This window comes from Zalophus californianus, chromosome X (genome assembly GCF_009762305.2).
Source record: "Zalophus californianus isolate mZalCal1 chromosome X, mZalCal1.pri.v2, whole genome shotgun sequence".
Taxonomy (NCBI): Eukaryota; Metazoa; Chordata; class Mammalia; order Carnivora; family Otariidae; genus Zalophus; species Zalophus californianus.
In genome coordinates, this window is record NC_045612.1 from 1,114 (window position 1) to 145,292 (window position 144,179).

Sequence of the window (144,179 nt, forward strand, 5' to 3'; positions counted from 1 at the left end):
GGTGAGCGCCACAGGAATCTGCAGGGTTTGGAGACGCAAAAGGGGGTCGGTGCCTGAGATAAAAACGCTTGGTCACAGGCTGGGTGAACAGAGTGTGGATGGAAACCAGGGAGACAAAACTGATTGACTGCTTTTCCCTGAGGGCATACTGAAGAGTGGGGGCTGGGATCATTCAGCTCCAGGGCTGGAGAACTGGACGCCACCATTTTTATTTTCATCCTCTAAAGTGGCACAGAAGGCTTTCAGGGAACAAAAGCCACATAGAGCAACCTGGAACAGCTCACAGTAAGCCCTGGCAAGGGTGGTGCAACTCTGCCCAGGCAAAGACACCTGAGAATTAGCTAAACCAGCCCCCACAGAGAAGACCAGCAGGAACATCCAGCTAATACCAAGTTTACGGATCACACAGAACTGCAAAACTCCAGAACTAGGGAAAAACAGTATACAGAATTTGAGATTTTTTTTTCTCATGATTCTTTAGTCTTCCAGTTTAAAATTTTTCTTTCTTTTTACTTTGAACGAGTTTCTTATGTTATCAACACTTTTTTAAGTCTTTTTTATTTTTATTTTTATGTTTACATTTTATCTATCTATATATATTCTTCATTTTTGGCTTCCTTTCATCATATTCAATTTTATTTTTGTATATATATAAGTTTTTCTTTCTTTATCATTTGGGATCTAGTTTCTTCTAACAGACCAAAATACACCCAGGACCTAGTGTGTTACCCTGTTCTATCCAATTCTTTGATTATATTCTCTTTTTGTTTTCCTTTTTTGGTTACTGATCTCCTCTGATTTGTTTACTGTATATTTTGCTGGGGTCATGGTTGATATTTTTGTATTTTGTTCTCTCATCCATCTATTCTTCTTTGGACAAAATGACAAGACAGAAAAACTCACCCCAGAAAAAAGAACAAGAGGCAATACTAACTGCCAGAGACTTAACAAATATGGATATTAGTAAAATGTCAGAGCTAGAATTCAAAGTAACAATTATAAAGATACTAGCTGAGCTTGAAAAAGGCATAAAAGACACTAGAGAATCCCTTTCTGGAGAAATAAAAAAACTAAAATCTAATCAAGTCAAAATAAAAAAGGCTATTAATGAGAATCAATAAAAAATGGAGGCTCTAACTACTAGGATAAACAAGGCAGAAGACAAAATCAGTGACGGAGGATAAAATGATGGAGAATAAAGAAACTGAGGTAAAGAAAGAAACAACTACTGGATCACAACGGGAGAATTCGAGAGATCAGCAATACCATCAAGTGAAACAATATTAGAATAATTAGGGTTCCAGAGGAAGAGGAACGGGGGGCAGAAGGTATATTTGAGCAAATTATAGCTGAGAACTTCCCTAATCTGGAAGGAAACAGGCATCCAAGTCCAGGAGGAACAGAGAAACCCTCTCAAAAATCAATAAAAACAGGTCAACACCTCGACATAGAATAGTGAAGGCTACGAATTTCAGAGACAAAGAGAAAATCCTGAAAGCAGCTCAGGACAATAGGTCCTTAACTTACACAGGAAGACACATAAGGCTGGCAGCAGACCTATGCACAGAGACCTGGCAAGCCAGAAAGGACTGGCATGATATATTCAGGGTGCTAAATGAGATAACCATGCAGTCAAGAATACTTTATCCAGCAAGGCTGTCATTCAGAATAGAAGGAGAGAGGGGTGCCTGGGTGGCTCAGTTGTTAAGCATCTGCCTTCAGCTCAGGTCATGATCCCAGGGTCCTGGGATCGAGCCCCACGTTGGGCTCCCTGCTCCACAGGAAGCCTGCTTCTCCCTCTTCTACTCCCCCTGCTTGTGTTGCCTCTCTCGCTGTGTCTCTCTGTCAAATAAATAAACTCTGTAAAAAAAAAAAAAAAAAGAATAGAAGGAGAGATAAAGAGCTTCCAGGAAAAACAGAAACTAAAAGAATTCGTGATCACTAAACCAGCCCTGCAAGAAATATTAAAAGGGATCCTGTAAGCAAAGACAGAGCCTAAAAGTAACACAGACCAGAAAGGAACAGAGACAGTATACAGTAACAGTGACTTTACAGGTAATACAATGGCACTAAATTCATATCTTTCAGTAGCTACTCTGAATGTAAATGGGCTAAAATGCTCCAATCAAAAGACAAAGGGTAGCAGATTGGATAAAAAAGCAAGACCCGTTGATATGCTGTCTACAAGAGACTCATTTTAGACCCAAAGACACCTCCAGATTGAAAGTGAGGAGGTGGAGAACCATTTATCATGCTGTAGTGGAGATGGAAAAAAAAGTAATCCTTCTTTCAGACAAATAAGATTTTAAACCGAAGACTCTAATAAGAGATGAGGAAGGACACTATATCATCCTTAAAGGTTCTATGAAACAAGAAAAGCTAACAATTGTAAATATTTATCCTCCTAACTTGGGAGCAGCCAATTATATAAAACAATTAATAACGAATTTCAAGAAACTCATTGACAATAATACAGTAAGAGTAGGGACTTTAACACCCCACTTACAGCAATGGACAGATCATCTGAGCAGAAGATCAACAAGGAAACAAGGGCTTTGAATGACACAATGGACCAGATGGACTTCACAGATATATTCAGAACATTCCCTCCTAAAGCAAGAGAATACACATTCTTCTCGAGTGCACATGGAACATTCTCCAGAATAGATCACATACTGGCTCACAAATCAGGTCTCAACCAGTACCAAAAGACTGGGATTATTCCTTGCGTATTTTCAGACCACAATGCTTTGAAACTTGAACTCAATCACAAGAGGAAATTTGGAAGGAACTCAAATACTTGGAGGTTAAAGAGCATCCAACTAAAGAATGAATGGGTTACAATCAGAAAATTAAACAAGAATTTAAAAAATGCATGGAAACAAATGAAAATGAAAACACAACTGTTCAAAACCTTTGGGATGCAGCAATGGTGGTCCTAAGAGAGAAGTACGTAGCAATACAAGCCTTTCTCAAGAAACAAGGAAAGTCTCACATGTACAACCTAACCCTACACCTAAAGGAGCTGGAGAAAGAACAGCACATAAAGCTTAAACCAAGCAAGAGATGAGAATTAATAAAGATCAGAGCAGAAATCAATGAAATAGAAACCAAAAGAAGAGCAGAATAGATCAATGAAACTAGGAGCTGGTTCTCTGAAAGAATAAGATCGATAAACCCCTGGCCAAACTTATCAAAAAGAAAAAAGAAAGGACCCAAATTAATAAAATCGAATGAAAGAGGAGAGATCATAACCAACACAAAAGAAATACAATTATAAGAACATATTATGAGCAACTATCTGCCAACAAATTAGGCAAATGGAAGAAATGGATACATTCCTAGAAATATAAACTACCAAAACTGAACCAGGAAGAAATAGAAAACCTGAACAGACCCATAACCAGCAAGGAAATTGAATCAGTAATCAAAAATCTCCCAACAAACAAGAGTCCAGTGCCAGATGGCCAAACATTTAAAGAAGAATTAATACCTATTCTTCTGAAGTTGTTTCAAAAAATAGAAATGAAGGAAAACTTCCCAACTCTATGAGGCCAGCATTTCCTTAATCCCAAAACCAGACAAAGATCCCACCAAAAAGGAGAACTACAGACCAATATCCCTGATGAACATGGATGCCAAAATTCTCACCAAGATACTAGCCAATAGGATCCAACAGTACATTAAAAGGATTATTCACCACGACCAAGTGGAATTTATTCCTGGGCTGCAAGTGTGGTTCAGCATCTGCAAATCAATGTGATACACTACATTAATAAAAGATAGGACAAGAACAATTTGAGCCTCTTAATAGATGCAGAAAAAGCATTTGACAAAGTACAGCATCCTTTCTTGATTAAAACTCTTCACAGTGTAGAGACAGAAGGAACATACCACAATATCATAAAACCATATACGAAAAGCCCACAGAGAATATCATTCTCAATGGGCAAAAATTGAGAGCTTTTCCCCTAAGGTCAGGAACACAACAGGGATGCCCACTCTCACTACTGTTGTTCAACATAATGCTAAAAGTCCCAGGCTCACCAATCAGACAACAAAATAAATAAAAGCCATCCAAATTGGCAAAGAAGAAGTCAAACTCTCACTCTTCACAGATGACATGATACTCCATGTGGAAAACCCAAAAGACTCCACCCCAAAATTGCTAGAACTCATACAGGAATTCAGCAAAGTTGCAGGATACGAAATCAATGCACAGAAATCAGTTGCATTTCTATACACTAACAATGAGACAGAAGAAAGAGAAATTAAGGACTCAATTCCATTTACAATTTACAATCCCATTTACAATCCCAAACACCATAAGATACCTAGGAATAAACCTACCCAGAGAGGTAAAGGATCTGTACTCTGAAAAGTATACAACACTCATGAAAGAAATTGAGGAAGACACAAAGAAATGGAAAACCATTCCATGTTCGTGGATTGGAAGAATATTGTTAAAATGTCTATGCTTCCCAGAGCAATCTATACATTCAATGCAATCCCTATCAAAATACCATCATCATTTTTCACAGAGCTAGAACAAATAATACTAAAATTTGTATGGAACCAGAAAAGACCTGGAATAGCTGAAGTAAGGTTGAAAAAGAAAACCAAAGCTGGTGGCATCACAATTTTGGACTTCAAGCTCTACTGAAGCTGTAATCATCAAGACAGTATGATACTGGCAAAAAAACAGACACATAGATCAATGAAACAGAATAAAGAACCCAGAAATGGATGCTCAACTCTATGGTCAACTAATCTTTCACAAAGCAGGAAAGAATATCCAATGGAAAAAAAGACAAATCTCTTCACCAAATAGTGCTAGGAAAACTGGACAGCCACAGGCAGAAGAATTTTCTTACATCATACACAAAAATAAACTCAAAATGGATGAAAGACCCAAATGTGAGACAGGAAACCATCAAAATCCTAGAAGAGAACACAGGCAACAACCTCTTTGATCTCAGTCGCAGCTACTTCTTGCTAGACACATCTCCAAAGGCAAGGGAGACAAAGGCAAAAATGAGCTATTGTGACCTCATTAAGATACAAAGCTTTTGCACAGCAAAGGAAACAGTCAACAAAACCAAAAGACAACCTACAGAATAGGAAAAGATATTTGCAAATGTCTTATCAGATAAAGGGTTAGTATTCAAAATCTATAAAGAACTTATCAAACTCAACACCCACAAAGCAAATAATCTGGTCAAAAAATGGGCAGAAACATGGGCAGACATTTCTCCAAAGACATACAAATGGCCAACAAGCACATGAAAAAATGCTCATCACTCAGCATCAGGGAAATACAAGTCAAAACCACAATGAGATACCACTTCACACCAGTCAGAGTGGCTAAAATTAACAAGTCAGGAAACAACAAATGTTGGCAAGGATGTGAAGGGGAACCATCTTACACTGTCGGTGGGAATGCAAGCTGGTACAGCCACTCTGGAAAACAGTACGGAAGTTCCTCAAAAAGTTAAAAATAGAGCTACCCTATGACCCAGCGATTGCATTACAAGGTATTTACCCCAAAGATACAAATATAGTGATCCAAAGAGGCACCGCACCCCAATGTTTACAGCAGCAATGTCCACAACAGCCAAAGTATGGAAACAGCCCAGATGTCCATCGACAGATGAACGAATAAAGAAGATGTGGTAATGTATACACACACACACACACGCACACACAATGGAGTATTACTCAGCCATCAAAAAAATGAACTCTTGCCATTTGCAATGATGTAGATGGAACTAGAGGATATTATGCTAGGGAAAATAAGTCAGTCAGAGAAAGACAATTATCATATGATTTCATTCATATGTGGAATTTAAGAAACAAAACAGAGGAACATGGAGGAAAGGAGGGAAAAATAAAACAAGATGAAATCAGAGAGGAAGACAAACCATAAGTAAGAGACTCAACTCTAGGAAACAAACTGAAGGTTGCTGGAGGGGAGGGGGTGGGGGATGGGGTAAGAGGGTGATGGGCATTAAGGAGGGCACGTGATGTAATGAGCACTGGGTGTTTTTTACAACTGATGAATCACTGAACTCTACCTCTGAAACTAATACACTGTATGTTAATTGAATTTAAATAAAAATAAGACATCACAAGAGAAAAACAGATCAACATCTCATGAATATAGACATAAAACCTCAGTAATATATTAGATGTAATCCAGCAATATATTAAAGGGATTTACAACATGATGAAGTGGCATTTATTTCCAAAATGCAAGGTTGATTTAATATCCAAAAACCAAAATATATAATATACTGTATTAACAGAATAAAGGACAAAATCCAAACTTTTCAATAGATGCAAAAAAAGTACCTGGCAGAATCTAACACCCTGTATATAGAAAATCATAAGGAACTCACTAAAATGCTATTAGAATTAATAAAAAAATGTTCAACAACATTGCACACTACAAAATCAATACGCAAAAAATCAACTGTATTTCTATACATTAGCAATGAACAATCCAAAAATAAGAGAGAAAAATTCCATTTACAATAGCATCAAAAAATTAAAAAATATGATACTTGGGAACAAGGCAAGAAGGATGTTGGAAGAGAGATACTATTAAAGGGAAATTATTCTGACACTTGCCAAAAATGATAAGGAAGATTTTATTCTTCCTACTCAACAGGGGTCAAGACTATCACAATATAACAAGAAGTAGGGTGATGTCAGCATCATGGCACTGTAAGACATCCCTCCATTTTGCCCCCCCTTTAAAAAACTAATTAGGCATCCATCCACAAAAAGTGCCTCTGTGGGAGTTGTGGGATCCAGCACCATATGCCAAAGGACCTGAGGGGGTCTCATGCACCTGCGCATTGGTAACAGGCAGACAAACCTAAGTATAGGCTGTGGAACCGACATGCTCAGTGTTGCTTCCACAGCCCTCTTGGTCGCAGTTGGGGAAAACCTGAAGAGTACTGATTTAGGCAGGTACTCATGGATGAGAAAGAATTTGTAGAAGGTTAGCCTTGCCAAGAGGAGACTTCAGCATGGCACTGGAGCATAAAATATAGATATGAATGTAGATGCACTGGAGAGGGTAAGAGGAACTTTTCCAGCACTGACCGTTGCCCAACGTGACAGAGCACAGGGCTGAACTAAGTTTTTTTTTTCCCCAAAAAAACCACCACCTCCCAGCACCCACAGTCTGGCAGGGTATGGCCTTCACTTGCTGCCTGCAGTGATGGCCTTGAGGCTGCCTGCCCATGATGGAATATTTGGCACAAAGAGCAGTCCTGAGGCCTGCTCAATGCTCTTGATGGGCACCAGGAAGCACTCCAGTGGGACTGCCTCACACACAGGAGCAGAGTTCAATTTGCTGGTGGCAGTCTCTCCCCCAGGGGAAAGGGAGAACAGTGAGTGAGTGCCTGGCTACTCCACCTATGTGACAAGCTACTGGAGAAACCCATTTCTCTCCAGCAGCACCCAGAGTATGGAGGCAGGACCTCTAAGACCGGGGGCAGGGAGGAGGTCAGGAAAGAGGCCAATAAAAATGTCATAGAATATTAAAAGAACATACTTCCTGATAGCTGTGCTCAGGGCTTAAGCAGGAAGTCCATCCACAAGCCTCTGGGAGACCCTCACTCAATGATTCCCTCACCAGTCCCACAGTCACCTCCTCCTACTCTGTGGCCAGCTCTTTATGCATGCTCCCAAGTGCAGTGGCAAGAGTGAGCTCCAGTTAAAAGTAGTGCTCTCAGAATATCAGACCAGGGTCTGTGGGCAAGGGAGAAACCATAAACTTGAGCTGTAGTGTCATCTTCTGGAAAATAAAAAAGAGGTTTCCAGCAGCCAGCATGGTGAGTTGTAAGACAAGAGAAGACATAAAAGTTAAGAATTCTGCCACAAGAATGATTAAGAAGCATGCAGCAGGAGTATCCAGACAAGGATGGAGAGAACCCCAGATAGCAGAACTACAAATGCTATTTCCTACCTGAGGGTAACTAGGAAAGATTTTAGGAGACATCTACTACAGATCAAAAGGGAAAGCAGCAACACAGAAGTTCAAGGAACATAAAGAATCAAGGAAATATGTCAACACTGTAAGGTAACAATCATTCTCCAATAACTGAAATCAAAAGTGTGAAATTTTGCAATCTAGCTAATAAAGAATTCAAAATATGTTTTGAAAAACTCAACAACCTGCAAAAAAAAAAAAAACCCACACAAAAACAATCAACAAAATCAGGAAACACTACATGAACAAAATCTGAAATTTAATAGATAGAGATCATAACAAAGAATCAAACAAATTCTGGAGCTGAAGAATGAATGAGATGAAAAATTCAATAGAAAACATCTACCTCAAAGTAATCCAAATGGAATACATAATAAGTGAGCTAGAGGATAGGATCTCTGAAACAACCCAGAGGACAACAAATAGAAAATAATGAAAAATAACCCAAAAAGCCTATATGATGAATGGAACTCCATCAAACGTACAAATATTAGAATAACTGGGGTTCCAGAAGGAGATAAGAGAGGGAACAAGACAGAAAGCTTATTTAAAGAAATAATAGCAGAAAACTTCCTAAACCTGGAGAGAGACCTGGACATCTAAGTTCATAAAGGTAAGAGATCACCTTATTATCTCAATGCAAAAAGACCTTCTTAAGATACACTATAAGAAAATGGTCAAATATCAAAGATAAAGACAGACTCTTAAAAGCAGCCAGAGAAAAAACAAGACTGTAACCTACAAAGAAATTCCTATTAGGCTATGAGTGGATTTGCAGCAGAGACCCTAAAGGCCAGCAATGAATGTGGAATAACACATCCAAAGTGTTGAAAGAAAAAATTGCCGGCCAAGAATGGTCTATATGACAAAGTTATCCTTCAAATATGAAAGAGAAATAAATATATTCTCAGACAAATAAAAGTTAAGGGAGTTCATTACCACTAGACTTGCCATGCAAGAAATGCTAAAAGGAAAAGACACTAATTAGTGACATGAAAACATAGAAAAGTATATAATAGACTGGTAAAGGTTAAATATACAGATTTAGAAAACTAATTCTATAATAGGATGGTGTGTTAAACAGTTAAATATAGTATAAAGGTTAAAGAAAAAGAGTATTAGAAATAACTATAGCTACTATAAGTTTTAACAAAAAGACAACAGAAAAAGGTAAATTGTGACACCAAGAGTATAACAGGGGAGTAAATATGTGGAGTTTTTGTATGAAAAGTTGCTATCACCTTAAAATGGACTATTTTATCTATAAGATGGTTTATGTAAGCCCCATGGTAACTGAAAAGCAAAAACCTAGAGTTCACAAAAGATACAGAAACAGGAAATGGAACACACAATCCCAAAACATCACCAATTTTAAAAGGTAGGCAGACATTTGGGACAATATAGATAGACCTAGAGGGTATTATGCTAAGTGAAGTAAGTCAGATAGAGAAAGACAAATACCATATGATTTCACTTATACGTGGAATCTAAGAAACAAAAACAGAAACAGATGCATAAATAATAAGAACTGGTGGTTGCCAGAGGGGAGGGGGTCGGCGGATAGGTGAAATAGGTGAAGTGGATTAAGAGGGGCAAACTTCCAGTTATAAAATAAGTTAACAGGGATGAAAAGTACAACATAGGGAATATAGTTAATAATATCATAATGTTTTTTTTAATGTTTTATTTATTTATTTGACAGAGAGAGAGAGAGAGCGAGCGAGCAAGAGCAGAAACACAAGCAGGGGGAGGGGTAGAGGGAGAAGCAGGCTCCCCACTGAGCAGGGAGCCCAATGTGGGGCTCAATCCCAGGACCCTGGGATCATGACCTGAGCCAAAGGCAGATGCTTAACGACTGAGCCACCCAGGCACCCCCTCATAATAACTTTCTATGGTGAGAGATGGTAACTACACTTATTGTGGTGAGCATTTCCTAATGCATATAATTGTCAAATCACTATGTTGTACACCTGAAACTAATAATAATATGGTGTGTCAACTATATCTCAATTAAAAATTACATATATTTTCTGGGATACACAGACACATACATACATATACATATTCTGGGGGAAAAATAATAAATAGAAGAAAAAAATAAAAAGGTAGGCAGAAATGGAAGGGAAAAGGAACAATGAATTACAAAACATCCACAAAGCAATGAATAAGATGGAATTAGTAAGTCTTAACATTTCAAAAATTACTCTAATAAGTTCACCAATCAAAAGGCACAGAGTGGCTGGATGGAAAAAAAAAAAAAAAACAAGACCCAACAATATGCTGCTTACATGAGACTCACTGCAGATTTAAGTACACATAGGCTTAAAGTGAAGGGATGGAAAAAGATATTCCATGCAGGTGGAAACCAAAGGAAAGTGGGGATAAAATAAGACTGTACACCAAAAACGGTAAAAAAAAAAAAAAAAAAATACAGTCATTACATAATAATAAAGCGGTCAATTCATTAAGAAAATATAACAATTTTAAATATATATGCACACAGGGGTATGGGTGGATCAGCTGGTTAGGTGTCCGACTCTTGATTTCAGTTCAGTTCATGATCTCAGGGTCGTGGGATTGAGCCCCACATCGTGTTTAGCGGGGAGTCTGCTTGGGATTCTTTCTCTCCCTCTCTCTCTCCCTCTGCCCCTCCCCCACTGGCATACTCTTTTTCTCTCTAAAATTAAAATAAATCTTTGAAAAAAAGAAATATATATGCACACAATATCAGAGCACCTAAGTATCTTAATATTAGCAGATCTGAAGGAAGAAACGGATAATAATACAATAATAGTAGGTGACTTCAATACACCCCTTTCTAGCAATGGCTAGATCATCCAGACAGAAATCAACAAGGAAACACGACTTAAACCATACAAGTGGTCATAACAGGCATACACAGAACATTCCATCCAAGAGAAGCAGAATATACATTCTTCTCAAGTGCACAAGGAACATTCTCCAGGATACATCATATGATAGGACACAAAACAACTCTTAACAAATTTAGGAAGACTGAAATCATACCAAGTACCTTTTCCCACCACAGCAGTATGATGTTAGAAATCAACAAGAGGAAACCTGGAAAATCTATAAATATGTGGAAACTAAACAACACATTCCTGAACAACCAATGGGTTAAAGAGAAAAACCAAAAGGAAAATAAAAAAATAACTGAAAACAAATGAAAATAGAAACACAACATACCAAAACACAAAGGATGCTACAAAAGCAATTCTGCAAGAGGTTAGAGTGATAAATGCATATGTTAAGAAAACAAAGACCTCAAATAAACAGCCTAACTTTAACCTTCAAGGAACTAGAAACAGAAGAACAAATTAAGTTTGTGGAAGGAAGGAAATAAAGACCAAAGTGGAAATTAATGAAACAGAAACCAGAAAAATAGAAAAGATCAACAAAAGTAATGGCTGTTTTTTTTTAAATAATAAAGTTGACAAACCTCTAGCTAGACTAAGGAAAAAAAGAAGATTCAAATATAATCAGAAATGAAAGAGGAGACATTCCAACTGATACTACAGAAATACATAGGATCATAAGAGACTCTTATGAATAATTATATGACAACAAACTGGATAAAGAAGAAATGGATATAGTCCTAGAAACATACAACCTACCAAGACAGAATCATGAAGAAATAGAAATTCTGAACATTCCAATAATGAGTAAGGAGATTGAATCTGTAACCGAAAACCTCCTAACAAAGAAAAACCCAAAACCAGATGGCTTCATTGGTGAATTATACCAAACATTTAAAGCAAAATTAATGCCAAACCTTCCCAAACTCTTCCAAAAAAAAAAAAAAAAAACAAAGAGGAGGAAATACTTCCAAACTCATTTTACAAGGCCAGCATTACCCTGAAACCAAATCCAGATAAGAACACAACAAGGAAATTATAGACCAATATCCCTGATGAACACAGATGCAAAAATTCCCAAAAAATTAGCAAATTGAATTCAACACCACATAAAAATGATCATATACCATGACCAAGTGGGATTTATCCCTGGCATATAAGAATGGTTCAACATATACAACTCAGTACATGTGATACACCACATTAATATAATGAAAGATAAAAACTTATAATGGGGGGCGGAGCAAGATGGCGGAGGAGTAAGAGACCTAGATTTCGTCTGGTCTCAGGAATTCAGCTGAATAGGGATCAAACCATTCTGAACACCTACGAACTCAACAGGAGATCGAACAGGAGAGTAGCAACAACTCTCTGAACAGAGAAGCGACCACTTACTGGAAGGTAGGGCGTGCGGAGAAGTGAATCCGAGGCGATATTCGGGAGGATAGACGGCGGGGGAGTGGCCTCCGCCGGCCGCTTCTGGCAAGTGATAGAGCCGCGGAGCACAAAATCGGACCTTTTAGAAGTTGGCTTGGCGGAGGGACGTCGCTACAGTGGCTAAGCAGGGGGTGGAATCCTCCCGGGACAGTGTGGTCTCAGGACCCTTGGGGTCACAGAGAGACCGGGGGGTGCCTGAGTGCGCCAGAGCTCCCAGGTATCAGAGCAGGGAAGCCGGCTGCAGAGACGGAGCAGAGTCGCGGGCTCTCAGCTCGGGGTGGCCATAAACTGTGATCTGCGGCCCAGTCGGGGCACGGCTCCCCCAGCAGGGACCCAACAAGCAGCAGATCCGGGGAGACTCCCCTTCCTTCCCGGGGAGGAGTGGCCCGGGAGCGCACCACAGGGATCTGCTGGGTTTGGAGACTCCGCGCGGGGTCGGGTGCCAGAGATAGCAACGCTCGATCACAGGCCGGGTGAGCACAGAGTGCGGCCGGAGACCGGGGACACGGAAGTGACTGCTTTTCTCTGGGGGCACACTGAGGAGCGGGGCCCCGAGTTCTCAGCTCCTCCGGGCGGAGATTGGGAGGCCACCATTTCTGCCCTGGTCCTCCAAAGCTGTACCGAGAGCTTGCAGGGAACAAAAGCTCCTGAGAGCAAACCGGAGCAGCTTGCTTAGCCCGGACCGACAAGGGCGGGGCAATTCCGCCTCCGGCAAAGACATTTGGAAACCACAGCAACAGGCCCCTCCCCCAGAAGATCAGCACAAACAGCCAGCAAGCCAAGACCAAGTTGATCGATCCAGGAGAATGGGAGAACTCCAGCGCTAGGGGAATACTGCACATAGATTCATGGCTTTTTTTTTTTTTTAACCATGATTCATTATTTCATCAAAGTTAATTTTTGTTGACTGTTTTTTTTTTTATTTTTCTTTTTCCCTTTTTCAACCAACATCTTATCAATCCCTTTTTTTAAAAAAAAAACAAACATTTTTTATTTTTCATTTTGAGTCATATATCTCTTCATAGTAGTTACCCTTATTTTTGGCATATATACATAAGTTGTTCTCTCTTTAAAATTTTGAGGTACAGTTTCTTCTAACAGATCAAAATATACCCTAAATCACTAGTGTATGGCTTTGTTCTAGTCTCCTGCCTGATCACATTCTCTCCCTTTTTCCTTTTTTTTTTTTCTTAAATCTTCTTTCTTTTTTCAAACAACTTATCTTACCAAGTCCTTTTATAAAATCTTTTATAATTTTCATCTTTACAGTCATCTTCCATCCCTTCATTGTATCAACCCTTATTTTGTACATATATGTCTTTCTTCCTTTAAAATTTTAGGAGGCACTTTTCTCTAACAGACCAAAATACGCCCAAAATCTAGTGTGTGGCACTGATCTATGCACTAGCCAGATCATATTTGATCATATTCTGCTTTTTTTGTATTGTTTTGTTTTTGTTTTTATCTTTTTTTTTCTTTTTTTTTTTTTTTTTTCTTTTTCTCTTTCTTTTTTCTTTCTTTCCCTTTCTTTTCCCCTGGTTTCAGGTCTTTTCTGATTTGTATAGAGTATATTTGCTGGGGACGTTGTAAATCTGTTAGCATTTTGTTCTCTCATTCATCTATTCTCCTCTCGACAAAATGACAAGACGAAAGAAATCACCTCAGCAAAAAGAACAAGAGGTAGTACCATCAGCCAGGGACCTACTCAATACGGACATTAGTACGATGTCGGACCTAGAGTTCAGAATCATGACTTTAAAGATACTAGCTGGGCTTGAAAAAAGCGTGGAAGTTATTAGAGAAACCCTTTCTGGAGAAATAAAAGAACTAAAATCTAACCAAGTCAAAATCAAAAAGGCTATTGATGAGGTGCAATCAAAAATGGGGGCACTAAATGCTAGGATAAATGAGGCAGAAGAGAGAATCAGCGATATAGAAGACCAAATGATGGAAAATAAAGAGGCTGAGAAAAAGAGAGAGAAACAACTACAGGATCACGAGGGCAGAATTCGAGAGATAAGTGATACGATAAGACGAAACAACATTAGAATAATTGGGATCCCAGAAGAAGAAGAGAGAGAGAGAGGGGCAGAAGGTATATTGGAGCCAATTATAGCAGAGAACTTCCCTAATGTGAGGAAGGAAACAGGCATTAAAATCCAGGAGGCACAGAGAACCCCTCTCAAAATCAATAATAATAGGTCAACACCCCGACATCTAAAGGTAAAACTTACGAGTCTCAGAGACAAAGAAAATCCTGAAAGCAGCTCGGGAGAAGAGATATGTAACCTACAATGGTAGAAACATTAGATTGGCAACAGACCTATCCACAGAGACCTGGCAGGCCAGAAAGGACTGGCAAGATATCTTCAGAGCACTAAACGAGAAAAATATGCAGCCAAGAATACTATATCCAGCTAGGCTATCACTGAAAATAGAAGGAGAGATAAAAACCTTCCAGAACAAACAAAAACTAAAGGAATTTGCAAACACGAAACCAGCCCTCCAAGAAATATTGAGAGGGGTCCTCTAAGCAAAGAGAGAACCTAAAAGCAGCAAAGAGCAGAAACGAACACAGACAACAGACAGTTAACAGTCACCTTACAGGTAATAGAATGGCACTAAATTCATACCTTTCAATAGTTACCCTGAATGTAAATGGGCTAAATGCCCCAATCAAAAGACACAGGCTATCAGATTGGATTAAAAAACAAGACCCATCAATATGCTGTCTGCAAGAGACTCATTTTAGACCCAAAGACACCCCCAGATTGAAAGTGAGGGGGTGGAAAACCATTTACCATGCTAACGGACACCAAAAGAAAGCTGGGGTGGCAATCCTTATATCAGACAAACTAGATTTTAAAACAAAGACTGTAATAAGAGATGAGGAAGGACACTATATCCTACTTAAAGGGTCTATCCAACAAGAAGATCTAACAATTGTAAATATCTATGCCCCAAACATGGGAGCGGCCAATTATATAAGGCAATTAATAACAAAAGCAAAGAAATACATTGACAACAATACAATAATAGTGGGGGACTTTAACACCCCCCTGACTGAAATGGACAGATCATCTAAGCAAAAGATCAACAAGGAAATAAAGACTTTAAATGACACACTGGACCAAATGGACTTCACAGACATATTCAGAACATTCCATCCCAAAGCAATGGAATACACATTCTTCTCTAGTGCCCATGGAACATTCTCCAGAATTGATCACATCCTAGGTCACAAATCAGGTCTCAATCGGTACCAAAAGATTGGGATCATTCCCTGCATATTTTCAGACCACAATGCTTTGAAACTAGAACTCAATCACAAGAGGAAAGTCGGAAAGAACTCAAATACATGGAGTCTAAAGAGCATCCTACTAAAGAATGAATGGGTCAACCAAGAAAATAAAGAAGAATTAAAAAAATTCATGGAAACCAATGAAAATGAAAACACAACTGTTCAAAATCTTTGGGATACAGCAAAGGCAGTCCTGAGAGGAAAGTATATAGCAATACAAGCCTTTCTCAAGAAACAAGAAAGGTCTCAAATACACAACCTAACCCTACACCTAAAGGAGCTGGAGAAAGAACAGCAAATAAAGCCTAAACCCAGCAGGAGAAGAGAAATAATAAAGATCAGAGCAGAAATCAATGAACTAGAAACCAAAAGAACAGTAGAACAGATCAACGAAACTAGGAGCTGGTTCTTTGAAAGAATTAACAAGATTGATAAAACCCTGGCCAGACTGATCAAAAAGAAAAGAGAAATGACCCAAATCAACAAAATCATTAATGAAAGAGGAGAGATCACAACCAACACCAAAGAAATAGAAACAATTATAAGAACATATTATGAGCAACTCTATGCCAGCAAATTAGATAACCTGGAAGAAATGGGTGCATTCCTAGAGATGTATCAACTACCAAAATTGAACCAGGAAGAAATAGAAAACCTGAACAAACCTATAACCACTAAGGAACTTGAAACAGTCATCAAAAATCTCCCAAGAAACAAAAGCCCAGGGCCAGATGGCTTCCCAGGGGAATTCTATCAGACATTTCAAGAAGAATTAATACCTATTCTCCTGAAACTGTTCCAAAAAATAGAAATGGAAGGGAAACTTCCAAACTCATTTTATGAGGCCAGCATTACCTTGATCCCAAAACCAGACAAAGACCCCATCAAAAAAGAGAATTACAGACCAATATCCTTGATGAACATGGATGCAAAAATTCTCACCAAAATACTAGCCAATAGGATCCAACAGTACATTAAAAGGATTATTCACCATGACCAAGTGGGATTTATTCCTGGGCTGCAAGGCTGGTTCAACATCCGCAAATCAATCAACGTGATACAATACATTAACAAAAGAAAGAGCAAGAATCATATGATCCTCTCAATAGATGCAGAAAAAGCATTTGACAAAGTACAACATCCTTTCTTGATCAAAACTCTTCAGAGTATAGGGATAGAGGGTACATACCTCAATATCATAAAAGCCATCTATGAAAAACCTACAGCGAATATCATTCTCAATGGGGAAAGGCTGAGAGCTTTTCCCCTAAGGTCAGGAACGCGGCAGGGAGGTCCACTCTCACCACTGCTATTCAACATAGTATTAGAAGTCCTAGCCACAGCAATCAGACAACAAAAAGAAATCAAAAGCATCCAAATCGGCAAAGAGGAAGTCAAACTCTCACTCTTTGCAGATGATATGATACTGTATGTGGAAAACCCAAAAGACTCCACCCCAAAACTGCTAGAACTCATACAGGAATTCAGTAAAGTAGCAGGCTATAAAATCAATGCACAGAAATCAGTGGCATTCCTATACACCAACAACAAGACAGAAGAGAGACAAATCAAGGAGTCGATCCCATTTACAATTGCACCCAAAACCATTAGATACCTAGGAATAAATCTTACCAAAGAGGCAAAGGATCTGTACTCAGAAAACTATAAAATACTCATGAAAGAAATTGAAGAAGACACAAAGAAATGGAAAAACGTTCCATGCTCATGGATTGGGAGAATCAACATTGTGAAGATGTCAATGCTACCTAGAGCAATCTACACATTCAATGCAATCCCCATCAAAATACCATCCACTTTTTTCAAAGAAATGGAACAAATAATCCTAAAATTTGTATGGAACCAGAAGAGACCCAGAATAGCCAGAGGAATACTGAAAAAGAAAAGCAAAGCTGGCGGCATCACAATTCCGGACTTCCAGCTCTATTACAAAGCTGTCATCATCAAGACAGTATGGTACTGGCACACAAACAGACACATAGATCAATGGAACAGAATCGAGAGCCCAGAAATGGACCCTCAACTCTATGGTCAACTTATTTTTGACAAAGCAGGAAAGAATGTCCAATGGCAAAAAGACAGTCTCTTCAACAAATGGTGTTGGGAAAATTGGACAGCCACATGCAGAAGAATGAAACTGGACCATTTCCTTACACCACACACAAAAATAGACTCCAAATGGTTGAAAGACCTAAACGTGAGACAGGAGTCCATCCAAATCCTAAAGGAGAACACAGGTAGCAACCTTTTCGACCTTAGCCGCAGCAACTTCTTCCTAGAAACATCGCCAAAGGCATGGGAAGCCAGGGCAAAAATGAACTATTGGGATTTCATCAAGATAAAAAGCTTTTGCACAGCAAAAGAAACAGTCCACAAAACCAAAAGACAACCGACAGAATGGGAGAAAATATTTGCAAATGACATATCAGATAAAGGGCTAGTATCCAAAATCTATAAAGAACTTATCAAACTCAACACCCAAAGAACGAATAATCCAATCAAGAAATGGGCAGAAGACATGAACAGACATTTCTCCAAAGAAGACATCCAAATGGCCAACAGGCACATGAAAAAGTGCTCAACATCGCTCGGCATCAGGGAAATCCAAATCAAAACCTCCATGAGATACCACCTCACACCCGTCAGAATGGCTAAAATTAACAAGTCAGGGAACGACAGATGTTGGCGGGGATGTGGAGAAAGGGGAACCCTCCTACACTGTTGGTGGGAATGCAAGCTGGTGCAACCCCTCTGGAAAACAGTACGGAGGTTCCTCAAACAGTTGAAATTAGAGCTACCGTTCGATCCAGCAATTGCACTACTGGGTATTTACCACAAAGATACAAATGTAGGGACCCGAAGGGGTACGTGTACCCCAATGTTTATAGCAGCAATGTCCACAATAGCCAAACTGTGGAAAGAGCCAAGATGCCCATCGACAGATGAATGGATAAAGAAGATGTGGTATATATACACAATGGAATATTATGCAGCCATCAAAAGGAATGAGATCTTGCCATTTGCAACGACGTGGATGGAACTGGAGGGTGTTATGCTGAGTGAAATAAGTCTATCAGAGAAAGACATGTATCACATGACGTCACTGATATGAGGAATTCTTAATCTCAGGAAACAAACTGAGTGTTACTGGAGTGGTTGGGGGTGGGAGGGATGGGGTGGCTGGGTGATAGACATTGGGGAGGGTATGTGCTACGGTGAGCGCTGTGAATTGTGCAAGACTGTTGAATCACAGATCTGTACTTCTGAAACAAATAACGCAACATATTTTAAGAAAAAAGAAAAAGAAGAAGATAACAGGAGAGGAAGAAAAGGGGAGTATGTCAGAGGGGGAGACGAACCATGAGAGATGATGGACTCTGGAAAACAAACTGAGGGTTCTAGAGGGGAGGGGGTAGGGGGATGGGTTAGCCTGGTGATGGGTATTGAGGAGGGCACGTTCTGCATGGAGCACTGGGTGTTATGAACAAACAATGAATCATGGAACACTGCACCAAAAACTAATGATGTAATATATGGTGATTAACATAACAATAAAAAAATTAAAAAAAAAACTTATAATCGAATCAATAGATGCAGGAAAAATATCTTACAAAACGTAACATCATTTCATTATAAAAACCTTCAACAAACTGAGTATAGAAGGACATATTTCAGCATAATAAAGGCCATATATGACAAACCCAAAGGTAACATCATACTCAATGGTGAAATATTAAAAGCTTTTCCTCTAAGATCAGGAACAAGACAAAGATGCCCACTCTCACCACTGTTACTCATATAGTACTGGAGGCCTATATAGAGCAATCATGCAAGACAATTAAATAGGCATCAAAATAGAAAAGGAAGAAGTAAAACTGGCATCATTTGCAGATAATATAATATATACAGAAAATCCTAGACTCAACCAAAAATTGAACTAATCAACAAATGCAATAAAGTCGTAGGATATAAAATCAACATACAGAAATCAGTTAAATCTCTATATACTAACAATAAAATGCCCAAAAAAGTAATAATGAAAACTATCCCAATCACGATACCATCAAAATTAATAAAATACTTACAAATAAATTTAAGGAGGTGAAAGATCTCTGCAACAAAGACTACAAGACACTGATGAAAGAAATTAAAGACACAACAAATGTAAATATATCCCATGTTCATGGATCAGAAGAACTAATATTTGTTAAAATGGCCATATTACCCAAAGCCATCTAACAGATTCAATGCAATGTCTTTCAAAATTCCAATGGCATTTTTCACAGAAATAGAAAAAACAATCCTAAAATTTCTATGGAACCATAAAAGACCCCAAACAGATAAAGCAATTCTGAGAAAGAACAAAGCCAAAGTCATCACAGTTCCTGACTTCAAACTATACTATAAAGCTATAGTAATTAAAACAGTATGGTACTGGCATAAACATAGACACATGAACCAATGGAACAGAATAGAGATCCCAGAAACAAACTCCCACATATACAGTTGACCAAGATTTTACAAGGGAGCCAAGAACACTCACTAGGGAAAAGACAGTCTCTTCAACAAACAACGCTGGGAAAATTGGATAACCACGTGAAAGAATCTAAAATTGGATCCCTTACAACAGCTCCCAAAAAATAACTTGAAATGGATTAAAGACTTAAATTCAAAGACTAAAACCATTAAATACCTAGAAGAAAACATAGGGAAGAAGGTTTTTTGACACTGGTCTTTAAGCAAAACTCAACAAGTGGAACTACATCAAACGGAAAAGCTTCTGCCCAGCAAAATAAACAATCGACAAAATGAAAAGGTAACCTACAGAATGGGAGAAAGTATTTACAAACCATATACTAGATAAGGGGTTAATATCTAAAATAAGGAATCCATACAACTCAGTTAACAAACAAAAAAACTATCAAAAATGGGCAGAGGAACTGAATATACACTTTTCTAAAGAAGACATCTAGACGGCCAACAGACACATGAAAAGATGCTCAACATCACTAATCATCAGGGACAGGCAAATCAAAACCACAATGAGATATTGTAGATATCACACCTGTTTGAACAGCTACAATCAAGAAGACAAGAAATCACAAGTGGTGGTGAGGGTTTGGAGAGGAAACCCTTATGCACTGTTGGTGGGAATATAAACTGGTTCAGCCACTATGGAAAATAGTATGAAGGTTCCTCAAAAAATTAAAAATATGGGGCGCCTGGGTGGCTCAGTTGGTTAAGCGGCTGCTTTCAGCTCGGGTCATGATCTCAGAGTCCTGGGATTGAGCCCCGCATCGGGTTCCCTGCTCAGTGGGGAGCCTCCTTCTCCCCCTGCTGCTCCCCCTGCTTCTGCGCGCACACTCTCTGTCAAATAAATAAATAAAATCTTTAAAAAACACAGAGAGAAAACAGTGATGGTTACCAGAGGGGAGGTGGGGTGGGAGAATGAGTTACATAGGTAATGGGGATTAAGGAAGACAGCTGTTGTGGTGAGCACTGGGTGCAGTATGGAACTGCTAAATCACTATATCTGAAACTATTATTACACTGCATGTTAACTAACTGGAATGAAAATAAACAAAAAAAAAAGTTTCTCCCTTTTGATTTTTAATCTCATTCCTGGGACTTAATTTCAAGAAAATAAAGAGCACAAGCTCGTTATCTGGTTGTAAAACAGTGCTCTGAGTAACACTGCTCTAAAGAACTGAAGTATCCAAAATAAGGACATGATACTAACCTATAATATAACCCAACGAAATACTGTATGAGCATAAAGTAGATTAATGATAGCTAACGATAATTCAGCTCTTACTATGTGCTAGGCACTGTACAAGATGCTTTACATACATTATCTCCTTTATCCTGGTAACCTTAGGTTCCACCATCTCCTTTTTGCAGATTAGGAAACAAAGCTCAGAGAAGTTTGAGGATGACCAAGGGCTAAGAGCAGGTTGGAAGTGAAATCACGACTCAAACTCAGGCACATACGACTTTAAATCTTGGTCACTATATTATATCGCCTCAACAAAACTGAATATATGCGATTATTATAATATGTATATATATGGATAAAAACCTTAAAAGAAAAAATGGAAATGAATCTTTAGGATGCTGGGATCAAGAGTATTTTTTTTTCTAAAATGTCTGTACAGCTTGTACCTGTGCTAACGATGAATGTACAAGTAATTCAAATAGTAAATCCAAGATTATAAATAAATTGACATTTATAAATTTGACAATGTCTCAATTAAATATCTTATAAAACAATATAATAATTTGCATTCAATTTTATACAAGTTATTGTCTGAGCTATTCCCCTTAGAAAGAGTGGTTCTCAAACTTGAATATGCATTCAAATCCTCTGGAGGGCTTGTGAAAACACAGGCTGCTGGGTCCCACTCGCAGAGTTTCTGATTCAATAGCTCTGGAGTGGGTCCTAAAAACTTGCATTTCTAATAGGTTCCCAAAGGATGCTGATGCTGCTGGCCCAGGGACTACATTTTGAGAACCAATGCTTTTAAAAAATTAGCATCATCCTAAATCTAAATACAATTGCATAATCAATTAAAAAAACGATGCATTTCTCTGGATTATTTTAATGTGCTTATATAGCTTGACAAAACATAGGCTGACAGAATTTATATCATAGTTCATTCTTTGAAAAGTACAACAGATTTTTTGGACCAATTCTTTCTCTCAATCAAGTGTTACAAACTTTCTGAGGAGGTCAAAAAGTTATACTTTAAGTATCTACTGATAACATCAGCGATCTGGGTATCTCCAGCCAAAACTGACTAAATTATTCTTAATTGCTGAACTGTTGCAAGAATCTCAAATTATTCTTGCTAAGCCAACTAACAAATTAGAATGAAGAACAGTCATAAGTACTAAGAAAAAAACATTCATACAGTAGACAGTATCATAGGTAGGTAACATCCATATCTCAGCTGATTATTAGTTTCCAAAAGTAAGATTCAGGAAGTACTATTTCAGCCTTTCTAGAATAATTTGACCCCAATCAAGTAATCAATTATCATTTTTGCCCATATGCATGTGGACTATGCCATGAAACATACCTATGTTTCTGACCATGATTCCTTTCAGTTCATCCACTTGGGCTTGAGTCTCCACCACTTTGTCTATGCCCTTATTCTCAGAGTGATGCTTCTATAAGAAAACAAGATTTAACTTATCCAGACATTACTTACAATAGGAAAACAAAAAGAAAAGGAATGACACTGAGGAATGCTATTAAATTATGCCTGTATTGATATAAAAGATACATGTCATTTCATTTAAAAATTGTTATCAGGGGGCACCTGGGTGGCTCAGTTGTTAAGCATCTGCCTTCGGCCCAGGTCATGATCCCAGGATCCTGGGATCGAGCCCTGCATCGGGCTCCCTGCTCCGCGGGAAGCCTGCTTCTCCCTCTCCCACTCCCTCTGCTTGTGTTCCCTCTCTCGCTGTGTCTCTCTCTCTCTGTCAAATAAATAAATAAAATCTTTAAAAAAATTGTTATTAGGCCTAGGGAAAAATGAAGGCAGCATAAAATAAAGGTAAATGTATTATATCAATATATATACCTGAGACTCTTGGGGCAGAAGTACAGGGTTATATAATCTGTGCTCAGACAAGAAAGGAGAAAAGAAGACCGTAGTTGGGGCAGGGAGAACAGGACAGGGAAAAGCACACTAAATTGCTCCCCACTTCTTGGGTATGATGAGGAGAGGCTGGCCCACCTTCTGAGCATCTATTCTTCTATCTGTTGGGATCAGAGTATGCATCCTATCTTCATTGGCTTCTTATAGGATCTAGAAATCTAAGACATTGATAATTGTATGTATTTTTTTAAAGATTTTATTTATTTATTTGAGAGAGAGAGAGAATAAGAGATAGAAAGCACGAGAGCGAAGAGGGTCAGAGGGAGAAGCAGACTCCCCGCCGAGCAGGAAGCCCGACGTGGGACTCGATCCCGGGATTCTGGGATCCTGACCTGAGCCGAAGGCAGTCGCTTAACCAACTGAGCCACCCAGGTGCCCGATAACTGTATGTATTTTGAAATTATTATCCATAGCTATCCATGAAGTCCTTAATATACAACATTCTACTCACTTCACTGTGCTAAATGCTTCAAAGAGAGAACATTATTTAATCTACCCAAAAACTCCATAACTCCATGATGAAGATGCTCTTATTATTATCTCCATCTGTAAATGACAGTCCTGGCACAGACTTGTTCAGAGGGTGACACATAGATACGGAGCCAATGACAAACTGGTTAAGTTGAAATTTTGCTGCCAGCTCACCCTTTACCTTTGACTATATATTGGTATATTTTTGGTTGGTGATGTTTTACACAATATCACATGTACGAATGTTTTCTAGTGGGAAGTATGAAACAAACTAACTGACTGAATAAAGATTTGTAACTATTTAAAGGAACTTCATCCCCAGAAGAATGCATATTTAGAAGTGTAACACTCAAAAAGTATTAAAAAGAACACTTAAAGAAGTGAAAAATAAGGCACTCAATCACAATAATTCTTTTGTTTCTCATTCACAATACAATCATAGATAGAACATATGTCTTTGCACTCAAATAGTTTCATGGCTAAAAGGGAAGCATTTTTAAAGGTCTCAACATCATTAGTCATCAGGGAAATGCAAATTAAAACCACAATGAGATATCACTACACACCCACTAGGATGACTAAAATTAAAAAGATAGGCCATAACAAGCATTGGCAAGAATGTAGAAACACTAGAACTGCTGGTGGGAATATAAATGGTACAACCACTTAGGAAAAAAGTCTGATAATTTATTACAAATTGTGATATATGCACACACTACTCAGCAAAAAAAAGGGAACTACTGATTTACACAACATGAATATCAAAAGCCTTACACAGAGCACGCAGGACACAGAAGAGTATGTAATGCAAAATTCCATTTATAGGAAATTCTAGAAAAGACAAAACTAATTCATAGTGACCGAAAAGAGAGAAGTTGCCTGGGGCAGAGTGTTGGGGAGGGGATTGACTGCAAAGGGACATCAGGAACTTTTAGGGTCATGGAGATGTATTTTGAAAAGGGTGTTATTTCATAGGTGTATACATATGCAAAACTTTACTGAGCTGACAGTTTGGTATTCATATAGATGAGCAGACTTTCAAATAACTAAGTTAAGCTGTTCAAAAATTACAGTTGCCTTGGAGTGCCTGGGTGGCTCAGTCGTTAGGCATCTCTTAATTTCCAGCTCAGGTCATGAACTCGGGGTTGTGAGATTGAGCCCTGCATTGGGCTCCGTGCTGAGTGTGGAGCCTGCTTGAAAGTCTCTCTCTGGCCCTCCCCCACTCTCCCCTTCCTTCCCCCACCACACAGGCAGGCACGCACCCTCTCTCACTCAAAAAAAATTACAGTTGCCTCATGGGAGGGTAGAAGGTTAATGTACAAGTTAAGAGGCCATTTGGCATACTGAGTAGATTTATGCATTAGATGGGTAGCTCAAGTAGATGATCTTTAATGTCTTTCCCCATTCCTAGATACTTTGAACACTAAATAGAGAGTATCACTGATTATTTAAAATTTTTCTATCTGGGAAGTTTTATTACGTTGCCATTTAATAGCACAATCAGAAAAAATATATTTGCAGGTCGGAGTCCCCTATATTCAAAGTGCCTGAAGGTAATAAAGAAGATATGAATCAAAATACTATATCCTGAGAAAGATCTTACCAACTGTGCAGCCAAGACACTTGAGAACTCGCTATTCATGGCATATGGGAGTGCTGTCTGTGCTCTCGAACCATACGTAGTCTGGAACCTCTTCTTTATCTCATTCAGAAAATTAAATGCTCGAGAACGTTCAAAATCCTGAGAAGAGACCAACACAGAGTTCACATTAGAAAGTAAACAAAGATGATATGGATGATTAGGGTTAACAACAACCATAAGAACAGCTAACATTTACTAAGCAATGATTCCATGAGGAGGAACTAGCACTGACCTCATTTTACAATAAGAGAACAAAGGCTCTTAAAAGGTAACTTGCCAAAGGTCAAACGACTAATAAAAGAAAGAACTGAGAGTCCAATCCAAATATATTTATTTGACTACTGCCAACTAAAGATAACAGTATGTAGGTTAGTTTCTTGAGAGTAAGAATTGGGTATTATTTCCTCCATATCTTTCACAGGATCTATTAGAAGGCCCAGCACAAGAAGATGCTTAATAAATCCATAATAATAGTAGTCTTTCACACACAAAGATAACACTACTGATAATACTTTGAATTGAGTTTTTTTTAATAGTGATGGTATACTTGAAAAGATCAAGTGATGTACTCGTCTGGTCCCAGTCAAAATGGAAAACTCAACTCTGATATACCCAAATTTAGTCATATTTCTTATCTATTCCAAGCCTTTTCACATTAGTCATTTCAGATATAGCTGGAATTTTAAAATAATTTTAGAAAACACTGTGAAACTAGGGATAAAAATCACTGTGATGATCACTATGGTTGACAATGATCTCCATGTCACCCAAGATGATTAGCCTAAGCTAAGGGTTCTTACACTGGTGTCAGTGGTCCAAATTCAAGGGGTCCATGTATTTGGATAGAAAATAAACCACAGGGCGCCTGGGTGGCTCAGTTGGTTAAGCGACTGCCTTCGGCTCAGGTCATGATCCCGGAGTCCCGGGATCGAGTCCCGCATCGGGCTCCCTGCTCGGCAGGGAGTCTGCTTCTCCCTTTGACCCTTCCCCCTCTCATGCTCTCTCTCTCTCTCTCTCATTCTCGCTCTCAAATAAAATAAATAAATAAAATCTAAAAAAAAAAAGAAAATAAACCACATTTTTAACTTAAGTTTCCAATCTGACTGTAGGTAACAAACCAGAATAGTACCAAACAGTACCTGTGACTGTCACCAATAGAAATCTTTTTTTCACATACCATCAGTTATAGATATTTCAAAATATGATTTATACTCATCACTTCAAAATTATTATTAGTTATCAGACCAATGACTAGATCTTGTTACTTAATTCATAAAAATCATATATATTACTCTATCAATTTTTTAAAATACTCTGAACACTGTATTTCAGTATAATTGGTTTTGTTTATAATCATATATTTCATACATTTAAAAACATCCTGGGAGGGGCCCATGAGTGTCAAAGGGATCTGTGACACAATAAAGGTTAAAAACCCTGACCTATGGCAATCATGCCAATTCCACGCCTCTTGTCATTGATCAATTTAGAAATAAGTATGTAACCTAGTCCTAGCCAATAAGACATGAAAAGAAGTTCATTTTGAAAGAGGGGGAGAGGAGCGTGTGCTTCTGAGAACTTTCCTCATTCTTACAATAAGAGATTTGAAAAGACATGGTTCCTCTGGACACAAATAAAAAAGCATGTGGCTCCATGCAACCATAGGGGAATGTACTAGGAAGAAGCTGACGCTAAGGATAACACAGGAGAGAAATGACCTTGATGGCATTGTTAAGTTACTGAGCATTTTGGTCTAGAACCTATAAATACTCAAAAAACAACCTACCAACGTGAACTACAGGTTTACAAAGCTGATCATGACGTATTGTGATTTTGTTTTCCAAAGGTCATTATACATTAAAGAATTCACTATTCACATGAGCACTGGGTGTTATATGCAACTAATGAATCACTTAACATTATATCTAAAACTAAGGATGTACTATATGTTGGCTAATTGGATTTAAATAAAATAAAATCAGTATTGAATAAAATAACCTATTTAATATTTCAGATAAATAAATTTTGAAAGGCTTTGATATCAAAGGGTCATGATGATGAAGACCAATTCTCACTACACAATGGGAGAAATGCAGAAGTTGCAAGAGGTTAGTTAAGCTAAAACTCTACCAAAACTGAGCTGATTTGCATATATCCAGACATCAACTCTTCTTGTCATTTGCTGCTCCATATGATAAATGCAAAGTATAGAAAAATTTCCAGCTATGGACAGTTATAATCACATCACCTTTACCTACTAAAGATATAGATAATTAAGAACTGACTTTATTAACAGTACACATAGTTAAATAGCAACATGTCTTCAAGTTACTTACATCATCAGTGATACAAAGATATACAATCCTGTCTTGGCAGATGTAATGAAACAAATAACTGTAGGATAAAAGATATAAAACTTATTGTGGTTATGAGCAATATCGCTTTCACTTCCATCTTCTATCTATGTATAAGCAAATTTAGTACCACCAATGTGACCATATCATTTACAGATACTATCTATTCTCCCTCTCCCTCTCCCCTATACACCTGTTTCTCTCAAGTCAAACTGATTAAGAATAAATAAGACGTTAAAATAAAGTCTCTACCCTAACTATGTAGCACAACAGTATGCACATTACCCATTAAAATGGTAGCTGCAAAAGCATAATTGGACTCTTAGGGCCTCAACAAGAGATAACATCTTAGGAGGGACACATAATTAAGATTAACCTCCAGTGAGCCATACGTCTTCCTTGCCTTCTTTTAAAATCTCAGAGCAATCACTTTTTGTACCAAATGCTCAACATTAACAACTGTTTGACATCTACTTTGAGCCAGTTACTGGATTGGGTGCTGAGGATACAAATAAGCAAAACCATCAGTCCCTGCCTTCACAAAGATCACAGTGCAGGGAATTACTGAGCAGCATGGTAAAACAGGATAAGGAGTAAAAGGCAGTATGGTGCTCTGGCAACATAAAGGAGACACCTAACAGAGTTTAGCAAAGGGTAATGGGAAAGACATCCTGGAGCAAATAATGTCTGAGTCAAGACCTGAAGAATAAGTAAGAGATGGCAAGGTAAAGAGCAGACAAAGAGGGTTCCAGAGTGAAAAACCAACAAGCATAAAAGCCTGGAGATTTTTTTTAAAAAAAGCACATAATAGGTTTAGTAGAGTCAAATGAGTTCACATGACTAGAGAGTGAAATAGAAGGAAAAAACAAATTACCCGCACAGATGAGGCTGGAGAAGTAAGCAAATACCAGGTTATATAAAATGTTAAAACCTCACTATGCACTATCCTAAGAAAAATGAACAAGCATCAAAAGGTTTTAGCCTGAAGAGTGTGTAGTAAGATTTGTCATGCAAAAGGATGTTTTGGCTAGAGCATGGAAAACTGACAGGGGCGCCTGGGTGGCTCAGTCGTTAAGTGTCTGCCTGCCTTCGGCTCAGGTCATGGTCTCAGGGTCCTGGGATCGAGCCCTACATCAGACTCCCTGCTCCGTGGGGAAGCCTGCTTCTCCCTCTCCTACTCCCCCTGCTGGTGTTCCCTCTCTCGCTGTGTCTCTTTCTGTCAAATAAATAAATAAAGTCTTTTAAAAAAAAAACAAGGACCAGACAGGAGAGTACTGTAGTACAGCAGGTAAGCAAATGAAGAGGGAAATAAACTCAAGTACTATGAGCAATGAAAAAGAAAAGGCAGAAGAAATAGAACAGAACTTGATAACTGGCTACTGGAAATGAAGCAGAAGGTAACTCAATTTTGCCTCCCAGATTTCTACCTTGGGCAAGTGGATAGATAAGAGTACCTGCTGAATTATACTTTTAATGTTCACATAAAGGCTTGATATGAATTACAAGGAGGTATGGGAACTCAGGCAAAATGTCTTCCTCCACTACTCTAAAACTGTTCACATCAATTCCACCAATAACTTCCACATCGCCATATCCAGTGGCCCTCTCTGAAACATGATACTGTTGACCACTTCCTTCTTCTGAAAAGTGTTTTCTCTCCACTAGATTTCCCAACACCAGGCTTGCCTGGTTAATGTAGCAGTCTCTTTCCCTCTCTATTGATGTTTTCCAACATCCTCAGCTCTCTGCTCTTCTCACACACAGTCCCTGGATGGTGGCATCCACTGTCATGTCTTGCTGTTGTTTTCAGCTACCACAATTATGATAATTCCCAAACCTAGATCTGATTTACTTCCTGAGCTCCAGGCCTACATACACTACTGTCTACTAGACACATCCAACTGGACATAGCATAGACAACTTAAACACAGTGTCCAAAATGGAAGTCATCATTTTCTCCAGAAAATTTGTACCCTAGGGAGTAACTTGGTGTGAAGACCACAAAAAGTTACAATGTATGGTCCCTGCCACCAAGCAGCCTACAGTCAGATGACAGAGACAGAAAGTAAAGATTACAATTGTAACACAGTGTGGTAAGTGCTACAGTATGAATAAACAAAAGATGCTATGGAGACAAGCAAAAAGGGGGCACCTGGCCCGGTCTTGGAGTTCAGGGTTTCTAGGAAAGGAAATATCTAAGTTCAGAAAGGCAAACTCAGATTTTTAAAAAGAAAAACATATTCAAGTAAAAGGTAATAGCTACTGCAAAGAATAGAAAGAGAAAGAACCCAGCATTGAAATGCAAATAGCTAAGTATGGCTGGAGAACAAAACTGAAGGCTAAAGTAGTGAGATATGAGGCCAGAGAAGGAAGCAGGGGCAGATACTGAAGAGTCTTCCAAGTCACTAAGAAACTTTACCCTGAGTGCACAGAGCAACTGCTGAATGAAAAGGACGTGATCAGAACTGCCCTTTTAGAAGGATTAAATAATGATGAAGAAAGTATCTCATTTGGGACCTATAAAATGAGCAAAAGTTTACCACTGGGCTGGGAGGGGAGAGACAGTTCAAAAGCATGAAAAAAAAGATGTAATGAAGCTTGAAGTAACACAGCTAGGTCAGAGAACAGCAAGGACTCCTAGAGAGATAAGGGCAGAAAGGTCAAGAATGGACAAAATTATGAAGGTAGAGTTTGGGCTTTACTCTAAAAGCAATGGGTTTTATTTTTTATTTTTTTAATTTTTATTTATTTATTTGACAGAGAGAGACAGCGGAGAGGGAACACAAGCAGGGGGAGTAGGAGAAGCAGGCATCCCGTTGAGCAGGGAGCCAGATGCAGGGCTCCATCACAGGACCCTGGGACCATGACCTGAGCCAAAGGCAGAGACTTAATGACTGAGCCACCCAGGCGCCCCAAAGTAATGGGTTTTATTTATTTATTTTTTAAGTAATGGGTTTTAAGTAAGAAAGTGTAATCATAGGAATGTGAAATACAAATTTAAGGAAGGAACAACTAGAAGCTGAAAAACAAGTTAGGAGGGGGCTATTAAAAATGAAAACCAATAAAGGCCTAAACTAAACACTTTGACAAGTGGGGATAGAAGAAAGGGAATGGACTGAAAAATCTCTTGTAGGAGAATGGCAAGGATTTGGTGAGGAAGTCAAATATGATTCTTCAGTGTTAGTCTTAGCCAACTGAATGGCTGGTGATGTTGTTAAAGAAGATAGAAATAGCAAGAGGAAGATCAAATTTCAGGGGGAAATGGTTGTCTTACAGTAAAATGGACTTTTTTCTTTCAGTGTACAATAACAGATATTTTTAATCAGGATGATGGAATATGATTATAGGAAAGAAAAAAGGCAGAATGTTAAAAGGAAAAACTGAGTGCTGGAACCTCACTCCAGAGGATACTGGGCAGGACTGCAAGTGGAGAGGCACAACAGATGGACAATGCTGCCTTCTTGTACTATAACCACATTTTACTGGATTACATACTCTAGCTTCCCTTGTAGCTAGATATGGCTACGTGACTAATTTTGGCTGATAAAATGTGAGTGGAAGGTATATCCCCACTTCCCAGTCTTGCCTCTAAAAGGACTGAATGTGCTTTCCCTGGGCCTTTTCCTGGGAACTGAGTAGGAACACAGAGACCATAAGTCTAATAAGTTTTTGAAAACACTATAAAGCCATACTCACAAGAAGCTGGGATCATCTGACCCCTAAGACGTCTGGACCTCTAAACCATACCAGCAGGCAGCAGACTACAAAACCCGTACAGTTCCAAAAGATGACACATTAACACCCATTTTGGGTGTGGCCAGGTGATAATGGACAAGGAAGAGCCTCCCGGAGAACAAAGCCAGGATTCAAGGAGAAAAGACAAGGGAGTTCCTCCAATGAACCTGAACCACTAACCACTCCAGAGTCAGAATACGGAATCTTTGAAATTGCTGTGAAGGAGTTACTGGAACACTGCTAGGAAGCAGTGACTTCTATGTGTTTCTCATCCTTCTCTTCTCTAAATGTGAATTTGTAACTTCAACGTTGGTGTTGTTCTACTTCTACCATTGTCTAATGGGTTGGGCAGGGGGAGCAGGAAGAACATATCACTTCTCTTCTAGTTTATGCTAAGTCACAGGAGCCACCCCTGGGCCTGATGGAGAAGACTGTGTGTCACCCAGAGTCTCTGAACTGGACAGTGACCAGATGAGTTTTTGGAGCCATCTCCTGCAGAGAGGATATGCGCTCTTTGTTTGGGAAGAAGAGTACACCCAGATATTTGAGTGGCCCAAAAGAATAGAATGGAAGATTGCAAGCTGTCTCCTAATATCCTATAACTTCTAGAGTAATAGAATTTTAGCTGAACATACAACTGCACAGCTATAAATGACAAGTTCTAGCCTCCCTTCCAGCTAGGTTAGCTACATAACTATGTAGAGAAAAACAAAACATAAGCCAAAACTTCTGAACAATAAAATGTCATCCTACTTCTGGGCTTTGCCTTTAAAATTACTGAGCACAGGATGTTAACAAGAACTAAAGGAGCTGCCCTGGCCAGAGCTAATTGAAGACACTAACTGAAAATGACAGAGCCACCCCACCAGCCTAGAAGTACTCATCTCTGGGCTATCTCATTTAAGTAACACTGTATTTGGGGTATCTCTCTTACAGTAGTTTAGACTAGAGTAGGTCCTAAATTATACAAGGAGCTAGCTCTGGAAAGTAGTAAGAACCTCCTTCTGAGACAGGAACTAAGGGAAATTAGAATGGGTTAAATAACAAAAGTTTTTTAAGTATTGATGAGGAAGGTTGAGGTCCTTTTTCTCTGATTACTAAGATTTCCCACCTATGCCCTCCCCAATCCATTCTCCAATCAGCCACCAGAGCAATCTTTCTAAAGCAAAACCTGACCATGTCACACCCCAGCTGAAAACGTCAGTGCCTTCCCACTGTCCACAGGGTAAAGTCAATCTCTTAATATGGCCTATGAGACCCTATATGATTTTTTTACCTATCTCTCCAGCTTTATTTTCACCATGCTGAGCACCAGTCACACAATACCACCTGCAGTTCCCTAAACATGTACTATGAACTTGTAACTCCATACTTCTCTACCAGCTATTCCTTCTAGCTAGAATGCCATCCTCCTATCCACTACCTTCCACCATCTACTACAATTATCTATGGATTTGACTGTCTCCTCCATTAAACTGTAACCTCTATGAGGGCAAATACTGTGTAATTTCTTGTTGTATCCCCAGCACCAAGCACAGTGCCTGGCAATAGTCAAGTGCTCAGTAAATATTTACTGAATGAACAAAGGAATATTATGTCTTTTATCTGTATCATGTTGCACATATCCTAGAGCTCTATAGCAAAGTCATTTTTTACAAGTAACATTACCATATCTTTCTTTAAAATATTAATATCACTTTGATGATAAACATAATTTAAATTCAAATTTATAATGAATAGAACCAGACCATTATCTAAGCTGGTAAAGATTACTGTTCTGTCAGCTTATTTAAATTACCTACTAAGAACCTTGTTTTCTATTGTTCTGATTATAATACAGTTCACCTCTTTCACCCTCTACCCATGCAGAGCAGAACTCACTTGCCATGTGAGTACGTTAGTTTGTTATTTTCAGAAGGTATCTTAGCCAGAATCTGCTCTGTCACCTCCAGGAAGTTTCCTCCACACCAAGCATGTTTGGCAAGGATAGTCGTTCCCCTGGCAACAACGGCAAAAAGAATGGCCATGGCTTCAATCTAGCAAAAGGAAAAAAGACACACAAAACTTAGAATATTTCTTTGACGTGATCTTTCAAAAGAAAACTATCATTTACCAACATCTACCTGAAGAGAGTATTTTTTTCAATATTAATTTTTTAATTGAAGTATATTTGACACACAATGTTACATTAGTTTCAGGTATACAACACAGTGATCTGACAAGTCTACAATTTATGCTATGCTTACCAAGGTGTAGCTACCATCTGTCACCATGCCAAACTATTATGACACATTGACTTTATCCCCTATGGTGTACCTTTTATTCCCATGACTTATTCATTCCATGAATGGATGCCTGTATCTTCCACTCCCCTTCACCCCTTTTTGCCCATCCCCCTTTCCTCTGTCAACCATCAGTTTGTTCTCTGTATTTATAGGTCTGATTCTGCTTTTTGGTTTTTTTAATGCATTTTTTTTTGGATTCCACATATAAGTGAAATTATACAGTATTTGTCTCTGTTTCACTTACCACAATACCTTCTAAGTCCATCCATGTTGTTGCAAATGGCAAGAGCTCATTCTTTTTCATGGCCGAGTAATAATATTCCATTGTGTATATATCCATATATATATATGTGTGTGTGGATAAAGAAGATGGATATGGATATACGGATAAAGAAGATATGGTGCATGTATATATGGTGTATATCTTCTTTATCTATTCATCTATCAATGGACACTTGGGTCGCCTCTGTGTATTAGTTATTGTAAATAATGCTGCAATAAACATAGGGCTATATATATCCTTTAAAATTAGTGTTTTTTAGTTCTTTGAGTAAATACCCAGTAGTGGAATTACTGAATTGTATGGTATTTCTATCTTTAATTTTTTGAGGAACCTCCATACTGCTTTCCACAGTGGTTGCACCAATTTACATTCCCACCACCAGTGCACAAGGGTTCCCTTTTTTACACATCCTTGCCAATACTTATTTCTTGTCTTTTTGATACTAGCCATTCTGACAAGTGTGAGGCAATATCTCATTGTAGTTTTGATTTGTATTTCCCTGATGGTTAATTGATGGTGAGCTTCTTTTCATGTATCTGTTGGCCATCTGTATACCCTCTTTGGAAAAATGTCTATTTGGGTCCTGTGCCCACTTTTAAAGTGATTATCGGGGGGGTTTGGTGTGAAGTTCTTTATATATTTTAGATACTAATCGCTTATGAACATATCATTTGCAAATATCTTTTCCCATTCAGTAGGTTGCGTTTTAGTTTTGTTGGTGGTTTCCTTTCCTGTGCAAAAGCTTTTAATTTTGATGTATTCCCAATAGTTTACTTTTGCTTTTGTTTCCCTTGCCTCAAGGAGACATATCTAGAAAAATGTTGCTAAGGCCTATGTCAAGGAAATTACTGCCTACTTTTCTTCTAGGAGTTTTATGGTTTTGTTTCACATTTAGGTATTTAATCCATTTTGAGTTTGTGTATGGTGTAAGAGAGTGGTCCAGTTTTCCCAACATCATTTGTTGAAGAGACCGTCTATTCCCTATTGTATATTCTTGTCTCTTTTGTTGAAGATTAATGGACCATATAATTGTGGGTTTATTTCTGGGCTCTCTATTCTGTTCCATTGATCTATGTGTCTGTTTTTATGCCAGCACCATACTGTTTTGATTACTATAGCTTTCTAATATATCTTGAAGTCTGGGACTGTAATACCTTCAGCTTTGTTCTTATTTCTCAGGATTGCTTTGGCTATTCAGGGTCTTTTGTGGTTCCATATAAATTTTAGGATTATTTGTTCTAGTTCTGTGAAAAATGCTATTGGTATTTTGATAGGGATTGCATTCAATCTGAAAATTGCTTTGGGTAGTATGGACATTTCAAAAATATTAGTTCTTACAATCCATGAGCACAGAATATCCTTCCGTTTGTTTGTGTACCTGGAGACAGTATTGACCAAGGGGCTATAATGTTAATGTAAGACACTTAATAACAGGCTTAACACAAAGGTCACAGTCCTGTACAAGCTTACAACCCTAAAACATGTTGATATGTATATATAGAGAAAGACACACCAAATATGTACACGCGTGTGTGTATACACTGTAATGTATATGTCACATACACACAGATAGGGTGCATTTACAAATTATACAGCACAATTGTATATCACCATTTGAGAAGCAATTACCAGAAATAGTAAAGGGACATAAGAGGTGGTTCATCCTTTTTTTATTAAAGCTAATTAACACACAGTGCTATATTAGTTTCAGGTATACAATATAATGATTCAACAATTCTATGCATTACTCAGTGCTCATCACCATAAGTGTACTCTTAATCTCCTTTATCTATTTCACTCATCCCCCCCACCTCCCCTCTGTCAACCACCAGTTTGTTCCCTGTATTTAAGAGTCTGTTTTTTGTTTGTCTCTTTTTCTTTGTTTTGTTTAATTCCACATATGCAATAATCCCATCCTGAAAATTTATCCTAATAGTTCAACAGAAGTTTGACTCTAGATTCAGAAAGATATGTATTAACAGTATTAATAGCCCATATTTATTAAGTGCTTACTGTGTACCAGGCACCATTTTAAGCTCTTTACAACTATTTTTTTAAAGATTTTATTTATTTATTTGAGAGAGAGAGAGAATGAGAGATAGAAAGCACGAGAGGGAAGAGGGTCAGAGGGAGAAGCAGACTCCCTGCTGAGCAGGGAGCCCGATGTGGGACTCGATTCCAGGACTCCAGGATCATGACCTGAGCCGAAGGCAGTTGATTAACCAACTGAGCCACCCAGGCGCCCCGCTCTTTACAACTATTAACTCACTCAATACTTACATCAATTAAATTATACACTATTATGATACTTATACTAAAATGAGCAAACTGCAGTATAGATGACTTACACAGTTTGCCCAAAATTACAGATCTAGTAAATAATAAGAGTTGGGATTCAAACCCAGGCAGTATGGTTCTAGAACCTGTAATCTTATCCATATAGTACATACTGCCTCTACTATAAAGGCATTATCCATAATAGAAACAAACTGAAAAGACCCCAAACCTTCCACAAGAAGAATGGTTCTCTAAATTATGTTAAGATCCTTCATAAACAAAACATTTCTTAAAAAAATACAGCATGAGTTTAAGTCTCTCTTGTGTTAATGAATTTGTACTATTTTTTTCACCTACCAGCCCCATTTCTTTTATCTAATGGAATAAATTTATAAAAAGAGATGTCCAAGTACCTTCCTATTTTTCTACTAACTCTTCAACTTATTATTTGTTAACATGTTCAGTTTCATCCAACAGGCCAGTGGTTCTTAAACTGTAAGTGAATGAGTTATCTTGGGTGGAAGAGTGACACTCACAGTTAAAAATTCAAATTCTTGGCATCATCACCTAAAATTCTGATTCAGTAGGCTTGAGGTAAGACCCTGGAATAACATACTTAAGACAAGCCTATCCAAATGCAGGTCATTCCCTTAACCATATTTTGTGAAACACAGCAACAGACCATAAAGTGCTTGAAGTCAGGGAATCCAGAGATTCCTTCTTGGAATCTCAGCACTGAAAAACCGCACATAGAGCAGAAGAAGCGCTCATCTGTGTCTTGAGCTGAACACCTCTCAGGGTCTCTTCTTCACTCTCTAAATGAGGGTGTTCCTCAGGGTTGTGTCCTTAGCCATCTTCTTTCTGGATTTCTCTTTACACATATGTAGTAAGTTACAATTTCCAAATCACTTTCTCATACATTATATCCCTCAATCTTAAAAGCCTCAGCTGACCCTATAACATGCTCCAGGTACTGCTCCATTTCTTAAAATCATAATCTATACACTATCTCTGCTTCTCTGCTTTTTTTTTTAATAATTTATTCTGCCCTCATTCTTTTTTTTTTTTTAATTTTTATTTATTTGACAGAGAGAGAGACGGCGGGAGAGGGAACACAAGCAGAGGGAGTGGGAGAGGGAGAAGCAGGCTTCCCGCGGAGCAGGGAGCCTGATGCGGGGCTCAATCCCAGGACCCTGGGATCATGACCTGAGCCGAAGGCAGACCACCCAGGCGCCCCCTACTTCTTTCTTTTTAACTCTTCAACTTACTGGGTTTTGCCCTCAACAGTTCACAAAACCATGCTTGCTCAGATCATCAACAGCCTCTATGCTATAAAATTCAATGGACACTTCTCTATTCTCACTTACCTGACCTCTTAGGAAGAGTCAACACCATTGACTAACCCTCCTTCTTGAAACACTCCCACATATCTGGCTGCTCCTTGTTTTCTGGATGAGCCCTCCTCCTCTAGCTGACTTCCAAATGTTGACTTTCCATGGGTCTTGGTTCTATGCTCTCTCATCCCAAGAAGAGCTCATCTACACCAGTCATTTTAAACATCATCTATTTGCTGAAGACATATTGCATATAGAAAAAAAAAAATCAGGGCACAACCAAAGTTAAGAGAAAGCCAAAGACAAAACCCAAGGCACAACAAATAGTTGAGGGAAAGGGAGATGAACAGAGACCCACAAAGAAGACTGAGGAGGACCAACTGAGAAAATGAGAGGAAAGCCAGAAGAGTGTGGTGGCCTGGAAGCCAAAGGGAAAGCAAGCTTCAAGAAGGAACAAATGTCAGCTCCTGCCTGTGTTTACTGATGCACAGTAGGAAGACTCTAAAGAGCCACTGAAATTTTTTAAAGAAGGAAGTTACTGGTTAGTCAAACAGATACGCAGTAGAGTGGAACAATAACACAAAGAGAAACAGAGATGAGAAATTATATGGTCCCTGAGACATGAAAAAGTAGCAGCTTCAGTCCCTTAGTAGCTTCAAGAAGAAAACTGAATTGGCAACAATACAAAAAAAAAAAAAAACAAATCTAGTCTTAGTGGACCATAAGTTCATTATGAACTGACATCGGGTAATTGCTTAAAATGATTACATAATCCTAAATTACATTTAAAAACAGGGTGTCTTGATCTTTTTAACTACTATTACCATTATACTCTCTTGCTGGTTAGAATATATGTGGAATACTGAGTTCAAGTCTGGGTACAGTATTTCAAGACTGGATGGGTAAGAGACCTGGACAGAGACCTGGACATTCTATCATTTGAAGAATGAATAGAGAAACTAGAAATATTTAATATTAAAAAGAGAAATATAGAGGGAATGTGACAACAGTCTTCATTTTTACATGAAGTACAGTCACCTAGAACAGGGAGTGCATTATTTGGACTTGGAACAATGGATATATGTTACAGGGAAACAGTGTTTTGTTTAAGAAAATCAGTCCCCAATTAAAAAATGTCTGTTAAACATCAGGTACATAGCAACAGAAACTTTCTTCTCAGACATCAATAATAGGAATTTCTTACTCTCTTCTAGACTGTTAAAAACCTCACCTATTATCAAGTCTCATCTGCCACCATTGTAACTCTCTTGCAATAGAATCTGTAATGTCTTTTTAAGTTTTTATTTAAATTCCAGTTAACAGTGTAAAATTAGTTTCAGGTTTATAACTTAGTGATTCAACACTTCCATACAACAGCTGATGCTCTCAAGGGTACTCCTTAATCCCCATTACTTGAATCTAAAGTCTTAATGAATATTGGGATAACAGAAACTGTGAAAGAATACTGCATTTAAAGTGAGAAAACCTGGCTCTGCTAATTACTAGCAGTATGTGAATGTCTAATAAACCATAAAGTGCTATATAAATACAATATGCAAGAAAAAAAGAATGAAAAAGCCAGAGGGAAAAGAGAAGGAAAAAAACCCAATAATGAAATATAAAGGAAAGCCCTGTCTCCACACTGTTCCTCCGTTCTCTTATTCATGCCTTACTTGGTTCCACAGCCGTTATCCCAGTTCTACTTCCTTCCTGCTAAGAATCCTGTATGAGTTTCCTGTGGCTGCCTTGACAAAGTATCAAAAGCCACAAAGGTTTAAAACAACAGAAATTTATTGAAATCAAGATGGTGGCAGGGCCAGGCTCCCGCAGAAATCTATAGGGGACAATCGTTTATCTCTCCCTAGCTTCTGGTAGTCTGCTGACAATCCTTGGCATTCCTTGGCTTTCAGCTGCAGCACTTCAACCTCTGCCTCCATACTCATATGGTATTCTTCATGTGTGTCCATGCCTTCACATAGCAGTCTCTGGGTCTTTTCTCTTATTAGGACACCCACTCCACTATGACCTCATTTTAACTTACATCTTAACTACACCTGGAAAGACCCTTATTTCCAAATAAAGTCACATTCACAGGTACCACTGGTCAAGATTCAACATATCTTTTATGAGGACACAAAACATCTTAGAAACTCACTGTTCTTCCCAAATCATTCTTACTCTTCCCTCTCTATATATTCACATCACTCTTTCCTTACTCTCATTAGGGGCCTGTCCTTAAAGAGATGGGCCAGAAGGGCAATCTCCAACAGCCTGAAGTTAGAAAGGCCTGTTTCTACTGCCTAGAAGATTCCAAGGAAAAGGTCATTTTCGTTTCAGTTGCTGGGATTAAAAAAAAAAAAAAAAAAAGATATGCTATGGGGGAATCCTACTGAGAATTCTAGATGTAGTTTTTTACAGAGGAATTATTAAATTGTGGTGAAGATCTTTAAGTCCATTAAAGATTAAGATGTTACCAATTGGCATAATAACGGAAATGCCCTGAATAGCATTATTTATAAAGAAAAAGGCATCAGGTTTCAAAAAATCTTAAAAAAGGAATTTTTGAAATATATCCATTTATAAGTAAGGGATTACTTGTGTTATGAACAAATTGCTCAGGGCACCTGGGTGGCACAGCTGGTTAAGCATCCAACTCTTGGTTTCGGCTCAGGTGTGATCTCAGGGTCGTGAGATTAAGCCCCGATTCAGGCTCTGCAATCAATGCAGAGTCTGCTTCTCTCTCTTCCTCTGCCCTTCCCCTCCCACACACACTCTCTCTCAAATAAATAAATCTTAAAAAAATTGCTCCCCACTCCCCATGTCCCTCTCTAGAAAACAATACATAAAAATAAAAATAAAAAACAAACTGCAAATAGAACAGAAACAATGAAAACACTGCTCCTCAGTGGAGGCATCTTCAAGTAGGGGTGAAGATGGTTTTAGGGAATTGAGTAAAGAAAAAGGTCAAGTCAGTTTTTCTCACATTCGAGTCTATGTGTTCTGAGGATTTTTTTTAATTCTATATTTTTATTTTGATATCATGTATGTTAATATTCTGGATCTACACATATACCTTATAAATGAGTGATGGCACACAATTCCATGCTGCATTTGCATTATGAAGGCCTAAGAGCCAAGAAATTCTCTAAAATGACAGTGCCTAATTTTTAATGTCTTGGAAGCATGTCTGGCTGCTCTTAGGCTGGCATATCCTAAAATCATAATGACAATCATGACTCCAGCACTCTTGTGTTCCTGTTGTGTTTTTTAATCAGTTATAAAGACAAAGTTTATCTTTTGCAGTAACATTTTACAGTTGAAAGATATCTGCATAATAAGAACCTTTTATTTGAAGAATTGAGACTTGACATTCTGAAAACTGTTACAGAGTGATAAAATGACAATTATCTCAGGCTAAGAAGAAAATATTTAAAGATGTGTCTCTACCAAGTGGAAACCAAATGACACTATAATGTGTTGTATGAATAAAGGTTGTGCAACTGTTCAAACAGATAAAAAAGGTGGAAGAATTAACTTCTCACATAGCACATGGTAATAGTCAATGCAAAATCAAAAGAATGCATTCTGTATCATTATTTATATTACTGCAAAGGAATGTATTATGTTAATCCTTGCAACAGTTCATTAGCAGAATGTTTCACAGGAAATACACAATGGAAATTAGATTGTTTCCACCCTTACGTACTATTAAATTGGCCCATTAAATTAAATGAGAAAGGGGCATGGAAAGTGCTAAGACATGGGAACACATTTTATGGGAGAGCTATGAAACAAGAGAAGGCATAGAAGTGAGAACAAACTAGGGAAGGTAAACTAGCCTGATGAGATAGAATGGTCTGCATTTGGTGAATGAGAAGTTTCAGGGATAAGTACAATGACCTTTTATAAAGAAGGCTTTGTGTAAATGAAATAATTAATAGATTGGATCAAATCGTTTTTCTATTTCAGTTCAACAGATATTTTTCCAGGATTTACTATATGACAGCCAAAGTAGTAGACACTGGAGATATGAAGGCCAGTAAGAAAGGACTTCTATACTCAAGGGAGCCATAGTACAATGGGAAAGACAGACATAAACAAATAAGTGCAATTAAGTGTAACCAGTGAATAACCTAAAAATGTACAAAGTTATTCAGACTTCTTAAAGGTTTCTGATTATCTCACCCTGGGTGAGGAAAAAATGCAGGTATCAGCCTATGTATTAGGAATTTCCTCAGCATACTATTAAAATTATTTCTCTGGAAGAGAGGTCAAGGTCTATTTTATCCTCACTAGCTTTCCAGTGCCCAGCACAGTGCCTGGCATAAATTTTCCCTCAAATATGTGTTAAATAAATGAATGAATACTGAGCATGTTTTGGTTTAAACAACAGATAACTTTATATTCAGTAGGACCTAGTAAGAAGGATATTTTGATTACTAAACTATCTCCTTAATTAAGATAAAGCAGTTGAGCTGCTTTAATCTAATCTAATCCCCAACTTTCTGTCTGGGTCTTAGGAGGAAATAAACCAACGACAGATAAACCACCAGTTCTGATGTAATAACCTTGGAGAAGACAGAAGAATGAAGAACAAATACTGATATGACAGAGGAAAAGAAGAGGTGTTTATGAAAAGCCTGAAGTCTGGTTACAGACCTCTTGTATTCTTGTTGGTGTTACAAATACTCTTTTATGGTGATGTTCTGAGACCCAACCCAATCCCTCTGACTTTCTCAGGATATGAGACTACCCTGTCAAGTCAACCACCTGTTCTACTTTGCATTAACCACCACCACATCACATCACATCATCTGGATTATTCCTGTTTGCCAACACACACACACAAACATGTAAGCTACTGAGAGTAGCGATCTCCTAGGTCTTGTTTCTAGCTATATCCCTTGAGCTTAGAAGAGTCTCTAGCACATATTAGCTGTTCAATAAATATTTATTAAACATATGAGTGAGTCTGCTCTCAGCCACAGCTACTCAAAGGGAACACATGTCTCTGGGATCGAGGGTGGGACAATGGAGGTACAGGTAGTTGAGCGCAATTAATAAGAGAAAAGCACTTGACAGCTGCTCATTTGTGGGGGTTACGGGAGAGGGAGATGTAAGACATCTACCAAAGAGTCTAGTACATGGTCAGAGTTTGTTAAATATTGGCCAGTTATAACAGTAACATACAGGTCGACGCTGTGGAAATAGGTCCGGGTAGAGATACTGAGTCCCTATCCGAACTGAGGAAGAAGAGGAATGAAACAATGGGCGATGAAGAAAGGGCACGCGGAGGTGTACAAACCCACGAAGGAGCACAGAAGTAGGTGAAGCACAAAGTGACGTCATCAAAACAAGGGCGTAGAGACTAGTTTTTAGAAGACTCAGATCTCAAGACTGAATCTCAAACGCTAAAGAAAGGTCCTGCAGAATGCGAACTGAGAGAAAGTTAACATTTCGCCCTCCTGTAACAACAACTTCAGTGACGCATTCTGACACTCTTTATCAGAGCACAAAACGCAGTTCGCCAAAACTGAACCTGCCCGACAATTCGAACCGTCGACACCAGAGAAGCCCAAGTCACCCTTGCACTGCCTCCTCGATCCACCCCAGCACCTTCTTGTCCACCCCTCTGCCCGCCGTCCGCCGTCGTCTCCCCGCCTTCTGCCGAGCGCGCCCCGTTCAATTTACCTGTCCGTGCACCCCCTGAGAGCGCGTGGGCTCAGAACCGAGGGGCGCAAGTCTGAGCCGGGCCGCCAACTGCCCGCTCCCAGAGGAGGCTGGGACCGGACGCCACCGGCTTCCGCGTAAAGCGCCCCGCCCGCGCGCGGCCTCCTGGGAATGTGAGCGCTCCTCCAATGGTGAGTGGGCTGTAGGGCGGGGCCTGCTGCATTCTCCGCCCCGGCACTTCCCCGTAGCCGCACTGCATTCTGGGAGTGATAGTCCAACTGGAATATCGCCCAGTCTGTCACACAGTCAATAACTTGTGGTAAACAACATCAAGCGCTGTTCCTCCGGCAAAAGGAAGGATGCAGGGCCACAAAGAGTTCACCAGCATTGAGTCGGTGGGGATAAATGAAGAGCGAAGCTTGCCCCGCCATCTCCGTGCTTAGTCTCAGAAGGTAACGTCTCCTGTTATTTCACAAAGTAGAATTCGTGTCACAGGAACTCTCTACTTTTCGCCACGAAATTTCCTAACCTCCTTAGACCCCTCAACAATCCTTTCTCCTATTCTTTTGCAATAATAATAATCCCTCCTCCTTCTCCTCTCCTTTGATCTAAGCTCCCCCGCCCCGTCCCCTTTACATTCCTATTCCCTCTTGCCAACTGAGTCTAGCCCCACTGATGAACCCTTCTGTCTCATGACTTCTCAAATGGCTCCCCGCTTAATCACTCTTTATTATCAGCATTTAAAGATTGGCAGACTATCTCTCATCTAAAACATTCCAAAGTCACCTTTCTCAATTTCACACCCCCCAAACCTGTCACCACACAAACTTAACCTGTAGTCTCTTTCCCACCTCTCTTTTCCAGTCAAAATTATCAACAGTGTTGCTAAAACAATTACCATACTTCAAACTTGCATGATTTTACATTGATTATTTTCCTCTTCTTTAAATCCTCTTAGTATGGGCCGCTTTAACAAAATATCACAAACTGGATGGCTTAAACAACAAAAATTCATTTCTTGCAGTTCTGGAGGCTGGGAAGTTTCAGACAAGAATGCCGGGTATGGTTGAGTTCTGGTGGGAACCTGCTTGCTGACTTGCAAACTGCTATCTTCTTGCTGTATCTTCACATGATGGAGAGATATCAGCTCTCACACATCTCTTATAAGGGCAGCAATCTCATTCATGAGGGCTCCACCCTCCTGGCCTAATTAACCCAGAACAGCACCACCTCCAACTACCATCACATTGAGGAGCAGGACTCCAGCATATAAATTGGGGGGGGGGGGACACAAACATTCACTTCATAGCACTTTCTATTCTTTTATCTCTAAGATGGTGCACATTCCTCGTTCCCCTCCCACTTTTATGGCAGCTCCTCATTTTCCTTTGAAATGTTCACGATCCATAGTGCTCTGCCCTATGCTCACATGTTTCTTGGGTGATTTTACCATTCCCACTGATTTGGTTGTCATCTGTATGCTGAGGATTCCCACATATAGGAAGCCCAGAAAAGACTCCTGTAACCCACACTGAAATATCTAATGACAGCTGAGCATCTCTTTCAAGCACTTAAAACTTAATGTAGTCCTCAGATGACCTAGTACATTTCGACTCTCTCCTCTCCCATTACCTGTTCTTCCTTCTCTAATCCCACCTCAGTGAACAGCGCAACCGTGCAGTTGCTCACACCAGAAAGCTGGCTATCATTTTGAGTGATTTCACTCCCTCAAAGTTCACATCCAAACAATCAGCAAGCCATGTTAATTCTATCTCCTAAATACCTCACTTGTCAAGCTCCAGTTTTCTCATCTTTAAAATGAGGATAATAACAGCACCTGTCTTCAAGGGTTGTTGCAATGATTAATGAACAGTAGTGCCAGGCAGAGAGTAAGCACTTGAGGACAATAAGTGTTTATCAAACAAGCACTGTGTTTGTCATTGGTTCTCCTTCATTTGGTCTTATGTAATGATAACTAACATTTACTTTTATTTAGTTTATATTCAGGGAGAAATAAAAGGAAAAATGGGAAATGGTGAAATAGTCTGTGCAAATTACCTCTACTCCATTCCTCTGTATTTTTCCAAGCATGTCAAAAATGTAGTACTGGTCATGAGGCACTATACACATGGTTCTAATCTAATATGTGCAGGATATACCATACCTTAGTTATTGTTATCGGCTCTGGGTGGGCTATAGACAAATTGAAGTACATTAAGAGATTCATGACTACAATGATCAGGGCACTAGAAATCAGAAATAATGTCTATACCTATAGTATCTCCTTCACCATCTCCCCACCTACCCCTTCTTGTCACTTGAGATTATTCTATTTAAAACAGAATCTGATCACTTTGAAATCCTACTTAAAACCCCTCATTGGCTCCACATTATATAGAGGATAAGGTCTAAGATTCTTAACAGAGAATTCAAGGCCCTCCATGATCTGGCCTCTCTTTACCTCTCCTGCTTCATATTCTGTCTCTCTCACCAATACACTGTGTTCAAGCCTGCTTCTTTGTGGTAGCATTCACTCATTCATCCATCCATCCATTCCTTCCACTAATATGTACTAAGTGCCTACTATGAGCCAAGCCTATTATATATCCTGGAGATATAGCAGTGAAAAAGACAGACAATGCCCTTGCTTACACGGAGCTAACACTTCAGTACCATGCTCTTTCATGTCTCAATGCCTTTGCACATGCTGCCTCTCCTGTCTAAATCTTATTTATTTTTCAATACCTATCTCAAATACCACTTTTTCATTTTACATCAAAGTATATGCTTCTTTTTTCACCTTTATCCACCCTCTGTAAAGGTTTAATTTTCATATTAGTATTAATTTTATTCAGTACCTATTCTTTGTGAGAAGGAATAGTATCTTAGAGAATGAGTTTTGGAACTAGACACTCCTGAGTTAAGAGCTCTGTGAACCCTAAATGTTGCCTCAATTTAGAGATTTTAGGGCTCTGTCAAAGCCTCTCTTCTTACTCCATGTTCTCTCCTAAAGTAATATATCTGTGCTCCAAAATTTGGGTTTCTAGCAAAACCCTTTACTTTGGGAAATCAGGGAAGGTCTCTCTCAGGAGGTAACATTTAAGCTGAAATCTGAATGTCAAGAAGGAATCAGCCACAAGAAGATAAGAGAGAACAGAATTAAGCCAGAGGACTGGAAGGTAGTAGAAGTGAGAGAAGAGTGGTAGGAGGAGAGATCACACCAGGTTTCTTTCTGGTCTTTAAATATTGTGAGCTCCTTCCCATTTTATGATCTTTGCACCAGCTCTCTCTGCTTGGAGTTCTATTATGTCTTATCTTATGGCCAGAGCGTCTTGCAAGGCTGTGGAAGCCAGAAGGAATTTGGATTTTATTCTAAGTGTAACAGAAAATCTTTAGAGAGGTTAGAGCAGAGCAGTGATATGATCTGATGTAAGGGTTTAAAAAAAATTAGCTCTATTTAGCATGCCAATACACTGTCTATCCTGGTAATAAATTAATATCTACAGTTTTAAAAATATGTTGGGTAGTTTCCAAGAAAAATGCTTCTGGATGTGTATATTAATGTGCATACAGAACCATTTAAATAGGTGGCTTTATAATTTTATAGTTTTCAAATTCAGAAATTCTGTTACTAATTCATCAAGTTACTGAAGAATGGAATCTCTTCTTTATAATCCATGATTTTAGATAGTTTGAGTGTATGGAGTAAAGGTTTCAATTTCCATTTCAGTTCCTGCAGCTACCAAGCCTGGAATTATAGAACTGATGGTTTAGATAACCTAATCCAGTCTCCTAATTGTATACATTAGAAATCTTCTGGTCTTGACAAAGATTACAAAACTAAGAAACGATGGAGTCTGGATTACAAACCAGCTCTCGTGTACTAGATGTTCCGGAAATGTCTGCTGGGCTAAAACAAGATACATATATTCCACAGAGCTCTAATCCTATCTGGGAGACCCTGGTTTTACATTCCACTTAACAGGATTGGATCCTGATGTATTATTTTGTGGTTCACAAACAAATCCAGTGACTGTTGCTTTGGCATCAAAATCATGCACATTGTTGCATTCTATCACTTATCACCAGTGTTGTTTATGCTTCTTTTCTCCTGGATATTTGGTCTTGGGCAAATTTTCTTCTTGTTCTGTGTTCAGAATAGACCTGACTCAGGAGTGCCTGTTCACCTTTGAAATTCACAGTCAGCAGAGGGAGCTAACACATTATCAATATCTACAAAATCATTGGCATTTGAGTATGGGAGAGTTCATTTTTTCTTTGTGGCTCAATTCCAGTTAGAGTCATCACTTATCCTGCTCTGTTTCTCTGAGCCATCAATGATTCCAACACCAGCTTTGGCAAAGCAATTCTGAGGTGTCTTTCCCACACAGCAATGAAATTTCTCATTATATCAAGAACATGCCATTTATTTACATCTGCAGTAGGACAATGCTTCTCATAATGTACCAAACATTTTCAGCATCCAGCTTTTGATGATTTATTGTTTCTCAGTCTAATAGCTACACATAGCCATGGTACTAGTAGGAAAAAAAACCCTGTAGACTTGTTTTAATTTAAATCTCCTGCGTCTATGTGCAGCTATCAGTAATAGAATGTTTTCTGGGAAGCCATTTTTCGCTCTAATTGCAGGAGCCATTTCCCAAACAACCTGCCAGATGTCAGTGCATTTTTGTTAACTTTATATACACACAGGAAATTTACATATACAAAGGGGGTTTTCAAATTTCCATATAAGTGAATCTAATTTCTTGCTTCTCCCAGCACTGTAACAAAGGAAAGTTGATGACCCATCTCTCTTTATATATTTATTTTTCTCCAGGACAACATTCTTCTGTCACAGTGTGCCTCTGCTTTGGTTGCAGATTATAGAGGTTCATTAGATGTACCCCATGAGCGTATCTACTCAGATTTGGTCTCTCATTTTCAAGACAATCTTCAGCAGTTACTTTAGAGATGCTTTATTTTTTAGGTGATGTGATATGATATTGTGAAAATGCTGGGAACATTGCTGCCAGCCATAAAGAGTTGACATCAACTCGCATCTAGAGAGCAATTTCATTAGCCCTTTCTAAAAACCACTGAGCATCCATATATAGAAATATCTGCCCTCGTCTGGCAAAATTATTTAAGCATTCTATTTACTAAGTTGGTATATATTATTCTTCTCATTCTGTTATCAATTTTACCTCCCTTGGCTGTTTGACTTTTATCTTTTCCCAGTTTTTCAAGAAACATACAGAATATTCATAAGGAAATTCCAAATTTGGTAACCATTTCACTTTTTGACTTTTATGCATGAAATTTTAGTTCTGGAGAATTTTTCTCCACTAAATTAACTAAATTTTCTCTTTAATAGCATGACTAACACCAAATGGTATGTAACAGAAAAGACCTGCTTCACAGAACATGAACATTCTAAAAAGGACCAAACCAAGGGCAAGCCTGAGGTTTGGTACAGAACATGGAAGTGCAGCACTAACAAGGCAACTCATTTTCTTAAGCTCTAAAGTTTCTAAAGCAAAGGTGATGTCAAATTACAAGAAGGGCTAGTTTGAATTATCTTCATAACCAAATCAAAAAAAAGGGATACTAATAACTTTGAGGATAGATACTACTGCTATCAGATAGTGAGTGATTAGGTTTAAGGCATAAAAATGATCAAATGGAGGGAAATAAAACACTGATTGGAAATTATCCTCCTTTAAAAATCTGATGGAAAATTAAGAACACTTCCAGTTCAAAATTCTAAACATAAAATCCAAGTATGTCACATCTTTTCACTTGTTTCTAATATGATGTAAAGAATCTACATTCTAATAGAATAGCTAACCACAAACCTGGTGTCCCTAGGGAAGAGGCCTGTAACTTGGCATTTGGTTTTTTCCACCTTGGCTCATTTCCAGTTCAGGATTTTGACTCCTCAAGCCTTCAGCCTTTAACTAATCAATCATTGGTGGAAGGGACTGGGATTGTTTCTCTACACATAAACTGACCTTTGTCCCTTTTAAAATGCAAGAACATCCAGGACATGTAGCTACTTCTTCCTCATTCTCCAGCTCTCACTTGGTGAGGATGAAGATGCCCATATAAATTATCTTCACATGTGCAGGGGTAGAAATACATCTCCAAGGCATGATCATTATTGCGAGTGCATGAGTTCCACCTTGGAACAGATCAAGTATGTTCTCAGTTGTGAGTTTCTGTACCAGTTGTTTACTCAGCACTGAATGCTGAACCTCCAGATCTGTGCACATATCTTTCAAGTAATTCAGGTCCCAGCTTATATGGACCCTCCTCAGGTGGACTCTCCATGACCACTGATCACTAAACATTTTTCTGTTTTGTTTTCTTTATAAAATATATGCTCAAAATAATTTTTCAATGTTTCTTTGTTTATTGTCTGCCCCATTTAATTTTATTCAATAATAGAACATATAAATTCCATACAGGAAGGAACTTTATTGCTCTTGTCCATCATTGTATCTCCTCAAGGTGGCATAGAGTTGGTGCTCAATTACAGTTTGTTGAAAGAATCCATACTAAGAAGAAGAGCTAGCGCTTCTCTGGTACCAAATAATATTCTATGGTAAATATATATTACTGCACTTAATCACCACAGTAATGCTGTGAACTAATTATTATTATTGTCAACCTCATTTTCCAGACAAGGAAACAGAGGCTCCAAACAGCACAGAAACTGAGTGGGGCCAAGGTTTGCCTATGGAGGTCTTGGCTTCCTGTCTGCCCCTCTTGTGTAAATTTCAGAAGCTCTTTAAGAGAGAACAAAAGGAGGGGTGGGCAGTCGGTGTTGATTGCCTAAATCGAGCAGTTCCCAGGTCAGTACACAACCTATTTGCTTCCCTAGTCCTCCTCCATTTCTGTTCCTGCCTCCTGGGCTTCAGTGCCTAAAAGATATATATATATTATATATCCCTTGATTTTCTTTGTGTTGCATATGTATTCACAGCTTTCAAATACTCTAAACAGAATTTTTTTTACAAGTTATCACCATGACTTTTATTTTGACCTCCTAAAATTAAACAGAACACTTTAACAAACTTTTACTGAGGCATCATGTGCCAAAAGTATGCTAAGTACTAGAAATACATGCTCTCAAGGAATTCAATTAATATACATAACTGATTCATTAAAAACATTCAAGTGTAAGTAAGAGTCATTGTGTCCTGAATTTTGTAACAATTCTGGTTTTAATACAATTCATATGACTTCACCTTTGTGACTTTCATCTGTAAAATTATGAGGTTGTATTAGCTGATCTTTAAGAGAGATTTTTATGATTTTGCTGTATTGAAACCTATTGAAAAGTTTGCTTTAAGTGATTGCTTTTCTCTTTCTTTTTTTCATTTTATTTTATTTATATATTTTCTTTTTTTAATTTAAATTCAATTACTTAGTATATAATGTATTATTTGTTTCAGGGGTACAGGTCTGTGATTCATCAGTCTTATATAATACCCAGTGCTCATCTGGGGAGGGTATGTGTTGTGTTGTAATGCTTTTCTCTTTCAAATTTTGCTGCATTCTAATGTTTGATACTTGATACTGAGGATCATTTGCTTTCTCTTGGTTGGCAGGTGCTGGCATTGATATGATACAAATAGAAATTGCACCATGTTTGTATTGCCCAAGGAAGGCCATACCCTAAGAAAGTCTCTTCATTATAGGATCATAAAGAAGTGAATGTAAATGTCCATTCACCAAGAGTTTGGTGATTTCGTCCCAGAACCATTGGACTAAAACACTGATTCCTTAACATCAGTATATGTATAGGGCTACATCAGAATCACCTGAGGATGTTAGCTGTTAGTATAGATTCCTGGCCCACAAAGTCACATTTTTAAGAGTGGAAGAAGAGGATCTGTATTTGTAGCAAGAGACCTTGGTTGATGCTGATAAGCTTAGAAAATACTGGAAAAGACTATGAAAAACTATTTAATCCCTCAATCTCAAATTAGGATCAGATTTAATCCTAAACTAGGATCAAATTTTTCAATTTGTAGTAATGCCTACCAAAGTTAACAACACAAACTGTCAGAATATTATTTAGTAAATAAAACCCAAATCTTTCATTCTGTAGTTTCAACTCTGTTTACTATCCCTAGCAAGTGGTACCCTATAATTCTGGGCTTAATGACTCTGGGATATACGACTATCAAGGCCTAATTTCAGTTGCCAGTTTGTAAAACCAATGCAAACAAAATCTGTGACTAGACAAAGACCTTAAGCCTCATTATATTCAAACATTATTCAAAGCTTACTTTCATTTAATAAATCATACAAGTTTTTTTTAGTTACACAAATCATGTATGATCAGTAATAGAAAAATCAGAAAATGCAGGTAGGTAATAAGGAAAATATAAAAATTAGCTTTAATCCTACCGTTTAGGACATATATCTCACAAGATTATATATACATGTATAGATGTGTATACGTATGTGTGTAGAATTACATTACACTTTTCCTGAGTGCTTATATTTTATGAGGTTGTATAGGAAAGCAAAATTCATTATACCATGGATAAGATCACCAATAAATTGATCACTTATAAAATTATTTCTCCTCAAAATCCCTCCCTGCTTAGCAATAGCCTCTATATCATCCGTCACATCATTGGTCCTTTGTTGACTATTGAATGCTAACAGTGAAAAAATTACAAATTAATCGCAAGGTACAATTATAAATTTTGCAAAAGATACAAGATTTTGTAAAGTTGAAAGTGGTGTTGGATAACTGCTTCAACATACCATAGGCACTGATACATGAATTAGATCACTTAATTGAAGTGATGAAAATCTACATGGATGATGAGTGATATGGGTTTTGATATCAAACTGATGAGGGGATCTTTAGAAGAAATGAATTGTTCAAATGTTTGGGCAAAAATAACCCTTTTTATGATAGGAGAATAAAAAAATGTGAAGGATACTGTATCATGTAATACTTTTATTGGAGCAATGCCCCAAATCCCCCAATTATTTCATTCTTTGTCCGTTCTAAGAATTAGTGCATAACTGCAATTAAACCCTAAAATCTTTTAAATATGAGATTAACAAGCATATTTTCACAATTTTCGGTTTTATTTTTGTAGATGAAATCCTAAACAAACCTTGTTTTTTCCATTTGTGATGAAATTTTGTTACCCTTTTAGGTTGATTCTCTTCAGGTATCATTTTAAGTACTAGTTGTCCTTAGATAATGAGAACTTTGTATGTATTTGCATGGTAGTGTTTTGTTTTTGTTTGAGATATAATAATTGACATATTAGTTCCAGTTGTACAACATAATGATTTGATATTTGTATATATCATGAAATAATTACCACGATAAGTCTACATCCATAACCACACATAGTTACATTTTTTTCTTGTGATGAGAACTCTTTTGGTTTGTTTCAAATTTTTATTTAAATTCTAGCTAGTTAACATAGCATAATATTGGTTTCAGGAATAGCATTTAGTGATTCATCGCTTACACATAACACCCAGTGGTCATCATAACAAGTCCTTCCTTAATACCCATTGCCCATTTAGCCCATCCCCCACTCACCTCCCTCCATCAACCCTCAGTTTGGAGAACTTTTAAGATCTATTCTCTCGGGGCACCGGGGTGGCTCAGTTGTTAAACTTCTGCCTTTGGCTCAGGTCATGATCCCAGGGTCCTGGGATCAAGCCCCACATCGGGCTCCCTGCTCCGCAGGAAGCCTGCTTCTCCCTCTCCCACTCCCCCTGCTTGTGTTCCCTCTCTCACTGTCTCTCTCTCTGTCAAATAAATAAATAAAATCTTTAAAAAAAAGATCTATTCTCTTAGCAGCATTCAACTATACAATACAGTATTATTAACTATGGTCACTATGCTATGTTGTACATTACATCCCCACGACTTATATTTTATAACTGGCAGTTTGTACCTTTTGACTACCTTCACCTTTGCAGCCTACCCCTATTCCCCACCTCTGGCAACCACCAGTCTGTTCTATAGGAGTTTGTTTATTTGTTTGTTTGTTTTTAGATCCCACATATAAGTGAGATCATACAGTATTTGTCTTTCACTGTCTGACTTATTTACTTAACATAATGCCCTCAAGATCCATACATGGTGCAAATGGCAAGATGTCCTTCTTTTTATGGCTGAATAATATTCCATTTTGTATGTATGCACCAAATTTACTTTTCCATTCATCCACTGATGATACCTTAGTTTGATTCCATGTCTTGGCTATTGTAAATAATGCTGCAATGAACATGGGGGTGCATCTATCTTTTAAGTTAGTGATTTGTTTCCTTTGGATACATACTCAGAAGTGGAATTGCTGGATCATACGGCTCTATTTTTAATTTTTTGAGGAACCTCCATACTGTTTTCCATAGTGACCACATCAATATACATTCCCACCAACAGTGCACATTTTCTCCATATCCTTGCCAACACTTGTTATTGTCTTTCTGTGATAACCATTCTAACAGGTATGAGGTGAAATGAGGTGAAATCTTATTGTAGTTTTGATTCGCATTTTCTTGATGATTAGCGATGTTGGTCATTTCATGTACCTGTTGGCTATTTGAGTATCTTCTTTGGAAAAACATTTGTGGAGTTCCTCTGCCCATTTTTATTTGGATTATTTGGGGGGTTTTTATCATTGGTTTGTATGAGTTATTCATATATTTTTTGATAATAACCTCTTATTAGATGTGTGATTTTCAAACATTTTCTCCCATTCCATAAGTTGCATTTTCATTTGTCCTTCATTTCTTTTGCTGTGCAGAAAATTCTTAGTTTGATGCAGTCTTAATTGTTTATTTTGTTGCTTGTGCTTTAGGTGTCATACCCAAAAAGTCATTGCCAAAATCAAGTTCAAGGAGCTTTTCCCCTTTGTTTTCTTCTAGGAGTTTTATGGTTTCAGGTCTTACATTTAACTCTTTAATCCATTTTGGGTTATTTTTTATGAGTGGTGTAAGGTAGGACTATAGTTTCATTCTTTTACATGAGAATATCCAACTTTCCCAGCACCATTTATTGAAGAGACTGTCCTTTCTCCATTTAGTATTATTGACTCCCTTGTCAAAAGTTAGTAGACCATATATGCAGGCTTGTATTTCTAGAATCTTGATTATGTTCCATTGGCCTGTATCTGTTTTGTGCCACTACCATACTGTTTTGATTATGAGAGCATTGTAAGATTGTTTGAAATCAGGAAGTGTGATGCCTCCCACTTCGTTTTTTTCTCAGGATTTTCTGGTCTATTTGGGGTCTTTTGTGGTTCCAAATGAATTTCAGGATTTTTTTTTATTTCTATAAAAAATGCCATTGAAATCTTGATAGAGATTGCATTGACTCTATAGATGGCTTTGGATAGTATGAATATTTTAACAATATTAAATCTTTTCCACTCATGAACATGGGATATCTTTCCCTTTATTTGTGTCTTCTTCAGTTTCTTTCATCAGTGTCTTAGTTTTCAGTGTAGAGATCTTTTGCCTCCTCAGTTAAATGTATTCCCAAATATTTTATGTTTTTGGACCCTTGAATTTGTTGATTAGATCTAATAGTTTTTTGATAAAGTATTTAGGATTTTTATATATAAAATCATGCCATCTGAAAATAGAGAATTTTTACTTCTTCCTTTCTGATTCTGATGCCTTTTATTTATTTTTGTTGCCTGATTGCTCTGGCTAGGACCTCTACTACAGCAGTGCAATAGATAGACTGACAGACAGACTTGCACTACAACAGTGCCATAGATGATAGATATAGATATAGATATATCACATTTTGTTTATCCACTTATCTGTCAATTGACACTTGGTTTGCTTACACATTTTAGCTATTGTGAATAATACTGCTATGAGCATTGGTATACAACTATCTCTTTGAGACCTTGTTTGCTTTCAGTTCTTTTGGGTATAGACCCAAAGTGGAATTGCTGGGTAATATACTGCTATTTTTAACTTTTTGAGGAATTGCCATATTATTTTCCCAGTGGTAGTTTCATTTTACACTCCCATCAACCATGCACATGATTCCAATTTCTGCACATCCTTGCCAACACTTATTTTCTGTTCTTCTGATATTAGTCATCATAATGGGTGTGAGTTTTGATTTGCATTTCAGAAGATGTTGAACATTTTTTCATGTTCATATTGGCCATTTAGTATATCTTCTTTGGATAAAGTGTCTGTTCAAGGACTTTACCCATTTTTGTATCAGGTTGTTTGTTGTTGTTGTTGCTGAGTTTTAGACATTCTCTATATATTCTGGATATTGATCCCTTATCAGATATATAATTTGCCAAATATTTTCTCCCATTCTGTGAGTTACCTTTTTACTCTGTTGATACTGTCTTTTGATGCACAGAATTTTAAATTTTCATGAAGTCCAATTTGTCTGTTTTTTTTTCCTCTTTGTGTATGTCTTTGGTGTCATATCCAAGAAATCATTGTCAAATCCAATGTCATGAAACTTTTCCCCTATGTTTTTTTCTAAGAGTTTTATAGTAATGTCTTACATTTAGATATTTGATCTATTTTGAGTTAATTTTGTATACAGTGTTAGGATCCAGCTTCATTCTTTTGCATGTGGATATTTAGTTTTCCTAGCACCATTTATTTAAAAGACCATCCTATGCCATTAAATAGTTTTGATATCCTTGTCAAAAATCATTTGACCATATGCATGAGAGTTTATTTCTGGGCTCTTTATCCTATTCCATTGGTCTATATGTCTGTCTTTATGCTGGTACCACACTGGTTTTGCTTTGCATTTCCGTGATGATTACTGATATAAGTGCCTTTTTATATACTTGTTGTTTATGTATCTTCTTTGGAGAAGTGTGTATTTAGTTCTTTAGCTTGTTTTTAATCTGGTTATTTGTTGTTTTTTTTTTTTTGCTATTGAGTTGTTTGAGTTTCTTCTATATTTTGGATATTAACACTTCATTAGATGTATGGTTTGTAAATATTTTTTTCCCATTCCATAGGTTATATACTCTGTTGATTGTTTCCTTTGCTTTGCAGAAACTTTTTGGTTTGATGCAATTTGACTTGTCTATTTTGCTTTTGTTGCCTTTGTTTTGGGGGTCTGTGATATTTCATTTTATTTGGTAACTTGACTGGACTAAGGAATACCCAGGTAGCTGGTAAATCATTTCCGGCTGTGAGGGTGTTTGTAGAAAAGATTAGCATTTGACTCAACAAACTTGAGTAAAGAGATCTGCCCTCAACAATGAGGGAGGGGAACATCTGATCTTTTGAGGGCCCAAGTGGAACCAGAAGGGCAAATTCTCTTTCTCCTCAAGCTGAGATGCCCATCTTTTCCTGCCCTTGGACACTGGGGCTCCTGGTTCTTGGGTCTTTGGACTCCAGGACTTATAACAGTGGCCCCTTGATTCTCAGGCCTTCAGTGTCAGACTGGGAGTTACACGATTGACTCCCCTGGTTCTCAGGCCTTCAGACATGGACTGAATTTTACCACTGGCATTCCTGGTTCTCCAGCTTGTAGACATCAGATTATAGGACTTCTTCACCTCCATAACTACATAGAGTCAGTTCCTATAAGCAATCTCCTCATATATCTATATCTGTAATCTATATGTAAATCTATATCATCTATATCTATATATATATATCATTATATACTCTATTCGTTCTGTTTCTCTGGAGAACCCTGACTAATACAGGGTCATGTCCAAAAAAATCGTTGCACAGACCAATGTCAAGAAATTTTTGCCCTATGTTTTCTTCTAGTAGTTTTATAATTTCAGGTCTTATGTTTCAATCTTCAATCCAGTTTGGGTTAATTATTGTATATAGTAGGAGATAAGGGTCCAATTTCATTATTCTGCTTGTGGATATCCAGATTTCTCAGCATCATTTATGGAAGAGATTATTTTTTCTCATTGTGTGTTTTTGAACCCTTGTCAAAGATCAATTGACTGTAGATGTATGGATTTATTTTTGGGATCTCTCTTCTGTTCCATTGATACAGATGTCTGCTTTTATGTCAGTATCTTACTCTTTTGATTACTGTAGCTTTGTAATACCTTTTGAAAGTAGGACATGTGATGCCTCCATCTTTGTTCTTGTTCAAGCTTGTTTTGGCTATTCAGGGTCTCTTGTAGTTCCATATTAATTTTAGGATTGTTTTTTCTATTTCTATGAAAAATGGCATTGAAATTTTCATAGGGATTGCATTGAATCTGTATATGGCTTCAGGTAGTGTGGACATTTTAACAATATTAATTCTTCCAATCATGGACACAGGATTTTTTGTCCTCTTCAATTTCTTTCATCAGTGTTTATGTCCTCTTCAATTTGTTACATCAGAGTTTTATAGTTTTCAGTGTACAGATCATTTACCTCCTTTGTTAAATTTATTCCTAGGTAATAGCCAAATATGTGCTGTGTCAGCAGCACCTGGGAGGGTATTTTCTCCTGGAGTCCCGTCTGTCCTTCGGGGGATGGAGTGAGGGACTCCGTTGGTGGAACTGAATGTTAACTGCTATGCATCCAGGCAGATAGACTTAACAAACTTCCCATTCGGTTTGCTGGAAACAAATTTTTAGAAAGAAAAATAGAGAATTTTGTATACCTTATTCGGAAGAGATGCTCTGTGAATAAATGTGTGTTGAATGAAAAAAAAAATTTATTCCTAGGTGTTCTTTTTGATACTATTGCAAGTGGGATTGTTTTCTTAATTTCCTTTTGGGATATTTGGTTGCGTATAGAAGTGCAACTGATTTTTGTGTCGATGTATCCTGAAACTTTACTGATTTCATTGTTTAGTTCTTTAGGTGGCATCTGTGGGTTTTCTATATATAAAATCGTGTCATCTACAAAAAAAGTATATTTTTACTTCTACCTTATTTGGATGCCTTCCATTTCTTTTTCTTGCCTAACTGCTCTGGCGAAGTCTTCCAATACCATGTTGAATTAAAGTGGTGAGAGTGTACATCCTTGTCTTCTTCCTGATCTTAGAGGAAAAGCATTCAGCTTTTGACTATTTTACTGTTGACTATGATATTAGTTATGGGCTTGTCATATACACCCTTTATTATGTTGAAGTACATTGTTGGTTCACAACCTCAGGAACTTCTTGGTTATAATCTGAAACTAGCCCCTATATGCAGAAGGCAGGGAGAGACCAAAGAAAGAGACCGACCACTCCAGATTGGTTTGTGGCAGATTTAATAAGCGAGGGAAATTACATAGGAGACTTGTCTGAAGTGGCCACAAGATGAGTAGATCTCCTCACGCACCTGCCAAATCTTAAAATTTTATATAGATGCCTTAACTGGGTTCAGTCACATATACTGTCCAGATGGTCTCAATACCATATCACTGTCTCAAGGCTGTGTCTTTAGGACAGCTTCTGGGAACAAGGAAGGCAGGTAGAATGTACATTCAAAGGACTGGGGAGGGGATGAGGACCCTTTGATCACTGGGATCCAGCTCATGGGTCAGCCAGTGGTCACACCCTCTCAGTGACCTCCCCCAATATACATTCCTTTGATATCTAATTTATTGAGAGTTTTTGTTGTGAGAGGATGTTTAATTTTGTCAAATGCTTTTTTTTCTATATCTATTGAGATGATCATGTAATATGATCATGTACTCTTCATTCTGTTACTATGCTGTATTGCGTTTATTGATTTGCATATGTTGAACCATCTTGCATGAGAGGGATCGATCCCACTTGATCATGGTATAGGATCTTTTAAATATGCTATTGAATTCATTTTGCTAGTATTTTTTGAGGGTTTTTGCATCTATGTTCATCAGGGATATTGGCCTGTAATTTTCTTTTCTTGTAGTGTCCTTGTCTGGCTTTGATATTAGAGTAATGCTGGCCTCATAAAATGAGTTTGGCTGTGTTCCATCCTCTTCAATTTTTTTGGAAAAGATTGAGAAGGATTGGTGTTAATTCTTCCTGAACGTTTGGTGGAATATACCAGTAAAAGCCATCTAATCTTGGACTTTATTTGTTGGGAGATTTTGATTATTGATTCAATCTCCTTATTCATTATTGGTCTATTCAGATTTTCTATTTCTTCATGATAGTCTTGGTAGGTTGTATGTTCCTAGGAATTTATCCATTTATTCTAGGTTATCAAATGTGTTGGCCTGTAATTGTTCATAGTAGTCCAATATGATCCTTTGTATTTCTGTAGTCTCAATTGTAATGTCTACTCTTTCATTTATAATTCTATATATTTGAATCTAATCTCTTGTGTTCTTGGTAGTCTGGCTTAAGGCTTGCTAATTTTGTTTATCTTTTCAAAAAACAACTCCTAGTTTTATTGATTATTTTTATTGTTTTCTAATCTATTTCATCTATTTCTGCTCTAATCTTTATTATTTCCTTCCTTCTGCTGACTTTGGGCTTAGTTTGTTCTTTTTCTGGCTCCTTGAGTAAATTAGGTCATTTATTTGAGGGTTTTTTCTTAATGTAGGCACTTATCACTGTAAACTTCTTTCTTAGAACTGCTGTTGCTGCATCCCATAAGTTTGGTATTTTGTGTTTCCATTTTCATTTGTCTCGATATTTTTTTGATTTCCCACTTAAATTCTTTGATCCTTTGGTTGTTTAAGAATGTGTAGCTTAATTTCCACTTTTTTGTGATTTTTCAGTTTTCCTCTCATTATTGATTTATAGTTTCATATCATTGTAGTTGGAAAGGTACTGATATGATTTTAATCTGCTTAACTTTATTAAAACTTGTTTTGTGACCCAACATATGATCTATTCTGGACAATGTTCCATGTACACTTAAGAAGAATATGTATTCTGCCAGGGATAGAATGGTTTGTATATATCTGTTAGGTCTATTTGGTCTATAGTGTTATTCAAGTGTTCTGTGTTCTTATCCATTTCCTATATGGATGATCTATCTATTGTTCAAAGTGAAGTCTCCTTGAAGTCTCCTACTATTATTTTATTACTACTATTTCTCCATTTGTTAATATTTTCCTTACATATTTAGGTGCTCCAGTGTTGGGATACTTATTTTTATTTACAATTGCTATATCCTCTTGATGAATTTACACCTTTATCATTATATAATGATGTGTCTTCTGACAGTTTTTGACCTAAAGTCTATTTTCCTGATATGAGTATAGCCACCCCTGCTCTCCTTCGGTTATTTTCATGGAGTATCTTTTTCCATCTTTTCACTTTCAGCCTATGTGTGTCCTTAAAGTTGAAGTGATTCTCTTATAGTTAGATCGTGTGGGTTTTTAAAAAGCCTTTCAAGCACTCTGTCTTTTGATTGAAAAAATTTAATCAATTTAGATTTTTTTATTTTGTAAATTCAACAAATGTTTACTGCACACTGTGTATCAGGCACTATGCAAAGTGCTGGGGACATAGAGAAAACTGCCTGATCCTCAAGTTCACAGTGCCAGCATTCAGTCTATTTTTGCAGCAATGTTTGAGCCATCCCCATTTTTACAGATGAGGAGAGCGGTACAGTCTGGCTAGATATAACAGCTAATTAAGCATGCAGCTGGGGAACTCAAATCTAGGCTGTTGGTATCCTTTCTGCTATAGCATAAGGCCTCTCAGACAACACTTACTGTGCTCCTGGTAGTGTTCTAGGCACTTTACAGATAACAACTCATTTAATCCTCTCAGCAGTCCTAGGAGATAGGTACTATCATACCCATTTTATAAATGAGGAAACAGGCACTGAGAGACTAAGGAATTTTTCCACAGTCACAGAGCTACTTACAGGCAAAGCTAGGATTTCAACCCCAGAAATTCTGGCTCTTTGCTATACTATACTGCCTCCTGATAGGTTTTTTTTGTTTGTTTTTTGGTAGTTTCTTTTTTAAAGGGGGAGGGGTAAAACGGCTCTTGAAGGTAGCACCCTTTCAAGCAGAGGAGCAGTACAGTAATGCTGTAGCAAAGTCATGGAAAATGTATTTGTTTGGCAAAGTACACAATGGCCAGTGTCTAGAGATCATTGATTGCCTGGCTGAGCATTTTGAAGTTCTCTAAACCAGTAGCCATCAACTATTTTTTTCCTACAACCCATGGTATGGTAAGAAGTAATTCTATATTTCAACCAAGTATACACACACATACACATACTTTATATTTTGTATATATATTCATGATTATATGCTGAAAACTTAAATTCCTTAAAAGAATGCTTCCTATTCTCTGTGCCATGCACTCTGATACTTTTTATTCTATTTTACTCTGTTTTTTAAAGGCTGATTTAGCCCCCTGAATTGATTTCATGATCCACACTAAATTGGTGGTAACCCAGTATGGAAAACACATTAGGCACAATGTGAAACAAGTAGTAGAGATAACATAAAACCAGTGATGTGCTTTGAAAGATAAAATTAAACAGCAGCAAAAATGATCAGAGAAAAGGAGACTGGGTGGGAGAATACAACAATACAGTGAATGGGAATGGAGAGAAAATTTCAGAAGCTTTTGTTTAGGACAGAATATTCTGAACTTACTTATTGGATATGCAGGGAAAGGGAGAGGGCAGAACCAGAGATAATGCTGTGGTTTCCGGCTTAGGTGGCTAAGCAGATGAAGTGTCTTTAAAAGGAATGGGGAAGTCAGGGGTAGAGGCAAGTATATGTGCATGTAAGATGATCAATTCTATTTTGGACAAAGAATGTTGGTAGGATTTGTAGGAAATTGGGAGTAGGTAATCTGACTATAGCACAGTAATTGAGACTAAAGCCAAACAGAAATGTAGGATTTAACCCAAGAGGGTAGTTCAAGTTATGGTAGAGAATGAGATACCCCAGAAATAGCGAAGAAAATGAAGGATTAGAGTAGTACACTTTTATGGTTAAGAGAAGAAAAAAAAAACCCAAGAGGAAGAGAAGTTCCACAAGGGAGTGAATTAAAAGTGGCAGATGCTACTGAGATAGAAAGATGACTGAGAAAAAGCACTGGATTTGGTTAATAAGAGTAAAAGGTACCTTGAGTGAATGGTGGGAGAAGCCAAATTCAAACAAGTTCGGCAGGGAGTGATGGTAAGAAAGTGAAATAAATTCAAGTTTGTCCAGACCCCTCTCTGAACGTGTTTTGTCCTAGAAATGTTGGTTGGATTAGTAGTCATATGGCTCTGTCTCACACTTGCTCGCTTGCTTGCTCTCTCTGTCTTTTTATTTTCTTTGTTCTGTGGCCCTAGGGAAGTGTCCTAGCAATCCCAAGCTAAAATCTGCTTGTTGGTCTCTTCTGCACTGTCAATGCCTGGTACCAGCACCAGCCGCAGCCCTGGCCTGGATGTGAGAGGCAAGGCAATGAGCATTTCCTGGACCATGAGGTGGTTACCATACATAACCAGGCAATGCCTTCTCTGAACAGAACATCCATACAATCACCAAGCAGTTGAAGTTGGTGGAATAGACCTTCTTGCTGCTCACTGCCTGGAAGAAGGTCCTCATCGACTCCAAACCTGCTTCACAGACCAAAGCCCAGGCCAAGCCCAGGCTGCTGGTGACCTCTGCCCCAGAAGTAATCAATTTAGATTTAAAGTAATTATTGATAGGTAAGGACTTACTTTTGCCATTTTGTTAATTGTCTTATGATGGCTTTATATTTTCTTTTTTTTCTTTTCCTCTCTTGCTGTCTTTCTTTGTGATTTGATTGCTTTTTTGTAGTGGTATTCTTTGATTCCTTTCTCTTTATCTTTTGTGTTTCTACTAGAAGTGTTTTCCTTGTGGTTAGTATTAGGATTACATAAAATAGCTTATAGTCTGTTGTAAGCTGTTAAAAACTTTACTTCAATTGCATACAAAAACTCTATACTTTTACTTCTACCTCACATTTTATGTTACTGATGCCACATTTTATATCTTTTTATAATGTGTGTTCATTATCAAATTATTGTAGCTCTCGTTATTTTTAATACCTTTGTCTTTTAACTGTTATACTAGAATTAAAAGTCATTTAAGCACCACCATTATAGTATTAGAGTATTCTGATTTGACTGTATACTTACCCTTACCATTAAGTTATACTTTTATATGTTTTCATATTATTAATTAGCATCCTTTCATTCCAACTGAAGGAACTCCCCTTAGCATTTCTTGTGAGGCAGGTCTAGTGGTGAAAAACTCCCTCAATTTTTGTTTTTCTGAGAAAGTTTTTCTCTCTCCATTTCTGAAGGACATCTTTGCTAGGTATACTATTCTTGTTTGGCAGGGGTTTTTTTTCTTTCAGCACTTTGAATGTATCATCTCACTCTTTCCTGGTCAATAAGGTTTCTGCTGAGATATCCACTGATAGCCTAATGGGGTTTCTTCTGTATGTGATGAGTTGCTTTTCCTTTATTGCTTTTAAATTTCTTTTTCTCTTTAAGTTTTGAGAATTTGATTATTATGTGTCTCAGTTCTTTGGGTTGATTCTATTTGACTATTTGAGCTTCATGCATCTGGATGTCCATGTTCCTCCCATAATTTGGGAGGTTTTCTGCCATTATTTCTTTAAATAAACCTTCTGTTCTTTTCTCTCTTCTTTTTTGAGTCACATAATGCATATATTAATTCATTTGATAGTGCCCTACAAAACCAATAGGCTTCCTTTACTCTTCTTCATTCTTTTTTCCCCTTGTTTGGATAATTTCAAATTATCTAAGTTCACAAATTCTTTCTTCCATTTGACAAGTCTGCTGTTTTTTTTAATAATTTTTTTAAGATTTTATTTATTAACAGAGAGAGATAGACAGCAAGAGAGGGAACACAAGCAGGGAGAGTAGGAGAGGGAGAAGCTGGCTTCCCGCCGAGCAGGGAGCCCGATGTGGGACTCAATCCCAGGACCCTGGGATCATGACCTGAGCTGAAGGCAGACACTTAACGACTGAGCCACCCAGGTGCCCGACAAGTCTGCTGTTGAAGCTGTAGTGCATCTTTAATTTCTTTCATCATACTCTTCAGCTCCAGAATTTATTTGGTTCTTTTTTAATGATTTCATTTTCTTTGTTGAAATTCTTTTGTTCATGAATTGTTTTCCATATTTAATTGCATTGCCTGTTTTCTTGTAGCTTTCTGACTTTCCTTTTTGAATTATTTGTTAGACTATAGATCTCCATGTTTGAGGGGTTGATTACTGGGAAATTATTACACTCCTTTAGTAGTGTTGTGTTTCCTTGATTTTTCATATTCCTTGAATTCTTTCACTGCCATCTTTGCATTTAAAGCAATCACCCCTTCTGGTCTTTACTGATTAGCTCTGAGAGAGAAAGACCTTTACCAGTCAGCCTAGCTAGGCACTCTGGGGGTCTCTCAGACATTTGCTATGGATTAAGCCACTCCACTCCTCTTGTTCCCTCTTGGGGGGTAATTTTAGGGTTGTATGCTCAATCCTACAAAGCCAGGCCATGTACTGAGAGCCTCCCATTTATTTTCCCTAGGCAGTGCTCTGAAGCATTCAAGGTTATGTGCGTTCTCCCAACCAAGCAGAGTTGAGCCACCTGTATGTGCTTGTGCACAAGCTATAGAGGCTTGCATGTGTATTTTGTGGGAATGTGGGGAGGGGGGCAGGTACCAGCTCCAAAGGGGTGAGGGATGCATGGAGATCTAGGGGTCACTTGCGGAATAATTGGGAGAGACTGCAGGTGATGTATTGTACAAGGTTTACGAGTGGGCCTCTTGGCAGATTATGCAAAGTGAGTAGTGGAAACCATGACTCTTTGTTGACTTCAACCCTCCAGTTATTCTGAGTCCCCACTCCTTTTCCCTGCTTCTTGCTGCCCCGACTACTCGGCTGTGCCAATCTCCTAAGTGTTATGGGTAGGATGAGAATGGAGCAGCTAAGGAAGTCAGATACTTTCCCCGATGGGAGAAATCACAGGCTGTATGGGCGCCTGGGTGGCTCAGTTGGTTAAGCGACTGCCTTCTTCTCAGGTCATGATCCTGGAGTCCTGGGATCGAGTCCCACATCGGGCTCCCTGCTCAGCAGGGAGCCTGCTTCTCCCTCTGACCCTCTTCCCTCTCGTGCTCTCTCTCTCTCTCATTCTCTCTCTCTCAAATAAATAAATAAAATCTTAAAAAAAAAAAAAAGAAATCACAGGCTGTGGGGATCTCTCTTGGCACTGAACTCTGCTGCCTTTGGGGAGAGGTTACACAGGTAAAATGAAACTGTTCTTGTTTATCCTCTTCAATGAGTCTATTCTCAGATTTTTTAGCTCCAATGAAGTGCTAGAACCTCTCTGTGGATTTCTGTACCTCATCCATGGGTGGTTGTCAAAATCTGTTTCTTTGTGGGGGATGAGGTCTAAAACTCCTATTCCACCACGTTGCTGACATTACTTCCCTGAGGATTTAAAACCAGGTTTGTCTCAATCAAACATCATGTTCTTTGCGCACTACAACAATACCTTATTTGCTAATTCTATCCACTTAGAATTTGTATATAAAAATTAAACATGCATTTTCATTTTATCAGATCTATCAATAGCTTTCAGCACAATTGACCCTTCTTTCCTTGAAGTTCTTTTCTACCTTGGCTTCCATTAAGTTGTATTTTCCTGGTCTCCCTCCTATTTATGTGGCTACTGCCCAGTCTCTTTTTCTAGGTCCTTCTCCTCAACATGGCCCTTCAGTGTTGGATATTCAGGACTCTTCCTGGGCCCTTTGCTTTTCAGTTCTACACACTTTACCTAGAAAATGTCTGTTATCCATTCTTAGGACCAACCACCATCAATATGCTGATGAATCCCACAATTATATCTCCAGCATCCACCATTTTTCAAACTCAAGACTATATCCAACTGCATATTCTATATCTGCACATATCTTAGTTACCTCAAGTTCAGTATGCTCAAACTTGAACTAATATCTTTTTTCCCCTCAAAACTGCTCATCTTCGGGGGTCTCAGACTCAAATATGCTAATACTGTCCACTCAACTACTCAAGCCATAAGTTTACGAATTGATCTTATCTTCTCCTTCAACCCATATATACAATGAATCAAAATGTCCAGTTGATTCTCCTTTCTTTTTTTTTTTAAGATTTTATTTATTTATTTGACAGAGAGAGAGAGACAACGAGAGAGGGAACACAAGCAGGGGGAGTGGGAGAGGGAGAAGCAGACTTCCCGCTGAGCAGGGAGCCTGATGCAGGGCTTGATCCCAGGACCCTGGGATCATGACCTGAGCTGAAGGCAGACACTTAACGACTGAGCCACCCAGGCACCCTGATTCTACTTTCTTAAAATCTCTCCAATTGATTAGCTTTTCTACATCTCTACAACCATAACTTACTGACCACAAAGCTATTAACAATGCCTGATTGTAGTGTTTCAATAGCTTCTTAGCTAATTTCCTTATAAAATCTTTTGTTTAGGGCTGCCTGCTTCTCCTTCTCCCTCTACTGCTCCTCCTGCTTCTGTGCACTCTCTCTCTCTCTCTCAAATAAATAAAATCTTATAAAAAATATCTTTTGTTTCTACTCCAATATTTTCTCCACATAGCAAAGAGTAAAAAATTTTTAAATACAAATCTGATTATGTCATTGCTTTGATTTCCATTGCTTTTTGCAGTTCTCTAATTACTAAATCAAAGTTAATATTGCCAGGTCACTGCCTGCTTCTCTCCTGTCACATATCCTACTTTCTTCCCCTCACTTTACTCCAGGTTTACTAGGCATCTTTCGTTTCCTTAAACATTCCAAGCTATCTCCTGCCTCAGGCATTTGCCCACATCTATCTTAGTCTATCAAACCAACCCCCTTCACATAGCTTACTCCTCATTCTTTAGATCTCTTAACTATCCACTTTGGTTCTGGTCCCCTGAACACTAGATTATGTCCTTCATTATACAATTCTTTAGCATTTAGTGCTCTCACTACTAGTAATTACATGTAATTGTTCAATACCATGTAATTATTTAATTGCATATTTCTTTCTTTCTTCTACTAAAATATGAACTTTATGAGGGCAGGGATAATGATTATATTGTTAATTATTGTGCCCTCCCTACCTGGAATATTATAAAACTGCTAGAAAAAAATAATACATATCAATGTACTACAATCTATTCCACTGACAAATATAACTGTTTCAAATTATTTTTCATTATAGATCACTGTCTTTACTCTGTTATACTGAAGCATAAAACTGAGGGATATACATATTTCAACCATGTCTATGACTTAGACCTATTCTTCATTTTCTATTACAATCCTATTATAAAGTGTACCTGTGCTGCCGACTCAAAATTTTTAATTTGCATTATATACTGCTTAAAAGTCATGCATTATTCATTCAATGTCAAAATGCCCAGAAATACTTTTAATTCTTCCTTATTTCCTACAGCAGCTTTTCAAATCTTGCTGGGTCAGGCAGTGTTGACTCATCTTGGAAAATATACTCATTTGACTTCACTTACTTTGACTTTCAAATAGGAGTTTCTATATTACAAAAAGGAAGAAGAAAAAAAGGAAAGAATCATTTTCTCTGCTCCTCTCTTGGGTTTAAACCAAGACACAACTATATGTTGTCTACTTTATTATAAACACACAGATTGGTTAAAAGGAAATATGTGACAAGCAGTATACAATATAAAAAATAAATTGAAGAAAGCTGGAGTACCTATATTAATATCACATAAAATAGTACGTGGAACATTTATCAAAACAGTCATATTGTGGGCCATAAAACTAGTCTCAATAACTTTAGTAAGAGTGAAATCATGCAAATTATGATGCACAGTGGAATTAAATTAGGAATCTATAGCTATAAGATATCTCAAAGATTCCTGAATGTTTGGAATTAAAAAGATATTTATACATAACACATGGGTCAAAGAAGAAATCATAAGTTAAATTAGAAACTTTTCAACTAAATGAAAATGAAAACATGGCATACCAAAATTTGTGTGTTGTAGCTAAAGCAGTGCTTTAGGGAAATAACTTAAGGTGCTCATTATATTAGAAGAGTATTCAAATCAACAATCTAAGCTTCTACCTTGATTACTAGAAATAGAACAGAGAAGGGGAATCAATGAAATTGAAATCAGAAAAACAATAGAGGAAATCAGTAAGATCAAGAGCTGGTCATTTGAAAAGATTCATAAGCCTTAAGTAATAATGACAAGGAAAAAAGGGAGAAGATACAAATTAGAACTAGCAGGAATGAAAGAGGGAATGTCACTGCAGATACTACATATATGAAAAGTTAGTAGGGAAATATTTTGAATAATTTCATGTCAAAAGACTTTACAGCTTAGATGAAATTGACAAATTCCTTGAAAAATCAAATTTTGAAGTTGACTAAAAAAATAGAAAATCCAAATAAGTTTATACTTTATAAAGACATTGAATTTAAAATACTACTAGAAGAGAACACATGCAGCAACCTCTTTGACCTTGACCACAGCCACTTCTTGCTAGACATGTCTCCAAAGAGAAGGGAAACAAAAACAAAAATGAGCTATTGGGACTTCATCAAGGTAAAACGCTTTTGCACAGCAAAGGAAACAGTCAACAAAACTAAAAGGCAACCTACAGAATGGGAGAAGATATTTGCAAATGTCTTATCAGATAAAGGGCTAGTATCCAAAATCTATAAAGAACTTATCAAACTCAACACCCAAAAAACAAAAAATCCAGTCAAGAAATGGGCAGAAGACATGGACAGACGTTTCTCCAAAGAAGACATACAAATGGCCAACAGGCACGTGAAAAAATGCTCAATGTCCCTGGGCATCAGGGAAATACAAATCAAAACCACAATGAGATACCACCTCACACCAGTCAGAATGGCTAAGATTAATAGGTCAGGAAACAGCAGATGTTGGCGAGGATGTGGAAAAAAGGGGAAACCTCTTACACTGTTGGTGAGAATGCAAACTGGTGCAGCCACTATGGAAAACAGTACAGATGTTCCTCAAAAAGTTAAAAGTAGAGCTACCTATGACCCAGTCATTGCACTATTAGGTATTTATCCAAAGGATATAAACAGTGATTCAAAGGGGCACATGCATCCCAATGTTTATAAGCAACAATGTCCACAATAGCCAAAATATGGAAAGAGCCCAGATGTCCACTGACAGATGCATGGATAAAGAAGTTGTGGTATATATATAATGGAATATTACTCAGCCATTAAAAAGAATGAAATCTTGCCCTTTGCAATGATGTGGATGGAACTGGAGGGTATTATGCTAAGCAAAATAAGTCAGTCAGAGAAAGACAAATACCATATGATTTTGCTCATATGTGGAATTTAAAAAACAAAACAGATGAACATAGGGGAGGGGAAGGAAAAATAAAATAAAATGAAAACATAAAGGGAGACAAACCATAAGAGACTCTTCACTATAGGAAACAAACTGAGGGTTACTGAAGGGGAGGTGGGTGGAGATATGGGGTAACTGGGTGATGGGCATTAAGGAGGGCACTTGAAGTAATGAGCACTGGGTGTTGTATGTAACTGATGAATCACTGAACTCTACCTCTGAAACTTATAATACAGTATATGTTAATAAAAAATAAATAAAAATTTTAATAAAGGAAAATAAATTTAAAAAGATAAAATACTACAGGACCAGAATGGTTTCACTGATGAATTCTGTGAAACATTTAAGGAAGAAATAATACCAACCTTACACAAACTCTTTCAGAAATTAGAAGAGAGAACATTTCTCAAGTAATATTTAGGCCAGCATTATCCTAATATTAAAACCAGACTAAGATACTGCAAGAAGAGAAAGCTACAGAACATCCCTTATCAACAAAGATATAAACATACTTAACAAAAGACTATCAAAGTGGATCCAGCAATATATATAAAGGATAATGCATTACATCCAAGTGGGATTTATTCTGGGTATGCAAGGTTGTATTAACATTTGAAAATAAATTGTTGTAAAACAAACTAGGGGAATAAAAAGAGAGAGGCAAACCAAGAAACAGACTCTTAAGTATAGAGAACAAACTGATGGTTACCAGAGGGGAGGTGGGTGGGGGATGGATTAAATAGATTATGGTGATTAAGGACTGCACTTGTGATGAGCACCAGCTGTTACATAGAAGTGTTGAATCACTAAATTGTATGCCTGAAACTAATATTACACTGTATGTTAACTAACTGGAATTTAAATAAAAACTTTTAAAAAAGAAAATCAATTGTTGTAATTCACCATAAACAGAATAAAGAATAAAAGCCATATGATCATCTTAATAGATTTGGAAAAAGCATTTTAAAAAATCAAGACTAATTCACTAAAAAGAAAAAACAAACCTGAAGTTTACTTCCTTAAACTGATAAAGGGCATCTACAAAAAAATTTAAAAATTAAAATTAAAAAAACCCTATTGTTTTACTTTTAAAACTGAGAACAAACTAAGGATGTCCATTCTTGCCATTTCTTTTCAACACTGTACTGGGGGCCTGAGCCATTGCAATAAGGTCAGTATAAAAAATAAAAGACAAAGATTGGAAAGGAGAAACCAATATCATCTGTAGTCACAAGTGACATTATCGTATATATGGAAAATCCTAATGAATCTCCAAGAGAACTGTTAAATACACAAGTGAGCAAGATCATGAGATATAAGATCAACATACAAAAGTCAATTGTAGTTCTGTAAACTAACAAATAACAATTGCATGTTGACATAAAAAGGCATTTACATGTAAAATAGCATCCCAAAACATTAATTACTTAATGTTACATTTAACAAAATATGTGCAAGCCTGTACATTTAAAACTTCAAATTTTGCTGACAAAATTTGAAGAAAAATAAATGGAGAGATACATCATATTCATAGATCAGAAGACTCAGTTGTGTCAAAGTGTCAATTTTCTTCATATTAATTCACAAATATAACTCAAACAATCAGTATCCCAACAGGTTTTTAAAAGATATTTACAAACTGATTCTAAAATTTATATGGAAATGCAAACAATCTAAATGCTGAAAAGAATTTTCTAAAATAACAAAATTTACCCGATTTTAAGACTTAATATAAAGCTGCCGAAATCAAGATAATTTGATGTTGGCAAAAAGACATTCATTTAGATCAATGGAACAGAATTGAGCATCCAGAAATAGACCCACACAGTTATGGGTAATTGATCTTTGACAAAGGTGCCAAATAATTAAATGGAGAAAAGATAATCTTTAAAGCAGGTGTGCTGGAACAACTAGATATCCATATACCAAAAAAAAAAAAACAAAAAAAAACAACCCACAAAACTTGACACTTCGTGCCACACAAAAATTCACTTTAGATGGGCAATAGAGGGGCGCCTGGGTGGCTCAGATGGTTAAGCATCTGCCTTCAGCTCAGGTCATGATCCTGGGGTCCTGGGATCAAGCCCCACATCGAGCCCCACATCGAGCCCCACATCAGGCTCCTGGCTCAGCAGGGAGCCTGCTTCTCCCTCTCCCTCTGCCTCTCTGCCTGCTCATGCTTTCTCTCTCTCTCTCTCTCTCTCTCTCTCTCTGTATCTCTGTGTCTCAAATGAATACATAAAATCTTTTTTTAAAAAAAGATGGGCAATAGAAAAAGACAAGACAAAATATTTTCAACCTTGGAGTGAATAAAAATTTCTTAGGACACAACTGTGAAGCATGGGCCACACAAGAAAAAAAAAAAAAAAAAACACTGATTAACTGGAGTTCTCCAAAGTTTAAAACTTTTATTCTTCAAAATATACTGTTAAAATAAGACAAGTAACAGATTGTGAAAAAATGTTTGCAAAACAGATATCTGAAAAGGATTTGTATTGAGAATATACAAAGAATTCTCAAAACTTAATAATAAAAGGAAAACAACCTACAGAAAAAGTGGGCCAAAAATTTGAACAGGCATTTTATAAAAGAAGATATACAAGCCAATAAGCACATGAAATGATCCTCAGCAAAACTAGTCAACAGGAAAATACAAATAAAATCACAAAGTGATACTAATGTAAACTCACTAGGATGGCCAAAATTAAAGGATGTAATAATACCATGTATTGGTAAGGATGTGGAGAAACTGAAACTCTCACATCTTATTGGTAAGACCATTAAATGATACAACAACTGCAGAAAACAGTTCAACGTTTTCTTATAGAACTAAACATATGCTTTCCATACAACCCTGTAATTCCATTCCTAGGTATTTATTCAATAAATACAAAAATATTTCCATAAGAAGGCTTGTACTTGAATATTCATATCAGCTTAGTAGTTAGTAGGCCTAACCTGGGAACAATCAAAGATCCCATCAACAGATGAATAAACAAATTGTTACTTCCATACAATGAATACTACCCAGTAATAAAAAAAAGAATAAACTACTGATACATGAAACAACATAAATGAATCTCAAAAACTGTCTGCTAGGTGAAAAAAAGCCAGACACCACAGGGTACATTTTGTCTGAATCCATTTTTATGAAATTCAATTGTAAACTACAGTGACAGAAAGCAGATGGACTTGAGGGTTGGGGGTGGGGCTTGAGAATACTTTCATGGGTGATGGAATTACTTTCATGGGTGAGAATACTTTCATGGGTGAACTTTCATAAGAAGTTCTACATCTTGATATTGATGGTAGTTACATGTTTATATACATTTGTCAAAACTCACCAAACTACAATGGGTATGTTTACTGTATATAAAGTATATCTTAGTGATTAAAGGTGGTTAAAACATTACAAAAAAGAACAAAGCAGAAATACATTGTATAAAAAAGAATACAATATCTGAGATAAATAAAAAACAGTATAACATTTGGGATACATAGGAGAATGGATACAGCTAAGGAATGGATTAACAAATTATAAAACTAGATTGAAGACATTTTTCAATCAAAAAGAAAATGTAAAAGAAAACCTTGGAAGTATGTGTGATAGAAGTAAAATATCTGAGTAATGGGAGTCCCAGAAATGAAGAAGAAAATTAAAATGGGAAAGAGAAAAATTTAAAGAAAGAATGTATATAAATTTTCCAGAATTAAAGATAAACAACATTTCTTACTGATAGTACTCTTAAGGATAAATAGGGAAAAACCCACACCTAGTGATAGTGAAATCTTGGAATCTCTCTCTCTCTCTCTCTCTCTCTTTTAAGATTTTATTTATTTGAGAGAGAGAGAGTGCGCAGGAGGAGGGGCAGAGGGAGAAACAGACTCCCTGCTGAGTGCAGAGCCTATCCTAGAGCTCAATCCCAGGACCCTGAGATCATGACCTGAGCCAAAATCAAGAGTCAGATGCTTAACTGACTGAGCTGCCCAGGCACCCTGAAATTTTGGAATATCTTAAAGACAAAATTCTAAGAGCCTATAAAGTGAATGAGCAAATTGCCTAACAGTGGCATACCTAGTGTATTTATTACTGGAGCAGATCATTTTTTAGTGTTCTTTTCCTTCATATGGCAAAATTATTTTCAATGATAATCATGTAATAAGTAAAAATCATCTTCTTGGTTTCATCCTTATTTTTTTTTTTTGGTTTCTTTTTTAGTTTAAAAACAATATCTTAAAAGGACTAAATTTCAATTTTAAGCACTTTATTCAAACTGAGCAAAATATTTCATGTGTGAATTAAAATTTTCACTATGACACAAAAATTTTGTGTCTTTCAGTTCATACCCTCTTACACTAGTAACAGAGTTCAAAACAAATAAAAACCCCAAGTGACCAAACAGAATGATGGAAATGAAGTAACTCAAGTGTTTTTTCTTAATCTTTACAACCACTGTACTATCATTATTTTAAATCCACCATTTAAATTCAGGAATATGCAGTAATAGAGTACTAGACATGAACTGTATCTGCAACAAGCTTCAACAATTAGAAATATTTATGAACTAACTGCCCAATTGAATGTGTGTCATTGAGTCTGCCTATGTTATGGGCCAACTGCATAATTGGGATTTCTCTGAATTAACTTCCATGTACAATTAAAGGGTAAGTGATCAAAATGTGCCAATTTGAAGGTTACATATACATTGTTAAAATTCTTAAAAGTCAACAATAATAGCATCAAGTGTTTAGAACTTAGCCAAAAAGAAGAGTTTTTTTTAATTGGTAGGATTACAGAAAAAAGTTGATAAATCTACTACATGGGGATTTTAATACATTTCTTTCAATTAGTGTAAGATCAAGGAGACAAAAATAATCCAGAAAAGTATAGAAGATATCAACATCACAAGAAGTTTGACCTAAACTAACCAATACTGACCTAAAAAAAATAATTTTGAATAGTCCTAGAATCATGAAATAAAGCAGTATTTTAAAAATATTCCTCCAGTGAAAATACCTGGTCCAGATGGTTTCACAGGCAAGTTTGACTAAATTTCAAGATGATCATCCTAATTTTAATCAAACTCTCCCAAGCAACAGATAAAAAAGAATACTTCATAACTTATCTTTGAAGACAGCATAATCATAGTACCAAAGAGACAATCACATTATATAAAAGGAAAATGACTTTTCAGTTTCATTTATAATTATAAATGTTAAATCCTACATGAAATATTAATAATTGAATACAATGGTTGGTCTTATGCTAGAGAGGCAGGAGTGGTTTAATATTAGAAAATATATAAAAGTAATTCATATTAAGAGATTAAAAGAGAAAACTACATGATAATGGAAATCTGTTAATAGAAAAAGCCTTAAAAATAAATAACATTTTGACTGTGGGAAGCAGTGCAGTCTATTTTTCACTAGATAGGAACAAGGAAGAATGTAGTTCCAATGTGTGCCATCAGCCATCTTATGACTTTAAAGGGAGTCAGCCATAGGATGAATCTCACAACACGGATGTCAGAATTCAATGGGGAGATTTTAACAGGATATACACATTTTGTATTACCAACATATATATGGTATTTAACACTACAAAACTGGTTGATGGAGGAAAGTAAGTGTAGACAGGGAAGAGATCCAAGGATGGAGCCCCAATGTTTGAAAGTTACTCAATCTTACGGGAATCCATTGAGACTTAAAGTGCCAAGAGAACAAAACAGCTCTGAACTCAGTGATCCTAATAAAAGAGCAAATTCTGTGCTAAGAGTCAGAACTTGACAACCACAGGGTCAATAAGAGCCTAAAGATACAGACTCAGGTATGCTGATGTGGCCTCCCTAGGATTTCTCTTATTTCTGAGAGAGAGTAGGCCAAGATTTTCTCTGGTTGAGGAAAATATCTATTACCTGGCTTCAGAGGGGAAACTTGGGTAGATCTGAGGATGGGAATAACATAGGCCGTGTCATTTTTAATTGAAATATAATTGACATACAATTTTATATTAGCTTCAGGTGTACAACATATTGATTTAACAATTCTATATATTACTCAAAATTCACGATGGTAAGTGTAGTCACCATACATTATTTTTTTTTAATCTGAGGGTTTTTTAAAAAGATTTTTATTTATTTACTTACTTATTTGACAGACAGAGAGGGTCAGCAGAGAGAACAGTAGAGGGAGAAGCAGGCTCCCCACTGAACAGGGAGCCTGATGTAGGGCTCGATCCCAGGACACTGGGATCATGACCTGAGCTGATGGCAGATACTTAACTGACTAAGCCACCCAAGCACCCCACCATACAACATTATTACAGTATCATTGATTGTATTCCTTATCCTGTACTTTTCATCTCCATGACTTATTTATTTTGTAACTGGAAGTTTGTACCTCTTAAACCCCTTTATTTATTTCAACCATCCCCTCACCCACCTCCCCTCTGGCAACCATCAGTTTGTTCTATGTATTTAAGAGTCTAGGGTTTTTGTTTTGTTTTGTTTCTTGGATTCCACATATAAGTGAAATCATATGGTATTTGTCTTTCTCTATCTGATTTATTCCACTTAGCATAATACCCTCTAAGTCCATCCATGTTGTTGCAAATGGTAAGATTTCATTTTTATGGCTGAGTAATATTCCATTGTGTGTATTTCCTTTATCCATTCATATTCTTTATCCATTCATCTATAGATGGACACTTGGCTTGCTTCCTTATCTTCTCTGTTGTAAATAATGCTATAATAAATAAACATAAGGGTGCATTATCCATTCATCTATGGATGGACACTTGGCTTGCTTCCATATCTTCTCTGTTGTAAATAATGCTATAATAAATAAACATAAGGGTGCATATATCTTTTCAAATCAGTTTTCATTTTCTTTGTGTAAATACCCAGTAGTGGAATTACTAAATCATGTGGTACTTCTATTTTTAATTTTTTGAGGAACCTCCATGCTGTTTTCCACAGTGGCTGTACTGATTTACATTTCCACCAGCAGTGCACAAGGGTTCCTTTTTTCCACATCCTTGCCAATACTTGTTATTTCTTGTCTTTTTGATACTAGCCATTCTGACAAGTGTGAGGCAATATCTCATTGTGGTTCTGATTGCATTTACTTGATGGTTAGTAATGGTGAGCCTCTTTCCATGTGTCTTTTGGCCATCTGTATGTCTTCTTTGGAAAAATGTCTATTCAAGCCCTCTGCTCATTTTTAATCAGATTATCTGTTTTTGTTTATTTTTTGGCTTTGAGTTGTATAAGTTCTTTACATATTTTGGAGATTAACCTCTTATTGGATATATCATTTGCAAATATCTCCTCCCATTCAATACATTGCCTTTTTGTTTGGTCAGTGGTTTCCTTTGTTGTGCAAAAGCTTTTTATTTTGGTGTAGTCCCAATAGTTCATATTTTGCTTTTGTTTCCTTTGCCTGAGGAGACATAGCCATAAATATGTTGCTAAGACTGATATCCAAGAGATTACTGCCTGTTTTCTTTTAGGAGTTTTAGGGTTTCAGGTCTCACATTTAGGTGTTTAATTCATTTTGAGTTTATTTTTGTGTATAGTGTAAGACAGTGATCTAGTTTCATTCTTTTGTGTAGCTGTCCAGTTTCCCAACACCATTTATTGAAAACAATGTCTTTTCCCATTGTACATTCTTGCCTCCTCTGTCATAGATTAACCGAACACATAAACATGGGTTTATATCTTGGCTCTTTATCCTGTTCTATTGATCTGTGTCTATTTTGGGGCCCATGCCATACTGTTTTGATTATTATAGCTTGGTAGTGTATCTTGAAACCTGGGATTGTGATATCTCCAGTTTTGTTCTTTCCTAAGATGACTTAGCCATTTGAGGTCTTCTGTGATTCCATAAAAATTTTAGAATTATTTGTTCCAGTTCTGTGACAAATGCTGTTGGTATTTTGATAGGAATTGCATTGAATCTGAAGATTGCTTTGGGTAGTAGAAACATTTAAATTATATTCTGCCAATCCATGAGCATGGTATATCTTTCTATTAATTTGTATTGTCCTCAATTTCTTTCATCAATGTCTTATGATTTTCAGAGTAATAGGTCTTTCACCTCCTGGATTAAATTTATTCCTAAATACTTTATCCTTTTTGGTGCAATTGTAAGCAGGATTGTTTTCTTAATGTCTCTTTCTGCTACTTCATTATTAGTGTATAGAAATGCGACAAATTTTTGTATGTTAATTTTGCATCCTGCAACTTTACTGAATTCATTTACATGTTCTGATAGTTTCTTGATGGAGTCTTTAGAGTTTCCTACTAATAGTATCATGTCATCTGCAGATAGTGACAGTTTTATTTCTTCCTTGCCCATTTTGGACTTTTTAAAAATTTCTTTTTCTTATATGATTGCTGCATCTAGGATTTACAGTGCTAAGTTGAATAAAAGTGGCCAGAGTGGACATCTTAGAGGTCCTGATCTTAGAGCAAAAGCTCAGTTTTTCACCATTGAGTATATCAGCTATGGGTTTGCCATATATGGCCTTCATTATGTTGAGGTGTGTTTCCTCTAACTCTATTTTTTAAGAGTTTTTTTTTTATCATGAACAGATGTTGTATTTTGGTAAATGCTTTTTCTGCATCTATTAAGATGATCATATTGTTTAAATCCTTCCTTCTGTTAATGTGACATATCACATTGATTGATTTGAAAATATTGAACCACCCTTGCATCTTTGGAATAAATCTCACTTGACCATGGTGAACGATCCTTTTAATGTATTATTGAATTCAGTTTGCTAATATTTTGTTGGGGATTTTGCATCTATCTTTATCAGTGATATTGGCCTGTATTTTTCTTTTTTTTTTTTCCCCTCTTTTGTACGGTCTGTCTGGTTTTGATATCAGGGTAATGCTCTAGGCCATGTCATTTTAAGATTTACTTTTCAGTATTTCCATGTAGGGTTATGCATGGAAGAATTAATAGATATAAGAAAATTATCACTGAGTATAACTGGAAGGACTGATTGAAAGTACATTAAGAGAAAAAACTGAACTACAAGTTTCTATCATATGTGTTTCCAAAATTAACTGCCCTATGGTTATCTTATGTAAAATAGTAACCAGAGGACAAAGATGAATTAGAACAGTTCCACAGGGAAACATAGAGACCCTGATATATATTTATTTTTAATTAGACACCAGAAGGGTTAATTATATGAGGTCATTAGAAGAACAACTGCTCCAGATTATCTCTCTGTTATGTACAAAAGTGGAGAATTGGCAATAGCAGATATATTCTCCCAGCAACAAAAATATTAAGTCCTACACTTTAAGTAGAACACCACTGAACTGGAATTAGTCCAAAGGATAAGGAGGGTGATAGAAAATCAAATAAGTTCAGGAATTTTTAGCCTGAAGAAGAAATGATTCTAGGGTGGCAGGATCACTGTCTACAAATATTCAAAAAGTTGCCATGTAAAAGATGAAAGAGAATTGATTTGTGTAGCTATCATAGGAAAATAAGCCACCTCATTAAGTTGCTGAGTTGATGATTTAGTATCAACATAAGATACAGTTCTAGCTGTTCAACAATTGAACAGTCTTCTTCATGAAATAATGAGTCCTCTGTTCAAAACAACACTTAAGAAGAAATACAATGATTCTTATTTGGGATACTTGTAGGAATATTATAGCATGGAGTGGCTGGATGAAAGAAACTTTTAAGATCTAATTTAAGATTATCTTACTTTATGAAAAAAATACTTTCATCTTACTGGATTCAACCCCGCATGTTATCTGTGGAATTCATATTCCCTTGAAGATTTATGTAATTTGCACCTTCTTTTTTTCTTTCTTCTCAAATTTTTTAAAGATTTTATTTATTTATTTGTCAGAGAGAAAGAGCACAAGCATGGGGAGTGGCAGGCAGAAGGAGAAGCAGGCTCCCCGCTGAGCAAAGAGCCTGATTTTGGACTTGATCCCAGTACCCTGGGATCATGACCTGAGCTGAAGACAGGTGCTTGACCAACTGAGTCACCCAGGAGTCCCTCTTCTCAAATTTTTGATAAAACTATTGAATAGTACCACATCACACCTTTCTAAGCAGAAAGCCGTCTATGAATGAAAACACATTGGACATAATTGCACATAATAGGTATGCAAAATATTTAATGAATGAATCTGCTATGAATATCCTAACAATACCATTCAGCCCACATTTCACCATCTCACTCACAAGAATAATATCCAGATACCCTTAATATATATGAAACCAGAAGTCTATTAAGAAATGGAAATAATAACAATAATTCTTTGCTCATTTGTTTTGTTTCTTAAATTCCACATATGAGTGAAATCATATGGTATTTGTCTTTCTCTGAGTGACTTATTTCATTTAGCATTATACCCTCTAGATCCATCCATGTTGTTGCAAATGACAAGATTTCATTCTTTTTTATGGTTGGGTAATATTCCATTGTATATATATGTATATACCACATCTTTACCCATTTATCTTTGGATGGACACTTGGGTTACTTCCATATCTTCCCTATTGTAAATAATGCTGCAATAAACATAGGGTGCATATATCTTTTCAAGTTAGTGTTTTCATTTTCTTTGGGTAAATACCCAGTAGTGTAATTACTGGATCATATGGTAGTTCTATTTTTAATTTTTTAAGGAACCTCCATACTGTTTTCCATAGTAGCTGCACCAGCTTGCATTCCCACCAATAGTGCAAGAGGGTTCCCTTTTCTCCACATCCTTGCCAACATTTGTTGTTTCTTGTGTTTTTGATTTGAGCCATTCTGGCAGGGGATGAGGTGACATCTCATTGTGGTTTTGATTTCCATTTCCCTGATGGTGAAATAGGTGAAGGGGATTAAGAGTACACTTATCATGATGAGCACTGAATAATTATAGAATTGTTGAATGATTACATTTACACCTGAAACTAATATAACACTGTATATTAATTATACTTGAATTTAATAAATGAATAAATTTTTGAAATAATAAAAATGGCAGAGATTTATTAATCACTGACTATGTGCTAGGCAGTCTTATAAGCCTCTTGCATATATTATTCTAACACAACCCTGAAACAAGTACTATTGGTTTTTTTGAAAGATTTTATCTATTTGAGAGAGAGTGCACACATGAGAGGGGGGAGGGGCTGAGGGAGAGGGAGAAGCAGACTCCCCACTGAGCAGGGACCCCCCCCCCAAGGCAGGGCTTGATCCCAGGACCCTGAGATCCCTACCTGAGCTGAAAGCAGATGCCTAACCCACCAAGCCACCCAGGCGCCCTGAAACAAGTACTATTGTTATCTCCATTTTCAAAATAAGGAAATAGGGGCACCTGGATGGCTCAGTTGGTTAAGCGTCTGCCTTAGGCTCAGGTTTTGATCTTGGGGTCTTGGGACCAAGCCCTGTGTTGTGCTCCCTGCTTGGCGGGGAGCCTACTTCTCCCTCTCCCTCTGCGCCTACAGCTCCCCCTGCTTGTGTGCACTCTCTCTCTTTCTGTCAAATAAATAAATAAATCTTTAAAAAAATAAAATAATAAAAATAAGGAAATAGAAGCATGGAGAATTTATCCATCTTGCTCAGACACAGCTACTAAATTGCAGAGCCAGGATGTAAACCCAGGAGGTTGCACTCCAAAGCTCCTGTTCCTAGCCACTTCGCTATGTCATTTGCTATTACTTGATTGCAGATAGTTACATGTAATTGCTTTACTCTTTTATATTAGATAAAAGATAAATTTGCAAGTAATATGTAAATATCTTTTTATTATAAAATGAAAACATTACTGATAAAGCTAAAAGTTCTCTTTACCAGCCACCCACATTAGTATCCTACCCAGATATAGCCAATGTTATCTGTTTGTTGTATAGTATTTGAAATACTTTTAAATTTGAATACACATATGTAACTATAGGTATACACAGATGCACATACACACACATAGTTTTTTAAAGTTATCAACATAGAAGTAGAAGTATTCCTCTGCAACTTGCATTTTTTATTCAACAATATGCCTTGAAGATCTTTTCATTACAATACACGGATACATCCTACTTTTTTTTAACTGTTGCATAATATTGCATAGTGTGAAAATATTTTCAATTTAGCCATTCCCCTGTCAGTGGACATTTGGAATGTTTCAGATTTTTGCTATTACAAATAAATGGGAGAATTCTTGTCATGTCTGCTTTTGCTCATGTACAAATGTAACTCTAGGGTAGATACAGAGAAGTGGAATTGGTCATTGAGGATGTGCATTTTAATTTTAATACATACTGTTAACTTAACCAAAATAGCTGAACATGCTGGCACTCCCTGTAGGAATGGTAGAAACTAAAGAACAGAATAGCTCCTACCTAATCTAGAAAGTATTAAAGACATGTGGATGAATGAGTTCACATAGGGAGAGTATAAACTACAGAATCTGGAGACACCAAAATTACATCTCCAGCATGACCTCTTAGGGAGCATATGACTCATATCTGCTTGATATCTCAACTTCTACTACTTCTTGATATCTCTACTACTTGATATCTCTACTATTGCTTAATATCTCTACTCCTACTACTTTTTTTTAAAGATTTTATTTATTTATTCATGAGAGACAGAGAGAGAGAGAGGCAGAGGGAGCAGGCTCCCAAAGAGCAGGGAGCCCGATGCGAGACTCAATCTCAGGAGGCTGGGATCATGACCTGAGCTGAAGGCAGACGCTTAACCATCTGAGCCACCCAGGTGCCCTCTACTCCTACTACTTCTAATAGGCATTTCAAATCTAATGTATCAAAAAGAGAACTCCTGATCTGCCAAACCCCTTGTCCCAGTCAAAACCTGTTTCTCTCTCTGACTTTCCTATCTCACTAACTGTACCACCATGCACCCAATTGTTCCAACCAAAACCCCAGGTTCTTAGCCAATCTTGTTTCATCTATATCCCCACCCACTGCCCTCCATTTTGAAACAAGACCAAGATACATCATTTTATCCATAAACATTTCAGTATATATCTCAAAAAGATAAGGACTCATTTTTAAACATAATCACAATACCACATGTAAAGATAACAACTATCCCCTAGTTGCATCTAAATATATTATCACATCTAAGGATAACAGCTACTCCTTAATGTCACCAAATATTGTGTCTAAATTTCTCTAGTTTTCTCCCACATTATTTTTCAGTTGGTTTGTTTGATTAGGATCCAACCAATGTACATAAGTCAGACTTGATTGCTATGTCTCTAATATTTTTAATCTATAGATTATATTTCTCTTCTCCTTCCTCTCAGTATATTTGTGGAAAAAATCAGTTGTTTGTCCTAGAAAATTTCCCATATCTGTGTTTTGCTAAATGCTCCTCCCCATGGTGTCATTTAACTTCTTCCAGGGTTCCCAACTCATTAACTAGTACCACCACTCACCAGTTCCTCTGACTCCTGTATTTCCTGTAGCTAGGTATAGAGGTTTATCAGATTTAGATTCAACTTTTAACAAGAATAAGCTACAAGTGGTGTTGCTTGTATTTTCTATTGCATCACATCAGGAGACATAATATTTGGTTGTCTCTCTTTTTGCGATGTAAACACTGATTAAATTGTTTATGTGTTGACAGCCTGATCAATCTATTTTAAACTTACCCAACCACTTTTCACCTAATAATTTTTGCAGTTCTTGATGATCTCTGCTTAGAACTATCATTTCATTATATGTTTCAAAATGGTGATATCCTATCATTCTTCCTGCATTTATAAATTGGGATTCTTCTGTAAAGAAGAACTTATCTACATCAACTGTTGGGTTACCTTGAAGTACTCTCATCAAGAAAGGCAGAAAAAAGGTTTGGTTCTTTCCATTTATTTACTAGTTATAATAGATGGTTATTGCCTGAAATAATGCCATGCAGCAAACAGCTTCAAAATCTCAGCAGCTTACAACAAATATTTATTTCTTGTTCACAAGTCTGCTAGTTCTTTGTGGTTCTGCTGAGCCCTGCTGGGCTTGGCTAGTTCAACTCTAGACCCAGAGTTTGATTTAGGTCTTCACCTATCATTGTAGGACCACACCAGAGGTTATCCAAGGCAGGTTCTTCTCATGGCAGATAGCAAAAGCAGAAGAAAAAGCCAACACACAGCAAATACATTTAAACCCTCTGCTTATGTCATGTCAATTCATATTCTAATAGCCAAAGTTACACAACTAAGCCAAATATACCAGGTGTTCTATTGTCAACTTATTTGAGCTTGAAACTACATTTCCTAGAAACCCTTTATATGAATGGCTCCATGTTAAAGGAATCTGTGTGAGATTTAGGAGGTAGAAGTGAAACAATGACTATAATTCTTGGAGAGTCTTCATGATCAGATGCTGTTCTGGTTATTATTACATAACAAATCATCCCCAATCTTAGTAGCTGAAAAAATCATTATTCTCTCTTATTGTTCTGTGAGTTGACTGGGATCAGCTGCATAGTTCTCACTTGGGGTTTCACAGCTTCATTCAGATGTTATCTGGTGCTGGATTTATCTTAAAAATCAACTCAGCTGGACATCCAAGATGGTTTATGCACATGGTTAGCTGTTGCCCAGGAACTTAGCTGGGGCTGTGGACTATATATGGCCTCACAATATGGCTTGGGCTTCTATAGTATGGAAGCTCCACAAGGGACTGTATCAATAGTTGAGTGTTCCAAGAGGCAGGAATCAGAAGTTTTATGCCAGGTAAGTGCTGTGCCTAGAACTGCCATAGTTTCACTTACACCATATTCTTTTAGTCAAAATAGTCACAGATAGGGCCCAGATTCAATGGGGTGAGAACTAGACTGTACTTCCTGATGGGGGAGTGGCAAAATCATATTGCAGAAGAGCATATAGGATGGAATATTGTTGCAACCATCTTTGAAAAATACAGATCTGTTGTTGATATGGTGATAAACAAATGCAGAGGTGCCTTGGAGATTCCAGTTTGTCATTGCTCTCCTCTGCTCAGCATCTATCTCTTCTTTCCAACTGCTGACCCTGCTGGCCAACAGCGGCCCCAGATCTGCCATCAGATACTAAGCCCCAAAGAAAAGACAGCTTACACAAAGGCAACAGCTTTCCATAGACCTCTACATAAGTTCCTACTTCAAAGTCCTGATGAGGGAGCACAGGGCTAGCTGAGGACAAAGCAAAGCTGACACCTCACAACCCACCCACCCATCAGGTGGGATATATGTGACATTCCTCAGGCACTCCTGGCTGCCCTAAAGCTAAGGAAAGGAAAAACAAATAGTTAACTTACAGAGATCACAATCCTGCAAGACACGAGTCTCCCTCAGTTTACAAGAGTCTTAGCAATTTATAAGAACAAAGCATTTCTATCAATAACCTAGCTTCCAGAAGGAAATGTAGATTAAATGTCCTTATAACCTGCAGCCCAGTAACAGATACTTGAAGTGGGCAGAGTATAATGTTCCTCCTGGAAGTTCCCAACAATCTTAATGTTAATGCCTTGCTAGAGGGAAAAACAACCTTAACTTGACAATGGCAAGGCCTCTGGTATCCTGTGAGTCTTTAACATGTGAAAATCCTTTTGAAACCTCCATTTTCCTTACCTTCCCCAACTCCCAAATATATAATCAGCCACCCCTCACAAACCTGGGGCAACTCTTTCTGCCCATGGGTCTTGTCCCTGTGCTTTAATAAACCACCTTTTTGCATCAAAGATGTCTCAAGAATTCTTTCTTGGCCGTCGGCTCTGGACCTCACTCCACTGAACCTGACCTATATTCCAAAACCCCATCAGTCCTACTTTAATTGCTTGCTGTAATTGGATTTTTAGATTACCCTGAAAAGCTCCAGTTTACCCATTTGCTCTAGTGCTTCAGAGGACCTATCAGCAACTCTTTCTCTGATCCTCAGTCCTACAACTGCAAGGAACTAAATTCTCCAATAACCAATGAGCTTGGAAGAGGACCCTGAACCTCGGATGAGATCACAGCCCTGGCCAACACCTGGATTTCAGCCAGCCTAGTGAGACCCTGAACAGAGAAGATCCACCTAACTTGTGCCTCAACTCCTGATTCACATAAATTATGAGATAATAAGTTTGTGTCATTTTAAGTCATTGAGTTTGTGGCAATTTCTCACACAATAGAATATTAACACAACATCTAAAAAACATTGAGCATTCCAATACATGACCATGGTATATCTCTCTGTTTATCTCAACAATGTTTTGTATTTTTTGGTGTATAGGTATTGCACATATTTTATTCAATTGACCCATCCATGTTTAATGTTTTTATATACTTCTGTAAATGACATTTTAAAATTTCAATTTCCAATTGTTTATTGCTTAGTACATAGAAATACAATTGATTTTTGTATATTGACATTATGTCTTGTGACCTTACTAGTTCAAATAGCTTTTTATATAGATTCCTTAAAATCTTATGCATACATGATCATGTCATTTGTGAATAAAGTGTTTACTTCTACCTTTGCAATCAGTACCTATTATTTCTTTTTCTTCCCTTACCTACTGACTAGGATTTCCAGTACTGTGTTGAATAAAAATTGTGAGAGTTGGCAATCTTGCCTTGTTCATGATCCTAGAAGAAAGTATCCATTCTTTTATTTTTAGATATGATGCATGCTGCAATATTTTTGTAGATATCTTTTGTAAAGCTGAGCTGCAGGGAGGCTTCTTTCCCTTTGGCTCCTTAACCCAGAGTTGGTGCTGTCTCTTCCCCATGAACCTCCTAGAGATCAGCAAGGGCCCAGGCCCAGCTGCCCTTTTTGCCCCCATAAATGCTGCTGCATGTTTTCCCTGTAATCCTCAATGTTTTTAAACCCCCACAGGACCAGATGAGATGGTGACTTGGGTGCTTATATCTAACAGTTATAAAAGTTTGAGTCCCTCCTCTCCCCACAAATTCCCCAGTATATTTGTTTTTGTTTTTTTTCCTAAATCACTTGAGATTGGGATGGAAGAGAGTGATCAGGGGGTGTAGAGTGAGAAAGAAATTTCTTTACATTTACTTTTGTTTTCAAGTGAATACCTGCTCAGGCTCAGCAAGTGAACTTCTAATGTTTTGCTCCACTCAAAGCTCTATATTCTCAATGCTGACACTATATCCTTATGGAAGGCCTTTTGACTCAGCATTCACAACATTCATTGTATTTTGGTTGGAGTCCCAGGGTTTGCTGCCCCATTGTCAATATAACATCCCTACAAACTCCCACCCAGAGGAGATTCAACAACAATCAAAACACCTGGGAGTGGCTTTTTCTTTTTTTTTTCTTTTTTTTTAAATTTAATTGTATTATGTTATGTTAATCACTGTACATTATATCATTAGTTTTTGATGTAGTGTTCCATGATTCATTGTTTGCATATAACACCCAGTGCTCCATTCAATACATGCCCTCTTTAATACCCATCACCAGGCTAACCCATCCCCCCACCCCCCTCCCCTCTAGAACCCTCAGTTTGTTTCTCAGAGTCCATAGTCTCTCATGGTTCATCTCCCCCTCTGATTACCCCCCCTTCATTTTTCCCTTCCTAATATCTTTTTTTTTTTAACAAGGCTTTTTCTAATTCCTGGTCTCATTAACAGATAGAGCAGTGGAGAATCCTTATTCCCACACTGGCCCTCTCATCACTGGGGAGAAAGCATTCTTTCTCTATTACATCCTGGGGAATCTTCTCATATCCCATATCACAGCACACACCCATCCTCATTGCCAAAACTATCAGGAACTGTGAGGGTCTAGATTTTTACTCTGCTTACAAGCTAATTGAGATTTATTATTATTATTACTATTACTAGTTCATGAATGCTGGCAGAAAACACGAGACTCCTAGATAGATACACATTCTGTGGGCTGCATTACAGAACAAAAACACTGAGATTAGGGTATTTGCCATTTTTATAGTGAACCACTGCTCTTTGTCTAAGGGACAGACATTACCTCATCCTTCTAGGCTGCTCACTGAAAACGCAACACTGAGAAATGACCAAGGCAAAGAATGCTCAGGGCCTTGTATTCTTGGCATACCCAACAAGAACTTGAAGGGATACTCAGGTCCTATCATAGATTGCCTCTCCCAATTGAAAAAAAAAGGTTCACTCAAGAAGTAATAAACCACTTGAGGAGTCATGGCTTTGAAAGTTATTCCCCATGATCTCCTTATTTGCTGCAAATAAAGTTTCTTTTGTGTGACAACTCCACCTGGTGTAGTCTCTATCTGTAACTCACCAAGGAGCAAACTCATATTAGTTCAATTACAAATTTGGTGACTCAGATGGGATACTTGTCCTTCTGAGGTTCTGCCCTCTAGTTACCTGGTTTAAGCTACCAGGGCCTGGTGCCAACTCCTTGGAGGACTCACCTTGGTGCTTGTGAACACTGGCCCAGTGTTCTGACCTCACCTGAAATCCAAAGGCCACTTTGAGTATTTTTTACTCAAAAGGATCACAGTTGGGATAAGTTATGCTGGCTTTATAGCACAGCTTTTAGAGGAAAACTAGAGTTGTCTCACAAAGTCTAGGCAAGCCAGAATAATAGAGTACTCTGGCGGATTCAATACTTTTTCAAATTGAGCCTGTGATGAAGGATCACACAACCTGACCATTCGGAGGCTTGGATGCCCCAGCCTGGGAAAACAAGGAATGGTCCAGCAGAGACTAGTTCAGAATCTAGGAGATTGAAAGAAAAATCTCTGCCTCACCTGGTTGTTTGGTGTGTTTGTCAGGCATGCCAGACACTGTTGTTCCCTGTTTAAATCTCCACCCTGGATACTTGGTCCTTGTGCTTCTCTTTCTTCCTTTACAATCCCAGACAAAGGAGACAGCAGCAACCTGAGTCATTGGAAACAGGTCCTTGATTACTTAAAAAAAAACCTGAATCTTCTCAATATTAAAGGAGCTAACTTTCTCTAATACCTGTATAACCTATATTTGCCTTTGGAATCTCTTGTCACCACCTTGGTTAAATAGATAATAAAATATTAAATTTTATAGTGATCTGTGATCCTAGTTAGGTATGTGCTTTAAAACCTTCTGGGTTTTTTAACAAATTTCCCAGAAATTCAAATTCTAAATGAAGTCTTTCTGATCAATCAGACTTGTTTATTTGGTATGTTAAGTTACATGACAAGCATTGTCAAACAAATGATGATAAGCCTTCATAGGTTGTATTGTATGGGTAAATGCTATAACAGTTCCAGAAAGTATATGAAATTCCTAAAGTTGTAATATGTACTGATATAATGTCATCACTTAAAATTCTAATTATTAAAATGTATGTCACAAAAATAACTGAATTTCATTGTCAACTACACTATAATGAATTCTCATCAGATCTTTAACCATGTCCGTTTCTGAATCTTTTGTCATTAACAGTTATTGTTCTGATGCTCTTGCAAAAATGTTTCAGCTTCAAGGAGATTCATGGGAAGGACTTTCAACAAATACAGGTTTTTGATCCCCTTAAAATTGTATAACTAAACTGAGTAAGAATTTCTGGAACTAATGAAAAAACTGCATTCAAACAGAATAAGAATTAGTAACATGGGACTAAATGATTTGAGAAAGATGATCATAGTTTTTATCACTTTTGTATAAAACATTGCTGGTTCTCTAATGTTTGTTCTTCTAGATTTAAAAAACAAACATTTTATCTTAAGCTATCTATGACTTACAGAAATTTGGTAAAATATTCCTTTGTGAACAAATTGGAACATTTATTTATCTTTTCTCCCTACCTGAGCCCTCCAAAATTCAGAAACTCTCATTGAGTATTCTTTCTTTCATGGCAATTATAGTTATTTGCATATGTTCAATAAGAATCTGCTTTCCTTGAGCAGAACACCATTGGAAACACTGGTTATATTACCAAGACTTTGACTGGAATGTCATATTTGAGAGAGACTTACATAGATTCAGATATGACCAGACAGCTTTAAAGAACTAAGGTTGACTTTATGAAGCCAATAAAGCCCCTTGGAAATGTTGGCTTGATACCTTGCTTACAGAATTCCCAGCAGCTTTATCATGTGAGTAAAAAATGTCCTTTTTGGCAGGTGCAGGAACCTCAGGATGTTTTGGGGTCCTCAGGAAAAGAAGAAGTAACCCAAATTTATAGGTATTGCAGGTGAGTCTGATGGCAAGTATTTGGCTTGGCTTCTTAGCTTTGAGAGGCTATTAAAAGTTCAATCTAAAATTCCTTATGAAAAGTTCCAGCAAAGTAGATTTAAAGAAACCTATATGGCCAATCACTATTCTTGCTACACGTAGGTAAATAGGTAAAATCTGTTAAAATTGGATTTGTTTTACAAACAAAATTAGCCTTAATTTGGCTATCTTTGACAGAAATGAGTGTGATTTTAGAGAAAAATTGTTTCAATAACACATCTTTGTAGATGTTAGATTCTAGTTCTGATTAATTATCTTTGTTTGTTGTTTCCTATAAAACTGGGCTGGATCCTGAATTCTTCTGGTTTCCTTGAATATCTGGCTATAACTCTCCAAACTAAAGTTTCCAATTTTCTTTCATTCTCTTGATTTGGAATCACTGAGACCTAAAACTGCCCTTTTTCCTGAAGCCCTGAAAACTGAAGCTAGACAACTTAAGGTAAATTTCAGAGAAATTGCCTCACTGGCCCATGTTTACACAACCTTTTTATTACGATTTTATTTATTTATTTGAGAGAGAGAGAGCGCAGAAGCACGGGGAGGGGCAGAAGGAGAAAGAGAATCTCAAGCAGACTGCTCCAGCGTGGGGCCTGAGCTCACAACTGGAGCTGAAATCAAGACTTGGTCACTTAACCGACCGAGCCACCCAGACACCCCATGTTTACACAATCTTCATGCCTATTGTTGTATTGGCCACTCAGATCACTAGAGACATTTGAGTTCAAATAAGTTCAAACAAGAAACAATCCATCAGATTGCCACTGCCTGCTCCCACTCCCAGTGAGGATGCTTCCAACCCCACATCTAGAGGTATTTCACTGGCAACACTCAGGACTCAGACACTGGGTTTATAATTTGCTCCAGTCATTAATCTGTGTTTTTCTTTTGTTTCCATAGAGATGTCTCATTAATTACCTGATTGCTTGCACAGTATAGACCTAATTTTGAGAGCCCACCTGCAAGACTGCCTCCTGAAATGAGAGAACTGTTAAACTAACCTATTTTCAAGACTAAGACTGGTTCATAAGATATGGAGCAAATTTCTCACCTATGGTCCAGAACAGAACAGTTAAGTTCCAGCTAAGAGAAAAGAATGTTGATCTATGTTGTTTTTCTAAGAAAAATCTTGTCAAAGGAGAGAATGTTAATCTGTAACCACACCACAAGAACTTTTGATAGAAATTTATTCCAGATATGAGATTCTTATAGATAACCCCCAGTTATGATAAATTAAGTTAGAGAACTACATTATACTGGGAACAAGTTAATCATACTAAATACTGGACCCTTTTTCTGGAATCCCCAAAGGATTAAATCAATGTTACAAGGACTAGTAAAATTTGGGTTATATGTAATAATGAAATGTGCTTTCCAAATATTTTGGCCATGCAAAATGTACATGGTTAGCCAAGTACCAGGGTAGATTTCCAACAAAGTGCAAAGTTGTTTTATTCCTCAAACTCCAAAACTTCATTCCATTTTAGCAGAAAATAGCCAGAGTGGTCATTGTCCCAATTCCTTCAAAACTGAGGAATGATCATAAATCTAGGGGAGATTGAAACCATGCTCCATGGGGTCAATGAGGTTAAAACTGTCATCAGAAAGGTCCCCAATGACCCTCTCTTCTTCTTCACAGGAATGTTAACCTTATCTTTTAGAGGTAAACAACAGGAAGAGCTCCAGCCAGCCTAAACCAGTTTGAGCTCAACCACCCACTCACACCTGTGCAGAGAGAGCATGGAGTGTCCAATAGTCACCTCTACCTCATAATAATGTTAAAATCTCCACTCAAGGAGGAACATAAACCTCATTAACATAACATACAGTACATGTATAAGCATGTTTCCTAAGTAAGCATCAGTTGCTTTATACCCACCTCTACATGTGATGACAAAACTTCCTTTTCTGAGTATTCATCCTATCCTTAAATAAAAGAAACTCACTCACCCCCATTTGGGGAGTCACCACTTTGAAGTTATTCCCCTGTGATCTCCTTATTTGCTACAAATAAAGTTTCCTTTGTGTGACAAAAAAAAATAGATTGCTTGAATATCCTTATATTTTTAATTTATAATGAACTCCCCCATACAGACATACACCAGGCTCAGATTGTCACTGATGAATTCTGCCATTTAGGAAAGAAATGTTTGTTCTACACAAACTCTTAACAAAAATTGAAGAGAAAGGCATACTTACCAGCTTATTCTATGAGGCCAGTGTTACTCTCATATCAAAGCCAGACAAAGACATTGCAAAAAATTACGAGAAATGATAAACCAATTATCTCTTGGGACCACAGATGCAAAATTCAACACAAAGTATTAGCAAGTTGAATTCAGTGAAATATGAACATTATCTCCAAAAACCATATAGAACTAATAAGTAAGTTTAGCAACATCAAAGGATATAAGGTCAATAATAACAAAAATAGATCATATTTCTATATACTATTAGTGTACATTTGGGAATGAAAAAAATCTAAAAATAATACATTTACAATAACCCTCCAAAAGTGAAATACTTAAGTATAAATCTAACAATGCATGTATAAGATCTGTATGCTGAAAACTATAAAATGCTCATGAAAGAATTAAAAGAAGACCTAAATACACCTAAAAATAAATATACCATGTTCATGGATTGGAAGGTTCAACATATAAAAATATAAATTCTATTCAAAATTAATTATAAATTTAATGCAATTCTTTTTTTAAAGATTTTATTTATTTATTTGACAGAGAGAGACACAATGAGAGAGGGAACACAAGCAGGGGGAGTGGGAGAGGGAGAAGCAGGCTTCCTGCCAAGCAGGGAGCCTGACGCTGGACTCGATACCAGGGCCCTGGGGTAATGACCCAAGCCAAAGGCAGATGCCCAACAACTGAGCCACCCAGGTGCCCCAATTTAACGCAATTCTTATCAAAATCTCAGCAAGATTTTTTTCTGTAGATATAGATAAGCTGATGCTAAAATTTATAAGGGAAACAAACAAAATAGAATAGCTAAAACAATTTTTTAAAAAGATTTAATTTATTTATTTGAGAGAGAGAGAGCACAAGTGGAAGAAGGGGCAGAGGGAGAGAATATCAAAGTAGACCTACTGAGTGCAGAGCCTGACACAGGGCTCAATGTCATGACCCATGAGATCAGGACCTGAACTAAAACCAAGAATCAGATGCTTAACTGACTGAACCACCCAGGCACCCCTAGCTAAAGCAATTTTGAAAAAGAATAATCAAGTTGGAGCAATCACACTACCTTATTTTAAGAATTACTGTAAAGCTATGGTAATCAAAACAATATGACATTAGCAAAGGGATAGACATATAGATCAATGGAGCAAAATAATGAGCCCAGAAATTTGCCCAGAGAGAGGGGAAGATGGCAGCAGAGTAGGAAGACCCTAGTCTTGCCTTGTCCCATGAATACAATTAGATAATTATCAGTCATCCTAAATACCCCAGAAATCAACCAGAAGTTTGGCAGAACAAACTCCACAACTAAAGGTAGAGAAGAGGTCACATCAGGAAAGTAGGAAATGGGGAAAGACACAGTTTGGAAGAGAAACAGATCATGGCCACTATGGTGGAGAGAGAGACCCAGTCACAGAGAAAGGCAAGAAACAGACTAGCGCACAAGGAAAATTAATCCCCACAGCAATTGGCTTGGAAAGAGAGAGGGACTGAATTTCATGAGTTCTTGCAACCAGCAGGGCTTAAAGTCTGGAATTTTAAAGGTCAGCAGGCTTGGCTGGGATAGAGCCCAGAGGGCATTGGGGTTGCTACCGGAGAGAAGGCAGGCAAACCTCCCAGGAACATACAGCATGGACATAGTGATCTGAAGAGTGTCTGGGGCACGCAGTGGGGAGGTTATTTGCTCATTTCAGAGCACATCCCATAAAGGTAGCCATTTATGGACAGACCCCTCTGGGAACAAAGGAACTGGCCAGTTCCATTTCCCACTCCCTCCCCTCAGCATAAGCACACTGGTGGGAACCAGCACAGAGCAGACACTCACTACCTAACTTGCTTACACCAAGATCTGCTCCCCCCACACATGCTCCTGTGGAACTGCCCCTCCCAGTCACATTTGCCTTAGTCCCAATGCAGTGAGACCCCCCCCAAGAAGACTGGCCCAAACTCCTGCCAATACTTTGTCTCCCACCTGAAGCTTTGCGCAGTGGCAGTATCGTAGCCAATGAGGTTTATCCGAGGTGCGATTATTGCTAATTGAAAACTTTGTCTCCCACCTGGGAGTTTCGCAGAGCCTTGGTTCTGGTGGCAGCAGGTCTCATTTCACAAGCAGACCAGTGCACACCTAGTTAAAACACACTGCGTTTAGGGCCACCTGGGTGGCTCAGTTGTTGGGCATCTGCCTTAGGCTCGGGTCATGATCCCAGGGTCCTGGGATCGAGTCCCGCATTGGGCTTCCTGCTTGGCAGGAAGCCTGCAACTCCCTCTCCCACTCCCCCTGCTTGTGTTCCCTCTCTGCTGTCTCTCTCTGTCAAATAAATAAATAAAATCTTTAAACACACACACACACACACACACACACACACACACACACACACACACTGCATTTAGGTCAGGGCCAAACACTGCCCACAACAGGCAAAGAGATCCTATGCAGATGACTGGTCTAAAGTGGCCAGTACTCAAGAGCAGAGCACATGCAGCACACAGTGGAGGCATTCCAGAAGTGCCTGGCTGTGGGGAGGAGGGGACACTGCACTGCAAGGCACTACAGGACCTCTTCTTCATAAGGCCATTACTCTCAAGAACAGGAGACTTAGCTGACTTTCCTAACACAAAGAAACAGGCACAGAGACTTAGACAAAATGAGAACACAAAGAAATTTATCCGAAATGAAAGAACATGACAAAGCCATGGCCAGAGATCTAAGCAAAACAGATATAAATAACATGTCTGATGGAGAATTTAAAACAATGATCATAAGAATACTTACTGGACTCGAGAAAAGAGTGGAGGGCTTCAGTGAGACCATTAACACAGATATAAGGAATAACATACCAGAAATAAAGGGCTCAATAAATGAAATGAGCAACACCCTTGATGGAATGAACAGCAGGCTGGAAGAAGCAGAGAGGGTTAGGGTTAGGGTCCCCTAGAAGGACCCTAGACTCACTTCATCCTATGAACGGAACTAGATAACTATCAAATCATCTTAAATACCCCGGAAATCAACCTGAAGACTGACAGAACAAACTCCATAACCAAAGGGAGAGAAGAGGCCACATCGAAGAAGGTAGGAATTAGGGAGATGTGGTTACGGAAGAAATGTACCATGGCTGCTATGGAGGGGAAGGAGCCATGTTTACGGAGAAGGATGAGACAAAGAGGAGCACACGGAGGAACACACAAGAACTCCCCAAAGCCGTTGGCTTGGAAATCAGGAGGGGCTGAATTTCAAGGGTTCTTGCAACCAGCAGAGCTTAAAGCCTGGAGTTTTAAAGGTCAGCAGGCTTGGCTGAGAAACAGCCCAGAGGGCACTGTGCTGCTCTTGGAGAGAAGGCAGGCAAACAACCCAGGGTGGGGGGGGCGGGCAGACAGTATGGAAACAGCAGTCTGAAGAACACCTGGGGCATACAGTGGGGGAGATTATCAGCTCTTCTTGGGTGTCCCTGAGAGGCAGTATTCACAGAGACACCTCTCCAGGAACAAAGCTGTTTGGAGCCTTTTTCCTCCCGACCCCTCAGCATAAACACAGAGCAACCTGCAGGAAGCAGCACAGTGCTGACCCTGGCTACCTAACTTGCTTACACAAGGCCCCGCACCCCTGCACTCTGGCTAGACTGCCCTTCTCGATCACACTTGCCTCAGTTCCAGTATGGGAGGCCCCTCCCCCAGAAGATTAGCACAAACCTCAGCCCACACCAGTAAGTATAAGTAGCAATACTTGTATTGCACAAGCTAGACTTTAAAACAAAGACTGTAACAAGAGATAAAGAAGGGCATTATACCACAATAAAGGAGACAATCCAACAAGAAGATATACCAATTGTAAATATTTATGCACCCAACACAGGAGCACCCAAATACATAAAACAATTAATAACAAACATAAAGGAACTCATTGATAATAATAGAATAATAGTAGGGGATTTTAACACCCCACTTACATCAATGGACAGATCATCTAAACAGAAGATCAACAAGGAAACAATGGCTTTGAATGACACACTGGAACAGATGGGTTTAACAGATATATTCAGAACATTCCATCCTAAAACAGCAGAATACACATTCTTTTCAGGTGCACACAGAACATTCTCCAAAATAGATCATGTATTAGATCACAAAACAGGCCTCAACAAATACAAAAAGAATGAAATCATACCATGCATCCTTTCTCACCACAACACTATCAAACTAAAAGCCAACAAAAGAAAAAAATCTAAAAAGACCACAAATACGTGGAGGTTAAACAACATCCTACTAAAGAATGAATGGGTCAACCAAGAAATCAAAGAAATTAAAGAAAAACACATGGAAGCAAATGAAAATGAAAACACGACAGTCCAAAACCTTTGGGATGCAGCAAAAGCAATCATTTGAAAGAAGTATATAGCAACACAGACCTACTTCTAGAAGTAAGAAAAATCTCAAATAAACAACCTAACCTTACACCTAAAGGAGCTAGAAAAGACAATAAATTAAGCCTAAAGCCAGCAGAAGGAAGGAAATAATGAAGATCAGAGCAGAAATAAGTGAGATAGAAACTAAAAAAACAAAAACAACAACGAACAAAAAACAATAGGACAGGTCAATGAAACCAGGAGCTGGTTCTTTGAAAAAATTAATAAAATTGATAAACCTCTAGCCAGACTTATCAAAAAGAAAAAAGAAAGCACCTAAATAAATAAAATAATAAATGAGAGAGGAGAAATAACCAACACTACAGAAATACAAACAATTATAAGAGAATATTTTGAAAAAGTATATGCCAACAAATTGGACAACCTAGAACAAATGGGTAAATTCCTAGAAGTATATAACCTCCCAAACTGAATCAAGAAGAAATAGAAAAATTGAACAGACCAATAACCATCAAAGAAATTGAATCAGTAATCAAAAACTCCCAACAAACAACAGTCTAGGGCCAGATGGTTTTATAGGTAAATTCTACCAAACATTTAAAGAAAAGCTAATACCTATTTTTCTCTATTCCAAAAAAATAGAAAAGGAAAGAAAACTTTCAAATTCATTCTATACCAGCATTACCCTGATAGCAAAACCATACAATGACACCACTAAAAAGAGACCTGCAAGCCAATATCCCTGATGAACATAGGTGCAAACTTCTCAATAAAATACTAGTGAACTAAATCCAATGATATATTTTAAAAAATCATTCATCACGATCAAGTGGGATTTATTCCTGGGCTGCAAGTGTGGTTCAATATTTGCAAATCAATCAACACGACACATCACATCAATAAAACAAAAGAACCATATGATCCTTTCAATAGATGCAGAAAAAGCCTTTGACAAAATACAACATCCATTCTCAATAAAAACCCTCAACAAAGTAGGTTTAGAGTAACATACCTCAGCATAGTAAAGGTCACATATGAAAGACCCACAGCTAATATCATCCTCAATGGGGAGAAACTGAGAGCTTTTTCTCTATGGTCAGGAACAAGACAGGGATGTCCACATTCACTGCTTTTATTCAACATAGTAGTGGAAGTCCTAGCCACAGCAGTCAGACAACAAAAAGAAATAAAAGGCATCCAAATCAGCAAGGAAGAAGTGAAACTGTCCCTATTTGCAGATGACTTGATACTCTATATGGAAATCCCAGAAGACTCCACCAAAAACTGCTAGAACTGATACACAAATTCAGTAAATTTGCAGAATGCAAAACCAATGTACAGAAATCTTTTGCATTTCTATACATCAATAATGAAGCAGAAGAAAGAGAAACTAAGAAATCAATCCCATTTACAATTGCACCAAAAACAATAAGATACCTAGGAATAAACCTAGTCGAAGAGGTGAAAGACCTGTATTCTGAAAACTATGAGGGACTGGGGAAAGAAATTGAAGACATCACAAAGAATTGAAAAGGCATTCCATGCTCATGGATTGGAAGAACAAATATTGTTAAAATGTCTATACTACTCAAAGCAATCTACAGATTTAAAGCAACCCCTATCGAAATACTGCTAGCATTTTTCACAGAGCTAGAACAAACCATCCCAAAATTTGTATGGAACCACAAAAGACCCCAAATAGCCAAAGCAATCTTGAAAAGGAAAAGAAAAGCTGGAGGCAAAACAATTCCTGACTTCAGGTTATATTACAAAGCTACAATCATCAAAACAGTATGGTACTGGCACAAGATAGACACAGAGATAAATGGAACATACTAGAAAACCCAAAAATGAACCCACAATTATATGGTCAATTAATTTTCAACAAAACAGGAAAGAATATTCAATGGGAAAAAGAAAGTCTCTTCAACAAATGGTGTTGGGAAAACTGGACAGCAACATGCAAAGGAATGAAACTGGACCACTTTGTTATACACAAAAATAAATTCAAAATGGATTAAATACCAAACATGAGGCTTGAAACCATAAAAGTCCTAGAGGAGAACACAGGCAGTAACCTCTTTGACATGAGCCATAGCAACATCTTTCTAGGTATGTCTCCTGAGGCAAGGAAAAAAATTTAAAATAAACTATTGCGACAACATCAAAATAAAAAGCTTCTGTACAGTGAATGAAATAATCAACATAACTAAAAGGCAACCTAAGCAATGGGAGAAGATATTTGCAAGTGACATATATGATATAGGGTTAGTATCCAAAATATATAAAGAACTTATAAATCTCAACACTTCCAAAATGAATAATCCAATTTAAAAAATGGGCAGAAGACATGAATAGATATATTTCCAAAGAAGACATACAGATGGCCAACAGGCACATGAAAAGATGCTCATCATCATTTTCATCAGGGAAATGCAAATGAAAAGTACAATGAGATATCACCTCACACCTGTCAGAATACCTAAAATCAACAACACAAGAAAAAAAACAGGTGATTGTGAGAATGTGGAGAAAGAAGAACCCTTGTGTATCATTGGTGGGAATGCAAACTGGTGCAGGCTCTGTGGAAAACAGTATGGAGATTCCTCAAAAAGTTAAAAATAGAACTACTTATAATCTAGCAATCACACTACTGGGTATTTACCCAAAAATACAAGAATACAAATTCAAAGGTGTACATGCACCCCTATGTTTATAACCACATTATTTACAATAGCCAAGTTATGGAAGCAGCCCAAGTATCCATCAATAGATGAATGGACAAAGAAGACATGAAGACATGGTATACATACATATGTGTGTGTGTGTGTGCGCGCGCATATATATTATTCTGCCAAACAAAAGAATGAAATCTTGCCATTTGCAACAACATTGCTGGAGCTAGATAATATTTACGCTAAGTGAAATACGGCAGAGAAAGAAAAATACCAATGATTTCACTCATATGTGGAATTTAAGAAACAAAACAAAGGGTCAAAGGGGGAAAAAAGGAGGGAAAGGCAAACCAAGAAACAGACTCTTTTATTTTATTTTATTTTGTTATGTTATGTTAGTCACCATACAATACATCATTAGTTTTTGATGTAGTGATCCATGATTCATTGTTTTCAGACTCTTATTTGTACAGAACACACTGATGGTTACCGGGGGGAGATGGGTGGGGGACAGGGGAAATAGGTAATGGGAATTGAAGAGTGCATTTGTTGTGATGAGCCCAGGGTGATATATGGAAGGGTTAAATTACTATTTTATACTCCTGAAATTAATATAACACTGTATGTTAACTAACCAGAATAAAAATAAAAAGTTAAATAAAAAAACAAAGTTAAATTTAAAAAAAGAAATATGCCCACACAAATGTGGCCAAGTGATTTTTGGCCAAGGTGCAAAAGCAATTCAATTTAGCAAAGATAGTTTTTTCAGCAAATTGTGTTGCAATAATTGAACATCAGTATGCAAACAAAATAAAACAAAAACACCCTCAAACTTAACCTTACACCTTATAAAAAAATTGTCTTAAAGTGGATTGTAGATGTTAATGTACAATGTACATTTATGTACGGAGCCATATTCACTTATAATACCATTTGAATTTTATTTATTCATTTGGTGGTGGTATTTGTTTTTTATTGAGTTATAATTTACATAGAATGCAAGTCATTATTTTTACATTTTGAAATATGCACCAAATCAAAGTATAATACGGTTCCATCATTCTCCCAAATTCACTTATGTCCCTTTTGTCATTATCCTTACTCCCCGTACTCAATCCCTGGAGTACAAAACCCTTCACTGAATTTTTTTCCATCCCTATAGTTTGCCATTTTCAGAATGTCATATAAACAGAATCAGACACTCTGTTAATCTTGAGTCAGCTAAACAAATTATTTTTATTTAGCATAATGCATTTGAGATTCCTCCATGTTTCTGTGTGTTATCAGAAGTGTGTTCCTTTGAACGGCTAAGTAGTATTCCATTGATGGATGTACAGCTGGAGGTCACGTAGCTTGTTTCCAATTTTGGCAATTAGGTGTCAAACTGGCAAACTGCTATAAACATTTAGTTTATTCTTACTATATTCTTAAATCCCCATTTACAGTAAGGATGAATTCATGGAAATGGGAATGGCTGTAACAATTCACTTTACCAAAGCATTACAATAGTTTTTTTAAGGCATTTTCCTGACAAAGCAATATATTACCTATCATCGAGGTATAGGTAAGTATTTCTTGTCTGATATCTTTGTCCATTTGAATTTTAAAAAACAGCACAAGGATAGTTGTATATGTCCATATATACTTACAAATAAGTTAAATACTTCTGAAAAGATATACTTGAAACCAATAGGTTTATCCTGGTTAGGGGGAGAGGCAATGGAGGATTTTATTTTACATTTTTTTTGCCTTTCTGGTATATTTCCTTTAAAAAATCAACTCATGCATCCTTTACTTTTATAACAAAAAAGAAATTTGAATAAATATTGATACTACCAAGCACTGACAAGGATATGGGCAAATGGGACTCTCATACATTACTAGAAGGAACAAAAATGTGACAGTCACTTTGGAAAATGGTTTGGAAGTTTCCTGTGAAGTCAAACATAGACTTACCATATGACCTAGCAATCTCAATCCTGAGTCTCTGCTCCAGAGAAATGAAAACTTATGTCTAAGCAGCAATGTGTATATCAGCTGTATGTATAATTGCCCAAAACTGGAAAGAATCTAAACATCATTCCATGGGCAAACACTGAACAAACTGTAGTACACTCATACAATAGAATACTACTCAGAATAAAAAGAACAAACTACTGTTATACAGAACAACTTGGATGACTCTCGAAGAAAGACATGATGCTGCATGAAAGAAGCCACTCTCAAAAGTCTACATATTGCATTATTTCATTTATATTGCATTCTGAAAAAGACAAGACTATAAAGGATGGAGAACAGATTGTCAGGGTTTATGGGTGGAGGGAGATATGACTATAAAGTGGTAGAATGAGGTAGCTATTTTTGGCTGTTGAAACTGTTCTGTGCCCAGATTGTGAGGGTGGTTACATATATCAATACAAATGCTAAAATTCATAGAACTTTACATCAAAATAGAAAAAAGTGCTTTTTCATATGATAATTTACAAATAATATTTAACATATTTTGGTAGGTTAGTATTTGTTTTAAATGTTAAATGTTAGGAAGTCCACTCCTTTTTATTCTACCAGAAATGAAAACTCAAATGTTTCCAGAGGCCAAATAGGTAAAATGTATTTATGAAATTGAAGTTGTTCAGGTATAAGAAAATAAGGAATGATATGGACTGTGTTTGAAGTATAGAGTGTGTGCCCCAACGGAAGACATTCAAATCCAATTGAAAACAAGACGGCACATGCACACACACACACAAACACCCCTCTGGGGCACCCTGCTCTCTATGTTGTTTTTAGGTGACTTCATGTAATTTTATAACTTCAGTCACCATCTGAATAAATTTTCTTTTAATATCTGCTACCCAGATCTACTCTGAGTTCTAAATCTGAATCTTCACATGACATCTGGATATCTTCAACTATGTCTCCCACTGATACTCCAAAACTTAACATGTTCAAAAAATGAGGTCATAATTTTGTCTTTCACTCAAAACCTTATCCTTTTGCATTCACTATTATGTCTCCCTGGCATACTTTGAGATAGCACTCTGTAATTTTCTTACTTAACACCTAACATGGTTTAGAACTACTTTTTTGGTATATTTTGTTTATATCCTGTTTCCTCCACTAGACTGTAACAAGCATGTGGACAAGAATTATGTCTGTTTAGCTTACTGCCCTATGTCTAGGACCTGGTATATAGTAGGCATCAGTAAATTTTTGTTGAGTGAACAGGCACCATCATCTATCCAATCATTCAAGCCAGAAACTTGAGAGTCACCTTCCTTCATTTGTCATGTTTTCACTCACCAATGAGTTATTAACTCATAGATTTTAACTCCTCAACAACTCTCATATCTATCTCCATTGCTTCTGCCTGAGTTAATCCCACATAATTTCTTAAAACATACAAACATGGTTTTCTTTTAAAGGCCTATTTTCATTATATAAAATTTCTTTTTATTTTTTAGGTTTTTATAAGTTTTTAGTTAACATACAGTGTTATATTAGTTTCAGGTGTACAATTTAGTGATTCAAAATTTCCATATATCACCCTGTGCTCATCACAACAAGTGCACTCCTTAATCCCCATCACTTATGTAACTCAACCCTCCACCTACCTCCCCTCTGGTAACCATCAGTTTGTTCTCTATAGTTGAAAGCCCATTTCTTGGTTGGCCTCTCTGTTTCTTTTTCTTCCCCTTTGAGCCTTTGTTTTGTTTCTTAAATTCCACACATGAGTGGAATCATATGGTATTTGTCTTTCTCTCTTTCCCTTAGAATATTATAATACTCTATAGATCTATCCATCTCCTTGCAAATGGCAAGATTTCTTTCTTTTTCATGGCTAAAAAATCTTCCATTGTATATATATACCACACCTTCCTTATCCACTCATTTATTGATGGACACTTGGGCTGCTTCCATATTTTAGCTATTGTAAATAATGCTGCTATAAACATAGGGGGTGCATGTATCCCTAGATATGTCTCCTAAGGTAAGAGAAACGTAAGTAAAAATAAACTATCGGGATTTCATCAAAATAAACAGCTTCTGCACAGTGAAGGAAACAATCAACAAAACTAAAAGGTAATCTACAGAATGGGAGAAAATATTTGCAAATGGCTTATCTGATAAAAGGTTAGTATCCAAAATATATAAAGACCTTACAAAACTCAATGCCCAAAAAACAAATAACCCAATTAAAAAATGGGCAGAAGACATGAACAGACATTTCTCCAAAGAGGATGGTCAATAGATGGTCAATAGACACATGAAAAGATGCTCATCATCACTTACCTTCAGGGAAATGCAAATAAAAGCTACAATGAGGTATCCCTTCACACCTCTCAGAATGGCTAAAGTCAACAACACAAGAAACAGCAGATGTTGGTGAAGATGGGGAGAAAGGGGAACCTCTTGCACTGTTGGTGGGAATGCAAACTGGTGCAGCCCCTGTGGAAAACAATGAGTTTCCTCAAAAAGTTAAAAATAGAACTACCTTATCATCCAGCAATCGCGCTACTGGGTATTTACCCAAAGAATGCAAAATCATTATGTAAAATTTCTAAAAAGGGATACTTTCAGCTATTTCAGCTACCATGGTAGCTTTGTTCACAGTATATTTTGACATGGAATTTTAAATTCCCATTGCCTTTACAGCTTATACAATACAGTTTCCTACTTAACTGTATTTATTTTGTTTTTTTGTTTTTGGGTTTTTTTGTTTTTGTTTTTGTTTTTTTAGATTTTTTTATTTTTTTATTTATTTGACAGAGAGAGAAAGCACAAGTAGGGGGAAGCCGCAGAGGGAGAGGGAGAAGCAGGCTCCCCGCTGAGCAGGGAGCCTGATGCAGGGCTCGATCCCAGGACCCTGAGATCATGACCTGAGCTGAAGGCAGTCACTTAACTGACTGAGCCACCCCGGCGCCCTTAACTGTATTTATTTTGATGAGTAATAAAGGCTACCATTACTAAATACCTGCTATGTGATAGGCAACAATATTATGTGGTAAGTTTTTATTGTTATCATTATCCTAATTTTACAAATGGGGAACTGAGGCTTATAGAGTTTAAGTAACTTTCCGAAGGCCACACAGTAAATGACAAGGACAGGATTCTAACCCAAATTTGTCTATCAGCGTGTCTGGGTTTTGTTGTTGTTGTTGTTTGTTTGTTTTTACTATACCATTATTACCTCCAGTCATTAGCAACTGTATTGTCACTGACCACATGTGATTAGCTCTTCATAATTTCTGAGGTACTGTCACATATTATCACATTGAATTCTATTTCAATGATCTGGGAATCTGAAACTTGGAGAGAAGTCCCTTACCAAAGTCATAGAGTAAGCTGGTGGAATCTAAGACTTCTGACTCTCCGTCCTTAACTCATTCCATTATATTATGCTGTCTTTGTAAGTACTCTCAGGCAGGAATCTCATTTCTTTCTCATGTTCTCCATAGCATTTAGCACAGAGTTGAGCACGAAGTAGCTGCTTAATGTGTTTCTTGGTTTTATAACTTAAAAAAATGGTCAGATTTCTTTAAATACAGCTTCCTGACAACCTGAGTGATAATATCTATTCCTATAGTTTCTCAGAAAACAGAAATTTCCCTGAATTAATCTCTTAGTAGGTACATGGGCAACCCTTAATTCTCATTTTCAGATCTTTAACACCTTAACACTCTCTACAGTCTTCTAAACAGGATCATATTATCTTACTTTATGATCCCTTTTTCTAGTCTTCAACTTAAATACCAGTTCAGAGATAGCAAGGAACTTTTCTACATACATAAGAATTATCACCATTTACAATATTCTTATGTTCAAATACACAGTGAATTAAAGATGGCTCTTGTCTCAACTATTAACATTTCATGTGGGGACTTTCTTTTAGTCTGTGGACACTAACACAGACATTGTTGCTACCAATCAAGTGACACTGTGCAGTTTTTTTTGTTTTTTGTTTTTGTTTTTGTTTTTGTTTTGTGGGGAAGGGTTCAGTCCTGGGTGAAAGGGTATAGTGACAATGAGTCAGGAGCTTAAAAATGGCCCACCCTGCTGCCAGCATTGCTACAGAATCTCTTGGTGGAAAGCCCAGATCTCTTCCAGTAAACTGCTCAAAATGTTTGGTTCAATTTTTTATTTGGTTGCCAATTTATTAAGTAGTTAACCTTGGACTGCATCTATCCAGCATTTAATTAATTAAAGCCAGTTTGAAATACCTTTAGAAACCTCACTAATTTCAATACACCAAGCTGGCACATTTATAAGCATCTAGCAATTGCTGAAATACTAAATCATCTTCACTAAGATGCTGTTGTTGCCAGCAGAGCATTAATCAACTGAAGAGCTAATTGTTAAGCTGAAAGAGTAAAAGCAATCCAACACATCTCTCTCTCCCCACAGTTTGGGAGGAGAAAAGTGGTGAGAATTACAGCTTCATTGAATTTCAGAGCTAGAAGGGTCCTCAGAGATTATTTAATTTATTGTCCTTATTGTAAAATGGGGAAAGTGCGTTAGAACAGAGTTAGTAGCAAAGTCAGGATTAGACCCCATGGCTCTAATGCATAAGTATTCTTCATTCTCAGAATGCTTTTTATTATGGAAAATGATTCTAACTTACTACTCACCCACTCTATACCTCCATAGAGAATACTGGGAGAAGAGTATAATGATACTAAACAGTACCTGTGCATCTCATAGAAAATTTCTGGCCCATATTGTTGTTTTATTCTGTGTCATATTGGTGCAGAAACTCAGGACATAAATTTTGAAGGTCTAATTCTAAAGTCATTGCTTTCTATTAAAGTGAAAAGTAATAGTTTTCCTCATCACCTTTATTCCTCTTTACCTACTATAGGTGCATCCCTGATATCTGGAGTATCAGGCCACAGTGGTACCTATAGCCCCTGAATTACAAACAGTGGTTTAGACAAAAAGCATTTCTCTTTGGCATTGAACTTCAGGACATGCATTGTGGAAACACTAAGCCTCATTAATATGCTAAGCCAAACAGAATGACAATTTCCATTCTCTGACTCCACCAGTTGAATGCATGGCTCTGCATGTGGTAATATCAGCAGAAAAATAAAAGTCAGCTATCTGTGCATGCTGAGAAACCAACTCCCCCACAACATATCAACAGTCTATGAAAGAAAAAGAGAGAAAAGGGATCGGATTCAAAGTAACCCTGGGCCAAGCAACAATAATAAAATATGTCAGTGGTGCTCAAACTGGAGTGTTTATAAAAAACTACCTGAGAAAATTACTAAAAATAGTTTGAATGTAGATAGAGGTAGCAGTGGTTCCCAAACCTGGCTATGTGTGTGGTAGTTACACAATTGTATACAATTATCAAAATTCATCTGACTGTAAACTTAAAATGGATGAACTTTATTATATGTAAATAATAACTTTATAAAAATTTTAAGCTATTAGGTCATTTTGTGAAGGGAAAAAGGTCTCGTCCCCAAATCTATGTAGCCACAAAAGTAAACTCAATGAAATCTTATTACAAAAAGCAAATGGTAGAGACGTTAGTATTGACCTGAGGAAACACTATGGACAAATATATTTAGAAGAACCAATGAGCTCCTTTCAAAATTAGATCATTTTATTCTTCAAGAAGCCAATTGGAACCACAATTGGTTATTACTTTTTTCCTATAGGTATGAGAAATGAGGCTAAAACTTAACACATTGGTCAATGACTATACAGATCACATTGGGAAGGATTGGTAACAGAAGCCTAGACATGTTCATTAACATAAGGCAAGTACTAAATAGCAGATTCAATGCACATGACACATGAAATTTCAGTCAGGTAGTTGAACAGAGCCTGATATTGGGAAAGTGTTAACAAACTATAGAAATTGGCCCAGGTATATGGTCAATTTCTTGGGGGAGTTTGTCAGCAGGAGGGTGACAACCATAGGATTGAAGTTTAAAGTTATGACTCTATTACTATAGATGAGAGGTATATGAATATCAGAAAGATTTCAATATAAATGTACAAGCACTGTTTTGGGAACAAGATAGGCTGTCAAAGGATCTGTAATTCAAGTTGGTAGCTTGGTCATGTAAAAAGATGAAATGGGGAGATGTTAAAAGAATCTATTGAGATTATATTTTGATAGGAAATCCCAGGAATATATGAATCCTGACCTATTCAAACTATCCTTCCTTTCAGTGAGGTCCCTGAGGTAGATATAGGCTCAAAGAAGACAAAGAAACCAAACAAAAATGCTTTATTGTTAGCTGAGAACTTGGAACCAAATATTAAATAAAAACTCTAGTAGGCTGGTGTGAGTCACATAGAAAAATTCTCTCTCTGTTTCTCTTTCTCTCTCTGCTCTCCCTCCCTCCCTCTCTCTTTTATCCTAAAGACTTAACTGGCTTCCTTCCAAGCCCAAACCAGAACCTCTGATGTTACCTTCCAATAACATGAAAGGCCACATTTCCCAATGCCATAGAAATGGAATCAAGGAAGAAAAACATTGCTCAGTACCTACAGCTATGCTGACTTGGACTGTTTTCCCTAGACCCAGACATTATGTTTGAAAAAAGAGGACAGGAGAGAAAAAAGTAAGCTATGGTTTCTCCTAGGAGCTACAGTCTGGCAGTCATCATTAAAAACACTTATATACCTGTCTCGTACTCTTTAACCATCTGCAATCTAAGAGAGCTCCCATTAAAGACTTTTTTATAGCTAAATTCAATAAACACTGTTCAGTCCTTATCTCATTTGACCTTTCCATGCAGCGTTTTACTTAGTGAAACACACTCTTCTACCTTCCATGGCACCACACTCTTGCTTTCTTCCTACCTCTCTGAATTCCCTCTTTCAATATTACTTGGAAATTTCTCCCCCTCCTACCCATTATAAATGTTGAGAGTCTCTCAGAGCTTGGGCTTGAATTCTCTTTCCTTCTTATTCTACATTTCAACTCCACCTGATTTTATTTGGTCCTATGCCTTCAATTAGCAACTATGTGCTGAGGACTTCCAATTTTGTATCTTCAGATCAGACTTTTTAATCTGAACTCATATCTACACACACAATCTTTGTGAAACATCACTTAGGTATTTACTTATTGGCATTTCCTAGTTTGGGCCATCATTATTACTTGCCTTAGAGTTGTTATTGGAGGGAAAGTGAGAAGTGGGTTTCCCTGCTCCCATTCTTATCCCCTTGTAATCTATCCTTCATATAACAGCTACCTTCAAAATACAAAATTAGATCATGCTTGTCCACCACCTTAAATATCCCAGTGGCTTCCCAATTAGCCTAGAATAAAATTGAAGTTCTTACTATGGTCCATAGAGGCCCTGCATAATCTTGTCCTTCTCAAACTCTCCAACTTAATCCCATACAATTCTGGCCCCTTGTTCATATAGCTTTAGCTGCACCAATTTCATTTCTATTATGAATAAAAACACCAATCTCTTTTCCGCCTCAAGGTTTTCACTCATAATGTTTCCTTTGTTTGAAATACAACCTATGTAAACTCTTTCCCCCAATTATTTGTACCTAGAACACTGTGTGGAAAAAAAGTAGCTGCTACACAAGTATTTCTTGAGTAAATATATCTCAGGCATTTCTTTATATTAATAACAATATTTTAACCTATCTTTTTTATTCTTTTCAATTTCCTAATTACTAATTCTACAATAGTATTTTTTAAAAGATTTTATTTATTTATTTGACAGAAAAAGAGAGCACAAGTAGGCAGAGAGGCAGGCAGAGGGAGAGGAAGAAGCAGTCTCCCCGCTGAGCAGAGAGCCCGAATTGGGGCTCAGTCCCAGGACCCTGGGATCATGACCTGAACTGAAGGCAGCCACTTGACCAACTGAGCCACCCAGGTGCCCCAATAGTATTGTTTTGATCTTTGATTTGATTCCTGAGTTCTACACTCTACCTTTTCATCTTATTTTGTTGTCTTATCATTTGTCTTTCAGTCCTTGTTTTATCGGATTCACGCAGTGTATTTATTAGGGTATATTCAAAACTGCTGTAACAAAGAGACCCCAAAATACAGTAGCTCAAACAAGATACAATTTTATCCTATTTCACATTATAGTTCAGAGGTAAGGTGGTGGTATGTGGCTGGTAGGACAAATTGTGTAGTTTCCATGTCTGTGTCTAAGCAGGCTTCTCCAGTTACTATTTTCATATCTACAGCCAGTAAGAAGGGGAAGGGGAAGGTGAGCGTACTCATTCCTTTCAAGAGGAGGATCTGAAAGTGAAGCATTATTACTTTTTCCCACATCCGATTGGTCAGAACTTAATTATATGGCCACATCTAGCTGTAACAAAGGCTGAGCAATATCACTTTCTAACTGTGCAACCATATGCCCAGACATAACACAGGAATTTTATTACTTGAGGGAGATGAGGGGTGACTTTCAGTATTTGTTATATATTTTCTTCCAGATTTAGTTCTTTTGACTACTTTTCCCCTAGTGTGTTTGAGTATTGGCTATGGTATTTCTTTTCACCCTGCTTATATGTTAACATGGGTGATCCTACCTATTCTAGACCTCCTTTTTTGCACTAATAAAATGTTGGCAACTTAAAGTTCTTTCTACCTATATATTATGCTCTAAATTTGCATTTATCAAACTTTACCTTAGATAAGGGTCACTTGGAGGGCTTGTTAAAATACAAATTCCTAGGTCTGAGGAGAGGCCCATGAATTTTCATTTCTAACTTTGGGGGCAGGTGAATATAAATGGGAAGCTCAGTTAAGATTTGTGCACAGCTTTAGTTGGAGCACCGGGGTTCTTCTGAAATTTGTTAAATTGTTGATATGAAACTTTATTCTACCTGGTCAGGGGTATAACTTATTCCTGATTATATATTTCTAAGCTACAAATTGTTTTTATAATTTGACATGAAGTTCTGAAAAAGAGCAAGCTGTGTTTGTTTTTCCTACCTTTGTGTAGTGGTAGACAAGGATTTCTACTATCAAAAGTTTTCCCTTTATTTTTTACCAGGCTTCTTTACTCAAACCTTCCTCTCCAAGATATTATTGATTCACATTCTTATCCCAGTACTCCCCATCATCATCCCACAGTTTCCTTCTATACTTTATAGCTATATGAAATTAACTTGTGATTATTTCTTCACAATAGAATATAGGTTTCATGAGGGTAGAGACTGTATATGTCTAACTCACTTAGAACACTGTTTGGCACAGAATAGGTGCTTAATATTTTTAAATGAATGAACAGATTAAAAAAAAACAAAGAATAACTCTGGTTAAGAAATAGCTTAGCCTCTTCTAAAGAAGAGTATGCCTCAAACCACACTATTTTTTCAGAGTTTTGTGAGGAAGAGTATACAAAAGAAGTAGCAGGAGAGAAGGCCAAAGTTTCTGAGTACACCTAGGTGAAAGTACCCTTACCATTACAAACAAAAGTGAGGAAGAAATAGGGAAAGAGAAGAAAAATATGTTATCTCCCATGCTTTTAGAAGAAAACAATGCTCTCCCAAGTGAACTGCCATTTAAAACCTACCCTCTAGAAAGATGGATATCTGAACAAAGCTCACTTTTCCTCTACTAACTCTGAATTATCTGCCTCACCTGGATCAAATGGCACCTATAGCCTGGAGACAAATGAAGTTTTTGATACTGTGATAAATATAACAAAAAGAATTGGTGCTGGGCTTCTTATACTGTGAGCTAAACAAGTGCCTAGGGATCAATATCAAAAAGCTCTATGGCATGGATCTACATTGATATATAGATGCAGGAGGCCAAATATGTGAATAATTTCAGCTCCAGAAGGAGAAAAAAACATGGAAAGCAACCAAATTAATCAAACAATAGGGGAACAATCCCTGAAGAGAAAAAAAGGTCTGCATATGAAATATAGTAGTTAATGTAAGTGGATAATAATAGACTATCTAGAAATGGGTAATATAAATGTTAAATAAGGACTTTTGAAATAGAAGTTCCATATTTCTATGTCTAGAACTAAAAGTACTACCTCATCTATGAAAAATAAGAGTGGTGGATTAAAAAAGGAGTGCAAACAGAGAAGTAAACACATTCTAAAGATCTTATTAGAAAAAGTATGAATTTAGTAGAGGGAGAAAAGTGAAAGTATTCCAAATAAATAAGAAAATATTCTAAATAAAAATATTGGAGTGGCTGAAATCTTAATAGAGAAGAAATCATGTTTTCAAATAATAGCGGAGGCAAATGTGTTTGAAAGTTGAGGTAACAATTAATGAAACGGTAAAGCATATTAGAGCTCACAAATTAATGAAGGAAAGACTGAATTAATAGCTTGATCAAATGATCAAACTTGGGCAAAACAATGTAAAATAAATAACGTTTATTAAATAACGTATATTAAATAATATGTAATTAAATAAAGTGTATCAAACATACAAAATATGGATAATCTCAATTATCTCTTTAAAAGACAAAGTCTGTAAAATTGAGTAAAAAATCATCTAAGCATGTGTTGTTTGCAAGGAATGAAATGAAAAAAGGTAAAAAAAAAAGAGGCTGTACATATTCATTCATTCAAAAAATAATTTATGGAATGCTTACAATGGACCAGGCACTATTCCAATTCCTGGGGACACAGCACAAAATAAAACAAAATTTCTGTTTTCATTGAGCTTGCATTCTTGTAGTAGATATAGGCAATAAATGAATAAAGATATAATATATTAAGTGGTGGTAAGTACTAAGAAGAAAACTAGAGAGGCATAAAGGGACAGAATAACAGAGTGAGAGTGTGAGGTAGAGCCTCATTGACAAGGCGATTTTCATAGCAACCTGAATGAAGAGCTCAAGCAAAACATGCAAGTACTGGGTGGAAGAACATATTCAAGGCAGTGGACACATCAAATGCAAAGGACCCAAGGCCAAAACATTCTTGGGATTTTTGAAGGACAGCAAGGAAGTTGATATGGCTAGAGTACAGGGCCAGGACAAGGTTTAGGCCCTGAGAATGAATGCTTCCTTAAATTTTGTGTATTCGGTTCCTCTTTTGCCTCACTCTAGTCCTGGCCCTGCTAAGGTGGAATGATCAAGGAAAGAAAATGATCTGGGAAGCTATTACAGATTTTGAGATGAGATATGACGTTATCTCACTTATCGTTTAACAGAACCACTCTGGTTTTTCTGAGGAGATAGAATGTGGGGAGTACAGTAACAGAAGCAAGAAAACCTGTTAGGAGGCTATTAAGGTAATATAGGTGAGAGATAATGCAAGCTTTGATGGGGTAGTAGCAGTGTAGGTCATAAAAGGGGGTTGTATTCTATATATATTTTGAGTGGCATAGCCAAAAGGACTTCTTGATAGATTACATTTGGGGTGTTAGAGAAAGAAAAGACTCAAGGATGGACATAACAACTAGAATAATGGAGTTGTCACTTATGTAAATGAACACTGGTATAGAAGAAGGTTTGGAAAGAAAGGATAAAGGAATGAAGACTTTAGGGTTTTTTGGTTTTTTTGTTTTGTTTTGGTTTGTTTTTTTGCACCAAACACCTTTGCATTTTTTTAAGCAAGTGACAAAGATCCAGTTTACCAGCTTTACTTTTTTAAACCTAAGCTTGATGTTACATATTTAAACAATTTTTAAAACTTACTAAATTGTCTGGGGCACCTGGGTGGCTCAGTCGTCAAGCGTCTGCCTTCGGCTCGGGTCATTGTCCCAGGGTCCTGGGATTGAGCCCCACATCCATCGGGCTCCCTGCTCAGTGGGAAGCCTGCTTCTCCCTCTCCCACTCCCGCTGCTTGTGTTCCCTCTCTCACTGTGTCTCTCTCTGTCAAATAAATAAAATCTTAAAAAAAAACCAATTGTCAGCATTCATTCACAACTAGAAAAGCATCCTCAATTTATATTAAATGAAAAATCTATTACCATTAATGCATTAATATCTCTTGTTATTAAATACTGATAAAAATTGAAATTATTTTTGTGGAAGATTCATCCTGGCAATGTTAACTTCACAGCAGGCTGACTACTTGGGTCACATCTGAAACACAATGGAAAAGCAGGTCCATGCTGGTGTTAGTGTAAGAATCATGGCCACCTTCGAGTATGTTTAATAAAAAAGCAAAGTGCATACAGAGATTTACAATAATTTTAAAGACAAAAGCAAAAAACAACAATAAAAAAACCAACAAAACAAACAAACAAAAAAAACAAAATCCCCCCAAATTAATGGTCCTACTATGTGGTCCCAACAATAAACTCAAAAGTCTATGACAAATAGGGCTCCAATGTGTATAAATACTTTAGATTAGTTACAGTTATGCTGAAAGTTGAGTTCGTTTGAAATCTTCAAAAAAAACATTCCTGTTAATCCTCGATGGTGCTGGTTACAGGTAACATTTCTGTTACATGTGTGCATTGATTTTTTTTATTATGTTCAACTAGCCAACATATAATACATCATTAGTTTTTGATGTAGTGTTCAACGATTCATTAGTTGTGTATAACACCCAGTGCTCATCACCACAGGTGCTCTCCTTAATACCCATCACCCGCTTACCCCATCCCCCACTCCCTCCCTTCTGTAACCCTCAGACATATGTGCATCGAGTTGCTTGTTATCCAAGTGTAGCAGATGCTCCTTACCATTTATTATTAAGGACTTAGCTGTTTTCTTCAACTTCTATTCTTTCTTCACCACTCAATAATTCTCTTTGTAGTGATTTTTCTGCCATTAACCATTTTAGTGAAGTTGATATAGATTTGAGGTTGCCCATCCCACTACCACCAAATGCCATGGAAAAGAATGAAGTGATGCCATGATCTGGTAACCTGAGGGAAGTAAATTCTGTTTCAAAAGACGAAAACCCTCTCCAGAAGACAGAAATCCACTGGAGGCAGAGAAAAACGACCCTGTTCCTCGGCTCCTGCTTCCACAGGGGACCTCTTAGACTCCCAAAAAAAGTCCTCAAATAAGTCTTTGAAGAAGTCTAATGAAACAGACCCCTTCCACCAAAAAATTCCCTGAAGATGTCATCTAAGCAACAGAATGTGAAGCCAAACTCAAATGGATTGTCAAAATGAGCTCCACCTCCACCTCCACCTCCATCATTTAATCCTTCTTTGCTGTATTTGTCTTAGATGTCCCGTTTTTAGCATCTCATAACACCTCATATGACTCAGCTACTTGTTTGAATTTATGCTTCTTCTTTATTCTCAGGGTTTTTATCTGTTGGAGTGAGTCCAGGGACAGGCAGCCGGCAGGACTGGTGGCAGCTCCTCACTCACTTTCCTTTCTTTCCTCAAGACTTTAGTTTTAAATATGTGAAACTTCAGATGTCCATTAAACATTCAAGTGAATATGCCAGTTGACTATATACATCTGGATTTGAGAGAAGTCCAGGCTGGAAAAATAAATTTTGGAGATGTGTCAAGATATAAATATTATATAAAGCAATAAGATTGGATAATATCACCTAAGGTATGAGTATAGAAAAAAGAAAATGTCTGAGATCCAAACGCAAACCTTAACATTCGAAATTATCTTCCCGCTATAAACAATGAAAAAGGTGGACAAATATATATGCAATGACAGTTTTCAGACTTTGGAAAACAAGAGCAAAGGATTGTGACCTCTAAAACAAGGAAAACAAATAAAGTGGGCCCTATTAGGATTTTGTGCTTGGAGACACCTTCTGGACCATGGTGCTGGGAGAATACCAAGCAGAACACATCAGTCTGAGTTGACAGGACAGAGAACTGAGTTTGAGGATGCTTGGGATTTTAAAACTTTGGGGGTGGAGAACCGAGGAGGGGAGAATTAGTCAGGAAAACCTCTCCAGAAATTTGTATAGGGGTCTTCATAAGTCTTTGGTTAAACATCAATCCACACATGTATATGACAAAACCCCCACAACACAAATCAAATAACAACTACCTAGAGTTCACACAGAACTGAGAGCTATGTGAGTTCTGACCAACCAGAGTAAAAATACCTCTGATAAATGTTAGACATTCAGTAGAAACCCCAAAAAGAGTCACACCTGAACAACACTAAACATTAATAATGGTTCAATTAACATTTATAAAACATTTCATCCCAAAACAGCAAAATACGCATTATTTTCAACTACACATGAAGCATTCATCACAAAGGACCATATGATGTGTCACAAAATAAGCCTTAATAAATTAAAAGAAATTGAAAACAGAGATTGTTCACTGACCCAAACAACATTAAATTACAAAAAAATAGTTAAAAGACACCACTGTGTATGTAAGTGATGAATCACTGAAATCTACTCCTGAAACCAATATTGCCCTGTGTGTTGACTAATATTTAAATAAAAATTTGAAGAAAAAAAGATACCTAGAAAATCCTTAACTATTTGGATATGAATAAACACCCTTCTAAATAACCCATGAGTCAAAGAAGAAATTGAAAATATTTATAACTTAGTGATAATCAAAATGCAACACATCAAAATCTGTAGGTCTACAGATACAGCAGTACTTATATGAAAATTTATAGCTTCCAATGATTATATTAAAAAAGAAGAAAGATAAAGAAAATCAATGATCTAGGGCAGGACTTCCAGAAATTCTGAATGAGGACATTGGCAAGTCCACTTCACCAAAAAAAAAAACAAAAAAAAACAATAAAACTAGACAAAACTTTCAAAAACTAAGATTACAGAAATCTGTAAACTAGCCAAACGTGTAAAACAAATTGAGAAGAGTCTATTCAAGAAAAACTACTAAACCTCAATAAGAATGATGAAAGTTTGTGTCATTTTAGTCTGGAACTGCTCCTATACCCACCTCCAACTCCATGCCACGGTACTTCTCCAGAGATGAGGTAAGTCATAAGGACCAGCAACTTCACTGCTGGAAGAAGTGGTCCTGAGTTAGAGTTGGGCATAGAAAAAGCCACGACTGGTATTGTTGAAAACAAGAACAACCTCAATGACAAACTAATGGGAAAGGCCAACATAACCACTAGCTCGAGATCTTGATACTGGTTGTGGCAAGCAACAGACAAGCAAATAAGCCAGAAACTTAATGTGATTTTTTTGTATATGACATCAAAACACAAGTAACATAAGCAAAGAGAGATAAGTGGGATTGTATCAAACCAAAAATCTGTACAGCAAAGGAAACCATCAACAGAGTGAAAGACAGCCTATGGAATGGAGAAAATATTTGCAAACTATTCGTTTGATAAGGGTTAAAATCCAAAATACATAAGGAACTCACTAGTCAATAGCAACAAAACAAAACAAAACAATAAAGCCCCCAAACAACCTGATTAAGAAATGGGCAGAGGACCTAAATAGACATTTCTCCAAAGAAAACACAAAAATGTCCAAAAGGTATATGAAAAAGCATTTAACATCATGAATCATCAGGAAAATACAAATCAAAACTACAATGAAGTATCACCTCACACCTGTTAGAATGTCCATTATCAAAATCATGAAAGATAATAAACGTTGATCAGCTGTGCAGAACTGGGAACCTTTGTATGTTGTTGGTGGAAATGTAAATTGGTACAGCCATTATGGAAACAGTATGGAGGTTCCTCAAAAAATTTAAAAATGAAACTACCATATGATCCAGGAATCTCGCTTCTGGGTACATATCTGAAGGAAATGAAATCAGTATCTCAAAGAGATATTTGCACTCCCATGTTTATTGCAGTGTTATTCATATAGTAGCCAAGATATGGAAACAACCTAAGTGTCCACTGGTGGATTAATGGATAAAGAAAATTTATATATATATATATGAATATTAGTCACCCTTTAAAAAGAAGGAAATTTTGCCATTTGTGACAACATTGATGAATCTGGAGGTCCTTATGCTAAGTACAATAAGCCAGACACAGAAAGACAAATATTGCCTGATCTCATAGGTGGAATACAAAAAAGTCAAATTCATATAAGTAGGTAGTAGAATGGTAATTGCCAGGTACTGGTAGGTGGAAGAAATGGGGAGTTTGAAGGGTACAAAGTTTCATTTATGTGGTATGAATGAGTTCTAGAGCTCTAATGTATAACAATGTAAGTTAATACTATATTGTATACTTGAAATTGCTGAGACTAGATCTCAAGTGCTCCCACCACACACACACACACACACACACACACACACACACACACACAATGTGAGGTTACCAGTCAGAATGGCTAAAATTAAAAGCTCAGGAAACAACAGATATTGGCAAGGATGTGGAAAAAGTGGAAACCTCTTACACTGTTTGTAGGAATGAAAACTGGTGCAACCACTCTGGAAGACAGTATGGAATTTCCTCAAAAAGTTAAAAATAGAACTACCCTACAACCCAACAATTGCACTATTAGGTATTTATCCAAAGGATACAAACATACTGATTTGAAGGGGCACATGCTCCCCAATGTATAGCAGCAATGTCCACAATAGCCAAAATATGAAATAGCCCAGATGTCCACTGACAAATGAATGGATAAAGAAGATGTGGTATATTTATACAATGGAATATTACTCAGCCATCAAAAAGAATGACATTTTGCCATTTGCAATGATGTGGATGGAACTAGAGGGTATTGTGCTAAGCAAAATAAGTCAGTCAGAGAAAGGCAAAGATATGATTTCACTCATGTGGAATTTAAGAAACAAAAGAGATGGACATAGGGGAAGGGGAGGAAAAATAAGATGAAAACAGAGAAAGAGACAGACCATAAGAGACTCTTAACTATAACAAACAGAGGGTTACTGAAGGGGAGAGGTGGGGGGATGGGGTAACTGGGTGATGGGCACTTAATGTAACGAACACTGAGTGTTATATGCAACTGATGAACCACTAAATCACCTCTGAAACTAATAATACACTATATGTTAATTAAATTGAATTTAAGTAAAAAACAAAAACTATGTGAGGTGATGGCTATGTTAATTAGCTTGACTGTGGTACTAATTTCACAATATATGCATCTATCAAAACATTACATTGTCTACATTGAATTATACAATTTTTATTTATCAATTGTACCTCAATAAATCTAGAAAAAAATCTTGTTAACTGTATTGCCTTATACAAATCACTTAACTTTCCAAAGCCTCAGTTTCCATATCTGTTGTCAATAGTGATAAAAAAATCTATATCATAAAGTTGTTATGAAAATTAGATTTTATACTTGGAACATAGAGGATTCTTGAAAATTGGTATCTATTATTTTTATACTGTAGTTGTTTTGAAACATACATTTATAGAAATACTTTAAAGAGGCCCAGTAAACCTGCCTTTGTTAGTAATTGGAACTCTTACCAGTAGAAGTCTCTTTCTTTTCTCTAATTACGATAGTCATCACTTTAAAGGAAAGATTCTATTAGTGTTCTGCATTTCTCTCGTGTATACTTTCTGCCAGAGAGAGATCATACACCCACACAATTTCAACCAACACTTTTTATGAAGAGAATACTCAAATCTTAATCTCCCTGGAGTCTAGGCTGCATTGTGAACGAAGTGAAGTCATGTGTGGGAGAATAAACAGCAACCACTAGAAAGTGCTGAAGGGGGAAGCAGTGTAATTTTAGGGTGTTAGTTCCAGAAGTGGAGAAATAAAATAGAGGGGCAAGGGAAGAGTTTTGGGAGAGAACACAGTGGAATAATACATAAAGCAATGTGTGGCACACAGGCACATTTGTCAATATTTGTTGCCTTTGATAAATATTGCCCATATGATTTCACTCATATGTGAAATTTAAGAAACAAAACAAACGATCATGGGGGAAAAAAGAGAGGGGCCAACCAAGAAAAAGACTTAAATATAGAGAATATACTGATGATTACCAGAGGGGAGATAGGTGGGGGGATGGGTGAAATAGGTGATAGAGATTAAGATGGGCACTTGTGATGAGCAGTGGGTGTTGTATGGAATTGTTGAATCACTATATTGCACACCAGAATTTAATATTACACTATATGTCAACCAACTGGAATGAAAAATAAAACTTAAAATAAGAATTCGTAGTATTTCTGAAAATGGGTGCAAAGATAGAGATTGAAAAAGAAGGACCAATTGAATATCCAGGTAAGAGTATTTATAGTGTCAAATTCCCTCTTTACTTAAGCCAGAATATGGTTGCCATGTTTATGCTCAAACCAACAGAAGTCTGAGGTTTTATTCTCTGGAGAGAATATGACATGGATGCAGCTAGAGAGTATTATTCTAAGTGAAATAAGTCAGTCAGAGAAAGACAAATAACATATGATTTCACACATATGTGGAATTTGAGAAACAAAACCCATGAACAAATGGAAGAAAAAAAAAAAGGAACAGAGAGGCCAACCAAGAAACAGACTCTTAACTTTAGAGAACACACTGATGGTTACCAAAGGGAGGTGGGGGGTGAGTTACATAGGTGATGGGGACTAAGGAGGGCACTTGTGATGAGTACCCAGTGTTGTATGGAAGTGTTCAATCACTAAGTTGTACGCCAGAAACTAATATTACACTGTATGTTAACTAACTGGAATTCAAATAAAAACTTTAAAAAAATAAAAAAGAACCCTATAAAAATAAAAAAAGAAAGGCTGCTCCAACTTAACTACCATGCTATCCATTTATTTTTTCATTCAACAATAAAATATAATAATGAAGTAGTAAGAAAGCCTATGGGGGTAAAATGAAGCAAAATGAGGATAGAATGGTGAGCAATGCTGATTTAAGATGGTCAGGGAAGTCCTCCTTGAGGAAGTGAGATTTGAGTGGACTCCTGATTTAAGTGAGGGACTGGGCCATATAGATATCAGGAGAAAAGCATGTATGTAGGGCTTTATAACCATGATAGAAATTATGAATCTGATTCTAAGTGAATGGGATGATCATTGGAGGATTTTATGCAAGAGAATGACAAGATCCAGCCTTCAGTTTTAGAACAATCACTCTGATTTCTCTGTTGGGATTAGACTTTGGGGGAGGGGCCAAGAGTAGAATCAAGGAGCTGCCGCAGTTATCAAGGGAGGAGATAAGGGTGGCTGAGACCAGGTAGTAGCAGTGATAATAGAGAGAAGTGGTCAAATTCTGGATTTATTTTGAGGATAGAGCTAACAGGATTTGTTGGACAATTGATATGAGAAAAAGGTAGGAGTCAAGGATATCTCAAAATGGTTGGCTTGAGTCATTGGAAGAATGGAGTCATAATTTACTGAGATGGGGGAAACTGAGAGAGAAGCAATTTTCAAGAGTATAGAAATCATTTATCGCCTAAATATGTTGTTTTATATTATTGTTAAACTTTTAAGTGGAGATTTTAAGAAAACAGTCTGGAATTAAGGGGAGAGGTCGGGGCTAGAGATATAAATTTGGGAGTTGTGAGTATATAAAAATGGTGCTTAAATGCAGGAGACTAGATGAGATCACCAAGAAAGTGAGTGTAGATAGAGAAGAGAAGAAGATTAAGAACTGAAAGTTTTGGCACTCTAATATTTAGAGTTCAGAGAGATGAAGAAGAACCATAAAAGGACTTGGAAAAGGAGAGATCATTGAGTCAGGAAGAAGACTAGGAGAGTGTCATTGCGGGATGACAGGTAAAGAATATATTTCAAGAAGGAGGGTGTGTTGAACATCTTTTATGCCCCACGTCACATGCTCCTGGACCACCTTTCTCAGGACATTGCTGTAGCAGCTGTATGCAGGGGTAACTTGATACTACCTCATTCAACTGTTTCTTATACTATTTCTTCCTGCCTTGGGGCTTCTCTGCTATCACCAGGTAGAACACCTGCAGAGGCCTGCTCAGTGATTCTAGTTCATGAACAAACCTACAAGTGCCAGTGAGTTAATACTCTCTCAAATTACCCTTTGTCAATGGGAGATAAAATATGATGGATAAACACTCCTCTCTTTTATGTCTGATGGAGAATTCTAAAGCTCATCTATACAGTTCCAAAGGGAGTCCTCAGTGGGAATAATTCACAGTTGCCTACAGTGGTAAACAGATTAATAACATACCCTTGAATTGATGGTACCTCCTTTCCTGATTCATTCTTCTCGGTCCCCTTTCCTGTTTCCTGAGTCAGCTCCTCAAATAAACTAACTGCATGCAAGTCCTTATCTCAGACTCTGCTAGGCTTTTGGGGGAATGTAAGTTAGGATAGAGGGCATGATCAGCTGGGACAAGTGCTGCTGACAAGTTGAGTAAGATGAAGACTGAGAATTTGCCATTGGATTTAGAAAGGTAGAATCATTGGTGACATCAATAAAAGCCATTTCAGTGGAGGACTGGTTCAAAAAGCCTGGCTGGAGAAGATTCAGGAGAGAATGCCTCTATTTTCTCAATGATATGTGGCAACGTCATAGACAGAGTGGAGGTATGAAAGAGGTGGGGTTATTCAACCTGTGATGAGAGAAGTATGAGATAACCTTTCTGAAATTTGGAAAATAAACTGAAGAGAGAAATAAAATAGAAATGTCTGGTGGTACTGTGGGCTCACTTGAAGTCTGTGGTTGTGTATTTTTCTCCAACCACATTCCTCTATTTAGATGAAAATGTGGAACAAGTGGTTTTAATGAACTTAGGTTTCGATTTTTTTTAAAGCAAGTGTGCTAGGGAGAAAAAAGGTCAAAAGTGCTATGATAGACCAGGAAATGCAAACTGGGTAAGAAGGGCTTTAAAAATAGGGGCAGGAGGAGGCCAAGTTTGGATGGTATTTGAGGATAATAGGAGCGATGGGCCAACACTGAAAGTATCCAGAACTCTTTTTATACAATGATTTTATCAAAGTTAGCTGATTAAGCATACTCTTACATATTATATCCAAGTTATTTCAGGATAAGTTCTCAGAATATAAGAAGGCACTATTAAATATTCTGGGAAACAGGTATCAACTGAGACTGTCCCAGGCAAATGGGGACATCCTATGACTCTACTCATATAGCCATTTTCATACTGAAAAGAAGTGGGATTATAGTAGTTAAGAGCACAAAATATTTAGAGTCATGGTTTCTGGGTTCAAAACCAGGCACAGAAAGCCTAAGTAACCTACCAAAGGTGCCTAACACAGAGTGGAGCAACCTATAATTCCTTGGGTGAAATTCATCAAGGTTGGTTTCTCTCATCTCATACTGTCTTGTGTGTTATTACTTTTATCTTCTGATTCTAAATTTAATGTTGCTTCTGTACTTTAGCTTATGCTCTAGTCTTTTATGGAGTAATTACCCTTTATTCTCCTCAGGTCCAATCTCCATTCTGTTTATTTGAAGTTCTCTTGAAATAGATTTCAATGTTCCTACTATTAATGCACAACCAAATTTGACCATTCCTTTAGAATTAGAGACAGTCTGATTTCTCACTCTCTCCACATGCTATTTTATGCAGCTCATCCTAAGTTATTGTGTTAATTGTTGTCAGGCAAAATACAAGCACTTCATCAGCAGTGTAGCTATTAGCAAGGAGCTTCTTGGGTCATATTTTCTAGGAAATCATAGACCCCTGAAACATGGCTTCTAACAACCCAAGTTTTCCTAAGCATAGGTCATCATCTCTTAATTACCTGAAAGGTAACCCCTGCCTGAGGCAGGTCTGGATTATAAGCACCTATCACTATATTTTTAGACCTCTTGATTCTTTCAAATTCCTTGTCTCTCTGCCTCCCCCTTAAAAAGGAGGCATTTCAAGATGAAATGATGACATATATATACTCAGTAGATTTTTTTAAAGATTTTTTTTATTTTATTTGAGAAAGAGAGAGAGAAACAGAGGGAGAGGGAGAAGGAGATGCAGGCTCCCTGCCAAGCAGGGAAGCCTGATGTGGGACTCGATCTCAGGACCCTGAGATCGTGACCTGAGCAGAAGGCAGACTTTTAACCGACTGAGCCACCCAGGCATCCCTACTAAGTAGATTTTTAAAACTAGTCTGTAATGTGACATATAGAAATACCTACTTTAATCATGGCTTGTTTTTAATTTATTAGGATGGCTGAAATAAAAGGATGAAGGAGAGCTTTGTTAAATAAACATATTTTTGTATTTAAAAATAACTTTCAAATAAATACTTAAAAATCATTGACAAAAATGAATGATGAATTAGGAATGTGCATTATACTTTCAAAATAAGGAAGACACAAGAGGTCCATTTTATAAATTGTACAGAATTCCATTTTTACCAAATAAACAAGTAGCCAGATGTATGACTCCTAGGGGAATAGAAGTGGCCCCCTCTGGAAATTCCTAATATCTGGGATGGATAAAACAAGAATGGATCTAGAATTCTGTTCTGGGGCCCTGGAATTCAGAAAATGTGTTCCTTGTGGTTACAGATCATTCTGGGGATACTAGACTGCCAAATAATCTACTTCCTCAGATCAGCCAAATCAGAAAACCTCTTCCCTCCCGTCTTGCTTTTTTAACAGTAGCTCCTCCTAATTGGAAGCCCTCCCTTTGCCTTTCCATGCTTTCTGCCTTTCAGAAGAGACACCTTTTTTTTTTTTTTTAAATCCCTTCCCTCCAAACCCCTAACAGTCCTCAGGAATGGAATCTACAAGTCCCATAGAAACCCTGGGCTAGTTCAGGCCTAAGGCCATGTTGTAGTTGACTGACTATAAGAAGCCCAGATATCTCATTACTTTTATATTTTTTTAAATTCCAATTGCAATGAGGGAAAGAAAAAGAAAAGATTGACCTCTCTCATCAACTCTGAATTTCTTGTCACTGACACCAAGTTAAGGTTAAAGGTACACACAACCCACACAAGGGGTCCTTCTTGATATACATTATTAGGTAGACACAATACACAATACCCAAATAATTGACTGATTAAAATAGGAAAGCAAGAGGGTATGTCACATATGAGCAGTGACTTTGCCCAACAGTAAAATGTGGCCTGCCATCTATTTCAGAGACTTAAGTATACATTAGGAGGAAAGACTACTCCCAGTAATATATATTTAATAAAATACGCCTTTGGTTACTTCTAAATCTAATGTGCATAATTCTCTATCATGGTGGATGGTAAAAATTCCATTAGATTATACCAGACTCTTTTTGTATTTTAGTTTTACAGCTTTATTTCACACATTATCATGAATATCTATCTTACATACTCTCAGAAATAATGTTCTGTTATTCAATTACATTATATAAATATCTTTTAAAAAATAAAATAAAATAGGAAACTACTTTAATTGTGTTATTTTATAGACTCAGCTTCACATATGTGTTGTATATTAATTCCCTCAACTATAACATTCTTCCATATTTGTGCAGAACCTTGTACATTTGAAATGTGTCTGTTTTAATGACTCTCACAAAATCTCTAGGATTTATTATCTTCATTTTACAAATGAGAAAAACAAAGGTCCAGAAAGTACAGGAGAGAAAGAGAAGCAGTGTAGTATGAAGATAAGACCTCTGGCCTAAGAGTCAGGAGACCTGGGTTTTTATAACTCCTAACTTTGTTTGTAACTCACTGTGTGGTTATGATTAAGTGACTTCCCCTCTCTGAGCTTCAGTATCTGCATTTGTAGAATGAAGTGATTAGGCTTTCTCAACCCTGTTTGCATATTATAATCACCCAGGAGCTTAAAAAAAATCCATTCTTCAGCCCTACCTCCAAAGATTTTGATTTAATTGGTCTCAGGGTACTGTGATTTTCACAACATCACGTTGACTGAGAAGAAACCAATCCAGGGAAAGCCACAAATCCAGTCTGGTATTTCTGAAGGAAAGAAACCTCGACATTTAGTGTAAGATCCAGGTACTCTGGGACATGTCCTAGAAGGGAGTTTGAAAAGCTGAGTATTAGTGGGCATACTCTTAACTTTGAACCTCTAGGGGAGAGCTCAAGGTTCCATCCACATCTCTCTCTCTCTCTCTCTCTTTCTCTCTCTCTCTCTCTCTCTCTCACACACACACAAACACACACACACATGAATCATTCCAGCAGATATGCTATAGGAGTTTGAAAAAGAAAGAAGAGTGATGATAAAGGTCAAAGACAAAAAGGAGTTCAAGAAGCTCGTGAAATGGAGTTTTAGGTGAGAGAAACAAACTGATCACAGAGCTTTTTTCTTTCATATGGCTCATTTTCTTAACGTTTTAAAAACATTTCTCAACCCACATTTAGTATTACTCCTCACTACTTTTTCTTTCTTTCCTTTAATATAACTCATGTATTAATATAGCTGGAGACTTCTACTTGGAAGGCCTTCACTCCCATTGGAAAAGTCCCTTTCATAGAGTAAAATTGTTACCAACTATTCTCTGATATTATAAAAATTAATATTCTTTTCCTTGGATTTCCTTTTCAGTTTTTTGTTTGTTTGTTTCTTGTTTTGTTTTTGTCATCAGAGTGGTAAGACTTTGAAGGCTAAGATTAAAGCATGGACCTAAGAGAAAAAGGCCAAGTGAGTCATTCAGTGTCCCTTTAGTTTAAGCCTTGGAACATATGTTCAAAATGAACCTTCAGAATGCTTGTATAGTTCACCTCATCTTGTCACAGTAGGAAAACATACAGGTGACTTGAGGTTAAAGCCCTATATTAATAAAACTAGTGTGTTTGCCTGAGTGACTATCTCTGTTTTCTTTCCTTAGTAACCTGCATCAGCAGTGTTTGTTAGTTCCTAAAGGATTTGGGGACTTTCAGGTCTTTGTCATCTGTGGCTTTTACCATCAGAAACATGACAATTATATGGTATAGTCAAAAGCATTGCCTAAATGGTTGGAGAATGACAACTTGTGGGTCAAGATTACTACTTTTCTAGGAGACTGGCCAGTAAATACATTTGGGAGTAACGTATATAGCTTTGATTGTGATCTCAAGATCCCAAAACAATGAGCGGTGTCGTTCTCAAGATGTCTTCCCTTGAGGGCTGTGTGTCTTGTCATTCTGGCCTTTGAAAGCAGCAACACTTGTAGTGTGTTGATCAATTTGAGGGTCAAGATAAGGATGTGGGCGTAAATTGGGATAAAAGGACCAAGGATTTTAGTCTTATCAAACCTTAGGCCAAAGGTTCAAAGGGATACTAATGACCATATGCTAAATCATCAGAGTAAAATGCTAATTGAGGATTTGGAGGTTCAGAATTTTAGCTACATTTGTAACTAATAAAATGCCTAGTGGGTAAGTACAGTTTTTTATCTGAGCAACTAGAAATTTGGAATTGGCATTAAAAGAAGATAGGAAATGCTGCAAAGGTCAGGTTTGAGGAGAGAAAGATTAAGAGCTTTGTTTGAACATGTTACGTTTGAAATTCCTACTAGATATCAGAGTAGAGATGTGAAATAGGCAGTTGGATATATGAGTGGGAAGTTTAAGAAAGTAGTCCAGGCTGGAGGTATAATTTTGAAACTCATCATGGAAATGGTACCCAAAGAGCATATTTCAAAGAACAATTCCTGGGATACTTGAATATGAAGAGGTGAAGAAAGTGAGGGGGTCCAGCAGAGAATACAGAGGAAGAGCAGACAGTGAAGTAGGAGGAAAACAAGAAGAATGTGGTATCCTGGAAGCCAAGTGATAAAAGCATTTTTAGGAGGACAGAATGAACAACTATGTCATTTGGTGCTAGTAACTCAGGTACATGAGAACTGAGAAATAACCACTGGACTCAGTAAAGTAGATGTCATTGAAGGAGAGTTTTGCTGTATTGTTTGTAGTGATAGCATGATTTCATTATTTACCTGGAAAATTTTTCAGAATTTTCCTATGGTCATCTTTTTTTACATGAAAAAGGCAAGAATTAAATCAGTGGGATGCATTCAATGCTTTTATGACATTACCCATAGATATGAAACCATACCAATGGGATATTTTTATTGACTGGATGCCTTGACTTCATGTAAGAATGGTCTATAGGGTACAGGGAACTATTGTTTATGAGAACAAATGATAGTATAGCACTTAGAATGTGTCTATGTGATATCATCATAATCAGTGGCTGAAATAGAAAAAGATTCAGTTGACCAACAGAATGTTTTATTTTTATGTTGCAAAATAACTTGCTTAGCCATTTTTTCCTGAATTTATTAACTTGACCAGTTTTCCTGCTATTATGCTGATGAAGCCTAAATGATTATAAGGGCATTCATGTACATGCATTGGATTAGACATGCTTTTTGAAGAGTTCAGTAAGATAAAGTTTCCTTTTATGATAAGAAGAAGGATATTTTGAGACTTTGTTACTCCTCTAGTTGAACCAGGGACTTCATTTCCATGCAGAAGGAAGCCCCTCAAAGCAAATCAAAGAATACATAGGTTCTCAAGTTCATATGTCTCCCTATATCCACATACTTGCCTTGTTGTGTGTAGTGGAGCCACTATGTTACCCCTTGCTTCTGAGGTGTGAGATGCTAAGGTACATGCTTGGGCATCCACACATGTACTGCCCAGAAGTATAGGGGAGTTAATACTCCACAGGGAAAGTATTTGACTAATGAGATAGTAGGCAGGAGGTAAATTCTTCTCCATTCTTCCCCCAGATGAGCTATATGGAGATGCAATATGGCCTGTCATAAGAAATTGAGAAATTAGTTTGTCATGAAACAGATTGTGGCCAACACAATGATACATTCCTTTATGTTTGCTCTCCTTCCTTCCCTACTTCACTACTCTTTCTCCTTACTCTTACTTCCTTGAGATTGCACATAAGCTTTTGCTTCAAGTTCTATTTTCTAAGAAACTCAGATATCTGGAAATAAATCATAATTCCACCCAAATTCAGAACTATGTGACTTTGGACAGGTCATATTCCCTCTCTGTGCATCTTTTTCTCCAACTATACAATGTTGATGTTGGAATAGATGCTCTTTAAGAGATTCTTTCTGGCTCTGAAATAATATCAGGATATAAAGAATTGCCAGTATGAAGGAGGTGATGGGAAAAGGTAAGAACTTATACTGAACAATACCCATCAGTGGATTGCTTACATTTGAATCAGAAGAATACACTCAGTATAATCAATGAACTTAAATGTTAACAGTTCCAACTGATCTCAAATTCTTAAAAATAGTTTTAGTTCTATTTTCTGCAGAAACAAATCAGTTTTCCTGGGCCTATAAAGAAAAAGTTACACCCTTAACTCTTACCTTCTCCTACACAGTGAAAATATTTCTCTACTAGTTCTGCACTGTAAACTGTCAGAGAAGTGGCAACTGGCTGCAAACATGTTTTCAAAGGGAGTAGTGGAGAAGTTTGTAATGCCACCATCTTGGGAGCCATGACAGCTAATATATGATGTCTATAACTAATGCTTCACTAACATAGGAGCATATTTGTTTCTACTTTTAAGCTACAGATAAACTGGACTTAGGCAAAGGACTATTCACTGTTTGAGGCTTGTTATACCAGAAGGGTTTACATTATATTCCAGACTTCTATACCTAACTCGGGAGCCTGGACTTTGGACTCAGACAGCCTAGGTTCAAATATTAGCTCCTTCACTTACAAGCTTGTTACTTTTGGCAAGTCAAGTAACCTCTCTGTGCTTCAGTTTTCTCATATGTAAAATGGCAATGGCAACTGTACCTACATCTTAAAGTTAATATGAGAATGAAATGAGCTAATATAGGCAATGTGTTTAAAATAGTGCTTAGCACATAGTAAGCACTATATAAATGTTCACTATATTTATTATAGCCATCGTGATGAGGAAAGATGGGCTGGAATCAAAGGAAAACTCTTGACTAAGCCATGTGAAATGTATCAGGGAACCAATATATGGAAAGTAGTAGAAGTAGGGGGTAACAGATGACTTAACTGCAAAAAAATGCTAAGCAGGAAACACCCTCTAAATATTCCTGTTTATACAGTACATGACACAAGGTAGAAAAATAATGAAAACAGAGGCTTTCTGCAGGATTTAGAGTTCTTTCATATATATTTTAAATATACATGTGCAATACATTAAAATATATAGAGATGTGTGAATATATATATTTACACACACACACACATACACACACATATGTATATATGTGTGCGTGTGTATATATATATATATATATATATAAAATTTCACAGAAGGGTACATATGCACACTCACACATCTGTACACATACCCCAACAGGACCCATCTATACGTAAACCAGATGCAGCCCGTATCAGGCCAACTTGGACACAAGTGAAAGCCCTGACTCAGCAGCAGATTGCAGACTGCAATTGCATTTGAGTAACCCTTCAGTTTCTTCTACCAAGTGTAAGGCCATTTAGAAATACACTGAGAAGAGCTCTTCTGGGTGTATGGCAGAGCCCAGGGCCCCTCTGGCAGTGCACAATTTGCCTGAGTAAGGACTGCAGGATTTGGGATATCAAGGAAGAGGGACTTGTGTTGTTTTGGGCCCTGAAACTAATAAACAAACATCCATAGAATAACTTTAGCTCCAGGAACAATGCACTAGTGTCATAGAATCCTTATATATCTCAGCTCTAAGCAAATTTCAGGCAAAAGCGGGGAGAAGTGTGTGTTGCTACTCATCACCATCCAGCCGGACCCAGAGAACTGGGCACGGCTTTTAGGAGTAGATAAGTCAAAGTTCAATCAGGCAGACTTGTAAGATTTTAAGAAGTTACTTAAAATGGAAGGATCTGAAAGCAACTTAAGAGGTTACAGGTATTGGTTTGGGTTTATAATGTTCCAAGAAGCCAAACCTTATATATGGCACCATTTGCAGCAATATCATTAACATTATTAATAATCATCATAACATATTTGTATATACAAAAATAGAGCAAAGCAATTCTAGAAGAGGAGGTGAAAGTGAAAGCATGGGGCTGTGGGCAGCCCAAATGTCAGTACACTTCAGGAAGAATCAGAACCAACAAAAAGTAAGTGGCACATATTTCTATGGTATATATCCAACAAAGGGATGTGGATGTTCCCTTCTTCTTCCCCCTGTGTATGACTATACATTTCTCCCCACCTCTCCACTCTGCAATACACATCCATGCACGCTTTAAAAGAGATGATATATAAAGTTAGAGTCTGGAAGTCTTAAACTAAGTTGGAGCACCTTGATTTCAAGCAAGTGCCCTCAATTTCTGAATTCCTTAGTGAATTTTGGATTCACTTACAGAGGGAAACTGGATCTAATTCTTGTGTCTTTTAACAGCTGTCTTTAAGAGCCTGCCATCCCCACTGCAGCCTTTTCCCATTGAAGTGGATTCATAACACAGGCTCTTGGTATATTTTTAAAAGAGAAGTCAGTCCTCTGCTTCATATGTCTTTCATCTCAGTTTTCCACTGTTGCTGAAATTTAGGTTCTCGGGCAATTGCCATTGCAGACAAAGCCAGGAGTGAGCACAACATGTGTAGCAAAGTGAAGGCGAAGATACAGCTTGGTTAAGGGTTCCTTGTTTTTGTTTTGTTTTCCACACTTGAGCTTCTATAGGTGACAGAGCCAAAGGTGATGTCCACTGGTGGCAGCCTCAACACCTGGTAGTTAATTTAGCTACCCACCATGCACTGCATAAAGACCACCACACTAACTTGGCATGGTTCCAGAAAAATAGAATGGCAATGGCTTTCTGTCACTGTTAATAGAGTCCTAAGAGAAAAGTCCCATGACCTAATGTGATGTAGGCTAGAGAATACTGAACTAGGAGTCAGAAGGCTTATATTCCAGTCCCAACCCTGCTATGAACTCAGTGTGTGGCCTTGGGAAAATCCCTTCCTATCTCCAGGCCTCAGTTTTCCCATCTGCAAAATAAGGGCATTGAACTAGATTAACAATTAAGATTCCTTCCAGCTCTAAAGTTTTATGACTTTTTATGTCCATAATTAAGGCCTGAGCCATGCAGTCTCAGGGCAGTTAGCTTCTAAGAGAGAACAGACCTCTGTAGTATCCCTTGTTTTGTTCGTTTAGCTATAAAGCACGTCTGCCTTTGGCACTTGGGTCAGACATACAAAGTTATGAGCATCCTGATTTACTACCCTACTCCGCATGCTAGTGGAATCTGTCAGCACTATAGGTTGATTATTGGGAAAGGGAGTAAAACTCCAACTAGTTAAACCTGGAAATGTAAGATAATTTTTGCCTCATATGCTCATGAACAGGTGAGTGTGGTTATGAGTGCACACACACACGTCAGGATATAGACTATTGCTAGTGATCAGTTCATTACAGTAATCCATTTCCCTTAATAAAATTTAGTAAATAGTGTAGCATAGCAAAGTTTGGCGTCAAAGGAAACACCTATGGAAAAACAGCACTTTTGGACATAGTAGAGAAAGAAGGACAGGCAAAGAGAGACAGAGACAGATCAAACAAGAGAGAGATACAAGTAGAGAATGGGTTAGCCAGAAAGAGAGAGAGGGAAGGAGTGGAAGGAAGGGAGAGAGAAAGAAAAGAGAGGAAAATTACAAATAGGGTGGGAATGAAGGGGGAAGGATCAAAGAAGCAGAGGAGAGAGGGAGAAAAAGGCTAACGGCGAGAAGGGCAGTAGAGGGAGAAGGGGTCAGATTCCCTGGAACATTGAACACTGCTCCACGTGGACCTGTGAAAACCATCTTAGAAGAAAGTTTCCAAAGGCACTGTGGAAAGTAGAGTGACGCTCAGAGCCTGCATCAAGAGGCACTCTGCTGGGAAACCCCTAAACCTCCACGTTGCTGGCTCTGTCAGTCCTCAGTGTCCAAATCTCATGCCTGTATATCACCTGAAGTTGCCATGACAGCCACAGGGCTAAACTGGCAAGGTGTAAAAAGGTGGAAGAGGAGTGGGATAGATACTGTGAGAAAGAACAAGGCATCCTGCACCAGGATGTACTTGGCCATTCCCCTGACACTGCAGGAGCAAAACTGGTGAGGCCTGAACTTTGGCTGCTTTCCTCCTTCTCCCCCTTTTCAAAGACGAGGCCTACACTCTACTAACGGGAGTTAGAAGGAGAAAGCTCTGGATCCATTTGATGGGAAGGTCATACAGACTTTTCCTGGGCCTTGGGGAATGGTGCACTACCAGAAGAGATTTTTCTGCACACAGTGTTGGTGTGCCTCTTACAGCGGCAGCCTGGTCGCCTGAGGCTATCGTAGCCCTGCTGGCACAGATGGAGGCATCCACGGGTGGGCAAGTAGCAGCACAGACAAGGCAGGAAGAGGGAGATGAGACTCATGGCTGCCCAGCGGACAAAGCAAGAGCTAGGCCCACAGGAGCAGGGCTCATCAGCGCAGTTGTCTTCATCATCAGTGGAGCAGTGGTAGAAGAGGCCCTTAACACAGCAGAGACAAGTGCCGTAATCGAGGAGGCTCTCAGCAGAGCAAAGGCAACGCTGGTTGCACAGCCAGCAGGAGGGGAGAGGACGAGCTGCCGTGCAGAGGACGCATTTGCAGCGCCCACACTCCTCGCAAATGAAGAGGTGCTCACTGGGGTGAACTGCAGATTGCTCAGCTTCTCCCTTCAGAGCACCATCAGCCTTTGGGTGGGCCCCTGCTCCAGGCTGGGTTCGGATGATGGACTGGCCTGAAGGTGAGGGCGTAATGCTGGCCAAGAGCCTTTGATCAGAGGCAGTGGTGCTATGGGACATTGAGCTGGCAATGCTAGATTGGCTCAGATGCTGAGGCAAGGGCTGCAACTGATGGCACTGGCTGAGACTGCGGGGAAGAGCAGTAGGCATGGTAGCCAGCGACCAATCAGATTTGTGGGTTTGCACTATAAGGGAAGGGCTGGAGAGGGCTTGTTTACAGGGGACTGGAGGCCGTTCCACATAATCATTGCTAGCATGAGTAGAGCGCAGTTGTTCGATAGGGAGAATTTGTTGGAAATCATCTGTCACTGCGGCATCCATTTTGCCTTGATTCTTAAGTTCTGAGTGGTTTTGGGTCAGGGTGGCACTTGTGGTGATAAATAGCCCTTGTAGTTACATGGACCTTAGGGCACATCAGAAAATCCTAGGAGAGAAGAAACAGAAACAATACGTGAGAAGACAGAGGTATGACTACTTTGCAGGGAACTAACAAGGCTCAGGCCCTATCTCTACCACTACCTTCAGTTACTTTAGGGTAGTCCTCATGTTACACCTTCATTCTGTAATTGACCTTACCCACTTCTTTACAGGCAAATCTGGTCAACGCATCCAGACTATAAAGCACTCTGGGAGCAAAGTTCACATCATTGATTCCTCTTGTATTTCATCATATGACTAGGGTCACAGGAGAAGCTGGCTCATTCAGATGGTTGCCAACAGAGGAATCTAGGCCTTGAGCATCAAAATTCTAATAAAAATGGAAGCTAATTTCAAATGCAAAGGCTACGTCTGGAAGTAATGCTAATGTAAAAGAAAAAGACTCAAAGGTCTTCCATGAGAAGTTGCATGTGTATGTGTGTGAGACATATATGCACATGTACATATATATTTTTTTTTGATTGATGGTATATAAATATTCTCCTTTCAGTAAAATTTCTGATAAGCATAATAAACAGATGAGCAAGGAATTACTTGATTCAATGAATACAGGCAGGCAAGATGCAATAATGGTAGTGATATGGCAGAGACACAGAAAGCAAAAATCAGGCTCTCTGTAGAATAAAAGGAAAAAAACTTCCCCAAAGCGGATGGAAGTCAGGACTAATCATCTTGCAGTTCTCCTCACCTTTAGTCTACTTTAACTTATTGAGGAGATAATTCTTTCTAAGTGGTAGTGTGGCTCCAGAATTAAACTTTTATATATGTGTGAGTAACACTGGGGATGGGGGAATCATATAAGATGATCCCTGAATTTCTTGAAATACCACCTGTAACTGTACCTATTTAAACCAAGTTGAATATCTAGAAAGCACATGCTTATGTCTCCATCATACCACAATCAGGAAGAGGTGGGTGGTCATTCCCCGAAGGATTTGATGGAGCCTAATACTGATAATGGTGACTATGAGGAAAATATTGTACAAACAGTAGATCACTGTATTGCACCACCTGGAAGACTGAATGGCCAAAGAAGTGTACACAAGAAAACATAAGCACAAATCCAAGAGTCATTCTGGAGGCATTAGGACCTAGGAAACACTAGCACGAATAAATATATATTTGAAATCCATCATATTTCAGGCCTCCTCAAAATAGATGGATTACTCACACTACTGTATGGAATGCAAAGCTTGAATGAGTAATAGAAATGAACAAGTGAGAGAGGATAGTGCTTGATTAGGTTTCCATAAGCAAGCAAACATGACACTGAAATGTGCCCAAAGCTCAATAACAGGAAAAATAAGGATGCCGTTCATAAAGGACTCAGTGGCTAATAATATGACCAGACTCATTGCCTTCTGAGGCTATATCCCCATGCAAACCTGTTTAGTTGAATTTACATCTGTTCGCTTTTTGAAAAGAAGATTTAATTTGGTTAAAAATAACTTTTCTGGCACATCACAGAAAAGAACCAGTCTGACTATAATTTCACTTTTTAGCTGGTTGTTTTGGTGTTACTTAATGCAGCACAAGAGAACGCAAATAAACACTATGGACATTCTAAGGCTCGAATATCTATGAAACTTTCGTCAAATTACTTGCTTTGTGTGGGCCTCAATTTCACTATCTATATAATAAGAGGAGTAAACTAGGTGATTTTGAAGGACCTTGCCAATTGTTCTATAATTCTATAACTACGCAATTTGACAAAAAATTCTCTTCATCTACACCTTCTATATCTTCAATCCTTGAGGGTGAACTAAGGAACATGCCCTTTTTCATTTCGGCATTCAAAAGCAAAATTTATGTCTCTTTTATTTACTTGGACTCAGGCCCCTGAAACCTCCCACATCTACCTTTACTGTACTTTGCTAAGATTCACAATCTCAGCACTGGAAAGGAAAAAGTAGTTTTCATTCGAACACCTAAATAAACAAAGACACGGGGCATCTGGGTGGCTCAGCCGGTTAAAGGTCTGCCTTTGGCTCAGGTCAAGATCCCAGAGAGCCCCACATGGGGCTCCTTGCTCAGCCAGGAGCCTGCTTCTTCCTCTGCCTGCCGCTCCCCCTGCTTGTGCTCAATCTCTCTCTCTGACAAATAAATAAATAAATAAAATCTTAAAAAAATAAACAAAGACACATTGTTGAGCTGACTTGCAGGGTATGTGCATGTAGAAACTTTGCATCAGGAAGAGTCTTTTGACAAATTTATAAGAAATGGATTTATTCCCCATTGATCAGATAAAGAATGCATGGCACCCTTTGTGTCCTTTATACTATAAGAACAGTAACAAACACACTGGATGCATTTTAGACTAATTGATTTCCCAAAGGAAATTAGATTCAAAACATATTGGAAATTCCAAGAATCAATAACTCAAAGGAAGGCATACAAGGTCTCAAAGTTACAAAAGATAATCCTGTGGGATTCCAAAGATATCACTAGGTATCTCAGGGACATGCCCAGAAGGTTGAAAAGCTAAGCTTGGAGGAATCTAGGTCATAATAGAAATGACTCAGAACCATGTTCAAAGGGGATCCTGTCTTGGCAGCAGAAGGGTATATGGTGCTTAAGTTGAGAAGGTATATCTGGATATTGATTAGATTGCTGTGAGACTGAAGAGTTGAGCTGCTTGGTTGGATAATTAAAGGAAGCTTCGGGCATCGGTCTGGGATGATGAGGTACTACTGTCTTGTTTACAAGGGGTTTAACAGGATGAACTCCTGACCTGCAAAATCTTTTATTAGAATGGACTGTGGAAAATCTGCAATACAGTGGGAAGGAGGACCTGGGCAAAATCAGAGTCTAGAGAAGGATAAAACAGTATTGAATGACAATAAACTGTTTGCTGATCCAATCTGGCAAACAGGATGAACTGAAACAGATACTGGAGGGAAAGATAACTGAGAAGCAAATAGGCAAGAGGCTGCTCCAGCACGTAGATGAGATGAAAAACTGCTACTGCATGTTTATGATTCAGAAATCCACTCATTAAAGGGCCATTCATTGTGAGCAAAAACAGTTAAGAAACTGTGCTGTTGGTCAGTTCCATATTCGATTAAATGAGAGAGAGAATATGCATATCACATATTATTAAATAGGAGCCAAGGTGATTACAACTCTTGGCTGCACATTGGTGGGATCTAGTGATTTCTGTCACGTAGTGCCTCTGCAGTAATGAATGATGCATTGTAAACCCACTCCCATCTCAGTTCCTCTGGCCAGGTGCTCCTAGCTTTCTCAACAGTTTTTCTGTAGCCCTGAAATTTTCTGTTCAACCTAAACAGAAATTTCTTTTCTTATGCCAACTTAGGGACTAGAGAGCTAAATCTATGCAAGAAATGTTGTTCGTTAATGAAAGGAAAATGTATTTACTCCCTGGAACCTAAAATCTGCCATGTTGAGACTAAAGTTGAAAACTTCCTTATCTAAAGCCCTACTAGGCTAACACCCTTAGACAGTTCTGATTTCTCTGGTAAATCCTTTCTGATACAATATGACTCAACCTCAATTTCAAAGAAGGGAGTGGGAGAGAAGGAGAGCTTGGCTCTTGTTTTCTCCCATTCCCATGGGTTCAATGCTGTTTTGTACCTTACTGTGTAACAGCTCTGGGGTGTGTTACTTTTTTCTGTGCTCTGCTGTTATATACACTCCTTCTCAGAATAACTGAAAGCAAACATAGGGGGAATTTCTGCTATGGCTTTATATGTTTTCTTAGTTCTACTGTTCCAAAGTCTGCTCTCCAAAAATCCCTCTCTGTGCAAAAGCATTTGCATCTCTATCAAAGCACTCCCCCCTTACAAATACCAAGTTGTATATAGTTTACATTACTAACCTCTCAGCCACTGACTGGGCCTCCCTCCTACCACATACATCTTGCTGGAGCTGCCAGGTTCTCACCACATTTAACTCTTAACTTGTCACTTTGCTACCCTAGCCGTATTCATTACTTTAATAGTTTCATTAAGGCTCATAGCAGTTTATTTCAAACTAGAGAGTCTAGCAGCTTTAAGACCTTGCATTTTTAAAGATATAGGTGTTTTAGTGATGAGCAATACAGGGAAAAGTTGTAATAGCAAATGAATTCACACACTTCTAATCCTGAAGAAAATGCTAGTTGTTCACTTAAGAAGCAGGAATCTTTCTTTAAACACCATATCCTTTTTCAAGATACAAGAAATTTAAGTTCTGGTCTCAACTACTTTATTGTGTGACTGTGGGCAAATGACTTCTATCCCAAGCTTCAGTTTATCTAAAGAATGAGGGGCACTAAAGGAGGGCTTTTAAAGCCCCTTCTTGTTCTGAGGCTCTAAGTTTTTTTATGCTGAGTTTGTTGGTTGCATGTCTCTGTCTCAAAAAGTCTTTCATGAAGAATTTGTCTCCTTCCTTTAGGTTTTTTAATTTCTCACTACCCAACTCCTCAACTCTGAATAAAAACCTTCCAAATCCAAGGCACTCAGATCACTATCTAGATTGTTTCACAGCTAGAAAGACCTAAAAACAGAACACAAAGAAACAAAAATGCATAGAATAAAGTCTTAGTGCATGTTTATTTAGAGGTACAGGGAAGAAGCCTAATACTTCCTTGTGGATAAAATGCTAGTCTGTGCCTTATCGGTATGTATGTATGCAGCTGACTTGTTGGGAACATGATTTAACACCTGGTATATCCAAATTCATGTAATAGCACATTATGTTACAATGAGGTTTTAATGTACCCAGAAAAGCAACAATAGTTTGCATTTCAAAATAGATTCTCTGTTTAAGAGTTCAAGGTCTGTTTTCTGTTCATCCAACTTGGTTTGCAACATGCAGAGGTGAATGCTAATTATAATTAGCTGAAGGAATGGACGGGAGTGTAAACCACTGTACTAGGTTCTATCAAATGCCTATTGGCTAACTGGACATGCTCACGGGTTCTCACTTTTGACAAAATTTCCGTATGCCACACAGAGACATGTGCACACACACCCAGGCATGGATCCAGAGATTTCTAAATCACTGCTCTGACTCAATGTAAGTAGGGGGTTATGCCGTGTCAGCTTGCGCCATTTCTACCCAGGGCAAGGTGATGTGATGAAATCTGAACGATGCACAGCCCAGACTTGTGAGCCAATAGCAGACTAGCCCCACGCTGACAGGATGCCCGCTGGGCAGCCAGACTGGCCTCAGCACGGGCTCTCCCTACGTCCTCAGCTTGGGTGGTTAGGCTGCGCTATAAGGGGCTTAGGCAAGAACCAAAATGCGTTTAAAGGTCAACAAGCTAAAAATTAAATTGACATTTGGCTACAAAAGGGTTATTTTGAAGTTCCATTTTGATTTATAAATTTCCAATACGGATAGTTTTCTGCAAAAGCTGATTCATTTAAATCAAATTTAAATGGTTTTCATTTTATTTTACCCATGCGTTTGCTCTTGTACGCGTGCACACACATGCGCACGCGCGCGCGCACACACATGCGCGCGCGCGCACACACACACACACACACACACACACACACACACACACACGATGGCCGGAATGAATGGCAATCTATGCATTGCATAGAAAGAATTCTAGGGTCTTTAAGAGCTAATCTCTATGGCTTACCTTGAGGAAAAGGTTTATCCATGCTGAGGAAAGCAGAAGAACTAATGCCCCATTTGGTTCAAAAGACCTCTTCTTCTCCTGAGTCTTTAGGTTTCTCCACCTCTCTTCGGAAAGTCTGAATGAAAACTCCTTCACTGGCAGTGGAGCCAGAAACAGAGATAGTTCTGTGTCGGTCTTTCTGACACAGCAGAGAAAACGGAAAGAAAAAAAAAAAAAAAACGGTGGTGCGGGGGGTGGGGTGGGGAGGAGAGTCAGACCTGTAGTGGCAGATACTTTGTATAGATTTTACATGCAGATCTAAATCTTGATGCACGTATTCCCCAAAGAAAGCTCAGCAGGGTAAGTTGTTCATCTCCTCCTCCTCTTTCTCCTCCTCCTTCTTCTATTTCTCCTCCCCCTCCTCCTCCGCCTCTTTCTCCTCCCCTTCTCCTCCTCCTCCTCTTTCTTTTCCCCCTCCTCCTTCAGCCTTTTCCTTCCCCTCCTCTTCCCTCCCCCTTCCCTCCTCCCCTTCTTCCTTCTTTACCTCCTCCCCCTCTTTCTCTTTTGCCTCCGCCTCCGCCTCCGCCTCTGTCTCCTCCAATCTGACGGATGAACCGAAGCAGCAGAAACTGCAGTTGTAGACACAGGGGTATCTCAACAGAGCAATAGATACCGCTAGTGTGTGATTATTTATATAGCTCAGGGTGTGTTGGTATATAATCTGCAGAGACGGGGGGAGGGGAGTGAAATTGCAGTGTGTTCAGCTCAGCTAGCTGGCTGTTTTGTGAATGTAGATGATTTCTGAAGGTCTTGTGAATGGATTATAGGGGAGGATGGGAAGAAAGGGATTTATTGCTCCTTGTTATAATTTCTTTCTCTCCCTCTCTCTGTGTCGTTTGCTTTCCCGGAGCTGTAGCTCTTAATGCTTAGCTAAGTGGCGTCATCCAGTTGAAATTGAATCGACCCATTAGAACTCCCCATAGGAATCTCTGTATCCGGTCCCTGGGTAATGACTGAAACAAAATTTAAAGGGCAATGGGGGTGGGTTGGAAAGTAACAATTTTAAGGAGGCCTCATTTAAATATCTCTGCCGATCACAGTCCTACCAAACCACTCAGCCCTTGCTGAGTGATTGCAGCTTCTATCAGATAGAGCTTCTCCTTTGTTTCAGGGTTTCTCCCACCTCTTAGCCACATTCATTCCCACTTTTTCAGCACCAATAATGATTATCCATCCATCATCCATTGGGAAACCATAACCCAACTTACTTTCCCTTTTTGCCTTTAGTATGCCATATAATCAACAAAAAATTTTTTGTGCCTTCTGTTGTACTAGGTATTGTGGATTCAATCAACAAAAATTTTTTTGTGCCTTCTGTTGTACTAGATATTGTGGATTCAATAAGGAAGACAGAATCCCTGCCTTCATGCAGCCTCCTTAGGACTGCCAGTCTTCTGAAAAGAAAGCAGCTTTGGACATTTTCTCTTAAAGTGAAGGACAAAGTTTTCTGTAAATTATCCTCAGTCCACTAATTAAGTAGGAATGGGTCTTCCTTTTGGGCATCCAAACAGAAGCACTTGCATGAAAACAAGCCTCATATTTAAAATAAAAGAGATCTGATTTCAAGTCCTGCTTCAATGGACAAGTAGCAAGAGCTTGATCATCAACATTCTTAGGATGCCTTGCTTACCCCATCTATAAAAATGAGATGGTAAATGGTGACAGTTCAGAGTAAAACAAACCTGTGTGAGTCACGAAACTGAGATTCTTAATCTTACTCTAACTCCTTGTGTGACCTTTGTAATTTACTTTCCCTCTAGTGCCTCAATTTCTACATTTACATGAGAAGATTTGATTAGGTAATTGCTAAGGTCCCTTCTAGCTCTGACATTCTATTATTTACACCCTCTCAGGAGGATTAAGAAAACAAAAGAAAGCATGAGATTAAAAGTATATATGGTTGTGTGGGTCTGCATGCTCATATGTGTATGTATGTGTCAAAGGTGCTCCAAACTCTTTTGTTGATGGGTGGGTATGTATAGTGTATACACACACATATACATACATACATATGTGTGTGTGTGTGTGTGTATAATTTCTAAACAAATCCAGTTCTCTTCCTAATCAGAATTTCTAGAGTCAAGAGATTTGCCTATGTAAATTCTTCTCTTTTATGGTTCAAACATCTTCTTTACTCTTAATATTGACTTGAGCTTATCAAGATCTTGAAAAACATTAAAGCTATGCTGTAGTTTTATCTGCAGAAGAGGATAGATTTACTGATATATTCATTCACCCATTTTTTCAACAGGTATTTATTGCACATCAACTATGTGCCAAGTACTGAACTAACTAGATTTGTATCAAACAGATCAGGGTTCAAATTTATGCTCCTAAATTTATGAGCTATCTGACTTTGGACATCTCAATTCACCTCTCTGAACCAGTTTCCTCCATTCATCTATAAAATGAAGGTAACAATAGTCCCCACATCACAGAATTGTGCTATTTCCTATAGATTGAATAAGGTCTTGCATTTGAAAGTTTTATCATGTATCTGGCATATAGTAAGTGCTCAATGAACAGTAAATATGAATATTAAGGAAAATAAGAAATTGTTCTCACCCTAATGAAGCCTATAGGAGAGGGAGGAGATGGTTTCAATTTGAAATCCTTTTATTTTGGAGCTTAAAACGCTCCATTTTTAAATTTGAGCAGATATATGCCAAATATATCTTCCTTAAATGTGGCTTATTTTCATACTTTATTCCTTTGTTCAAAAACTTCTTTCTAATTCCTAGAGCATTAAGTTTAAATTGCTTTGCCTGTCAATCAAGTTATTCTGACTCTATACATTCCACTTCTCAACGTATCTTTTAACATAAGATAAGTTGAGTGTTTGACTCTTCTAAGATACCAATCCAGCTTTCCATATGTATCCTTCACATGACTTGTATATATTTATTCATTTTCTACTTTGGGGTCCTAATTCCTCTGTGAGGACTTCCCTGGCTCTAAGGCTTCTTTCTGTTCTAAAGCTCTATGATAGTTTTTACTAATACCCTAACTTATTTCTACATTTGTAACCCCTGTAACACTCTCATCTATGTCAGTAGTCTTTGTTAGCTACTTTACTTTCTTTCAAAATCTTTTTGACTTAATTGTCATATCAGAAATGATTTGGACAACCAGTTGCTCTAAGTATGGAAGGGTGTGTTTAATTAATTATAAAACTATAACTTAGAGATTTCTAAAACAACGTAGTAAGGAAGATATTTGGAGGGCAGAGTGATTTTTCTGGTGTTCTTCAAGGTTACTTATTTATTTTTTGAAATTACTGCCTTTTAGAAATAGGTGGGTTGATCTGTGCTAAGACAGTATTTCCAAATTCAATTGGATTTGAGTTAATGTCAGCAAGGTGTCTATAAAGAGAATAAAACCATTGGATTGGGAGACAGGAGACCTGTGTTTGCTCTAGGCCAACACTGTCCCTAACTAGCTGTATGATCTTAGACAATTCAGTGAATATGTTTAAATGTGTTTCCTGAAAACACACCATTAACTAAAAAGCTAAGAAAGCATGTTTCCTGAAATACACTGATTCTAACAAGTTTGTAAAACAAGTTGTCAGATATCACATAGTGAATTTTGTAATGTCTCAACATCAATTTCTGTATATAATTGTACTATGCCAATATCTTTTCAAAAATCATAAAACTGCAAATAATCTTTCAGAAACACAACAGCTTAAAGCACAAGAGTCAGTTATTTATTCATTTAATAGGCATTAATTGAGTGACCAGTGTGCCAAGCCCTGGGGATACAACAGTGAAGACAAATATGATAAATGTTATATCTACCCTTAAAGAGATCACTGTCTAGAATGGGAGAAGACAATTATAATTAAGGGTGATAAAGAAGAGGACAGATACCTAAACTGGTGTTTTGGTGGGCAAAAGAGTATATAATGACATGGAATATTCAGGGATATCAAGTAATTTAGAAAAGTTAGAGCAAAAGTCCTTGAAGACATTTGCAGATGAGAGGGTTCTGTGGTGTAGTGATTAAGAGTGTAAACTCTGAAATGAGTCAACCTGAGTCGAATTCCAGATAAGCCACTTGCCAGCTATATATCCTTGGCCAAGTTCCTTAATCTTTTTGGGCCTTGGTTTCTCATTTGTAAAATCAGTACAACTTACAAATATACCTCATAGGGTTGTGATAATTAAATGTGTTAAAACATGTCAAATGCTTAGAACAGTATCTGACACAGAACAAACATCTTTCCCTACCCACTTGAGTGTCGTCAACTCCACAAGAGTAGGAAATTTAGTTGTTGAATAATCAGCACTTAGTGAGTGGCCCATAGAAGGCATTGTGAATGATCATTAACCTAATTATTATTTTTATGGGTATCATCCTAAGAGGTGAGAAGGTTGAATAATCTCAGTTATTTTCATTGTTGCCTTAATATAGGCTCAGAGTATAATAATATAGTAATAAATTAATATATAAAAATAAATTAATTCTATGTTATTAATATAGATACTAGATTATATATGCTATTAATTAATTATAAATAATCAATGAATCCCTGGTCTCAAGGGGCTCATAATTTGGTAGGAAAGGTAGCAAACAGACAAATGTAATAAAGAATAAGTGCTATGGAAGAGAGTAGAGAGGAAATACATCTAATCCAATATTGAGGGGGTTATTGAATGCTTCCTAGAAAGGGTGATATTTAAATATAAATTTGAAGGATGAGAAGGACATTAGAGCCAGAGGGAATAGCATGTGTGCAAAAGCCAAGAGGTAAGAGAGGGGATGACAGAATGAACTGCAAAAAGAACCATCACTGAATCTCCCAAACTCAGCATAATGCCTGGCACAAAGTAGATGCTGAGAAAATATTTGATAAATAAGAGAATGAATGAAAACAATTACAAGCAGATATAACAGAACTAATGAAGATACAAGGATGTGAAAACAATATGTTTTATAAGCCATTCTAAAAGGGTCCCCCTCTACTCATAGCTTGAAAAGTTAGGAGCAAAAATTTTCTCTAGAAGGCACCACCCACATATTTTCTTCATATTCCTAGAATGTACTGAGCTTATTTAGGTTTCTTACTTAGTTTTTACTAAATTGTAGCAAGTGGAAATAGATTATACATAAAAAAACAATTTTGTATGATACTCCAATACAGTGTCTAAAATAATCATTATCAGAATCTTCATCCCTAAACCCAATAAAATATCGATTTCTGTCACCTATAATTATAACCTGTACTCTCTTAATTTGTCTACATAAAACACGTATTCTACACAAATTCTGACAGTTTTTCTTCATTCTGTTTTTCCTGGACTGCCACTAAATCCATTTGAGAGCCTGCAAGTTCCTATATAAGGCCAGTTTTATCCATATTCTACTGAAGTCAAGAGGAAATCTTTAGAAATGTCAGGTGAAAAGCTGACCTATGGTCATCCTGATTCAGCAGTGATAATGCCAGAAGAAGTAAACAATGCCAAGGAAATACAGATTCTTAACCAAAAAGCCTATAGGGATGGTGATAATGATTATTCCCATAGAAGCTGGCAAACAAATATGGGAGCAATATGACCAATAATGAGAGAATGGTATAGAAAAGTCAGAAAAGAATAATGTAGGAGAGCATAGAAGGGTAGGAGGTAGGGACAAAGTGATTCTGTGGAAAGAAAACTGGACTAAGAGTAAGGAAATGTAAATTTTAGTATC

At 37.5% G+C, this 144,179-nt stretch overlaps 2 protein-coding genes, 1 long non-coding RNA gene and 2 pseudogenes across 4 annotated transcripts; 2 read left to right on the forward strand and 3 right to left on the reverse strand.

Annotated features, from left to right (window-relative positions):
• Positions 1-22,648: 22,648 nt before the first annotated feature.
• Positions 22,649-43,500, reverse strand: VAMP7 (vesicle associated membrane protein 7). Its single transcript, XM_035725674.1, has 5 exons — positions 43,371-43,500; positions 33,382-33,536; positions 27,748-27,805; positions 25,373-25,510; positions 22,649-22,804 (listed from the first exon to the last, which is right to left on the reverse strand). The coding sequence occupies exons 2-5, from the start codon at positions 33,525-33,527 to the stop codon at positions 22,664-22,666; spliced, it is 483 nt and encodes a 160-aa protein (XP_035581567.1). The 5' UTR covers positions 33,528-33,536; positions 43,371-43,500; the 3' UTR covers positions 22,649-22,663.
• A 127-nt stretch (positions 43,501-43,627) lies between these two features.
• Positions 43,628-91,824, forward strand: LOC113930857. Of its 2 annotated transcripts, XR_003522621.1 has the most exons (5): positions 43,628-43,801; positions 88,996-89,069; positions 89,676-89,746; positions 90,685-90,855; positions 91,424-91,824. It is a non-coding gene; the product is annotated as an uncharacterized LOC113930857 (long non-coding RNA). The 2 variants fall into 2 exon arrangements; XR_003522620.1 differs by having other exon boundaries at positions 90,685-91,824.
• Positions 91,825-93,955: 2,131 nt separating this feature from the next.
• LOC113931718 lies at positions 93,956-94,039 on the forward strand (annotated as a pseudogene).
• An 18,932-nt stretch (positions 94,040-112,971) lies between these two features.
• LOC113930546 lies at positions 112,972-115,900 on the reverse strand (annotated as a pseudogene).
• Positions 115,901-127,778: 11,878 nt separating this feature from the next.
• Positions 127,779-138,809, reverse strand: SPRY3 (sprouty RTK signaling antagonist 3). Its single transcript, XM_027607325.2, has 2 exons — positions 138,447-138,809; positions 127,779-132,839 (listed from the first exon to the last, which is right to left on the reverse strand). Exon 2 carries the CDS (start codon positions 132,734-132,736, stop codon positions 131,870-131,872), a length of 867 nt encoding a protein of 288 aa, XP_027463126.1. The 5' UTR covers positions 132,737-132,839; positions 138,447-138,809; the 3' UTR covers positions 127,779-131,869.
• Between the last annotated feature and the right edge of the window lie 5,370 nt (positions 138,810-144,179).

Excerpts from the sequence above, each read along its gene's own strand:
- VAMP7 (XM_035725674.1), bottom strand. The coding sequence starts at position 33,527 with ATGGCCATTCTTTTTGCCGTTGTTGCCAGGGGAACGACTATCCTTGCC. Across the intron at positions 27,806-33,381 it reads CTAACGTACTCACATGGCAA|TTATTTGTTTCATTACATCT; the intron begins GTGAGTTCTGCT and ends TTTATCCTACAG. Across the intron at positions 25,511-27,747 it reads ATCTTTGTATCACTGATGAT|GATTTTGAACGTTCTCGAGC; the intron begins GTAAGTAACTTG and ends GTCTCTTCTCAG.
- SPRY3 (XM_027607325.2), bottom strand. The coding sequence starts at position 132,736 with ATGGATGCCGCAGTGACAGATGATTTCCAACAAATTCTCCCTATCGAA.